This window comes from Ruditapes philippinarum, unplaced genomic scaffold (assembly GCF_026571515.1).
Source record: "Ruditapes philippinarum isolate M1 unplaced genomic scaffold, ASM2657151v2 ctg2225_1_1_1_1, whole genome shotgun sequence".
In the NCBI taxonomy this organism is placed as follows: Eukaryota; Metazoa; Mollusca; class Bivalvia; order Venerida; family Veneridae; genus Ruditapes; species Ruditapes philippinarum.
The window spans coordinates 2,504-146,682 of NW_026859536.1; the positions used below are offsets into that span (position 1 = coordinate 2,504).

A 144,179-nucleotide genomic window follows, 5' to 3' on the forward strand; every position below is an offset into this window, starting at 1 on the left:
ATTTTTGTGGTACTTTTAACGATTTAAAAAAATTGTGTTGATCGGATATGAAAAATACTAAAAGAATTGCTTATTGAGAATCAAGAATTAAAAAGTCTCAAAAAAGTAAAATTTTTGCAGCGCGACATTTACAATATTACAAAGACAAATTTTCACTGTCACAAAATTTGTGTTGTATTTCCTAAATAATTCCGCATGTAACAAACTAAAATTAAATAAATAAATAATACCACTCACCTTCTGACACATCCAAATTTGCTATCAGGCAAAGCCCAAAGATGAAGATTGCCAATTTGTAGCCCATTATTACTTCAGTAAAACGCTTTAAGGTATGATCCACCTAATGCATTACCTCCACTTTGAAGAGTATTCAAATAGGCTAGAACTACAAACTCCTCACAGCGGTTACGTCACGCTTTGCTACTTTAACCACTGCCACCACTGAAATCACGTGATGATAGTTGTATCATGTGACAAAAACATGGCCGGCCAGTTTCAGAACGCAAGGATCCCATATCAAACTGGCAGATTTATAATTACATCCTTACCAGACAAATAAGTTCAAGACCACACAAATTTGTATCACTTTAAAACAAGTGCCTCCGGATCAAATTTTTTGTGCAATCGTTCAATAACTGTTTATATTCTGCCATTGTTTTTTACTGGTTGTTACTATGCATACGGTGTCACAGTGAAAATATCTTTCGTTATGTTACAAAATAAAATTTTATATACGTATAATTTTTTACTTTCTTGTACATTAAGCATAACTATTTTAACGAAAGAAAAAAATGATATAAAAAGTATTCTATTTTAAAATTAAAAGTGAAAAAAAATATATCCGGCTATATTCGACCGAATTTACTTGTGGTGGCAGTGGTTACTGTACAGATCAGGGGAAGTAACCGCTGCGAGGAGTTTGCTGGAACTACTGTCAACTGAATTGTAACTGAGGGGCGCGGGTTCAAGCCCCAGAAGAGGCAACTTTTTTTTCTTTCTTTTTTTTTCTTTGAACATTATTTGTGTCTCTCAGATCACTCTTGAGAAGAAAAAAAGTGTTTCATTTTTAATTATGAAATTATTGGTATTTATTGGCTAAATTGTGCCAAGTTTATTATCAAATATGGTACCTGATATTTTCAAAGTCTAATAAAATAAAAACGAGACGGTATTTGACAAACACAACCAATATACTAATAAGAAAATTTATGCAAACTTTGAAAACAGCCCCTAATTTGAGGAAAATTTTAGGGATATTTTGAATAAGGCCCTTCAAGTAGAAAAATGATCAAACGACTACTTAAAATGGGTGGGGTAGGGTAACATTTATATACATATTTCAAACATTTTGAGTAGAAACAATAATTTTGCTGGGTCATTTGTTAGCTGAACGCTATTTTTTGTTTCTATAGGAAAACATTTTTTAATAATGATTATATAACAGAATATTTAGAGTTTCTCATTTCTGAAAAAGAGCCCTTCTAAAAGTCAAGTTTTACTTATGAAAAATCTCCATAACTCGTAAACCATACGGTAAACTTTGTTTAAATTTTGCATTCTTGTGTCTTTTAAGGTATATAACTGACCTATGTTGTCAATTTTATAGTTCCTTATAGTATCCATTATGGGGCTCATACCTTAATAACAAGACACTATCGTGTTGAAGTATTAAAATGACGTCTGACTAGCAAAGAACATAACTTAGTAATTCTTGCTTGCAACATCTTGGTAGTTTATCTATCAGAGGCCCGACTATACACATATTTAAGTTAGGAGTGGAAACAAAAATCAATGAGATAATATTTGTTGCATTCAATGACAGTTTCTGGGGAACATCGCAGTTCATTGTAAGACTTTATTTTAACTTCTAGACTATTTAAAGCGTAAACAATTAAAGATTAACAATTATTTACTTGGTTAACAATTATAATTTTTTAAATCGATTGTAAAGGCTTTTAAACCGCTCTCGATATCGCTACCTTCAACTAACCAAAACTGGTATCATACTGAGAAAACATGGCCGTGTATTTAGCATGACTCGAACCCACGGTCATTGAGTTTAGAGGGGACACCTCTACCACTAGGCCACCCTTCCTTTATCTTATAACTTGAAATTTTAAGACATGAAAAGTCTAGATGATAGTGTTAAACCTTAACCTGCTGCTCAATTGTATTTAAAACAAGAAATATCTTTAAAAAAGATAATCGGCGTAAATTCAGTGCAAAATGTCTCATAGCTTTAGAATATTTTCAAAATTAATGATATTTGTACTTTATAACAATATAAATGTCTAAATTGAAATATATTTGGTGGTTACTAGTATAATCTATGACAGTTGTCTAAACTTAGCTGAAACATGTATGCTCCTATAATGTCAACAAATTAGTCATGTTATTATAGATGCTAGAAGCTTTTTTGTCACCGTGACTTTTGACTACTGGTTTCAAAGTCAATACCAGATAATAACCAACCACACTACCAAATTTAGAGACTGCAAAGGCCACAATCAGCTGACAACTTGAATTTTATTGTTAAATAATATTAACTTATATGTATCTGACCTTCATTTTGTAAAAGCACTTCTGTGCATAAAATGCTGCAATTATTAGGTCATGATAATAACATCAAAATCTTTTGTTGTTTATATCTTTTATTTATGAAAGGATACAAACTGTAATAAACAATCAATGGAACATATCAACTCTGAACTATACTATTTATAATGCCTTCTTATCTATCTGGCAATGAAAATGAATAATTGAAGACTTAAATCAAAAGTTAAACATAACCTTACTAGTAAAAGTTATAATTATGTATTTTATTAAAAAAGGATTTTTATTAAAAATTGCACAGCTTGACTAGTATTTTGTATATACTGTATGGAGGCTATTCGTTGTCAAAAATCCAGTCTTGTTGATCTGAGTTGAACAGTTTGTTAATGGAAAAATTACAATTCTTGGCGCCCCTTTATGATGAATGAAATCAGATTTTGTGAAAGGGCGACAGCAACTTCTCGAGCCTTTTAGTCGGTAATAATAAAAGCCGATCATTCTGATCGGTATGAGGGTGCTTGATTATTATTAATTAAAAATGAAATGTCGCGATATGTACAATGAATAGCGAACTGGAGAATTTCGCAATGCAAACATTTTCAAATGAAATAACCTTTTCCGTCTCTTCAGTTTTTTTTTTATTTATCATTTTGTAGTACATAGAATGATAAGTTGATGACCTAAATGTCTACTGTCTACCTAAACATTCCGAAAATCTATGTATAGAAGGATGTACTCCTATCGTTAATTCCCGGTCTCTCCCGGTCTATTTTGACCGGTATTTACTAGTGACCGGCGAATAGAATCACACGTTTATTGTCCGGTCTCTCCCGGTTTTGGAGTAGCTGTTTGATATCGTTTCAGAAAAGAACCATTTTTTTACAGATAAATAAGCTTTTTTCCAAAATAAATGTTTGTCACTTAGTTTGTAACTCTATATGAGATAAAAAACAATAAATATGTACAATAATTGAGCAAAAAGGTACATTTTTATGGTATTAATATGACACTATCAACTTTGAAACATTTTATTTAATTTGTTATTCGTGTTTAGTAAAGATGCCGAGGAATTTTTCAAAGTTACAAATTAGATTTTATGAATTTTACAATGGATTGATATTTTAAAAAATGATAAAGAAAAATACAAATGTACATGTACATGTACATGGTTTAAAAATAAACAATATTATATATTGAAAGATTAACCATAATTTACTGACTTTTTCCAGTTAAGTTTTGACTTATAATCGTCGGTCAATATGACAATTGAATTCTTAAAATTTATTTTACAATTTTAATAAAAAAAAGAGTAGTAAACGTAAAAAACTCAGTAGCACATAAAACACAAAAAAGAGAGGAAAACAATATTCATAAAATCTGTATTTTTTATAATAAAATAGATATTACAATTATTGTATAATAAACAACATGCTCAACATGATCAACATGGTAATATAACCAGTGTCATATTTTTACTAAGTGTGAACAGATACCTTAAGAGGGGGTCTTCGCTAATAGCGATAACATAATAAGGGACACTTTCTGCATTTCTTGCTTGGACGCCCTTTGATGCTTTGCATCAATGCTTTTCTTGTATTTCCTTGTATGTAAACTCCAATGTTGCATACTTGGATTGAGTTTGCCGATTTAACATTGTAAACATGCATTTCAACAAAATACATTTTGTTAAACGACAAAACATTAACTGATAGTAGCAATACCAAGTGTTCGAATACTCAAAACAGAAGTCACATTCTTAGCTTTACATTGTCGAACTATCATGATTCAGATCAGCATAATCCAGCTTTACACGTTTTTCAATAGCAAATAAAATTAGCTCCGCCCATTTTCCCGCCCACTAAATCATCGTAAATAAACGTATTTTCCGCTATTTTCGGTATTTACCGTCAGCGACAAGAAGCTTATCATACTATTTAGGTGTTTAGTTACTAAACATAATTCACTTGCATGATTGCCTACAATCAACATCAGCGGACTTTTAAGGAATATAGGCATATAAGTTTTAAAACGTTGTAGACACCACATTTCCTGGAAAAAGAAACTTAAAAAAAACCCCAAAAAACACCAGGTTACATACTGTCTGAGGTTAAATATTTTTCAAGGAAGTGAAAACGATTGAAAAGACTATATTCAACGACAAATAAATTTTACTGATGGTATTCCAATTTGCATAGGAATGAGTAACATTTACAGTTAAGCTGCTACCTTACCACTTTCAAATTTTCAAGTCAACATCTGATAAAGATTTTACTAATACAGACCAACTTCTGGCTGTTGTCTTTCCTAGTAGTACTATTATATTAGTAACCTTAATTCTAGCGTATGACTTGACAAGAAAACAAAACCTTTAACAATAGTAAAATTATAACCAAAGTTGTATGTACCCTTTTGTACATAACTTTTTATTTTTACCATATATTTTCCAATTTTTCCCATTTTGTTTTTCAATAAGTAAAATTTAAATGAGTCCAATTATGTATGTTGATTATCAATTTATGTATACCTTGTTTATTTTATCTCTTAGAAAGCCATCACTTACAAAACTTAATAAATATTCTGTGTAGTATTTCATGTAAATAAAAGAAGTTCTCTGTTTTTGATCATATAGACAGCAAATCTAGACAGCAAATCTAGGTAACAGCTATTGACAGCATGTATACACATATTTTAGAGGTGCTATTGATTCAGTACAATGCATAAAAAGACCTTAACCTACGCCAGCTTACATATATTAAACAATAAAAGGCTAAATCACATCCTTTGACTCAAAATACCTCCCCATGGAGGTAAACAGAGTTGCCAGGATACACTGAATATTTATTTCAACATTAAAATGGGACAAATTCACAAGTTTTGGTTATACAACGGAATTATCGATAGTAAACTTTGCATTGTTTCGTGGTTATACACTTGGTCAAAAATATGAGTTTTTCTATAACCCAACATAGTCCTTTAAAGAAAGACGGCACAGGCTTATTGTTCAGTTCTCTTTATTCGTGTTGCCAAAAGTGCCTTCCATGTATCGCATTCTAGTATTATTTGCTGAAGGTAAAAAAAAAAAAGATATGCTTAATAGATTTGCCGTGGCTCACAAAACCCTATCATTAATATCAATGAATAGTGGTGTGTGTCATTATATATGGGAAACATTTCCTTATGTTATTTCACCAACTTTAGTTTTTGCATATTATTATGCTCATTATCAGTATATACGTTGTTACATTTTTTCAATATATCTTAACCAATTTTGCATTACTTGAATATCCTGTACTAGAATACGTTTTAACAAAATCAAAGGATGTTCAAAGTCAAGATTGATGTAACAGTTTCTATATAATTTGAAATATTTTTGTACCAGCAAGAGTTACCTCTCTTTATATTCTGCTTTCGTGAAATTGGCTCCGCCTTTTAATTTTCGTCTATTTCCGTGATAATTCCATATATGGAAGTTGCAAAATCGTTTATTTATGTTAATCGCGTTAGAATGTAAAAGGAAAGTGTGGTGTTGTAAACCTGAGTGTGTCAAGTTGATGCAGTTACATTTTTAACGTCATGATGCACAGCATTAAACGTATTGTGTACGTTCTATCGTTTACATTTCTACATATCGCAAATTTGAAGTTATACATTTATAAATACAGCTTGCAATTTATGTAAGTTGCATGTTAACAGCTTTCATTTTATCAAATCGAGGTAATCAAAATGCTTAATACCAGTGCAGTATGTAACTCTCGGATCGACAATTAGATTTTTACTAATCTGTTTAGTAGAACCGAAGTATGCATTGTCAAGTTTCAAAGGCTGGATTTTTGGCAACGAATAGCCTCTATATACTAGGGGTATGAGGTGGAGGTACTAGTTAAGCCTACTGGCATGGCTACGTGTCGTACACCTACACAGGTTATATTTTACAATGTACTTTAAATGTGGAATGTAAAATATAAATGTTGTTCCATATATACAGAAATATATCTATTTATCTTATTATAAGTACTAAACTCAATTTTGTATAACCCATCAATGACACTGATTATCAAGTTAGACAGTTTCAGATTGAGGTAGTCAATTGGGGTGTATTTCGGTAAATTTACCTACCGGTGTAAACAAACGCCGAATAACTATGAATAAATTAATTTGTTATTATTACGCACAAAAAAATACTTAAAGTTTTGCGATTCTTTATGATAATGTTGCATTTTAAATATATTAATTTTCGCAATTCATATCAGCTCTGGAGAATCTTTTTGTTGATCAAAACTATCGTTCATTTTCATAGAAAACAGAAAAGCTACGGCAAATAAAGTACGAGTGAGTAGTAATCGAATAAGTAAAGGCTGAAAAACAAAAAGTTGGGTTTGTTGTTAATATTATCAACAAAATAAATTGTACATGAAATCATATGTACTGTATATTTTTGTATTTTGATATATCTTTGTTTTTGGTCATAACGTTGTGATATTTAGTTTACGATTGTATAAATATTTTTAATACAACTTTATTCTTAAAGACAAGTAAACTAAAGATTACGAATTTGTCCTTAAATTTCATAACAGCCAGTCTTTACACCAATGAAAAACACACTCTTTTAGCTGAAGATTTTGTAACTAACAATTTCATTTGTTACAAATCTAGGTCAAAATCCATTTTAATACAGCTACGCCGAAAAAAAGCCGATGATCTACGAAAGGCAATCGGAACATCTCGGCTATCATTCGTAATAATCCGAAGTTTGACGGAAAGGACCGAGAGGATACAATTGAGAACCCCAGTAACAATATGATTTTACCGCTCGAACAGAATTAGACTTGGCCACCAGTGATAAAGTTCTCGATATCTACTGTTGGCTGAACAACTTTGATTTTTTCATCTTGATATCCAAAAAATTGTTAATGAACAAGTCCATTTAATAAATTCAGCAGGTGATAGGTTAACATTAATCATGTCATGTGGAAACCGGCGCATGGATTTTAATATATAGATCTAACTTTTATTTTTTAACCGTTTTAATAAGTATTGAGAAAATAGTGACCTTTTAATACAAGTTTTATTTTAATGTGGTCTTAATTCGGAGGTTATTTCTACGGCAGGTAAAATTCAGCGATTCTTAAACTGGTCAAAGATATGGCAGGAACAGGATGTGACTGTAGTGAAAAGAGAAACCCCGGAAATATACGGAGATGTCCGATGTATTCCAATCGGAGAGTGATTGAGCTCCGATTTGAGCCTTATTTTAAATATTATTATCAATCTGTTCGGTCTATCAAATATCAAATACTTTTAATTAAGACTAGGAGAAAAACAAAGACATATTGTCACCTGTTACATACTATGAATATTGTATTCAGTTATTGCTTATATATTTTTTATGTTTTATTATACACATTCAAAGAGAGAGAGAGAGAGAGAGAGAGAGAGAGAGAGAGGGAGGAGAGAGAGGGAGAGAGAGGGGGAGAGAGAGAGAGAGAGAGAGGGAGAGAGGGGGGGAGAGAGAGAGAGAGAGAGAAGCTGCAGATAATTTAACCCTGTTGAAGACTCTGGGTACATTATTTTTCCTCTCGGTGGTGTTGTAGAAAGATGGAAGATCGAGTAACACTTGAACATGCTATAATTTACGGAATGCCGTTAGGGCCATCGCCTATGAATGTGTTGATCTGAAACGCGATAGTCGATAGTACGATGGTGAAAACGCGAAATCACGAAACTACGATGGTGAAAACGCGAAAGTACGATGATGAAAACGCGATAGTACGATGATGAAAACGCGATAAACTATCGTGCTTTCATGCACCATCGTACTGTCGCGTTTTCACCATCATAGTTTCGTGATTTCGCGTTTTCATCATCGTACTGTCGAGTATCGCGTTTCAGATCAAACCATTCATAGGCGATGGCCCTAACGGCATTCCGGAATTTAAGGAATTTTGTAAGTTCACAAAGCTTCATATTTCAAATAAAACCTATGCTAGTTTTGAGGGTCTTGGACAGTGATCTTCAATCATAATTACGATGACATGAATGCGGAATTACCGATTTAGGCGATACTTGTATGCAAGAATAGCGCTAATGCACCTTTTTCAGCACATTAATAACTACAGAATACACCTACGGGCTTGGGCTTTTATTTTGCCCTTTTGCTTATGCAGATGTAAATGCACAAAGAAGGTGCATAAACCCTTTCATGTAATACACTTGATGGCAACAGCAAATTGTAGAGGTTCATACAAGGTGATCATGTATAAGAAATCTAGCCTTGTTGACCTTGACCTTAGTGACCTACAAAATGTAAAATTGGAACAAGCCATTTTAGACAATGACCAAAATCTAATGATGACATAATGTCTGTTGATTGGTTCAAATGATGGCCCTAATATTGCTCACCTGAATATAAAAAAACTCTTCATGACAAGGAACACGTAATATTGTAAACTATAAACAAAAGCAGATATATATGCTAAATCTTAAAATGATATTACAATGTTTATATTTGTATCTAAAATAGTGCACATTTAAAAATATTACTGGTTATTACCGCTAGGAGTAAACAATGGTTACTAAAGAAATCATTGGTCGCTATACAAAATAAATGGTATCCTTGGATGTCAGTGACTACTATGAAATTCAAGAGTAGATTCACTTGTTGAGCACTATGGAAAGTTAATGTTTGCCATGGAAGTCACTGGTTGCTATTAAATTTTTCAGTTAGCTATGAAAAGTCGATGGCTGCAATGAAGTCACTGGTTGCTATGAAGGTCAGTGGTTGCTTTGAAAAGTAAATGTTTGCTATGGGAGTCATTGCTTGCTATGGCAAGTTAATGGTTCCTATGAGATCCACTTATTGCCATTTGAAACCACTGTTTCCTATGGAAGTCAATGGTAACTGCAGGTCACTGGTTGCTATGGTAGTCTATGGTTGCTATGGAAATTCAGTGCTTGAAATAGAGGTCACTTGTTGCTAAGGATCAACAATTGTTGCTATGGAAAATCATGGATGATATGTATGTCACTGCCATGCTATGGAAAGTCTATGGTTGCCATAGAAAGTCACTGGTTGCTATAAATGTCATTGGTTGCTTTGGGGAGTTAGTGGTTGCTATGGAAGTCAATGGTTGCTATGGAAAGTCAATGATTGCAATATTGGTCAATGGCTGCTAAGAAAAGACATTGGTTGCTATGTAAGTCAATGGTTGCTATGGAAAACTACTGGTTGTTATGGAAATTAATGGTTGCTATGTAACATCAATCGTTGCTATGGGGGTAAGTAGTTAATAAGGAAAGTCACTGGTTGCTATGAGAATTCACATATTAAGAAAATCTTTGTTCCCCCAGGGTGGGGCCGATTTTGACCCAAGGGCTTTAACTTGAACAATTTTTGTCCACCAGACAACATTTCATACCAAATATCTAAGCGAAGTCTTTATAGTTTAACAGAAGACTATATGTTTTTTCTTTATAAATATAAGGAAAATCAATGACCTCATTGGACCGTGCCAATTTTGAGCTTAGTGGTTTTATTTGAACACACTTTGTACACCCACTAGAAGATGTTTCATGCTAAATCGCACAATACGTTAAGTTCGCTATCGGTAACCAAAATTGTTTGGACAATACACATTCATTTACAAATTTGTTCCATTTTATTAGATAATTGCAGTTAATTATGTTAAGAAATTATATTGTATGTCAATATATTGTTAAAGCTAAAGCGGATGTTACATAACTCGATATACAGGTCGAGCGGTAAGACCATAGCAATTATCTCCCGTGCACAATCAAATCTTTAAATATTACTATTGTCAAAAATGGTGTATGTAAAAATGCATGTAAAATTCACACTTTCGTTGCCAACATGATTTAAATTCAATATTCAATTGAGAAAGATTTTTAATCGGTCAAATTATCTATTCACTAGTGATAGATCTGGTCTAATATGTAAAGTCATTACGTCACACTTTATAATTTTTTTTAATCTTATGCTGCATATATACTATTGACACATATGACGAAAATGTGAATTATTATAAGCATGTACATCATGTAATTAGTGAATATATGTTTCCATTTCCTATGTAAAATGTGCAACTATAATGCATGTATAAGATCATGTCAATTTAATATTGATATACATTTTGCATAATGTACCACATGGGTCTATGACCTTCTGGGAAAAGATAAATTAACTTGTATCTAAGCTCTAGCTCTTTTGAATTTTTAGAAGAAGGGTTTTTAAGGTAGACCAAACCTAATGAGCGCTATAAAGAACTGTAAAATTGGCAGCATACGACAGTTATATCCCTTAAAGATCACCTGTATGGAAAATTTAATTAAAATTTACTGTGTGGTTAATGAATGGACATTTTTCTGAACTAAAACTTTGCTATTAGAAAGGCTCTTTTTCAGAAATGAGGAAACTAAATAATCTATAATATCATCATTATGAAAAATGTTTTCCTTTTGCTCATTGTTAAGAAACAAAAATTAACATTCAGGTAGCAAATAACATGAGTTAAATGATTGTTTCTAAACAAAATGTTTTTAGTATGAATAACAATGTTACACTAGCTCACCCACATTTGTTTGACCATTTCCCTATGTAAAAAAACCTTATTCAAAATATCCCTAAAATAAATAATAATGGGGGGCTATTTTCAAAATTTGCATTATTTTTTTAAAGCATATTGGTTGATCTTGAAAAATATAAAATACTTTTTCAGTATAGTTTTTATTTTATTAAACTTTGTAAATATCTGAATCATATTTGCTATTAAATTTGGCATAATTTAGCAAATAAATACATACAATAATAAAATAATTAAAATCAAACACTTTTTTCTGTTCTTAAGGGATCTGAGAGATACATAAACAATGTTAAAAAGAAAATTAAGAGAGAAAAAAGTTGCCCCTTCTGGGGTTTGAACCCACGCCCCTCAGTTTCAATGACTAGCCTTTTTGAATACTCTTTAAAGTGGAGGTAATGCAAAAGGGTTGGTTTACTTTTTCCTAGTTTCTTTTTAGAAGGAGAGCTCTTACGTTTGTTTTTTTTGGTTGCCATGGCAACCAGAATTTAACATTGAATGGAATTCATTCTTTGAACAATTTTGAAAGAGCTTCAAGCCAGAGACATTCCTGCTCAGTTTTAACAATATTGCCTAAGTCCTTTTGGGTGAGATGTAATTCTAAGAAAAAGTTTGACTCCTTTATGGACACATGTAGAGTGATCACAAAGGCTCACCCTTGAGCATTTTGTGCTCAGGTGAGCTAAAAATGATAATTTGACAAAACAAGGGCAATCAGTGATCACATGTGTCACCTCATGATAGCCAATTGCATGTTGTAGCTACTGTGTATGAGGAGACACAAAATCATTAACAGGACACAACGACTTTTTGTATCGCCTCTACGGAGTAGTGGTGACATATAGAGATCACTTCTACATCGTCTTTCTGTCTGTCAGAAATTTTGCACCAGTAGTTTATGAGGAGAAATCCAGACAAGTTTTGTGATGGACGGACAGACAGACGACGGAAAAGTGACCCCTTTATGTTGCCACTACTCTGTAGAGGCGACACAAAAATGTTGATGCAAATATATACGTTGGACAACAAGCAACCCATAAAGCTCATCATGGCTACATTTTGGTAAGTTGTGACTAAAATATTTTAGTTTTTGAGATCTTCTCTCCAATGTTTTACTTATTTTTCATAAATGTTGTCATACATTAAAGATTGGAACAAAAACTATTTATTTTCACACTGATCTAAGTTCTAAGTTGTGAATTATAACAGAAAAAAGACTGACAAAAATCAACTGTTCAATAATTAAGCTATGATATAATTATCTGTGTGGATCATAGGTTTATTGCCGGTAAGTTATTGAGAAATTCAGAATGAAACATGTTTTTATCTATTCATAGCAGTGGTTACCATCCTTGATCCATGTATTAAGGAGAGATCATTGTGTAGAGATTGGTTTTATCAACTTTTAAAATTATCTCCCTTTATAGTCATATCTTCAAAATTTAAAAACAAACATATTGTTATTTTTCCTGGTGTTACATGGTGAAATGATAGTTTCATAGTTTTAACTGACAATGTCATACATAGAATTAAAACATAACGCTACAAAATAGCTACAAGATTATTTAAGGGAGAGCATAAACTGTAGATCAAAGTCAGTTACTTCCTATAGTTTGTAATTTTCTCAATAACATAACCAGAGTAAAGAACCTCTTTTAATATGTGACTTACATCTTCATTAGTTCATTCATGAAATTGTTACATTAATATACGATTGTATTTTGATCATTTTGTTTCTAAAAAGGAGCACTAGTTTTTAAAATTGTTCTAGATTTTTTTTATAGTACCACCAAGATGTTCATACAATTCAACTTCTGCAAAGAAACACCCTTTGCAACACAAACATTTTGATTGTGGTTAAGAGGTGTTCCTCTAATACAGCTTACATTTATTGTGACTTCATAATTTTGGAGAAATTGATATTCTTGTTGTTATACAAGAGTATTGCTTTACATGAAGTCGATTATCATTGAGTTACTTTAAAAATGGCGGCGCCCACCTAGATATAACACTGAAAATATCACTGATATTAGGTATTGTAATCTTTTATTTTCTAATTGTTTTTAATGTGGTTTCCTTTCAATATAATACACATGTAGTCTATAGATTGGTGGGGTCTTTGACTTCCCCGTATAAAATAAGAAACCTCCTATAACCGAATCTGTATACACGTATCTTTTGTACTTACCTTTTTTAATTCTCCTATAGAGCATGTGAAATTCTAAGCCTTTTAATAATGCTTAAATATGAACAATTTCAAGAAAAAGAAGAAAAAAAATGAAAACAAAGACTAGCATATGATACAAATCGTTTATTGCAAATAAAAGTACATGAATAATTAGGCAATCGGATTGGCGTCTAATTCGTCTCAATCATTTCCTGAAACAATAATTTAATAACTTAAAACAGAACATGATTTAAGTTTCAATTCTATTCCGTTTGAACATTTTTTATAAATCATATGAACTAGTAGAATGCAAGAAAGAAGGTTAATAATACTAAGTCGTTGAATTCAAACCACTTGTACCTCACGGCTGAGAGTTCGAATCTCGCAAGGGACTTTGGATTCGTTCTTTTTAGGAAGCTATCTTACTGAAGCTTACTGAACGTTGGTGGTTCTACTCCGTGTCTGAAATGATGAATAGAGTGGTAACTTAGGTCTTCCTTCGTCAGTAGGTTTGGAAAGTCGCCATTCGACATGTACAGTGGTACGAAGTAAAATCAATATAAAAGAAAAAAGTACAAGGACGTTTTATTTAAATATTGTACATTTAAATGACTATTAATCAATAACATTTTGTATGAAAATCGACTGTATACATGTATAACCGTTTGAATACACGAATAATCTGTTACTGAGACTTTACCTTCCTGATCGACACTTGTCTATAATAAACATGTATATTAACAAAATCCGCATGTCCTTCTGCACTGGAATCTCATATAGAACATTTTGTTACTGCACATATTCTCATCACAGTTCGGCATTCTATCATCACATTCCACTGAAACATAGTTAAAACATTTTACTTTCAATGGTATATATAAATACAAAATTGATCCAAATCATTGACCGTCCTCCGACTTAGCTCAATAGAGATACAGGTATTATCGAATTAGTTATCTAGGGGTCACTGGTTAGATCCTTAGACGAGGCGATATTTCGCAGCGGCGTTAAAACCCGTGCATCAAATCTAATGGTCATTTGCCTCTTTCCCGCTGGTGTGATTCGTAGCTGGTCATATACGGAGAAGTTGCCAATTTTGATTTGGTATTCAGAAAAGGCTGATAGGTGGATCGATCGCCGTAATATGATGATTTAAAGTAAACGTGTGTAAAATTGGCGTAAAACCAGAAAACAAAACATTAATATTTTTCTGTTAATCATTCATTAATCACAGTGTTTTTTTGTTATCCAGGTCTTTAATTTCAACTTTATTTTAGTATCAAAATGTTTCTTTAAAGCTGTTACAATAATAAAGAAAATACAGAAACATAGTTAACGGAAGCTAACTAAATGTATGTACTTGAATGTATGTAGAGAAGATGTTTTTTAAACTGTGAAAGACTTACTGTTTTCCTCCATGTTGTCATAGCCATTGTTGAAATCGTTGTTCATGTAATATCGGTTGTAGTTGTCATTTCCATACCCGTTGTTCATGTAGTTGTTCATGTAGTAACCTCTGTTATAGTAGTAGTCATTATTGTAGTCATTGCCATTCCAGTAGTAACCTCTGTTGTAGTAATTACCATTACCGTTCCAGTTATTGTAGTAAGGATGATTCATGTTGTTGAAGTAACCGTTACCATTATTGTTGTTGTAATTATCCATGTAGTAACCTCTACTGTAGTAATTGTTTCCGTAGTTTCCATTCTGGTAGTATCCCCTGTTCCTGTAGTAGTCATTGTTGCCATAACCGTTGTTGTTGTTCATGTAATAATTGCCATTATAGAAGTTATCATCATAACCATACCCATTGTTGTAGTTCATATTATAGCCATTATTGTTGTTCTTGTAATCATTTCCATTCCAACCATTGAAACCATCACCATTCCAATTGTTCCCACCAAAGAATTCCTCGTTTTCATTCTCATTGTATTCCCTGTAATGAATTAAAACCCATGACGTATTTATCTAACAAAAATGCATTTACATAGCATCAACCTTATGCTCCCTCTTAAATAATAAAAAAATAACAACCTGTATGTGACTTTAGATTAATCCAATAAAGATCATCAAAGCAGAATAAGAAAATTGTAGGGCAAACATAGCTGTTTTTGTTCTACATTAGGTGGATCACAAAGAAAGCAAATCTCTACTGGCATTCTATTGGAACAAATCGTCATATTAATTATGTTGTTCCTTGCAACGATCAAAGTGGCAACCAAGAAATCCATTTTTAAACAACAAAACTTACATTTGATCGTAAAAGCATCCGAAAAACCACATGTTCTGGTAATTTTGACCATTAGCATCAAAAGACGGGCACCAGTTCATGGCACATCCGACTGAACGGCTTCTGTACCAGTCCATCTGTATAGAAAAAAAAACAAATGATAAAAAACCGTTGATTCATATATTATCAAATTTTTATAGTATTTCAGTAAGCATGTCTTGTGTTGTTTATTATCTAATATGATATGTTGTTATCCAAATAAAGAGACAACAATGAAAGTAATTACCATGATTTTTGTTATAAAAAGTATTCAAATGTAATTTAGTCGTATCTACTAACCTGATAGGAATTTCCTTCATTGTTTCTCCAGTCAAATTGTGACATTCCATTGTACCAATCATTAAAGGCTCTACGTATATTGTAGTAATGATCACCACCGCTATAGTAGGCATAGTGTTCACCACGGCTGTAATATCCGTTCCCCATGTTACATTGTGACATACGTCTGTCTGCCTCCTCTGCTAGAGAACTGTCCCATTCCTATAATTGTAAATTTGTTATCAGAAAGATGCATCGAACAAACATCTGTTAAAAAACTACAACGGGAAAATGTTAACACAACAATATAGTCATATTACTTTTTTTCCCTGCCTCCTTCCTAATCAACATACTTGCGGCTATTTAGTTTAAACACTATTTTATTTTTAATCCATACATTTACATAATAAAATACATACAATAAAATTTACGGATTGAGTAGGAAGCTTGTAAAGGTTTTTTGAAAACTCTATCCGTGGCTATTTATAGACAGAGTCCACCTGGATTATGTCAAGCTCTTTTTTTTCAAAATATGACGGAGAACATACAGCACAAAATATTTGAACACTTTAGATGCTACATACGAAATTCTCAGGGAAACCAACATGATCAGCAATTTTAATTATAACCTTAAGACCTTTAATGCCCTTTAAACATAACGCTCTCTATATAAGAATAGTCAATGTTACGCATGCTCCTAGAATTAAATAATGAATGTTTGTTAATGGAACTTATTCAGATTTTTTAAATGTATGAAGTTCTTTTTAACATGTCTTTGTCTTTATTTTCATTAATTTGACCACTGGCAATTATTTTAGTGGATAAACATGGCATAACATAGGGCATTGAAAGAAATGAATTTAATTTTAAGGGATAAAGAAACACACACAAAACAACAACAAAAAACAACAATCTTCAGAAAAGAAATAAGTGTTATGTAGATATGTAGATGTAGATTGAAAAGAAATGGGAATGAAGCCATATATATTCCTTATAATTTTATATTTTTTAATTCATTCATTATTTAAGATACGAAGAGTACTTGTTGATTATTCAGTATAGTATTTGTTTCAAGTGACATAATTTTCTTACCATTCTATCCCATTCCTTTCCATTGAACCATCCTTGTCTAAAATTATTGTGCCGGCCAACGATATATTCCATATATCTTTCAGCAGATTCACATTGTGCCCCCACGACCAACAGCAGTAATAATATAGATTGTGTCGCAAACATGATTTCTTCCCGTTGTTTTACACTGTGGAAAAAATCTGTGAACTTGGCTTTATATACTTTGTCTTTACCACAAAAATGAATTATATATGGTTATTTTAACATATAGCATGGTTAAGAATGGTCATATTAGGGAAATCGACAAATGGTAATTAATTCTTATTGAATACAACTCTAATATTTCTCGTTCCAAATATGCATCACTATGGAATAAATATGATATTTTGGCATTATCAGAGCTGTCGGCATCTCTTAAAACAAAATGCCAACTTTGGAATAAAGAGAACAAATAATTCATGCGTGTATGTGTTCTTAATTGCCACAAACTAATTTGATGTGATACATTTAAGATATTCCGCGCTACTTGTAAGTTATATTGTGCACTAATTGTTCCTCAGCCGACTATAGTTCAAATTCACGTCGCAAATGCAACGTGTTATGGATATTTGTTCCGGTTAAGATAGCAAACATAAATGATCATTCTTTCTAACAGGCATCTTGCATCAGAAATACATATGCGGTATATTAATAATTTTAGCCTTTCTAAAGATTGCCTTTTATCTAGGACGCGTGGAAACACAAAGTCATATCACCATTTCCGTTTAAAAAAATGATAATACATATAGATAATGATAAGATTAAACATTCCTAAAAGAGTACGAAGAAGGAATTCGTGACTTCTAATAACCAAAAAATAATGAATAAAGAGGCCAGATGTAATTAATAGAATCATTTTGACATGGATATTCAAAAAAGACAGACATATTTGAAAAATCTATACTAACTGTTAAGCGGTTCATGAAATTTCATGTTATGCAGAAATATAATGTTGGAAATCTGAAGTCTCTTATAACAAACAGTGTGTGAATTATTTATTTGTGTACATAAAACGATGTTAATCAGTTTACAATGATTATACAGTCATATAATCACATAGAAAAGTCATAGTAAAGGACGTAACTATTTAAACAGCTAATCTTAGCCTGTTGAAGATCAACGGAATCGTGCAAAAAGCTGTCTGCATCATTTATCAATACATGTATTAGATTTTAATCGCACAAAGTAAAGTGTTATGGTGTATTAAGTTCTATACCTGCTTCATAAAATAATGTTTGAATTTTGAAGAAAGGCTCCCAAAATACCAGTATGAAAGAAATATGCAAGTACGTTTATCTCCTCTAGTGAAGAAAATGCTGTTAAATTTTTATGAACGCTTGATGCAACGCTACTGAAGTTTACTCTTATTAGCTTCGATCCAAAACAACCTATGGATGGAGTCTAAGAAAGGGGTTTGACCTTTTTAACCAATGAATTACGGTCCGGTGACCGTGTTAGCCAGTGAAATCATTGAACGGTAAACGGCATGGGATTACAAGCTACCACTCATGGTATAATGACTTTTACTCATTTACATTAAGTAATATACGTGTAAAACTTATAACATACAATTCTTGGTAAAATAACAATCACTTTCATATGCATCACTATGACGAAAAGAGACTGATCTTCATCTAATCATCGAAATAGGTTACTGAACGGTGGCTGGGTTACAGACGTTCCAAAGGGAGCATTGCTATTCTCAAAAGTAAAATCGTAAACTATAGCAATAATTCCTAAATCAAATAGCTTTGAAGTGTTTCTGAGACAGAAAATTATAAAGGTGTATTTTTCTATTTGTTAACTGAGACCTATAAAATGAGTAATTATCACCGCAGAGTCATCCAACAACAACAACAAATGTGTAAGCCTCAATGAATAGGAAATCATTAAATACATGTGATTAAGTACCATAGTAAGTGATATTATAGAATATTTCTGAAAGACTGACATGTTGAATAAGTAAATGCCTTCATATTAATCAATTTCATGAACTCTGCAACGACATATATAAGCTAAGAAATGTCATATGTAAGATTTTACTTGAATCTAAATTACTTTTAAATTTTTAAAAATCTTAGAACATTTTTTTTTTCATTTTTGATATTTGTGAAACATTAACTCATCTGATGGTATGCAGCTTTAAAATAGAAGCAAATATTTTGTTCCGGATCAGTTAATTCTGTTTACGTATAATATTTATGTGTGTTAAATAATAGAGATATTCGTCGCTACAACTCTTTCGAGAATCGACCAAAAGATTATGGAAACAATAAAATTTTACTGTTCATAAAACTTATAAAAATATTTTACAAGATATAACTTAATACCATACTTATGCATAATATATTGGTTTTGGTGAAGATTAATTGTTGATTACCTTGTTAGACAGAAGTTGTATCTTATCTTTTAGTTAAACAAACTTGTATATTTTTTTTGAATACATGATCAGGATTTTATGTCATGAATATCTTATATTCTAACTCAATTCTTAAAAAATGTATAGCATGCTAAAAGAAGATGCAGATAATGAGCTATAATACAGAGACAAAAAACTGGGCTTATCAAATAAAAAATATACTAAACCAAATAGGAATGTCTTACGTTTGGCTGCAACAAGATAATTTAAATATAAATGTATGTGTCATAAAACAAAGAATTTTAGATATCTACAAAAAAAAATGGTATTCAAGCATTAATAATTCTAACAGACTTTCGTCTTACAGTCATTTTAAACACGAAATTCAGTGCGAAAAGTATTTAAGCGTTATAAAGAAAGATAGCCATAGGATAATTTTAACCAAATTTAGACTATCAGCTCATAATCTCGAAATAGAAAAAGGAAGGCAGGATAATATTCCAAGAGAAAACAGAAAATGTCGACATTGTCCAAATTTAGTAGAGACAGAATATCATTTCTTCAATATGCCCGAAATATTACAATTTACGTTTTAGTTTTTATTTGTTTGGGTCGTCAGACCAAACAAATAATGGTAGCAAAATTTCAGACTCTAATGCTGTTAATTGCAAATGCCGAAAGTAGTCCGCTTTTTTGAAGCGGTTACTTTCCTTTATATGTAACACTAAGGCCGAAAAATTTCAGGGGAGATCAATGCGTAAATATGGTCACATGACAGGTGCATTAATTTTCAAGCAAAATAATTCCCGAATGGTCGAAGATTTCTAATATTGTTTTATTCTTTATAGATATACATGCTTATAGTAAGCGCCATGATTATTTACACAAGTGTTAAACATCAGTTAGCGGCGTTACAAACCCTAATTTAGAATAATATGGTTTTCTTCAAGCCGTTAACATATAAAGTCACCGTGGCCGAGGGGTTTGCGCGCTCGCTTAGGAAGCGAGAGGTCTGGAGTTCAAATCCCAGTTAAGGTAACTTATTTTTTTTTCAAATTGATTAAGTCAAATAAACATTGGATTGAATATCAGTGTTGCATTTAGTCTTATAGCCAATCTACTACAATGAAAACGCTGGAAAGCATTGGTGGCACTATACAAAAACAAATTGTTTTATTATCTCACAACCTTCACCTTTCTGACATTCTGAGACCCAAACAAATTCAGCGCCTTCTGTGCTTTGATTTAAACATGGCCTTCAATGCAGAAATTCGAAACACTAATGACAAGCACAAATATCAAAACAATTAATAATCTGGCAAGTTATCTGTACTACGGACATAACCTTACACACTTTTTCCTTATGATTACTGGTAAATGGGAGATAACTACGACAATAAATGATTAGTACATATACAACGGTTATGTCATCTTAGAAATATTATAATTGCCGTTTGATTTGTGATATCGATATAATATAACGTTAACAAATATCTTTCTACTTAGTTTCTTACATATTTAAGTGTATTTATGCCAACTCTCTGTTTATACTTGTCACCAATAATTCTCGGCACGTGAACAAATCTCTTTCTACTGTGTACATGTATAAGTATTTTTTATGCAATTATGTCGTAACCTTTGTTTATATTTGTCAACAATACTTCTCGGCAACGTTAACAAATATTTTTTCTCCTTTGTTTAAGTACATTTGTTTTTTTACATGTATAAGTATTTCTTATGCAAACTCTGTTACATATATCATAACATTTTTTCATACTCGTTAAAATACTTCTCGGCTAATTGTAACTTGTAAAACTTTACACCATACAGAATCTGATTTGACTATAAATTGTGTGTTTACAATTTTATGTTTAAATCAAATTTATGTTATGTTATGTTATGTTATGTTATGTTATGTTATGTTATGTTATGTTATGTTATGTTATGTTATGTTATGTTATGTTATGTTTTGTTATGTTATGTTATATTATGTTATGTTATGTTCTTACAACAAAGCAAGTAGATATTACATCTGATACTTGATCTTATAGGTTAAAATAGTTTGTTGGCATTCGACCTATCAGACAATGCTTAAAATGATACATTACTTATTGACTTCTACAGTTTATAAAAAAATCAATTGCAGTATTAAACAATGTCAGTTAAATTTTATATGTATTTTTGTTAATTATATTCGACTAAGTAACTAAACACTGTCTAAGCGTCATAAAGACATGCTCGTTATTGTTTACAAAATTTGATTACGTCCCAATTGCGGTTAAATATCAAATCAATATAAAAGTTATTTAAAATGATAATGACATAAAACATCATTTGATGTACTTTACCCTGTCCTGTGTGGACCATCATCGTCACTTTACCCTGTCCTGTGTGGACCATCATCGTCACTTTACCCTGTCCTGTGTGGACCATCATCGTCACTTTACCCTGTCCTGTGTGGACCATCATCGTCACTTTACCCTGTCCTGTGTGGACCATCATCGTCACTTTACCCTGTCCTGTGTGGACCATCATCGTCACTTAACCCTGTCCTGTGTGGACCATCATCGTCACAAAACAATACATATTCAATAAGACCCGGATACATAACAAATATGACGGTAAGATGTCGAAACCCTGTCTGCAAACCCTGTCTTTCACGTTTTATTAGAGTTGTTTTATGCTTTCCTACTTTTAACAGTTCATTTCCGTTATGTTAAAGTTTCTAAGTGTCTTTCTATGAAGAGATGTCTCAAACGGAACGCCGTAGTGCATTTTTAAAACATAAGGAATATATATTTCACATATATTGCATATTGTGATATTCCAATTTTGTTATATCATATTCATTGCCTTTTTAAACAATCATTTTGCTCGTTTTGTAGTTTGTAATGTATCAAGACGGATAAGGCGCTGTCCATGTAATTTTGTAAACGAATAAAATATAAATGATATAATTCCGTATGGGAGGAAATCAGGCTAAAGGATTAAGTAAACGTGAACTATGCAAGTTACAAAAACAAGTGAATATGCCAGTGGAGGAGATTCAACAATGGCACAGAGATTTCAAGAAGAACGCTAAGAATGGCCGTTATTTGAAAAGAGAACAGTTTAGGGAGGTTTATACGGATATGTTCGGCTCTGGTGCCTTAGACTTCGCTGATAATGTATTCCGAACATTTGATAGAGATGGAAACGGATGTGTTGATTTTGAGGAGTTCATTTTAGGAATTTATATGTCATCATCAAACGATATAGACTTGAAACTGAAATGGGCTTTCAATATGTACGATATGGATGGAAATGGTTCAATCGACAAACACGAACTATTTTCTATCATTAATGTAAATAATTTAGTTCTTCTATTTAGTTTCAAGCGCATCAAAGATATCTTAAAGATAATTATCAAATTGTTAAAATTGAGATAATCTTATTCTAAGACTATTTTCCCTCTTAAAAACCCCAAAAAATGTTTATTTTTAATTTATTTTAAGATTTTTTTTTAATTTTTTATGCTGGAAAAGTTATCTGTGATATTCTTTACATATTCTTTTCAGTTAGTTTATTGTATTTGTTTAATGTGATAGAAATTGCGACTGATAAGTTTATAATCATCTACGTAAATGTTTTGATAAATTTCAGTGCTCGTTTAATATGCATGGGGAAGAAAATGGCGAAAACCCCGAAGAACTTACTGAGAGTCTTTTCCGCGAGATGGACACAGACGGGAACGGTGAAATATCATGGGAGGAATTTTACACGACTGCATGTAAAGATAAAAGGGTGTTGCAGCTATTACATATGTGATAAAGTTACTTTAGTGGGGATATTTAAAAAGTAAAATGTGATAAATCACACTCCGTTCTTTTTTACAAACACTATTCTATTTCAACAGAAGTAACTGTATATATTTAGTTATAAAGTTATCAGTAAATATATGAAATAAGTCAGTTCGTTTATTTTATGACGTTTGCGGGCATAACATCAAATATAATTATATTTCTATATGTTTCAGATATTACAAGTTTAATTTACTAGACTTATTAGGCAATATCCCAAGGCTTGAAACATAGATAAACGATTAGAAAATTGCACTAATTCGATTTCAAAATGATTAACGCTGAAGCCTTTACAGGTCAATGTTTAAGATATCACTTGCATATTAGAGTTTACTCCCTTAGAAAGTGACTGCCTTAGTGCTTGCTTGTCGTGCTTAAATGAACACAAGATGAAGATTCCATTTACAACGATGATAAGTTTCCGTATCATGCCGTTACTGTATAAAAGTTAAAGATCAAGTGATCATCTCATGTACTGACGCTTGCTATGTAATTACATATGGTGTATAGTTGGATGAATTAACTAACCTTGCTCGAGATTACAAAGAAACAAAACTATTAAAACACAAATTCTATTTCTTTGTTAAATGAAAATGATTTAGAATAATGTCGTTCTTTGTCCGTTGTATAATAAGCTTAAATCATTCTTGAATTAAGATTCCACCCATAACGTGTGTGTAGGTTAACATATATGTTAATCGAAATCACACAGAAATCGAGACTATAATGACCGCTATAGACAAGTGGCCACTATATGCAGGTTGAAATTTATTATTGTACTAAGTTATGATGCAATATCACTCGATATGGATGTATTCTGTTGAAATATATTCATTTTACAAAAGCAAATATTATATTAGTTTGCAATATACGAAGTAGTTACAATTGATATTCACAATAAATCAGCTTTAAGGGAAAATACTGTTGCTTTCAGTCTTATCCTTTGTTGTATTGATTGTAAATATCATGTAGGTAAATATGTTCTTATATGACAAATAAAATATGTTTAAACCAATAAATTAGCTTTCTTATGTAAAATAGTAAGTCAAAGTTATAACCTATCTGACAGAATTTAAATGAGTATAGTTAACGCAGGGTCACGTTATGTAATGCTGACCGTTAACAATTTTTTTACCAACATTCAAACATTATGTCAAGGACTTACAAGAGTAAGAGTACAAATGGTACATGTTTATGTACAAATTTACTCGTAATTATTACTATAGTAAATGTATAAGTGGAGACTTTTACAAATTGAAAATAAACAGGTTTTTAACATAAACATCTAAAATAGGTTGAACACAAAGATTTCGTTCATTGTTTCTACCAGTTATGTAAATAAATAGGCTGTGGGAAATTAGATGGCACAGCGAATAATAAAATGCTTAAACTATTATAGAGCAATATCATTCTTGAAGCAACGAAAACTACCAAAAAAAGGCATAAAAGATCCTGACTTGATATTATTGCGTATGTGAAACATATCTTTCGTCCCTTAGCACGGGCAATTTTACCTTTTAAGACAGATGTGTCGAATCTTTTATTTGACATAAAAGTAAACGCAAAGTATATTTATAAACTTAAATCAATTTTGCAAGAAAGAACACTGAACACATCGTTATACTGTATCGTCCATGACGATTGATATAATAACTTTCATTTTGGTCGGTACCTGTCACAGGGTATCGGCAAAATATTTGAAGAATTCTGGATGGCAAAAATAAATAAAGACCTGGAGTAACATACATTCGGACCAGCTGCCGATGTCCTGACTGAAGCCGACGGGAGTGAGCAGTGTCGTTGAGGAACGGCACTAGGAGGTGCGAATCCCCAAGAGTGAAGAGACGGCAATATCTCAAAATAAATATCTGTCTTATACCATCGGGGTAATTGCTCGGATGTAAATTATCACCACTTTGTGTCCTTTAAATGCATATCTGGTGACATGTCTGGGGTCCCTATTTGACAGCGTAAGTTTTAATTTGTGCATTAACACTTAAATACATCATTAAGTGCGCACGCGCGCGCACACACTCGCACACACACACGCGCACTCACATACTCATACATTAATATATTTTACAATTTTTACCTTAATGACCTTCACATATATTGAAGAGATGAATTTAGAAAAGTACGCAGTGTTGAAATAACACACATTCATTTGTGTTTGTAAAAGTACACGATAAGTTTAGCCTTGAAATCGGACACGGTTTAATGCATGCTAACATTCAGGTAAACTTATTTAAGCCTAACATAAATTTGAAATATTAAAAGATGTTAGAGTAAAGAGAAAATTTAATAATCTACCGTTGTACATCACGTAAAAGAAAAGAAGGTTTAAAATAATGACCTTGGTCTGAAAGATAACTGTTAGACAAAGTGTAACCTATTTGACTTGATAAGAGTTCAACAAAAAGTCAGTACGTTTAGGCCAATGACTTTGAATATCAGTCGTGGAATATTAAAACAAAGTTTCAAGTAATTTGTCGGAACTCTATTAACAGAAAGACAGGTACAGTTTATTTTTTATTTTTGCTGTACTTATATTGCTCATTCGCCAGTTACCTGAACAAAATTTTTCTTCATTTGCTTTTTGGCAATTACTTTGGTTAAGTTGTAGAGTGTTTTATATGGAAGTCAAAATACTACTTTGTTTACATTTTGCTACTTTAATGACACATACTATCATAATTTGAGCTACTTTCTTCAGGAGGTAATGAGCATCTCATATGCTCTAAAATCATTATTCAAACGATATACTTCTCATAAAGAAGTAAAAATCTAATCGTTTCAGCATAATGTGCCTTTAAATCTTTATATATCAATACAATACATATATGTGTGTTTAAAGAACACAATTTTTTATGGTTTTATTTCATAAATATGATGACTTTGTTTACAGTTTGCTACTTAAATGACGCATAATATCATAATTTGAGTTACTTTCTTCAAGTAATAATCATCTAATATGCACTAAAACCATTATTTAAACGATATACTTGCCCTTTTTAAAGAAGTAAAAATCTAATCAATCAGAAGCTTAATGTGCCTTTAAAACATTATATATCAATACAATACATATATGTGTGTCTAATGTCATTAGGTATGATTTATTTACTTCGCTTAAGCATTCTTTTTTTTCTTTTTTTTGTGTGTCCTTTTTCAATTTGTCATCTTTTGTTTCTTTCGCGTTTGACAATAAGTACAGATATTTTATGGCTAACTTCCTTTATATTGAAGACAAAATACCACATTTTTGCTACCTTTTTGACAAACGATTTCATATACAACATGTTTTAATTTAGTTGATGAACAAGATACATATTCAAGACACATAGATGCATCGAGTTTATTAAATGAGTGCACGATTTATCTTTGGTTTTGATATTTCAGGTTAAAATGGAATCCACCAAGAACCTTTCCTTTCTAGTCGTTGTGATATCATTAGTTTACTTCTACATGTTTCGTTGGTCATCCATGCCTTCTGTTGTTACAACTACTGAGTTGCATGATAATTATGATTACATCGTAGTGGGTGCCGGATCAGCAGGGTCAGTTGTTGCTTCACGTCTGTCAGAAGATCCAGATGTGACTGTTCTACTTTTAGAAGCAGGGGGAGACTACACCGTTAACGATTCATATCATATCCCTCTGCATTTCTTTGAACTACAAAAAACAAATGCTGACTGGGAATACTATACAGTTCCACAGAAAGAATCACATTTAGGTATGCTTGAAAATCGTTCTTACTGGCCGAGAGGTAAGCTTCTTGGCGGATCAAGCATATTTAACTCTATGCAATATACACGTGGAAGTAAGCATGATTATGATGAGTGGGCTGATTTGGGTTGTAAGGGATGGAGCTACAAAGATGTCCTTCCGTATTTTCTGAAATCAGAAGATATGAGGATCGATAGTTTAAAAAACTCTAAATATCATAACGTTGGTGGATATATTGGTGTTAGCACTGGTGGCGTTACACCGATTGCTGATGTATATCTGAAGGCTGGTGAAGAAATGGGATATAAACTAACTGATTATAATGGGGAAATACAAGAAGGATGGAGCCCCATGCAACTAACAATACGCAATGGTGTACGAAGCAGCACTTCGTTAGAATACCTTGGTCGAGCTATTGGACGACAAAATCTTCATGTAGCTATCGATGCATTGGTTTCAAAGATTGACATAAAAGGTAAAGAGGCCAAAGGTATATATTTTATAAAAAATGGACGGAAACAATACATAAAAGCAAACAAGGAAATAATAATTTCTGGAGGCGCAGTAAATTCTCCTCAGCTTCTGATGTTGTCGGGTATTGGGCCAAAGAAGCATTTGGAGGAGCTGAATATCAATGTAGTGGCTGATTTACCGGTCGGCGATAACCTTCAAGACCATCTATTACTGCACACGTATGCTAGTATGACCGAAGATATTGGTATCACCCCAGAAAAGATACAAAGCTGGAAAACACAATTACAATATAAGCTGTTTGGTACTGGTATATTATCTATAGCTGGATTAGACGCAACGTCATTTTTCTGCACATACGATACAAAGGAAAAGGATTGCGCTGCTGATATACAGTTCATGATGTATAGTGTAGCAATGTCAGACAATTTCATCATCCTCAAAGATGACGTAGCGAAGGATTTTCTTTTTCCCAAAGACTCCTTGGGATTCACAACAGTCATAAGCCTTTTGGATCCAAAAAGTGTTGGCACAATTAGACTTAAAAGCGCTGATCCATTCGATTACCCTTTAATTGATCCACAATATTTGACAGATAAACGTGATATTGACGCCTATGTCAGAGCTTTCCGTCTTTGGGAAAAATACCTTTCAACACCTTCTATGAAAAAGATAGGAGCCAGCATAGACAAAATGAATCTTAAAATTTGCTCGCAATACGAGTTTCGTTCAGATGATTATTGGATTTGCATAACAAAACACCTGGCTTATACTGTTTATCATCCAGCTGGCACGTGCAAAATGGGCAGAAAAGATGACCCGACAGCGGTCGTCGATTCGGAGTTGAAGGTCAAAGGCATAAAGGGACTGCGTGTCGTCGATGCATCCATCATGCCTAACGTTATATCAGGAAACACAAATGCCCCTGTTATAATGATCGCAGAAAAAGCTTCTGATATGATTAGAGGAAAGTATACAGTGAAAGAGTTCAAGCGATCTTTGTAGAACTTTAATTCATATTAACTTTCATGCATTTGACGTCCGTTTAATGTATCAATTTGAAGAAGAAAAAACACCGTTTTAGTGAACTTACAAAACAACAACAGCAAAAAGCATAATCTACTTATACACATTTTTATATCTACAGCAGTTAAAGACATAGCCACAAGACTTTGTCAGTATGTTATTTGACCAAGACTTTCAACATTCGAGCTGTAAAATGTCTTACTTTTATTTTCTTTATTCTACAAATTTTATTTTCAAAATGGTGAAACGACCTTTGAATCGATATAGCGTCTTGTCAGTGTCCGCGGAAGGAAGGTCGAATTATCCTGGCTTTTTCGGAGCACAAGGAAATGAATGTTCTATGACACTAGTAGTTAGACTGATGATCTTGTTGTTTCTATGGTAATCTAATTCCATTTACTGGACATGAATTTGAAATCATTTTTCCAAAACATATTTTGGTGGTCACGAACGCTGATGAACGTTAAATTCGGAAATATTTTAACCAAATAAATACTGGACTGGCAAACGCTTCAAAACGTTCCGGAAAAATCGATATACGATATCCTCGCGAAGGGACCATCAGAAATATTTTTCTTGCATGTCAGACAGGATTATCAACGTTTACACCGGTGTTAGAAAACCCTGTCTTACACCCCCATGTAAGACAAGTTGCGTGTTTTAAATGATGTCATTCCCACGCGCCTTTTATGAATGAATTGCGTTCTTTAGATGGCGTCATTTTTGCGTTATGAATGAAGTTGTAAATTCATACGTTACTATAAAAAAAGTGCTAAATGAAAATATCAGTTTTCGTAATGTCTTTTAAAAAATCATTAATTTGTAAAATGCAAAAAAAAAGAAAGAAAAAAAGAATCAAACACCGACTGGCGTCACAGACAGGAATATCTAGCTCTCGGGTAACTGTTTAGTGGAAACTCGACAGAGCCTCGTTACCGCCAAAATCAGTTACCCTTGAGCTAGATATTCCGGTCTGTACCGGCAGCCGGTGTAAGATTCTTATAATCTACTACATGCGCACGCGATAGCTACTACGTGCGCACGTACACGTTATTATGTGCTGTTATTTGCGCACGCAATGATTGACCAACGTAGAGGCTATCGCGTGCGCACATAGTAGCTATCGCGTGCGCACGTAGTAGCTATCGTATACGCACGTAATTATATCACAGATAAAATACCTTACCATCAAGCCGCGGTCGGATTACACAAAATTAATGACCATGTTAGTGACCACAGTCTGTCAGAACTTTCTGGTGCAGTGCTTATTTACTTTCAATGATTGTTTGAGAGCTTCAAAATTATTTACTACGGGTTTTTTTACTAATACGATAGAATTATCCATCAAAGATACTAAAATAAGCGATCGGAGCCGGTAAATCTTATCACATATTTGCTCATCTCACACTCTCAAAATTGAACCGATTGTTACAGGGTTGTGATTTCAAAACCCCCTATCTAACTCAATGGATGATTATTTTTCTCGCTTACCTTGGCATATAGGAAACTAAATTTTCAAGTGAGACTTCTTTGAATACTCATAAAAATAATTTTCAAGTTCACAACATTTTGGAGAAGCAGACAGTGACCCAGGTGGTTGACGTTCCACAGTTACCAAGATACAGTTTCACTATTTTGCAATCATTTTCTACTACTCCAATTATTACGACAAAAGTCAATGAGAATAAATTTTAATGAGATTCATCATAAAGAAAACATCATCGTTACTAAAATGTATGTTTACAGCATATGAATGTTTGCGAGTAATCCCGTCCATATTTTTAAAGTGGGCAACAAAGATTTCAGAAATCTACAAATCACGAAGATTTTAAACTGATTCAATTGATTTTACCTTGTGTTCAAGGAATGTTAAATACCATGCAAATAGTGAATTGAAGGGTTTAATATAAATAATACTGTAAATTCTAAAATTGCGTTATTTTTAGTTACAACCTGTATGAAAGTTTCTCACGTTCGATATTTTTGTCTCATTGAAGCGTGAAAGTATTATATAAATATGAAAAGATCCCGTCGTATAAGCCGAAAACGATAACGTTTACATTATAAGGTCTTACCACTATGTGCAAGTTATTAATTTATTACATTTTGCATTATTTTTGCAATATAGAAGAATGTAAGTGTGCTTTAAGAGTAGCGTTCATGTTATGAAGCTCTCACATTTTGAACACTGCAATTATGCAGTGAGTTTTTAAATTTCAGTATATATTTTTATAGTTTGTCACGTCAGTTAACGTTTTCACTTTTATGAATCTGTAATTAAATAAATCTTTTGCACAATTAAAAGTTAAACTTATAACGGTTAATAATGCTGACATCAATGATCCTGAAGGACCAGAAAAATAAAACAACACTGAAGTGAAGTACCGGCAACTTTTTACAGTTGTTACACGGCATTTGCTGTTGTGAAGCATAAAAATCTGGAAACAAAGTTTGAGAACATTAAGTTTAACACAGATTCGCAGTCAACAGACTTAGTTAAAGTCAACACAGTCCATATTTAGGTGATAGATGACTGAATAAATATAGTAATGGAAGAAAATACATATAATAATATATTCCATTAAAGATAGAAACGGGAAGATATGTCGGTTTAAATGTACACGAATAATTTTGTCACTTTTGTCCAGTTAATGTTGTAGAAGATGAGACTCATTTTCTTTTAACTGCATTAAATATAATGACTTACGAGAAAACCTTTTATCAAAATGTAAAGATAGAAATCCTGATTTTGAACATATGTCTGAAGTAAATAAGTTAGTATATGCTGTCAATTATCATTATGTGCATGTTGCTAAATTTTTTAGTTGAAGCTATTAACAGAAGAAGAATGTCTCTGTACATAAATTAATTAAAAAATGTTGTAAATGTATTTGCTCTAATGATATGTACATGAATGACAACTGTATATGTACCATATATGTGATTTGATACCGAAAGTAATCGGAAAAAAGTAACCTTGTATACTTCCTATTTCTCTTATAATGCAGATGTTATTATGTCCAAGAACATTTTAATTCCTACATGTATTTGTTCGTGCATGTATATAATTAGTTAATATCTAAATTTGTTATAAATTGTATATTTTTGAAAATGATTAATTAATTAAATGACTTGTAGGCCCAACGTGGCCGGTTGATGTAAAAATAAATATGTATCGTTATTATACATGTACATAACACAATGTCACTATAATAAATCAAAGCACAGAAGGCGCTGAATTTGTTTGGGTCTCAGAATGTACGAAAGGTGCAGGTTGTGAGATTATATGTATAGTGCCACCAATGCTTTCCAGCGTTTTAATTGTAGTAAATTGGCTATAAGACTTATTGCAACACTGATATGCAATCCAATGTTTATTTGACTTAAACAATTTGAAAAAAAATGGTTTGCCTTTACTAGGATTTGAACTCCAGACCTCTCGCTTCATAGGCGAGCGCGAAAACCCTTCAGCCACGGTGAATTTATATGTGAACGGCCTGAAGAAAACCATATTATTCTAAATTAGGGCTTGTAACGACTTTAACTGTTGTTTAACACAGATGTAAATAATCCTGGAGCTTACTATAAGCATGTATATTTATAAAGAATCAAAGGGATGCAAGTTCTGTGGTATTTTCTGATCTTTGCAATCTTAATCGTACTGTATATCTGTATGCATTTTCCTGCATAAGTTTATTTTTATGTATTATAATTCATTTTGCAAGGCACCAGAGTTTGATACATACGGAATTCTGCATAACTAGAGATGCATCAAAAAATCATTTATGTTCATTTTTTACGACAGTCACACGTTATCCTTGCATATCATGGCTACTTCCTTAACAAAGACACTTAAAAAAGAATTTAAAAAAAATGTTTCCTCGACTTGGATTTGAACTCCAGACCTCTCACTGCTAAAGCGAGCGCGTTACCCCTGCACCACGGAGAAGTTATACAAATGAAATCTGATAACATCAGGTCATTCTAGATTTAGAAAACTTCTATTGCATTTCGGGTTTGTTATCCTTATTAATTTCGAGGGATAAACCTGTTGTTTAAAATTGAAGTAAATAATTTAGCGAAAATCTTCTCGCCCAAACAGTCCGACATGTAGAATCTATATATTCCACTACTCGGTTTGTGTAGTATTCGGTAATCGACATGTATGTATGTAGTTAATGCTTAATGAGGGTCCATCCGCCCTTTCGGGCACAAAATGCAGCTTGCGCTGTCGAGTACGGACCCCGGACATGTCACCAGTCATGTCCTTAAAGAGTTAATTTTGAAGCACAAAATGGTGATAATTTACCTCCATGCAATTTCCACGGAGTATTAGCCAAAGATATGAATTTTGAGCCGAAAAGTAGGTCACTGTACGGCGGTCAATGAGAACCTAAATGTACAGTAACCTGTGACAATAGGAAAGGTGTTTTTAGCCCTGAAAAGGGCTGTTGGTGCCATAGGCCTGCCTTACAAGCCGTCTATCTGTACTAGGGGCTCACGCACCCTAGTACACCATCCTCGTCGTCTCAGCCTACTTTGTAGGGCCACTCCCCTCGGCATTAGTCAGGACATCGGCAGCTGGTCCGCAGAAGTGACGAAGTAGGAGTTCCGTAAGGAAAAATTTAAGTTGACTACCAGCCAAGTTGTAAATCTTCTGCCGATGCCCTGTGCCTTCTCAGCGACGTGCACGCTCCGAGGGGAAGTGAGAAGTCGGTAATCGACAGCGCTAAAAATAGTATTTTCATTGATAAAATCATATTCATCCGCGTAATTTGTGATTGTGCATTTATTGACAATTCTATAAGCCAACGCTATTTTTAAACTTTGAATGCGTTGTTATTTGTTGGATACTTGTAACAAAATAAAAATATTTCTTTCTTTTAAATCGCTATTTTTAAACTGTTTTGAGAACTACTTGTTGTTAGGTTTGTTGTGAACTTCTGTGTCAGAGGTTGAATGTCCGCTTTGTTTTTACTTAATTTCGATCAGAAAATACAATAAAACAATATTAGAAATCTTCGACCATTCGGGAATTATTTTGCTTGAAAATTAATTCGCCTGTCTTTGACCATCTTTACGCAGTGATCTCCCCTGAATTTTTCGGTGTTAGTGTACATATAAAGGGAAGTAACCGCTTCAAAAAAGTGGACTACTTTCGGCGTTTGCAATTAACAACATTAGACTCTGAAATTTCGCTACCATTATTTGTTTGGTCTGACGACCCAAACAAATAAAAATTACTTATCTTATCTTATCTTAATATATAAACAAACACGGACTTTAATTGTATGAAATTAATGTCAGTGAAACAAATCAGCCAAAATTGTTAAATATGTGGCAAATGAAATTTTAAATACTTATTATTATTATAAGAATAAAATTGTATAAAAATGTAATATTCAATGTGTCCAAAGACTGTTCAAACTCAAATACATTCAATTTTTCTTAGTGTTGAGAATTGAGTACCGCTCAAGCCGGTGCTAGGAGTGTGAGGGATGTTGCACTTATTCATTATCCCTCATGTACAGACTCAATCAAACCGTGTCTGCACTTTCATGTATTTTGTGTGTATGTGTGTGTGTGTGTGTGCGTGCGTGCGTGCGTGCGTGCGTGCGTGCGTGCGTGTGTGTGTGTGTGTGTGTGTGTGTGTTATTAATGCTTCCGAGGGATCACTTTGTTTCCAGATTTCAAATAGCCTTATGTGAAGAACCGAAATCTTGTTAGATGAAATATATCTAAAAAGCAAAATTAATATTACAAGGATTCGAACCAGCATTTCTGCACTCATAGAGCGAACACTTTACCGCAACGCTAAATATTACGCTGAACGGTAAAACAAGTAATTGTTTAGGTTTTAAGATACTTTGCCAATAAATAGTATGCTTTTATGTAAGAATTATCGACACTCCTATTCACAGTATATAAAGGAAATCACTGTACCCTGTCTTTCGAGCCTATACAATTAAACATGTACCCTGACTTGCGAGTACAAGCACATTTTACTTATGATCACTATAATCTTCTTGGGAGCCAATATATTCAACTTGTATCTTTCTTGCGAGTACATGAAGTAGACTGTGTGGGAATGCGTATGGATGTTATTCATGATTTATACGAAAACAATGTCATGTGGTCGATATTCGTGTTTTGAATATCGTTTTACAGTCCGATATACAATCCATTACCCCATATCATTCCTATATCATTCCATTTCATCATCTTATTATAACAACTTATTTCTCATATTTCATTTGACATAATTTGCATGCCGGGCCTCAGTTTTTACAAACTTCCCGGAAAAACCATCTCACGCATGCGTACTTTGATATAAGTATTTCTATTGGTTTGCGCCAGAAATTGTTGTCTTATTTATTTATTTATTTATCTATCAAGGCGTATGTTTATGCCCTTACAGACGTAAACGACCATTCATACACGTGAAAAAGAACCATACGACAACAACATAGCCCTAATTTAGTATACTCTGTGTGCATTAATGTCACTTATAATTCATTGTCTTCATGTTTCATGGTTCACGACTATATAGCCATATACTTAATAAAATGCAACGGGTATGATACAGACATCGACAAATGGAATGTTTTACCATGTGAATGTAGAAAACAATTTTATCTGCAACCATGCAATGTTTTTGCTGGGTAATCACTATACTAATTATGAATAAAAAAACTTTTTATTAAACCATTCAACTACATTTATTAGTTACCAGAAGTTAAATTTACTTGCACTTCCTTCTTTGTTTGATTATTTTTTTGTAATGACTCACATTTGTACAGTGTTACTGTTAAAAAATGTCCATATTTGTTTTATTCAGACACACTTATATTTGAAGGCAGTTTAGATATTGTTAACAATTTTGTCTTATCTGAATTGTGTCATGGTCATTAAATTACAAAGGTTAGCATTGACACATATGTGCACATAAGTGATATACATTCAGTACATCAAAGTCTATTTTCATGGTTCACATCAAATGCATGTGCTTAACACATGTTATAGCTCAACTCTAAATAGAATGAAATTACAAACAAAGAATATGAATAAAGTCAATCCAGGACAGTGTAAAAATATCTTTTATTACATGCTTTTCGGTGGTTTATAGAAATATATCAGTGATTTAAAACTGGTAATTTCACTGTTTGAAACAGTGAAATTACCACTTTGATAATTTCACTGTTTTGAATTTAAGCCCCTTACCTTGTTTTCAGTGAAATACCAGCGTGCACAGAACTGGGTACCAACTTAATGACGTGACGTTGTATTATTATTTGGCGCGCTTTTCATTCAGTATTAGGTTTAATGTCTTTTTAAAACGTTTCTTTGTATATAATAAAAAGAAAATTTGTTTAGTTTAGTGTAAGATCGGAATATATTTCACCGAGTGAGCACCAAAAGGTATATTTCACGAGTGGCGCAGCCCAGATAGATATTTGTTTATTTAATCTTTATACATTCATATTACAATACATTCATATTACTATCTATCTATCTATCTCTGGATACTGCCAACCCCTCTTACGAGTGTTAAAGGCAGAAATTTAGTGCACGTCGGATTGTTAGTAAAATGTGAAAAGAAAAGCTAAAAAAGAAAAGTCCAAACATTGACATGCTTGGAAGGTGAGACTGAAAATGTATTCTAGTCATGGTTAAAATGTTAATAGTGAAACAAGATGATAAGAGATAAAATAGTTTAAAAACACTGGGAGTAAGACTAGTAGTGCAAACCCACCACTGCCTGTTTGAACTGACTCAGGTTGGGCAGGGTGGCAATGTTACTAGGAAGTTTATTCCATAGTATAATGCTATGAGGGAAGAAAGAGTACTTATGGTAGTCAGAGGATACCTGTATTTGGCGTAGGGATAAGGGATGCATATGTCTGGTTAATCTATGTGGGGTTTGAACATAAGTTGGGAGATTAATTGCAACTAGGTTATGGTATATCTTATAAAACATTATCAGTCTACAGTCAAATCTGCGATGTTCAAGGGATCGCCAGTCCAGTTCTTCCTGCATGGCTGTGACACTAGAGTGAGGGGAGTAATCCCTTTTAACCCTTCTTATTGCGCGTCTCTGGATCATCTCAACTTTGTCAATATTGGTTTTAGTGTAAGGCGACCAAATAGTTGAGGCATATTCAACCTGTGGGCGGACCAGGGACTTGTTTGCTAGTTCTTTCACTTTCTCATTTTTAGTAATGACATTTCTTTTAATAAAGCCAAGGGATCTGTTTGCATTGGAAGTTATTCGAGATATATGTGTATCAAATTTAAGGTCAGCAGATAGATCTAGTCCGAGATATTTAGCATTTGTAACAGACTCTAGGACTTGGCCATGGAGCATATATTTGTGTTTAATTATGGTTTTATTTTTGGTGATATGGATGACTTGGTATTTTGAAGGGTTAAACTCCATGTCCCACTGCTTCTCCCACAGAACCATATTGTCTAGATCATGTTGGAGAGTTGGGGGGTCTGAGGGGGAATTGATGGTTAAGTATACAGCAGTGTCGTCTGCAAATAATCTGACTTGGGATTTAAGGACAGAAGATGGTAGCTTGTTGATATTTTGAAGGAAACAAAGGGGCCCTAGGACAGAGCCTTGGGGCACTCCAGAGGTAACTGGGACTTCAGATGAGCAGTCACTATCCACAACTACTGTCTGTCTACGGCCAATAAGGAAGGACTGTATCCAATTTATAATATGAGGACAAACACCATGTTATTGAAGGGTATCTAAGAGTTTAAAGCTACATTAAATGAATTTCTTAAAAACAGAAATAGAGACATTTCATTAGTAAAATAGGTTTCATATCGACTCCAGATCTTATTATAGTGCCAAGGCAACCAAAATGAGTTTTATAAGCATAAACATCTACTACCGCATTGTGGCGAAATCGGAATTTGCATGAGACACTCTGCCTTCGTGTCATCCGTACATCAATATTAAATCAACAAACATGGTTATAAGTAGCAGTCCTAGTATAACGGTATATTTACGCTTTGTAACGGTTGTTTTCATACAAATTTAATATTTTAATGAGATGATTACTCTTTCCTGAACGCCATGCCAAGTGCACCGTGAAGCTAAAACGGTTAAAGTGTGTATGCACATGAAAATCTCGTAATTGCTGTGTTCTGTATAGCAACTATAACACTGTGACGTAGCACATACATGAACTGATTATAGTCTTCATTTGCATGTTAAAATTCGTATACGAACTTTAGTGTTACCGTGGGGTTTTCCGTTTAAAATTGTAATTTATGAACAATATTTGATGAGATTTACAACAATACTGTTAAAAAGGTTAATAAAACAGTAGAATGCTTGGTTATTAGGCCGACGGCAAAATATTTTTACATATTTATTTAATGTAACTTTAAGATGGTTTACTTTATCGAATGCTTTGGAGAAGTCAAGAAGTATGAGATCTGTTTGTTTGCCATTTGAAAAGTTGTTCGTCTTTCTCTGAATCCATGCTGAAGATCAAAGAGTATGTTGTGGGTGGTAAAGTGAGAGGATAGTTGAGAGGCAACTATGTGTTCAAGTGTTTTACAGAGGATGCATGTAAGGGAAATTGGGCGATAGTTTGCTGGATCACTTGTATCACCTTTTTTGTAGACAGGGCATACGTTTGCACGGGTCCAGTCATTGGGAATATTACCGGTGGTCAGGGATTTTTGGAAAAGAACTGCAATGATGTCAACAATCTCTTCTCTCAGCTCCTTCAGGACAATTGGTCTAATGTGGTCAGGGCCGGCAGCTTTGTTGGCATTGAGGTTGGCGAGGAGCTTTAGTACACCTGCCCTACTGATGATGATGTCAGTCATTTGTGGGTACTGACAATACTTTCTGGGATCCATGAGTCTCAGTTTTTGTATACATTGATCTTTAAGTGTAAGTGGTATAATTGGTGAGAAAACTGATTGAAATTGTTTGTTAAGAATGTTTGCATTTTCAGTGTTATTAATTTTGAGAGAACCAGACTTTTGATCTTTTAATGGAGACACTCTTTGTGAATCTTGTTTAGAGTTTTTTATAAGTGTGTATAGTTTTTTGGTACAGACTTTACTTTGTGTATTAGTTTCATCATCATCATCTGCAAGGTTCAGGATGTTTTCTAAGTAAGACTCATATGATTGTTTAATTCTAGCTTTTATTTGCGATTTCAAATCTTTAAATTTTAGCCATTGATCATGATCAGATTTATTTTTATTTGTTTTTGGTTTTTTAATATTTTTATAGAGCTGGTCTCTTTTATGGATTAATTTTTTAATGGATTTTGTTATCCAGGGCAAAGATGGTTTAGCTGTAATTCTTTTAGTGGGTATGAATTTTGATATGCCATCCTCAAGTGTGTGTTTGAACTGCGGCCAAAGCTCTTCAACAGACAAAGATTCAGCTTTTTCAAGTATTTCAGATGTTGAGGTTTTAATGAAAGTTTTCAACTCGGTCCAATTTGCCTTTTTATACAAGGTGCAAGTACGAGGCTTTTGTTTGAGGAGGGTAGGCCTAGAAGATATTTCTGTGGATATGATGTCATGATCTGATATGCCAGGTATGACCTTGACGTTGTTAACAAGAGTGTGGTTTGAAATGAGCAATAAATCAAGAATATTGTCATTTCGTGTACTTTCATTGACCATTTGTACAAGGTTATGATCATCAATGATGTTCAGGAATTTATCATACACAGGACTTGTGTTTAAGCCTTCTTTAAGATATGGTGTATGTTCAGAGTCCCAATTTAATTTTGGGAGGTTAAAATCGCCAAGGATTAACTTTGTACCTTTTAAGTTACGCACAAGTTCAAGGGATTTTTCAAATTCTAAAATACTATTCATATCAAGTTCGTGTGGTTTGTAATAAGATGCCAGAAAGAGTGACTTACTACCTTTGATTTCTATTTTTATCCATATTATTTCACAATCGGTGTTCAGTTTTGGTTGTTCACTTGGTAGGAGGTTGTTTTTAACAAGGATAAACACTCCACCGCCCTTACTTTTGAGTCTGTCACGGCGAAAAACTGTGTAGCCGAGTTCAGGTGGGAAAATATCACTGTTATAGTGTTCTTTATTTAGCCATGATTCTGTGGCTGTAACTATATCTGGGTTTTGGTCTATTAATAAATTTTGAAATTCATGTTTTTTGTTGACTATTGACTGGCAGTTTATGCATAGAATTTTCAGTTTGGATACATAATCAATTTGTTTTTGTTTTGGATTTTTGAGATTTATAGAGCTAGGTGTATCTGTATTTTCATCTACTAGAGGTGAGAAGCTGTTATGTGATGAGATTGAGAGGATGCTTGAAATATTCGAAAGATTTGATTCATCACATATTGTACATGTCCATGCAAAAGGATGTATTGCTATTGGTTAGATCTTGGTACCATGTGCTGTTCAATCCTTGGCATTGTATGTGGAACCACATACAGCAATTATCACATTCAACAGCATGGTCAGAATCTTTGACCTCAGACCCACAGCTTCCACAAGGATAATCCGGGCCAGGGTTTAGTTCAACATCGCATGAAATAGACAACAGTAGTATGACTAGATGTGATAATGTCTTACTTCTATGAATTTTGGTGGGAATTTGGTGGCGTCTATACCTAAGTTTCAGGTTGCCTACAATAAGTCCACATGAGGAGATTTTTGACGGTGACATTGCGTTTGGCAGGATGGAGGGCCTAGGATGTAGGGTAATGTTGGTTCTGATGAAATTATCTGGTACATTCACCATATAAAGTAATGTCGAGAGAAAAAGAAGGAATATAAAAATACCTACAAACATATTGTTTATATTTTCTCCAACCGGAAGTTGGACAATAAAAGGTCAAGGTTGGTCAGGCGGGAAAATATTTTGACAGAATAGTTACCTGTAACTATATTTTGGGTTTTAAATTAACAATGGATGAATGAAACTTTCAGTAGATTTCTTCATTCAACGTTCTAAACAGTAGCAGAAATGCAGTATCAGTCCGAAACACAGTGTTTACAGAGTTTTTTATGAGAGCTACGGAAATCAGCTGTTAGCAATCCGACGCATGCGCACCTAGTAAACCTAAACCTACTTGCTACATATAATCGATGAATAATACTTTTAATTATATGAACTTATCTACTATACGATTCTAATTCAATTACATTGTTAATGTGAAAACTTGGTATAACTTAAAAACGATAACAAGTTTGTGAAAGATGATGATTAATCCTGAGCTCGAGCATATTGCCGCACCCCCTCCCACCCCCGTAGAGCAATTACATCTTTACAACAGAACAATTATTTCTAAAGTCAAAGCAACATACAAAACGCTTTGTCTACTATTCAATACTGCTATGCATTCTGTATAGGCTGTAATATAATAATTTTAGGTGGGAAATTGCTATTATAGAAGTGTATAGCTTACACTTATAATAATATTATTATTATTTTATTATTATTATTATTATTATTATTATTATTATTATCATTATTATTATTATTATTGACATACTTCATAATGTTAGACAAGTATTTGAAATCTATCCACTTAATACACGTTCTACTCGTAAGCATGTCATTTTAATTCAATTGCTCTTGATAATTCATTTTTTGAAAATTCAAACATAACACGTCTGATATTTATGTTTTAATCGTATTCAGAAGCATGGCCGATTATATATTATGCTTTATATATATTTCATTGTGGCTGAAAATATTATCAAAACAACAGTAGAATTGCCATTGCCTTTATTTGAATAAATTAAGAGAATACATTAACATATTTTCACATAATTAAGGATTCATTTACATTTTCAGCACTAAATATGATAATTATCTAAATTTAATACTTACTTCTTTTAAGCTGAGAAACATAGACGGTAGCATGCACGAATCAATGTCAAGCTCTAACAAACTGATTATGTTGCAGCAGAATTAAAGCACTTATTCCTGGATGCTTGATGATATAAAAGCTTACATTATGCTTGCTTTCATACCTTCTTTTTGACAATGGAAACCGAGCTTTTGCTGAATTACAACATTCATATTGATCACTAGATGTACTATCATGTAATGTTCCTTTTGACATTTTAATATGCTGTATTGTTGATTGCAGCTTTTTTTAAGGCCAGCGTATCATTTCGGCGTTTTAAAGAACATTCTGCATTATAAATTAATGAATTTAATCATATATGGCCTTGTTCTATACCAATGTAGTATATATTGTATACACCGGGCAATTAAATATTACATGGAATACACCTAGTGTTCGTTGGAGACATAAGTTGCATAAACGCTCGTTCCTTGGAGTGTTTCTAAGCCTACCGTTTTCAGTTTCAAGGCAATGATAAGACAACCTTATTTTCGTTATCACATGTCTATATTTCTTATTTTCCATCAATGTTAAATATTGTGCTATTCCAAAAATTTGCTTAAAGCTGCATGCCTCTAGATGAGCCAAAAGAGTACGAGAAAACAAATTTGAGAAAAAAACTGAGATTTTAAGAAAAATTAAAATATTAAAGATAAAAGTAATTATTTCTATTTTATATGCGATTTATGACCGATTTTGCAGTATCTTTTAGCATATTTCTACTGCGTGACTAATGCAGTAAGAGCTATTTTGGTATATTTTGATTTTTTGTTGGTAATTTAAATGAATTGTAAGTGCTGTTTGCAATGTTAAAATCATTTTCTTTGTTCGTTTTACAATATTGTACTTTTTAATACATTTTCAAAATTTTCATGAAAAATACCATGTATCTGAAATCATTCTGCTTTAATACTGTTCAACAACATAATATTTGGACTACTTCGCGTACACAACATTTAATTAACGCGGATATAGCCATTCTTCTCCAAAGCCACATTCATCATGTAGTTTCTTGACCACTTTACCTGAGTATGCGCCTGTCTGTCCGTCCAAATTTAGCTTGTTATCACTCTAACATCCACATACCCTAAGCAATATGGCCAGAGTTATTTGCCCTTGAATTACAATATCTGTTATATTTCACATTGTTACCACTCCAACGCTTTCTTGACACTTTTCAAGAGAATATCTATGACAATAAAATCTCAACAAAGTTAGATTATAGGTTAAATCTTTAAAAAAAAAAAAGAAAAAAAAAAAAAAAAAAAAACGCGCTATATTTCACCTTGTTCGTGCTTTCGTTTCTTCTCCATTCTTAAAATTTTTATACAGAATATGTATAACAATAAGGTCTCGATCAAGTTCATTTATGAGCTAAGAGGATTCCAATCCCCACCCCCGCTCCCCGCGAAGAAAGCTCTCTTGCTCAATTATGACTAGGCGACTTAAAGGCCCTATCTCCATGACAATATAGCTCTCTCGCTCAAATATGACTACGCTGTCAAAAGTCCCCATCCATCCCCCGTAAAAATGAACGGTAGAACCAAACCTCCATAGTCAACAAGAACACAAAAAAATCATCCCCACTTCTTGATGCAATTATATGAAAAGCTATTGTCAAAAGCAAAGCTTAATTCTAATATTTTTGTCATTCACTCAGTCCAATCCCCGGTCCGTCCGTCTGTATAGCCGTCCTTTTCTGTATGTCTATAAGATTACATTTATTTCAATATCATCGTTTTTATATCTCTGCTGCTGCTGCTTGGTTCCATTCCTAAAAAAAAATCTATTCGAAAAACATCCTCGGCTTAAGCATATTTCTTTTTTTTTAAATAAAAAAAATCAGAATTACATAGGATCACAAAAATATTGCACTTAAATGTTTATTTCGTCATATCATTACCTGAAACAATATGAAAGTGACAGAACCAATAAAAGTAACGTTTATAATGAATATATAAATATATATAATACAGAAAATATGGACGATATGCGACGCAAATACACACTCCCGCCGCAAAACGTACCAAGGACGATATGCACCGCAAAACGTCCACATGTGTACGATATGCGACGCAAAACGTCCACACGCGTACGTTTTGCGGTACGGACGTTTTGCGGTGTTACATTGCAACATAGATTCATATACATTCCAGATTATACAGTTCCGTTGTTCATTGTGTAATAGTTTCAACCAAAATTTAACAATTCAAAATTTTCTGTTTGGAAATAGCGGGTTCCTACCCGTTTCACCGTATATATATATGCCTTGGCTACTTGTCTAGGACTCGCTTAAATTAACTTTCAGTGTACACGTTCTATGACTTCTGCAGAGGAAAACCTCTATATTTCAGCACTATCTCAAAGAATAAATGTAATATGTGCGTCGAATAGGTTGAATTTTATCTTAACTGGCATTTCTATTGACTTTTGTTATCGATGATAAATTGTTCATAGATTTTATAGCCTTCGGTGCAAGAGCATCAATGCCTCGTTTTGCCGAACCATTACTGCTAAGTACGTAGCCCAAATAGTTGAATGAATCGACGATATCTATTCCGTTGCCGTTGTACGTCCATGTTTCATTATCTCTCGCACGCCCGTTACCTCTTTTAAATACTATAATATTTGTTTTCGCTACATCGTACAGGGGATATAGTTATCTAAATGTTGCATGCTTTAAGAGCTTGTTTGACGGATTAGTTATCTTTGTTTACGCTGTTATTCGCACATTGGCCACATCTCGGAGGTCAGTCGACCTACCCAACCAGTTTACCTTGGTAACTAACCAGAAGAAGAAGAATTGAGCTGCGCCATGACAAAAGCAACATAGTGCGTTTGCGACAAGCATGGATCCAGACCAGCCTGCGCATCCGCGCGGTCTTATAAGGATCCATGCTGTTCGCTATCAGCCTCTCAACTTGTTATAGGGTTTGTAAGCGAACAGCATGGATCCTGATCAGACTGCGCGGATGACTGCGGAAAACTGACAGCTGCAAATAAAGAGAAAAAAACATCACATCATCTTTATCATTCATAGAAACAAAGAGTTCCAGAAAAAAAGAAACAAAAACAAAAACAAAAAACACCGTAAACAAACCTTTATATATATTTCATGAAAATCTCGCGTTTTTATTGTCATTTCCCTCCCGTTAGCTATTATGTTTAATATAAAGATGCACGCGCAAACAATTTTTACCCAACATCTGTCTGATACTTCCCGATATTTAAATGTAATTGCAGATACCGCAATTTGCTAATTAAGATAGTTGGAACTGTGTCCTCCGCCACCTTTGCATAGGACTCATCGTGAAGTCGGGGGTACTACTGACTCTCGATCGCAACATGGAACTCGAGGGTCTGGGTGCAACTGGCACGGCCTTAGGCGCGTGCCATCCTAGGAAGACCTTATTAGAGCTTCTATGCCCCACACCAGGTCGTGCTCTGGTTGAGTTTTAGGTCCACGATTGAGTAGGCGGAGACCACCTGAAAACTTTTCTATAAATATATTATAAAATATTTTCAATTCAAACATGAAAGTACCAAACTTTAACTAAAGGGAAGTAAATGCAAAAACATCTGTCATGTAAAGCTATTTTTGTTATCTCCCTTCATTTGCCATATGCGCACTTCATTTTAGGTCAGATTACTATATTGCAACATGGCCTGCGATTTGCTGCAAAAGGTACAGGAAAAACCGTAAGATTCAATGGCACATCAGGTGATTGGATGAAAATGTTATGTTTATGAAACAATTTTTAGAAACTAAAACTACATTATTTTTGTAAGAAAATGAACTATTTCATAAGTGTCTAGGATAATTTCTCATTTGGATATTTGCTTTTTAAAAAAGTATATGTCAGTCATGTGATCAGCAGAAATTTTCAGTAAAAAAGGGGTGTAATCATCTTTGGGAACATTTTGCGAAAAATTCGTTCGGTAAACCCTATATAAATATATCTTAAAAAATAATCATCATGATGATTTAATATCCATTTGCATGTATTTCATGTATAAATTATTTCAAGTAACGATAGAAAATATTTAAATTGAGTAAATAAATGATCATAATCATTTCTACACTCTGCGAGGACATGCGAAATGAACATTCGATGTAGACTACGAAAGACCGGCAGGGCCATCCCAACTTCATGAATTCCCGATTTCATCTTCACAATGTCAACCTCGTGAATCAACGTTTTCAACATACGAATTCACGATGTCAGCTTCATAAATTCCCGATTTCAACTTCACAAATTCACGATTTCAACTCACGAATTCACGATTTCAACTTCATGATCAAGTTGAAATCGTGAATTCGTGAAGTTGAAATCGTGAATTCATGAAGTGAAAATTGTGAATTCACGATTTTGAATTCGTGAAGTTGATATCGCGAATTCTTGAAGTTAAAATAATAAATTCATTAAGTTGAAATCGTGAATTTGTGAAGTTGATATCGGGATTTCATGAGGAAGAAATCAGGAATTCATGAAGTTGAAGTGTCCCCACCGGTACTAAATGTGCGTACTTACGTAGATATCGAAGTCTTTAAATATTGTTAGTTATATTATTACATTATTGTTAAGCATATACATACAAAAGCTACATTGTATAGTGATATTCAATACAATTATTGATTCTATGCATGTATCTCTATATAGTTTTCCTCTCTATTATGCCATTGTCAGGTAATAACTTTAATACTTTAATGACTTTCCTACTGGTTCTTTTTGCTTAAATTAGAGTCACATCGGAATGTATTGGCGTTTTTCAACGTAGCAAGTAAATAAGTTGCATGCGTTAACCTTAGTATAATTGACAAAACAAAAAGCACTAGACCCCTCGTATCATACTGTACAACATTTTTAGTAAATACTTGTCTGCAGTCTATTTGTCGACTTTCTGTCACAAACAAGTCCCAGTGACCACAGTATACATGTGGATCTATAGTTCGAACCCACGTGTTCTGGATTGAGAGATAGACTCTAGGATAGAGCCCCAACTGCGTTTAACTTTTTATAGTCAGATAATGTATTACACTGTTTTACACAAGATTTTACAGCTGAATACATGGCTTTGAATATATTTAAAATTTTACCATCCAAATCCATCGTAAATAATTTATACCATAGCGCGTTTCTATACACAGAAACAAACGCTTTTTAAGATCAACAAAAGCTCACTTCAGATAATATATGTTGTACTAAATCATGTAAAACAAAAATTGCATCCACAGTGCTGAGCCTTTTTTTAAAAACCGAACTGGGCGTCTGATAACACTACTACCCTTGAATTTAAAAAAATCTATCATCCCTCTTTAATGATAACGTCAATAATTCTGGAAAATAACCTGCGTTAAAAACAATATTAAATAAATCTGTAACATTCCCTAGTTTGAATAAAGTGTCACTTGGCGATGCAGATTTGTTACGATTTAAATTCGGCATTCAATTCACCAAAAGTAGGGATATTTGTATTTACGTCATCAATAAATGTTTCAACCTCGGAAATAATTGTTGTTTTGATTTCATTGAATATTTAAAAGAATATTTTTCGAATTCTTTAGCAGATATATCGTCCCCGTTTATTACGTTTATTTTGTTATTTAAAATATGGCCAAAATTCTCATGATTTACACGTTTTTAAATTAGTTAATTCTTAAGACTTCATTAAATTACAGCAACGTTTCTATTTGTTTTCTGATAAACACACATTTGAATTGTTACATTACCGTAAACTGCTACCTCAAGTCAAGCTGATTGTAAGAAGAAGTAGATCAAATATACATGACAAAGTAAATGTATTTTAAACTCTTTATTTGACAACATGTAAAAACATATATCATTAAGTTCACTCTTCTAATCTTTCTACATCTTTCATACATTTTAATTAGACTCTGAAAAGAAAAACGATAGGATTTGATATAAGATGGTATTAAAGTCGGTCATATTAGTTTGTTTTACATGTATGTTTAAGGGTTGTGTTTAAAGTGCTGTATTAACAAGAAATAAATATACAGAACTATTCTCATTGCAGTATATATAGTTCAAACAAGTAAAGTCACATTTATTTAATTATTATCGTTAGTAAAACTTACGACAGAAAGGTGTTTGAGAGTTAGTCTGCAAGTAAAAAGCTCCTTTTATTGGACGTGTGTAAGAGTTAATGCCCATGACAGGACACCCAGCATCACCACATGTTGTACAATTACCAGCTTTAAAACTCTCCCAAGAAGAACAAGGATAAGATGTAAACTGACAGTTTGTGTTCAGAACAGATTCTATGAAGTACCAAATCGCTCGGTCATGGGCACAAGATACACTATCAAAGGCTTCTGAAAACAGAATAAATCAAAATGTTACTTCAAACATTAGATATGATTCTATGTGTCAGTACGGCTTTACTGATAAAATATTTTCTTTTTGATTAAGTAAAATATCAGTTGAATTTATGTATTAAATATATCTACAATGTATTTGATTTTTTCCAATTCACATAAAACTTTATGTATGCCATTTAAAAACAACACGGCGGCGAATAATTGTTTGTATGTATGTCTTTATACCGAACCGTTCCAAAAAGCAGACTTAAACTATAACCGTGAACATATGTCTTACATTGTTTCTAAATATCAAATGTTATGACAGTGAATGGAATCAAATTTATTTGCATTAAAAGTGTATCCTTGCAAAGAATAAATCGGTGCAAATTTACAAACTTGTGAATTGAAAAGTAAGCAGTTGTTCGACAGTTGTCTTGACTGGCGGAGGACATCCTGGTTGAATTTGACCACCATTCGGATAGAAGTCCATATGTCCTAACTGAGATAGAGTTCCAAAGCCTGCAATAAACGTGTATGTGTAAGGTTCTTTTTAAATAACTTAAATTGTTGTCGCATCTATTTTCACATTGTTTGTAAAAAAAAACATAATGCTGAAAATATTGAAAGTTTAATAAACAGGGATAATGAATGACCATTCTACCTACCTGCATCCTCTATTGGAGCGCCATCTGAATGAATAGCATCTACAAATAATGCGTCGCTTGGGTCAAGATGTACAGCAGGGTCAGTCTTTGTAAACAAGGGTCCAGCCGGATCAAGGCCTTTAAAAATAATTTCGCAAATATGTGAATGAGTAGCATTCATTTTAAATGTACACATAGATAAATGATAAAAAATTGAACACATACATTGTGTTATCGATCAACAAAATAGTTATTTTTTACAACACTTTGTCTTTTATTCAGTGCATACTTTTTACAGATAATACAAAAAATAGAACTTTTCTCCGGCAAATTTTGGTAATATTTACCAAAATTACGTCAAATCAACTATTTAAACATGACTGAAGATCTTGAAATCTTCGTGTTTATATTGGGTAAACAAATTTATGATATTTATAATGTGTGTGTGATATTATGCTTTTATTTATATTGAATTAGGTTTTATCATTTAATTGATGTTGGAAAATGTTTAAAAAAAACAACAACATAAAAACTTCCTTATAAAAAATGTCCCACTCGTTTTATTAATGGAAAATTAATAATAAATTCCAAAGATATTGATAGAAATTTCTGTGTATGACATTAATGTTAAATCATGTGTAATATTTTAATAACTGCATGTATAACGTGTGTAAGCTAAAGCATATACGACTGCATAATGTCACAAGAAAACCTTGGAAAATGCGCTCTAGTGAAGAACTTGCGGTTGTCCGTGCGTCTGAGTATTTACGGAAACATCCCGATAAAACAAAAGGAAAATCCTTCATCAACACTACATAAAAGGGATTCTTAAAACCAGATGTAGTACAACGATTTCAAATAATTCTTGCAATTATATATTCGTTAGACAATTCAAAATACCTGTTATTCTCGGTATTCCTGGAATACGTGTTCCTACGTATCCGGCAGTATGCGCACCAAGGCTATGACCAATGACGTGCAGGGTTTTGACATCCATTTCAAACTTTCCTAGTAGTACTTTAATTAACTGGGCAACTACAGCACCTACGAGCCTAGTATTTGCCACTGCTTTTGGGTACAATTTCTTAGCTCCCTTTGACCAGTCAACCCCGATTACATTGTAATCACCCTGTAAATTTACATATGCAGCTTTATTTTACGAATGTCCATTCTCATCTCTCATGATCAAAATACCGATACACATCTGTTGAAAACCACTTTAAAGTTATTATTATTACTGTAATGAGGAACAAAAAACTCAATTTTATAAGATGCATTCAAAAAAATACTTACTTGTTTAAGAAATGCCACGGACAAGTTTGCAATGACAGGTGATGTGTCTTTGCTGCTCATAAACCCATGAATTAACACCTTTGTTTGGCGAGACGCGTCAAAGTTTGAGTCTTGAATACTTGCAATATCTTGATATTTAAGTTCTTGTGCCTCTACAGGGTTCTGCCGAGTCCAAAGGAATGTTCGTACCTAATGATAAGACCATTTTGTTAAATTTTACAAATGTTTATAATTATGTCGTTTACAATTGTGAAAACAACTCAAACAGTACACTAATAATATATTACAATGAATCATTTTAACCAGGCTGCAAGTCACTTTGTTAGTAAAGACTACGTTGCTTTTTATGTATAGAAATGATTATGTATTACTTAAACTGGGAAATGAATTTACTGCTTTGATTTAATTTTATTAAAAAGACATGACAAATTAAGAATATTGTGTTTTTTAGAACAAGCCAAATGGGAGAGGGGTAAGGGGAAATATATATGTATATTTAGCCTGCAGAAATATAGAACCTACACATAAAATAGAACATCACGTTTAATGGTACATTAATTTGACATGTTAATCTCACATTAATTTGACATGTTAATCTGGAGACACTACACAAGCTGTTCACAGAAGATCTCCATTGAGACCTTCTATATGACCTTACATATTAATACCTCTTACAATCTTGATACAAAGACTCAGCATGAAATACTTTAAAGGCAATGATACCAAAATTATGCATATAACAGTTATGGTTCATGCACACTGCACCTATCTTCAATAAGCTCTATCTCTATCCATCTATGAGTTTCATGTTAATTAAGAAAAAATATATCCCAAACAGTGATTGCATCAAAATTATGTTCTGTTCAAAGATTAAGGATGAAAAATGTCGAAGGGCAAAAACTCTGAGTATGTTAAAAAACACGCTATGGCTTTTAGGGAATAATCCGTCCAGTAAGTTTAAAATTCATACCTCCAATATTTTCTTTTAAATTATGATACGGGCAGCATATAGGAATTAAAATTGCAGAGCGCAATAACTTGCAAAAAAGGAAAGCTACTATCCTTAGTCACTGCTTCAATAAAATATAAACACGTAGATCTATAACGATATAAATATTGTTTGAGTTGGTTAGACGGACACACTGATTGCAGTATACCTGCCTTACAGAGTAACACATTTAATGATTTAGAAAATCAAATATTATTTTTAATGCTTCTAAGTTTACAGGTTTAAGATTTCCAATGGCTTACTTTTTACAGAGGCGCACTCAAGAACATGCAAATTAATTACAAAGTTGTATGATATTGACTTATTCCAGCCCCTGTCAATTAACATAACGCCAGAGAAGAGATTGCTCCGCCCACTGATTCATGTTACCCGGACATTCAGAACCTTAGACAAAAGGACGGTACCGACGTTTACGGGAAACTATTATGCCACTAAAGTAACTAATGAATTTACCTTATATAATTTGGTATATATAAAATTTTAATGCTTTATTTAATAGTTCAATGTATTATGGTATTTAAAAATGAAACAAATAACTGCATTCATTTATTAATAATGAATAAAACGTTTGGCAAATATCTTGTTATATTTTTATTGACTTCAAGGAAGATGTTACTGACAAAATATCATTTTAGTTTACAAATTCAAAGATAGATAAAATTGAAGTAGCGGAATATATAAATAGTAAAATTATATCAATGGAACAGTAACATGTACAAATGTTTTTAATGTTTTATTTGTGAAATCACATATATACATGCATAATGCATTTGAGCATAAATTTGAATGAGAAAGTTGCCCTTGCGTAACTATGTAGTATGATATATGATTATAATTATGTATATTTGTAAATTAGATATGTTTTGTGATAAAACGCAATATTAATAACTTCAAAATTTTGACACTATGTTATAAACGAACAAAAAATGTCATATCGTCTGGATATTCTGGGACCTTATAATATATTATGTGATTATGAATAGACATAATTGTAATAAAGGAAGGAATAGAGTATTTGTTTAAACTTTTTTCTTTTTAATGCATTGTGGTATCGCCAGTTTTAACTTTCGCACCTGCTCTTCATATATATAAAGTTTCTGATATTTTTATTTGTAAAATGTACTAAATGACTCCATGTGTCAATATGTCAGGATATTTGTTAAGTTAGATATACCGATTTAATAGCTTTAAATTGACAAAAAAATAATTTCAATATAAATACTGCTGCACATATGTCTTATACAAACTGATCATGTATGTATGTAGTTAATGCTTAATGAGGGTCTATCCGCCCGTAAGGGCACAAAATGCACCTTTCGCTGTCGAGTACGGACCCCGAACATGTCACCAGTCATACCTTTAAAGAGTTAATTTTGAAGCACAAAGTAGTGATAATTTACCTTCATGCAATTTCCACGGAGTATTAGCCAAAGATATGAATTTTGAGCTTAAAGGAAGTCACTATACGGCGGTCAATGAGAACCTAAATGTACAGTAACCTGTGACGATAGGAAAGGTTAGCCCTGAAAAGGGCTGTTGGTGCCAGCAAAAGGCCTGCCGTTCAAAACGTCTAATCATGCTAGGGGCTCACGCACTCTAGCACACCGTCCTCGTCGACCGAAGCGCCTACTTTGTAGGGCCACTCCCCTCGGCATTAGTCAGGACATCGGCAGCTGGTCCGCAGCACAAGTTCCGATCTTTTTTCGCCGTCCCCAGTCTTCAAATCTTCTGCCGATGCTTTGTGCCTTATCAGCGACGTGCACTCTCCGAGGGGAAGTGAGAAGTGAACAAACTGATCACGATCGCTGATTGGCTTATATGTAAGACCCCTGTCAGCTTGAGTGACAGGCGGCGTATTAATGTCAATTATTCAAACTCCCCGCAGTGGTTACTTCCCCTGATCAGTACAGAAACCACTGCCACCACAAGTAAATTCGATCATCAGAGAGCCGAATATATGTTTTTCACTTTTAATTTTAAAATAGAATACTTTATATTATTTTAGTTTTCTTTCATTAAAATGTTATGCTTAATGTACAAGAATGTAAAAAATATACGTATAAAAATATTTAAATATTTTGTAAACATAACGAAATATATTTTCACTATGGCACCATAATTATGTATAGTAAACAATGGCTGAAGTAAACAGTTATTGAAGGATTGCGCAAAAGATTTTGATACGGCACTTTTTTTAAAACAAATTGAGTGTTTTGGACATTTTTTATCTGGTAAGGATGTAATTGTAAATCTGCCAGTTGGATATGGGGTCCTTGGCGTTCTGAAACTTGCCGCCATGTTTTTGTCACATGATACAACTATCGTCACGTTGGTTTCAGTGGAGTAGCAAAGCGTGACGCAACCGCTGTGAGGAGTTTGTCAATTATTAAGCCAAAAACAATAAAGAAACATAAGATTTGGACGTGTATGAATAGAAACATTAAGTAAAATATAAACCTCCATATCTTCAGGAGAATCTGGAAGTTCACCGAAACTGTTATCAAATGGATGGTTTGCATGAAAACACCCGACGCCATCGTAACAAACTTTACTTTCAAAGAACAGACCTGTTGAAATGAAACGAAATAAAAATACTTTATTCGAAGCAGAATTTATGGAAATATATGTAAATATAACAAAATGTATTTATATAGTGTTTTTGAATTACTGTAAAAATATCAAATTATAGAAATATTTTATGCATACATATATAACTAGAGATGACTTACCATTTGTTTCGGCAATTGCCAGCACCACTGATAAACATAACGGTAGAAAAGAGCCCATCTTCCACAAAAGAACTCTGGTAGAGGACAATGTTGTTATTGAACTAATACAAAAGTGTAAATCGTCTGATAAGAGAAAGTATGCCAAATTCAACTTAAACTAGTAGTTCACCATTCCATATAGTGAACCATGAACTATTTAAAATTTCCACAATCTTATTAAATATTATATAAGCTTTATAAGCATGTACTTAGTACATGTACAAACTCATACTTAATAAATAATCGTTTTTAAACTGCGTTTTACACAACATATATAATAGTGTTTTTCGTCCTGTTCGTATCGATATAATAGAGGCTTATACAAACTATCTAGGAAGTAAAATATCGATTTAAAACTTAATTTCAAGTATTGTATTACGGAAATTAATACACGAGGGTATTTCCCCCAAATTATAAAAATGAAGTAGTGACATCAGCAAATAATTAAAATAATATTTAAGTATTCAAGTGTAAACTATTGAAATTTAATCTTTAATTTCGACTGTATGATGATAGCTTGTTCCGATCTATCGCATTTAATTTATTTCAGTTTTCTACCTTTATGTAACATTAAAGTTATGTAAACAAATATAAAAATTGTTTTGTTTTTTTGTTTTGTTTTTTTAATTTGGTCAGTAGTTTTTCACTTTAAATTACTTTCCCCTTACCACTTCGGGTCCAACTTTTCATTTTTTTTTTATTCCTCAATGTGAAAAAGCTATCATAGCTATTTACGGATGGTCAGTGGTTCTATTAAGGTGTCAGCTCGTGTATGAAATAATGCACGAATAGGCTTCCACCAATAAAGCAGCAGGCTCGCCATATGAACTTACATTGTCGGTGTTATATTAGATGCAACAAACATAGCTGCACATAATTATAGATAATTTCAATGAATGATACAAATATAAGTTGGCAAGTTTAACTTTTAAAAGTATTATTTACAATTATTGACAGCACAAAATATACATTGTTTATGTATGTATGATTTGTATATTTTCTAAATGTACTCTTTATAGTTCAGTATATTTTTCAATAATTGAATCACATGTCACTTAGTACATGAAAATGTGGATAGACCTTTGCCCAACGCTGCACGTATTGTGTAGAAATGTAGACGTATATTTGAACAATGCTCATATATAATATACTACTATACAATTATTGACTAGTGAGCCATTGAATATGATGTGATATTCACCGGCAGATGACATATATCGCCTCCGTCAATATGACTTTCTGCCGGTGAATATCACATCATATTCAATGGCTCACTAGTCAATAATTGTTTTATTATATGAATAGGCTAAGACTTTCTTTTAAAAATCACAAAAAGTACAACCTTACATACATGTACAAATTTTGTCTCGTTGAAGCGCGGGAAAAAAGACGCACGTGTTAGGCGTGCAACGACTACTCGAACGCTGCGCATTCAAAAGTAATTCAAGTTTATACTCATCATTGCGTTGTAGCCTTTAAGTATAATAGTAAAGTAATGATATTTTAATCGAGAAAAATGCCATAAAAACAAAACACAACAATTGTGTTTTAACAGACACGCGTAATTAATAGTCTACGGTGTATGGTCATTGAATATGAGTCTCAATCTATTTTTAGACTGGGAAACTCCAATATGATACTACACCCAGTGAATATGATTTTATAAAAAGTTCTGTTGACTACTGTTTGGACCAATGAGATTGCAGCTATATTTAGATCATATAATAATGAAGTATAACACTCATTATGTAGATTCAAATCCCATCACAAAAAGTTAAATTCATTTATATCAAGTAACAATAGAGCTACATGACTGGTGATTCAACCTCAGAATTATTATTAGTGAGTGGTGGCATGACCGAGTGGTTAACGCGTTGGACTAGTAATCTCATGATAGCTAGCCGCATGGGTTCAAACCCCGTCAGGGACAGGTCGTTGTTTCCTTGAGCAAGAAACTTTACACTCATTGCTCAGTACTGGTTGGTTCCAGGAACGGATTCGAAAGTGTGTCTATAAGCTTATAGCTTCCTACACAATCGAAGTTAAATAAATTCTGTATAAACCAACCTCAGAATTAGTCAATACCTCATATAATTGTCGGGTGAGTATATGGAATATACTTCACTATATTGAACATCCGAGGAATCAAGTTTGATTTAAAGCTGCACGCCTCCAGATGAGCCAAAATATTTCAAGAAAAACGATATTGAGAAAAATGTACTTCAATTTTAAGAAAAGTAAAAACATTCAGGATTCAACTTATATTATTCATGTTATGTGCGGTTTAAGACTGATTTGCAGTATTTTTATTACCATATTTCTGCTGCGTTATTAACCCAGTAAGGGCTGTTTATGCATATCTAGACGAGTTTTTGGTATACATTTCTTGGATTGTAAGTGCCGATTGCAATATGTAAATTACTTTTTTGTGTTCACCTCACAATATTTCCAAAAATTTCATGTTTTACATTTTGAAGAAAGCAAATGGAAAGAAATTTACGAAATGCCATTTAAAATAACAAAAGATACTAGGATACAGTGGTTTCAAATTAGGATTCTTCATAGAATAATTGGCACCAATTATTATTTACATAAAATTAAATATAATGATAATCCTCTTTGTATCTTTTGTAAAAATGAAAACGAAACTATCGAACATTTGTTTTGGCAATGTAGTTTTGTAAAGGACATCATTGATACCTATTTCAAAACAAAAAATAATATTTTCCATCATTAACTGCAGATGAAATGATTTTTGGCTTTACATCTGAAAGTCCTTTATCAAAAACTAAAAATCTAATTTTTATTTACTTTAAGATGTATATTTATCAATGTAAAATGCAAAAGAGTTCCCTCAGTTCTCTACATATATGCAGACTTACTCTGTATTTACCTATCCAAAATCTACATGTCAAACTTTTATATTTTTACCCCGCTTAAAATGACTTTAGAGATAAGTAAATGACTGAAAAAATGATTAGATATGGCCGATAACAATAATAAAAACGCAGACTAGAGTGACAGAGTGCAGATGAATGAGTGTAGTATATATAAATGTTAAATCTTCTTTTATGGATATGTTCTATTTTCTACTTTGAATACTTATATAGCTGTATGAACTATATTTGTTAAAAAGTTGTATGTTTATATACTGTACATACAATTGTTGTATATTTGATCAATTAAAAAACATGAAAATTAACATGAATCTGGGGGCGTGCTGCTTAAAAAACCACATTGCGGGATTTCAAACCTAACCAGCTCTTGACCGTCTTCTTAAAATATGGTTCAAGTTCATTTATTTGTATCCATTATATATGGTATATTTGTTCAATTACATTTATGACTCATCATTTTTTTAATTTGAAACCCGTCACAATCGTGTGAAAAGTGTCAAATTTATTACATAAGATGATTTCAAATAACTTTCGTCGAAGGATAATTTCATTTTAAGGAAGTTGATTACCATGCATTTATTTCAGTGTTTGTTAGTGTGTGTATGTCTATCATGGGCTTTTGTTGATAGTAACCAACGTGGAGTAGGTGTATAGTAACCAACGTGAAGTTGGTGTAACAGAAAACAACAATCTGGACTATAAGAAAGCTCGTTTATTCCTAGATCCATCTACATACATACTTATCTAAATATAAGCGACTACATATAACCAAACGTCGTTTGTATGTTAACCGACATTTACTTTGATCAATTACAGCGTAAACAATGAACTATTCTCGCTGCTTTAAGAGAGAAGAAAAACACTATATTCCCTAAGAAATAACATTGTTATTTTTTTTTTAAATATTATAATTACAAAAAATAAACAAATTGAAAACAAAAATTTAAAGGCGGTCGTGAAACGCGATCTTTGAACAGAGCTAAAATGTGAAAAATATGAAAAAAGATAGTTGGAATTTGGAATTTGAGTATTTGATCCCTTTTCTTTCTTTCTGTACATGAACGCAAATTTCAAATAGTAGTTTCTTTTTATCAAACATCCACTCAAAAAGTCAAATTTTGATGTAAATCATGAATGAGGAACATGATTAGCATTCATTGCAAAAATAAAGCAGAAAAAGAATCAATGCAAAAATAAGACTTCAACACAAAACAATGAATAAAATAAATGTTAACGTAAAATCACACATGTTATAGACTATATGAATCTTACACCGGCTGCCGGTACAGACCGGAATATCTACCTCGAGGGTGACTTTTTACGGGGGTAACGAGACTGCCGAATTTCCGCTAGACCGTTACCCGAGAGCTAGATATTTCCGTCTGCGCTGACAGCCAGTATTTGATTCTTTTTCTTGCATATTACATATCACTTATTTTCAGAACAGAAACTACGAAAACTGATATTCTCATTACGCACATTTTTATAGTAGCTATGAAGTTACAATTTTAAGTGAGGTCATCCTAAGACCGCAATTACTTCACAAGAGCATCGCTAGGCGGAGCATTATATGCCCGAAAGTGTTAGTTGGTATTTTTGTTAAGGATGAAGCATTTGTAAGACATGGGAATTAAATAAAGTATTAGCTCCTTCAAAAATCGTCCTCTTTTATAGCTGAAGAACCTTCATATATATACAGTTGCTGTTTCAAAAGCACCACCATCAAGTTGTTATCTTGTAAGTAAAAATGCTACGACGGATTGACGAAAAAAGACCTTGACCTTGTGGCCCAAAAATTAATAGGAGTCTTCTACTCAATTGACAATCATCCTATGAAATTTGAACACTGTGGGCCAAATGGAACTTAAGTTATTCTCCAGAAATCACAATTTTTAGTGTAAAGATCATTGTGAACCTGACCTTTTACCTTACAACCCTAAAATAAATTGGGGTCTTCTACCCAACATGGACAATCATTCTATGAAGTTTGGATATTGTGGCCAAATGGAACTTAAGTTATGCTCCGGAAACTGTTTTCAGTTTTAAGGATATAGTGACATTGACCTTTGACCTTGTGACCCCAAAACAAAAAGAGGTCTTTTACCCAACATGGACAATCATCCTATGAAGTTTGAATATTGTGGGCAAAATGTAACTTAAGTTATGCTCAGAAAACAGTTTTTCAGTTTTAAGGTAATAGTAACCTTGACCTTTGACCTTGTGACCCTAATGTCAATAGGGGTCTTCTACCCAGTATGGACAATCATCCTATGAAGTTTGAATGTTGTTGACCAACTGGAACTTAAATTATGCTCCGGAAACCAAATTGCTAACGGACGGACAGACAGAAGGACGCCAGGGGGTATAACATAATATGCCTGAAATTCTTTCGGGCATATAATTAAAGGCGTGCGGCAATGATGTCATTTAAAGCACGCGACGTGTCTTACATGGGGGTGTAAGACAGGGTTTTCTAGCACCGATGAAAACGGTAGATAATCCAGTCTGATCTGCAAAAAATACTTAAAGACACATTATACCTTGGAAATCCATATTTTTTTTTAATTCTTTAGAAATGCCAAACATGTGTTTGATAATGTTTTAATAAAGGATTAAGAGCATGTTAGATATTAAACAAATGAAAAAGTAGCGCTGGACATGCAGTAATGTGTCATAAAGGTAGCAAAATGAAAAAAAAAGTAATATTTTGACTTCCTTACAAAATAATAATTTACTAAATATACCATTTGCAAACAGAGCAAAATAAACAAAATATTGTTCATGTAATGGCAAATGAGTTCTGTTTTGGAAACTATGACAAAATACCAAAGATAGAAAGTTTTTGAGAAATAAAAATTATTGCATTCCTAAGGCATAATGGGCCTTTAAGAAATAATATATCCCAAACAGTGATTTTATCTGTTGGGAGCTATGCCCTTGTTATACATAATGATGCGCATCTAAACGAATAAAAAGGGATTTTATAGGCGATTCTAGCACGACATCACCATAACTGATATGAAGCTAAATTGCACCTGATTTGTATCCATTCTTATTTACAGCAAGTCACATTTTTGGTGGTTACATCACATGTATAATGGTTATGTCACATGTCTAAATATAGAACGTAAAATTGTGATTTTATTGCAAAATAATACAAACTTTCGGTCCTTTGTTCAATAGGGAAAAAGGCGGGTCGTGTTAGAATGTTTTATTTACAGTCATACGTTTGATTTCTTAAACGTTTAATTTTATTAAAGAGATGCATCATCCGTTCTAATGCATTACGGCACGCCTTCTTTTTAAAAACACAAAGATGACCAAAGTTAATTCTCAGATGGATAGCGATATTATAATCGCTTAAAAGAACTTTGACAAATAATGGAATACTTCAGATACTTTTCATATAAAACAAACTGGAATAAACCAGGCACACACCATTTATTTTTGAATTATTTCGCGTTGAATCTGAATGTATGAAATATTTATATAACAGAATCATTCAAACATTTTCTTAAAAAGTACTCAAAAAAAATAAAATCAAATTACACATACAATTTAACTTAAATTTCACACAAGTGCGCACACACGCACGCACAGAATAACCAATTATTTTACATAAAAATATTAATACGAACAGCCAATGATATTTTACTGTTTGAAATCAGATAAAGCCACCGCTGATGTTTCTCATTATTGGCGGGCAGAAACAATATCATTAAAAGAGTACTGAAATTGATCGCACTCACAGATTTGTAACATATTGTTTGATATTAATATTATTTTATAGACACTGAGGGAATCATAAACACAAAGTGTGTTTAACGGATTAACGTTTTTAAACGACATTCAACACACAGCTTATCAATTAAACATTCGGCACACTTGATTAGTTATTAATTACACTAAGATTAAACTAAGAATCACACTCTTGGATAAGTACATTAAATCAAATTTATATTTAAAGCATTAAGCAATCCATATAGCTGCATAAGAAAAGATACAGGTTGATTGATACAAATATAATAATATAAATGTCAAACTATTCATTAAAGTCAAAGTAGTATATATTACAGTACTTCTAAAATCATTGCTATATATTGCTTGTTTTTTCCTTATTTTGTAAATTGTAAATCAAACATTTTTTCAGTATCGTAGAATATGTTATATCCGCCATGGTAACATTGTGATTGAGATTCATATGATTTTGTGAATGGAATTTTTGGCTTCTAAAATCAGCATGTATAGGTTAAGTAAAATAAATGTATAGTTTAAATGTTTATCATTTCTTCATTTGAATACACGAAATGACGTGATTTGATGATATAATCACAGCTCTTATTGATTTGAATAATAGTAGTCAGCCGTGGTCGCCTGGGTAAATTCGCCTTCAATATCGTGCTTCATGTCAGTGAATGTCGGCCTATCTTTTGGTGATACCGACCATGCCCGTTTCATCATATTATACCATCTAAAATAAAATTAAATTATCAAAATTTTTGGAAAATAATTTTGGACTACCCGGGTATTGTTTTTTTAATAAGGAACATATTGTTTATTCTACAAAGTACTTCTATAGATAAACAACAATGTATGGTTTTAATATATTGGTAATAATCAAGAAGTGACTTAAATACACGTGTGCATCTTCTGTTCTTTTCTTTAAAGAAACACTTAACAAACACTAAGCATAATTCTAAAGACAAATAACCTTGACAATACGTATAATATACTGTGAATTAAATGTACATGTATATAATTGTTTAACAGTGGTTATCATACTTTTACAAATTTCAAATATACTCACTTATCTTCGCATTGCTCTGGTTTGGGTAGCCTGTAGCCCTCTTTCAACTTTCCTGGGATATCCCTCCCACTGAATTTCTCGTATGGTTTTTCACCTTAAAGTTTTAATCATATCTATCATAAGTTGTTTTATGATCAACCTAAGACACAAGTGTGTCATTATACATGTATATTCACGTGAAATATCGAGAAACTTAATCGTATGAGAAACTGAATCGTAAATAGTTCTTGTCGTGTGATACAAATGTTGCTACAATTTGTCAATAAAAATTTAAAATCCCAAATAAAGTAGTTTAATGAATCAATCTTTTAAGAAAGTGTACTATTATTTAAAAGATGTAAAAGATGATGATTGATAAAAAATACATTTATTCATTGTACTGTGTTAATGACGTTTTCAGACGGAATATTTCATATTAATAAATAATATACCAAGAGAAAAGATTTCCCACAGTACTACAGCAAAAGACCACACGTCACTCTTTTCAGTAGCATCAGCAGTACTTTTCAAACATTCAGGTGCCATCCATTTAATAGGAATGCGTTCCTGAATAATATACGAATAAAAGATCTGTAACATTGCAATTAGTTATTTAGGATATTGCACAGTATATTGAAAAGCGTGGATCATATAGGCTTTTTCAAATTGTTGACAATGAATGAGGCACATTCCTTTATTTAAATCACGAGAGATGGAGCATTCAGACGGGACTAAGCTTTTGACATATACAATAAATTTTATAATTGCTACGGTATTAATATAATCACACCTTCTTGCCTCTGTTTCCGTCAGCATCTTCCATTTGTGGCTGAGGTCCAAACCCGGCTATTTTAACCTCTAAATCCTCGTCAAGAAGGATGTTGCGAGCCGCCAATCGACGATGGACAATCTGAAAATTAAAATAAAAACTTGAAGTACATATTGGAATATCATAAAAAAACACCACTTTAATCTGTAGGTTTATAGAATCTGAATGATGCTCAAAAGTGCTTAAGCTGAATCATAGTTAACAAAACCACTGAACTAAACATACCTTTACTTAACAAAAGTTCTTAAACGACTGAAATAATCGTAAACAAAAAAATAAGAATCATACCTTCCGTTGAGCTAGGTACTCCATTCCTTTGACTATTCCAAGGCTAAATCGTAGGAGTTTTTCGTGGGTTTCCACAGTAATTTGATTTATCATCGTAGCTAGGTAATCACTCAGCTGACCATTTGAACAAAACTCGTAAAGCAGAAATTGTCCAACTGAAAATGTAATTGATCAGTTATAAAATATACCATCTAGCTTTGGTAATACTCTGGCGCCCTTTTATTCTTAAAATCGTGCAGGATTGGAATCTTTTGTTTAACTCCACCAGTAAAAGCTGGAGAATGGCCAAATCACATTGTCATTACCGATCTGATTATCATAGTCTCTAGCCAACGATACATACATTATAGTTATAATCTACATGAATCGCAACAATAATTCAATTATTATTAACTTATATTAAACATGCATTATTATAACTATGATAATACAAGTTGCCATGTTACGGCTGGTTTTTATCATTTGTTTTGGTCGTCAGACCAAACAAGTAATGGTATCGAAATTTCAGAGCCTAATGCTGTTAATTGCAAATGCATAAAGTAGTCCACTTTTTAGAAGCGGTTACTTCCCTTTATATGCACACAAACGCCGAAAAATTCAGGGGAGATCAATGCATAAGGATTGTCAAATGACAGGCGCATTAATTTTCAAGCAAAGTAGTTCCCGAATGGTCGAAGATTTCTAATATTGTTTCATTCTTTATAGATATACATGCTTACAGTAAGCTCCATGATTATTTACATCTGTGTTAAACAACAGGTTTAGCGTCGAAATAATAAGAGTTACAAACCCTAATTTAGAATAATTTGGTTTTCTTCAGACAGTTTATATATAACTTCACCGTGGCCGAGGGGTTTGCACGCTCGCTTCTGGATCGAGAGGTCTGGAGTTCAAATCCCAGTTGAGGCAACTCATTTTTTTTTATTTTTAAGTCAAATAAACATTGAATTTACTATCAGTGTTGCAATTAGTCTTATAGCCAATTTACTACAGTTAAAACACTGGAAAGCATTGGTGGCACTATACAATCAAAGCACAGAAGGCGCTGAATTTGTTTGGGTCTCAGAACGTCAGAAAGGTGATGGTTGTGAGATTATATGTATAGTGCCACCAATTCTTTCCAGCGTTTTAATTGTAGTAAATTGGTTATAAGACTAATTGCAACACTGATATTCAATTCAATGTTTATTTGACTTAAACAATTTGAAAAAAAATGAGTTGCCTTTACTGGGATTTAAACTCCAGACCGCTCGCTTCCTAAGCGAGCGCGCAAGCCCCATGGCCACGGTGAAGTTATATGTTAACGGCCTGAAGAAAACCATATTATTCTAAATTAGGGTTTGTAACCCTTATCATTTTGTTTAACACAGATATAAATAGTCACGGAGCTTACTATAAGCATGTATATCTATAAAGAATAAAACAATATTAGAAGTCTTCGACCATTCGGGAACTATTTTGCTTGAAAGTTAATGCGCCTGTCATTTGACCATCTTTACACAGTGATCTCCCCTGAAATTTTCGGCGTTAGTGTACATATAAAGGGAAGTAACCGCTTCAAAAAAGCGGACTACTTCCGGCATTTGCAATTAACAGCATCAGGGTCTGAAATTTCGCTACCATTATCTGTTTGGTCTGACGACCCAAACAAATAAAAACAAATTGGTTTATAATCTCACAACCTTCACCAGACCCAAACAAATTCAGCGCCTTCTGTGCTTTGATTAAATACTTAGATAAACATTCATACTTTCAGAATCTGATACTACGGCGCCTTCAAAATTCAGTACATTCAAATGATGTCCAACTTGTGTACGGCTAAAGTTAATCTTAGCTTTCATCAGTAACGCATCTTGTGGAGAACATCCTTCTACAATATAGAAATAAAACATTACATTGATGACAAATTTACTATTGATTAAATACCATTTATAAGTTTATCTCTTTTGAGTGAAATATATGACGTGTCTCTGACCTTCTGTGACAAGTTAGCTATTAAAAGTATAAAAATATAATTATAATTATATAATTATATTTAAGGAATATTCTTCATCATACAAAGATTTACTAAATATTTCATAAACTTTACTTTTCAGAGTTTTAGCCACAACAGTTGATCCTGTTTTCTGATTTGTAGCTAAATATATATCGGCAAAATGTCCTGAAGTGATCAACGATTCAAATATAACGTCGGCTCTTTTGAACTCCCAGTTCTCTATATCCGTAAAATCCATTTCTCCGTACATGTACAAGGAATCAGCATCCTGTTTCAATTGAAAATTAATTATACAAATTAATTTTAGAATATGCGCAATAACTCAGCAAAAATCATTGAACCAGAAAATGCTGACGATATGCACAACAAGACTTGGTAATATTAATTTCTGTAAAGTTTAGATGAAATTGCACCAGTAGCTTCTGAGGAAAAGTCGGGACAAGTTTTATGACGGACGCAAAGACGGACGGACGGACAGACGGACGGACAGACAGACCGACACGTTCCTTAGAGGCGAGACACAAAGATGAAAGCATAACTGAACTTAGTTATGTGGTACATACAAAAACATACAATATAGACAAACAAAATATCTAAAGAAAGTCCAACAATGCAAAATTGAAAATGTTGCAAGCTCGGTTTGATTGAGCCTGTTCATGGACGCTAGTAGTAATTGCCAGCTACAATCCACACCCACTAGCACCGGCTTAAGCTGATGAAATTTTAAATAAAATGGAATTTTGAAAGATGATCAGAGGTTATGAAGCCTGCATCTCAAAGATAAGCAGTCAAAAGACAAAATTAAAAAAAACAGGCAACTATCCAACAGTATCCAAGTGATAAATACTGGAACCATCCGACTAGAAGAAAAACACAACAACACCAAACTGGAAAGAACTAAAAGTACCAAAAACATGCACTCTCTACAACTATGCCGTGCTGAACGATCTTCAAGTATCGAAAATGTAAAGACACAATATTAATACACTGTATATGAAATTTAAGTTATAAAAAACGTTTTTATTATCTAAAGTTGACTTATAAATGAAGCATATTATCGACCTTGATGTCATTTCCGATTACAATGGCATATAAACAATATAACATACACACGCATATCTGTTCACACGTACAAAAATCGTGAATATAACATATCTGGGAGATCGTTTTGATCAATTTATTAGAAATGTATTCATAATAAATAAATAAATTGTAACATCATTAATGCGAATATCAAATTACATTGACATTTGAAAATATATGCACTAAAATCTATTTAAGGAAGTGTTCTATTTCTGTTGGAGTTACGATATGTATGGAAAATTACAATATTTGAATATGTTCCAAAGATAAATCCGTGTTTTTGTGAATGTCATTAAAGCCCTTACATATGTCTTGTTGTGCGCACCATGTCGATGTCCTTCCCTTATTCCGGATATTGATTTACGATATTTTACTGACACAGCAGTAAGCCCTCGTCGGATTGGTTGCATGTGACCGCGTCTCAAGAGGACAACAAAAATAACGGCAATTATTGCAATAAAGACCACAACACCTGGAAAATATATTAAATGAAAAATGTCAATATGCCTGAAAATATATTAATATAAAAAGGAATTAAAACATGTTATTGAACTATGCAAACATACTTCTAAATATGATAAGAGTGGCTGTGTGAAAGATACAGACATTGTACTTGGATCAATTTTAGATCAAGTAAATTTATGCGTATTGTTTACTAACTTGTAAAACGTATATGTGTTTTTTTAGAAAGAACCGCAATAGAAACAAAAATAAATATCAAACTCAACCAAGAAAACAAATTTCTAATCTTTCTTACGTATTATATAGAAACTCGTGAAATACAGACGCAAACCAAAGCATTATCAAAATAAATTTTAACTTTAAAGTTTTTTGACTCTTGGAAATGATATTAGTAAATACTTGCCCACAATTATTCCAACTAATGCGCCCGTCTCCAGGAAGTTTTCTTTTGGTGCTGAAATCGGCGATTGATGAAAATATTTTAAAATTTAAAATTTTAGTTTGACAAAACCTATAACGCCTACTTGGTCACCCTTTCTCCATATTTTTAATATAGATCTGTTACTAAAAATGCAAACAAGCAAAGTATATGCAATGCCAATAGAAAATTAATTGAGCGTACGTGATCCATCAATGTATAATACTGAACCTTGAGATTTTTCAGTTATCAGGATTTTTGTCATTCATTCCTGAGGTACTGTAGTACGCAAGAACATATAGGAAGTTCCGTAAATTGATTTGTTTCTAATGAGTTAATTAATAAAACTTCAGCATATTCACCCTTAACGATATTTGTAATAAAATAAATGGGTCATTTTGTACAAAAATGAGAGTATTTTTTAAACAGTAAGAAATCTATTACGAGTACATTCTGATATTTAACACATACATGAATTGTGATTTACCTGTTTTGAAAGAAAACGGTATCTCAGCAAGTTCATTCCCCCTGTAACCAAGTTTTAAAGAGACACTATAGGTATTCTCGGGGCTAAGACCAACTAATTCAACGAAGGTTCCTTCATTGTAGACGTCAACGGTGCGTGAAGATCCATCTGGTGAGACAAGTATCACCTTTATATCGGCTCGACCGTAGCAAGATGCCTTTTCAGGTAGATCCCAAACCAATCGGACACCAGTCGCTTGATTTTTCTCCACACGTATATTTGTCGGACCAGAATCTGTTAAAATATGATAAATATTTTTCAATTCGAGTGTATTTTGCTAGAACTTTAGTCAAACAATTTTTTATTTAAAAGTTAAAACTTTCTTTGGTGCATAAATATGGAAGTATCACGACAAACGTATATTATTAATATATAAATTTGCCGCCTTTTATGTCTAGAAAAGTACTTGATATACTTACATTCTTCAAGTCCACGTAAGGCTGACAATTTTGAAATCTATAATAAAACAATAGAATCATTTAAATACAGAAACTTACGGTTAAGTTCATCAAAAAACACAACATTAGAAGAAGACGAGTCAAAAAGCTGCATCAAATCATGTCGGTATAAGATTGTTCTGTTGACTATTTAATATTTATTTTAGGTGAATAAAAACGTGATGTGAGAAAGTTTCATTGTGATAAATATGTACTGTCTACTCAAATTAAGCCAGCTATGATTAAGTTACTGTTGCTGGTATTTCTTTAATTCTGTTATATATTCTTAAAGTGACTCCACTGTCAGAGGTAAAAAAATGCCTCAGACACGATTTAAATTAGGGAAAACAAAAAATAACATGAAATATACTCGGGGTTACACTAAAAAATCGATTTTCCTGTATGATATTAAACCCAGTTTCTTTGAAAAGCATTGCAATTTATTTTGCTTCTTTACATGGAAGGAAGGGATTCCGGGCACAATTAAAAGATCTGGAATTTAACATACAAGGTTTTAGTCCAGACCTAAAACAAATGGTACAATATCTCAACAAATAGTTTTTAAAAAATGAGAATAAAGTCCCTTATTTACATTAAAAACGAGTTCCTTGCTCAATAGTGCTTGATTAAAGACGTTGACAACAACTGTTGCTGACTTGTTCAGTTCTTCTTGTGGTAAAAGAAACCAGCAGTTGTCAATATAAATCGTCTGTTCTCGAAGAAAGCATGTGTTTAGAACACAGTTACACGATGGATCAACGTCACAAGCATCAGTAGCCTGAAGTAAAATAGTATTTATATATCAAAACTAACATACCAACAAGCCATTTTGGTAAAACTTAAATTTTTGCTGTCCAATTTCCCAAATATTATAAGATTTAAGTCTTTTTAAATTTGCGAAACGAAAATATCATGGATTCTATTCGTTGATTTCTTCTTCCAAAGTACATGTTTATACAATTACAATTATAAAAGAAATATATAATGCTAACAAATATATGAATATGATAGTTTATTTAAAAACGTATACTTGCATTGTTTCTATTTGCCATAACACTGTCCTCTTTGTAAAGTTCCTGCCCATCCTCTGAGAAAAGTTTAAATGCAAGCTTATGAACTCCACTTCCGTCATCTGATGCTACGAATTTAATTCTAAATATAATAATGAAAACATATCAGTTTTTGTCATTTACATACCTAACACGTAATTAGGTATTTTCAAAATTTACAATCAATGTGTAATCGTTTAGATGACATTTAAGCGTGTTATCACAAGCATATCAGTTGCAGGGTACAAGTTCCTTGGAACCTTTAGAAAATATTTCTGAATCTGCACGATCGAAATTGAAAGACACTTATTTTGATTGGAAACAAAACTACTGTGTTTGTGTAAAACGATGAAGTCAGCATACGTGAAAATAGACAGGTGTGGAAGGACCAGTAAATGAAAATTTTGAGTTATTCTAAAACTCTTTAGAGATTGGTACACTAAAAAAGGCAGTAGTTTGCATGCACGACTTCTGGATTTCAAAAGGATTTCATGTCTCAGTAGAGGCTCGATATCATAGAGGGGAAAATAACTTTCTTGATATATTTCAGAAAGGAATATAGAGGAATTTCTAATGTGTGTGCAGACACTTGAAAAAAAAATATACACAAAACTCTATTGATGGTGAATAACATGTACACGTATGAGTTCTAATATTTAAAATCTGGAATTATTTGTTGCCCATGGTATTTACATTGGTAAAAGCATTGGGCTTAACAACTTAAAAAAGTTCTTAGACAGATAGAAAGAGAGGAATGTGAGTCCTCTTTACGTTGCATTTTCCTAGAATGAAATATCAATCATACATTAGGCAGCAGTTATTATACGAAACAAAATTTAAAAAATTAAATGCCTATGCAATGATTTTTTTCGGCTGAAGTTAGTTGGATGAAGTATGGTATGGGTATAGAATATGAGAACCTTATTCCGACTCCCGGGACAGACCGCAATATCTAGCTCGAGGGTAACTGTTTACGGCAGTAACAAGGCTCTGTCGAGTTTCCGGATAGCTAGATATTCCTGTCTGTGACGAAAGCCGGTGTTTTATTCTTTATGTTGCATTTTACAAATTAATGATATTACATAAAGATATTACGAATCTAATATTTTTATTCTTTTTTTTTCATAGTAGCGTATAAATTTACAACTTGATTCTTAACGGAACAATGACATCATCATAAGAACGTAATTCATTCATAAAAGGCGCGTGGGAATGACATCATTTTAGACAAACGACTTGCCTTACATGGGAGGTGTAAAACAGGTTTGTAAACAGTAGATAATTCTGTCTGATATGAAAGAAAAAACAACAACATAAATCCCCAAAACATTACCGCCTACAGATGACAGTTTTAGGTTAAATTTACTACGATTATGGTATCAGATGTGGATTTGGAGAGATGCTTTAGTAGCACACATTGAATTGCTTAATCCCTTACATTTTGGATATAATTTTGATTGATGCAGAAACTGGAAAGATTTTACCTGAAACTGAATATTTCCTAATTTTGTTTACGATGCTAGCTAGTGTATGAAGTAATGATTAAGTTACTGATGAACAAAAATGCATTTGTCAATATTAGAATTTATCTCGGATTTTTTTGTTGGCCACAATTTCCAACAGTTTTGGCAACAGCTAACATTTTGGAACATTTTAATATATGAAATGCCATGTTAAAGTTGGCCAAAGAAGGCCCTATAAATAGGTTAATATTTTAGTAATTGTCACCTTGCCAATGCAAGAAAGATTACCTTGAATTATATGTAAACATTCCACTATCGACATTTAACTGTATTTGTTCAGAAGCAACTCTTGGACCAGTGTTGTCAATATGAACTTCTGTATAATCTGCTAGAGTATTGTTCAGGACATCTGTCGCAACGACCCATTAATGCGAACATGGACTTCCATTTCATCCAGATCTTCTTTTATTTCATAAGTTCTACCAACGAAATTGTGGCTCCCAACCTCCTGAGGGTACCTGTATATATTTATTGACACTTTTAAGTTTAGATTAATTTTTGTTGAATTGCAAAACTATCTTTATCCAAGCTGATCAAAATCAGCTCCTAAATCACGCTACGCAAAAGAATCTGACGATCAGCAGCAGGTTGGTGTCACCTTCTCGTATCCTTTTAAATGAGCTTTCATATTTTTTAAAACGATGCGGTTCCATTTTTAACTGCTGGAAAATTAATATTGAGTAGGTAATTTTCGAGAACAAACATGGCGTTGTGCATATAGCCGGCAGGAAAACCGGCAAAATAATCTTGACCATAAAAAAATGAGTCTATTATTTCCTGTTGATTCGCTTCACATTACTTTAAACACTTTTTTTCTAAAAAAAAAATCAACTTTTTGGTTTATTTCAGAAAATATTTTTTATTTTTCCCGTCAAAATTTAAAATCCCTAGATGAAAGGGCTTTTTGTTTTGCATTATAAAATAGCTTTTTTTGGGTTATACGATACGGTTAAAATTTCAAAATTCCCAAAAAGAAAAAAGTAGATCTGAACTTTAGTCAGATTGTATCTTTATCATTCTTTTATCATTATAATTATATTTTGCATTAACTTCGGGCGAAGTCAAGGGTCTCGTAATTGTGTAGGTATTGAACAGACTGAATAAAACGAAGAGAAAAACAACAACAAAACTAATTGCTAAAATATTTGTTTAAAACTGTCTGTCGTCCCCTTTAAAACCCTTTTTTTCCAAATTTTTACGTTTCCATTTTTTTCGGGGTTGGGATTAAACCTTCTATCCCTTTCCCTTTTCATCCGGGTTGAAATATCTAATTAAAAAGATATTTAAAGTACGTTTATATGAAAAAAATTTAAATTTTCCAAATAAAATTTTAATTAAAAAAGTTAAAAAAGTTAAATTTTAATTATTTCACATGTTTATGACCAACAATCATTTTCATGCATAGAAAAACAATTGTCTACTTTTTTTTACTTATTTAAAAGACATAGAATTTATTTTACATATTACTTTTTTTATGTTAAGTTTAATTTCAAAAAATGTTTTTTGAGGGGGTAAAAACCCTTTCATATACTTTTTTTATTTTCGACCCGTTCTTACTGATAATTTAAATTGCTTACTTTTTACTTCTTTTAAAAACCCCCAAACTTTAAGCTCAAAAAATTTGTAGGGGTATGGGGTTATTTTTATTTGTAGTTTTTTTTTTTGATGGAGTTTTTTTACAAAGTTTATTTTCCCCGTCCAGGATAATGTGGTTTTGGCACCCGGACTGGGTGTTTGCCCCATATATCCCTTTTTCCTTTTTTTGGGGGGCCCCCCCCTTATTTACTGCATACCCCCGTCGCCCCACAGAAATACTTTTGAGTCATTCGTTTGTCAGCGAGAAACCCGGTTTTTTTAAAATTATACTTGGGCTCATTTCGTTTAAAAAACCCAAAGTCGAGCGATTTTGAATTATTTGGCCCAATTCCAAACCCGGGAAATAGAAAAAAGAATACCCTTCCCGATTTTTTGGAATAAAAATGTGAAAAATGACCATTGGTTGAAACGTCCCAGCAAAAAAAGGGTTCCCCAATTTGGGTTTCCAAACTCTGTAAGATCTCCATGGATGTTTGGTTTAAGTTCGAATATTTCAAGTAAATAATATGCTATACCAGATAATCCATCTGACCAACCGCTCCACTGTGCCTTTATAGGATTCTATTCATACAAAAAATGAGTGAAAAAACTAAAGCAATACAACTAAAAAGTAACAGATTCCCATCAAGTTTTTTTTAAAAAACATCTTTTCGGCTGAGCATTTTTCTTTTCTGTCCATATTAACATACATTTTATACATTAAATAAGAACAAGTAACAGATTCCCCCTCAAGTTTTTTAAAACAAATATCTTTTCGGCTGGAAATTTTTTTCTTCTGTAAATAATAACATACATATTATACACTAATTTAAAAAAAGAACATATGTTGCAATGTTCTTTATAACATTTACCTTAGTTATATCGGCTTCTAATCCTATGGGCTGTTCATTTGAATTACATTTTGCTGTAGCGGCCTGTTCTGAGCAATGTACTGGTGCTATGAAATCAAATCTTAACTCTACTGCCTTTTCACTGTCCTTTCCGACGTAGGTATTAGTTTTGTAATACCGATTATTTACTATGTCAAACAACTTTCTATACCCACCACTTGTTGAAGCATAGGTAACAGTAAATCTGAAATGAATAATACGCAGCTTTGTATATTAATAATGGTAAATAACCACCAACATTTTATGTCTAGGCATCATTAAAAAATTGTACAAAAGTGCTGTTTCAAAGTCCAAAACAAACTAAAAGGGGACCAAAATTTTTGTTTAAGGGAAAAACATCTTTTTTTTGGGTTAAAAGCCTTTGGTCAGTTTTCCCAAAAAAGCCAGTATAAATAAAAATATATAAACAAAACTGTTTAAAATCTATCTTATAAAAAAAAGGGTTTTGCTGAACATCAAGAAATAAATCGTTTATGTAATTATGTGCAGAAGATAAACTTACATGTCGCCATGTTCTATGTTGATCTTATAGTTCTCTTCTGGAATCTGACAGGACGAGAGTCCACTTTGTGGCACTGTACTTGACAAACTTGGACATGTGTAATATTTGTTAAGGGCTATATATCGACTACTTCCACCTTTATAACGAGAAATGAACTTTTGGAGAGATTGGATTATAACTATAATATTGGAGTAAAATAAAGTGATTTACTGATCTTAGAGTAATTTACATTCCGCTTGTTTATTATAGGATATTTCAAAGCTATTGTAAAACCTGATTGTAAACATTCATTCTAACAAAACAAGTATTGCATTTTGACCATTAAAGTGTGAAATTCTGTTCATTACCATCCCTTGGAAGCTTCGAGTGTATCACATGCATTTGACTTTTTACAATTCCAAATTTGTATTCACTGACATATGATGGGGGTGGTGGAATGTAATCGATCGGGTTGTACTGAGACTCAATTGTAAAGTTTACATAGTTGAATAATGCCTGGTTACTCCATATGGTGTTCTTGTCTTCGTCAAAGGAACAGGGGATACTTAAAGATTAAAATATGTTAAAAAATATATAAATTGAATTTTAATTACTAGCAGCGCAAAAACAATCAGAAAAGCGAAACCTATAATTCTGTCAATGGAACTATTTTCTGGATAATATGACAGTTTAACAGTTTCGTTTAACTAGATACAGGTACCTAAATTATCATGCATAAACCAGAAGTAATTATACTATTGAAGACCATTTCAGAGACACGACATCATTCATTATCATTCTGTATCTAGATAATCACATATAAGCATCTAAACATAATCTACTACATGGTTATACTTACTTCAAGTAAAATAACTCTGCATTGTCCTTTCGTCTAATGGGCAAAGTTATTTACGGTTTGTTGATAACCCGGGTAATTTTATCACTCTAAATATCAAACCCTGAAAAAATATAATTATATCTATCCCTTTTCCCCAAAAAATTCGGTTCTCCCAACAAATCACCCGTTTTTAGTAAAGATGTAAGTTTATCTTAAAATTTCACAAGTTTTAAAAAAAATTTACCCTAACGCGTTTTTTTTAAATGCTTTTTTTGTTTTTTCTTTAAATTTCAATTTAAGACAAACCACTATTTGGGATCTCCGAAAACCCTTTTAAACAGGCCCCAAATTTTTCTGGATAGCTTCACGTCCCAGGGGAAAAAAAGGGCGGGCAAGTGTGAGCATAACATAAAAAATAAATTTAAAAAAACTTTCTTTACAGAAGGGAAACCCCATTAAACAATACAATTTTTAAGGGGGCCCTTTTAGATTAAAAAAAACACACTTAATCAGTCGAAGAAAATATATAACATGTAAATGAAATGATAAAATAGTAATCAACACATATCATATCATAACACCCATACTGGACATTCATACAATTCATTTTATCAATAACTACGAGGATTGATCAAACAGTTCTTGGCCCGATGTACTTCCGGTAGTCCGAGAACCTAACTAACCACCTGTGCTCCAACTTGTTTAACCTTTCAAAACAGAACTCTCTATTTTGGTCCTCAAAGAACTCATTGACCGCCTCCACAACACCGCCATTGCTTCCAAAACGTCTACCGCGAAGCTTGGTTTTCAGTTTCGGAAACAGGTAGAAGTCAGAGGGGTCCAAATCGGGAGAATATGGAAATGGGGAAGAAATTCAAAGCCGCAGTCAATTGCAGCAGCCATCGAAATTTGGGATGTGTGAGCTGGCGCATTGTCGTGCAGGAGCAGAACGCCTTGAGTCAGTTTGCCCGTCCTTTTACGCGCGATTTCTTGACGCAGACGTCTCAATTCGTCTTCATTGTACGTACCGTTTATGGTACGACCTTGCTTTAGATAGTCAATCATGATTTTCCCTTGCGGACATATGTCAGTCAGATTTGCCTGAATTGAACCAAAGCTTATACCCACTTCCCTAGCAATGCTTCGCGGGTGTCTCGCCTTCTGTCGAACATGACAAGATCGTGCACAGCTTCGGCAGTTTCATCGTTTGTAGCCTCTTTCGGTCGCCCAGGCCGCTCATCATCTCCATGCTCTACCTGTTCCTCTAAAATTCAGCAGCCCATGTTTTCACAGTGCTATAGGTGTAACCATAAAGTTTTCATGGATTTCCTTGGGAACATCCCTTTTTTACAGAGGTACTTAATGACAGCTCTGGTTTCAACTTTCTCCATTAGGTCTAAATGACATTCTCCTCTACTGATCAAAGTGTGTTTTATGTTAATTAATCTGTGTAAAACCACGTGTAGATCGGTCAATAATCTTAAATAAGATATCGGCATTGACGTATCGTGTGTAAATGTCAGTGTAGTGGCTAGAAGTATGTTGGGCAGAGAACTTTTTGATCATACCTCTATCATTAAACATTATACAATCTATCGGTGCATTATTTCAATCTGCAATTTACAAATAAAAAACTTAAAAATAAAAACACAAAAACTAAAAACTAAGACAGACACCCATTATTAGAAAACATTTTATAATAAAAGAATATTTCATAACAGAATGATATCAAATACGAAGGGAAGTCAGAAAATGTCCGGACTTTCGACTCATTCTCGAAAACTATTTAAAAAAAAATAATTTTCTACTCTTTTTCAAAATATTCTCCACCTACGTCTACACACTTTTGCCATCTTCGTGGGAGCTTTTGTATTCCCGCTGTGAACCATGACGTAGACCTATGTTTTAGGTACAGTGTAACAGCAGATATCAATCCGCCCTGGTCTTATATTTCTTTCCAGCAAGCAATTTTTTCAGTTCTGGAAACAAATAAAAGTCACAGGGGGCGAGGTCTGGGCTATAAGGAGGGTGAGACTACAATTGCAATTTGTAAGAGTTGATAACCTCCACTGTAGCTGCGGCGGTATGAAAGGGGGCGTTATCGTGAAGGAGGAGGACATTTTTCTGTACTAACCTGGGACTTATTTGCTTCAGCTTTTCTCTGAGAATTTTCAGAATTACTTCAGAATAGTACTTGACGGTGACAGTTTGACCTTTTGCCATGAAATGAGTAAGTAGCATTGCTCGTGAATCCCAAAAGGCAATTTTGCCGCAGAAGGAGACAGCTTTAACTTTTTAGGTGGGGAACCAGCTCGTTTCCACTGCTTTGACTGAGCTTTTTGTCTCAGGTTCGGAATAATGAGCCCACACCTCATCTCCAGTGATAATGCGGTTCAAACACTTATCTCCTTCACGATTAAAACGACTTAAATGTTCTTTTGCATTGGTTACTCTGGTTGCCTTTTGATCTGCGGACAGCTGTCTAGGCACCCACCTGGCACTTACATTGCTCATGCCTAGGTGTTCGTGTAAAATCTTGTGTGCCGCTAAACTTGTTGGCTACCTCCTCCAAAGTTACTCGACTAATTTTGTTGACAAAATCTTTAACATTTGCTACCATTGTTGGGGTCACCGCCTTAGGTGGCCGCCCAGTCCTAGGCCTGTCACAAACACTTGTTCTGCCTTCACGAAAGTGAGAAACCAAGTTGTAGAAGGTTGAACGTGATACACATTTATCAGAAAATCTTTTTTAAAGCCTCTGAAAGATGTGGCAGGGCTTTTCACCTTCTGCAACCAGACACTTTATTACAGAGCGTTGTTCCTCTAACAAAGAGTCCATGATAGACGAAACATCTATCATATATCAGAGGGCAAAATACTGTGTATACACGATTATCATTGAAAATAAACTAACCACGTTATTGGCGAATGAATGTAGTTTTCACCAATATATAATGTGTGTATATAGCTGCACGTGGACAGAGAGAAGCATGAAAAGTCCGGATTTTTTCGGACCGTTCCTCGTAGATTAAGGAAAAAAGGATGACCACCTTACAAATGTTTACGTTGCTCAAAACCATAATTTGTGTTATAAAAAATCTAGCATAACAATAAACTACTTACGAGTCTGGCAGTACTTTCCATCGTGCGATATTGGACACGAACATGTGTCAGGTTGAATACAAGTCCCTCCATTTAAACATGGTGTGTGACATATTGCTGTCATAGATACAACAATTAAGTATTAGGATTGTATTTTAAACTTGCAATAGCATTCTATATAACTTGATGAAACAGATGGCAATTTTACGGAAATCTGTCTACTTAACACGTGCTTGCATACTTCTTTTTGAAAATGTGTGCGTTATTTAAAATTTGTGCGTTATTTCAAATAAAGCACAGGTATTTTTGTTCATTTGATTTATGTTTAACACCGTAAACAAAAGAACAGGAGTATTCAGATTCAAATATATTCAGATTGATGATTCAGATCGAAGATAGATAATGGGGTACTGGGAATATGGCGTTCTATGTTGGCTAATTTGGAGCGTTTATGTGCGCCGTGTTGTCGCGAGCGAAACGGCACGTTGTCGGACTTTCGTGTTGTCATCCTGTCGCTAACCATTCACGCTGTACGGCACGTTGTCGCGCGCTGTGTTGTCGCGATGTCACATTGTCGCTCGGCTCAAATAGAAGGATTGGCTTATATGTCGAACGACAAGGCGACATTGATTTTTTTAGACCGGGTGGTCAAGGATAACCTACGAAAGTGCAAGCACTTATTTCCAGTTGGGTCCTTATCTCAGTAGACTGCAGAGATAGCTATGAGATACAAAGAAATCCGGGAACCAGTCCCTAGCTCTTATTGAATAGATTCCTTGGTTCTTTTACATGCCCAGTGTATAGCACTGATACATGCGAGGATTACCTGGGTTTCGTACCAGTAAACTTCTTGATAGGTGGAAAACACTAAAAGTGTTTCTGAAAAATCCCAAGGGTGTTTCCCAGGAACAAACCCGGAACCTCAGGAGTGACGTACCAACTGAGCTATCGCGCCACCTATCATCGCAACAACGCGTTCCACGAAAACGCGCCGTTTGGCGTGCTTCTCAAGTGACAGGACGACAGTGCGACAACGCCCCGTTTGGCGCGTTTCGCTAGCGACAAGACGAAAAGACGAAAAAGCGATAACGATATAGGTTGTGTTGTCGCTATCAGTGTCTGATTTTGTACACTTTGCACGTTGCGATGTCGATAGCGACAACACAACTCATATTGTTATTGCCTTTTCGTCTTGTCGCCATCGAAACGCGCCAAACGGCGCGTTATCGCACTGTCGTCTTGTCGTTCTGTCTCTAGTGAAGCACGCCAAACGGCGCGTTTTCGTGCCGCGCATTGTCGCGATGTCACCCTGTCGCTTGGCTTATAAGCCAATCGTTCGATTGGAGCCGAGCGACAATGCTTGTCGCGCTAGCTACAACAACACGACACACAAAATCGTCCCAAACCATACTCAACAGATTTAAAGCGAAAACGAACTTGTTAACAGAGTGACAGCGGGAAGGACCGGCCGATAGACGACGTTGTGCATTAAATAGAGGATATTGAATGAATGTAAGTTCAACACTGAATTTATTGAACGAGTTGAATAAAATTATTGTATGCGAGCCATTGGCGAGTATGATATTATTTTATTCAACGAGTTCAATAAATTTAGTAATGAATTCAATATTCTATTTATCATATTCCAAATATATAGACCGTTTAAAGTAAAAAAACGTCAGTTTTCATTGATGCGCCTATAGTATAACGCTAACATTAAGCGCGCTTTTACAACCTGTTTGTAAAAGGCTAATGACGCCACGTCAAAATATATGCATGGCCGTGCAATACTATTTTACAGAGTCGCAAAAGCGGCACGGGTATGTGATAAATAATACTTCCGAAATTGCCTCGTGTGTATACAAGTCTAAACTGTTAAATTATATCACATTACTCAATTTGTGATTAGTCAATTTTTGATAATATTTAACAATATATCGAGCATTTGTTATTGAAATAATTGTAATTTATATTGTTGTAATAAAGGTTCATTTAAAACATTTAAAGATAACTAATATACGTGTATTGCATCGCCCTCCTGCTCCATCTTTCCAGCCCGAACAGCAAGCGCTATATGTACAGCTATATGATCTCGTGTATCCACATCTACTCCAACCACTTAAATATACAAATATAACTTACATTGTATTAACTTAGAAATAGAGGCGCCTCGTTACTATGTTATAATCAAGTTTACGACTTCCTCGCACTAGTAAAAATTGCAAAGGGTAAAAAGATCATTGCCCATATGTAATATATATATAGAGAGAGACGTTTATAGTAATTCCATGATAATTGTTTGTACAAAGTAAATCATTTTTTTGAGTGTATGAAAAAATACAAACAATAATAACTTCGTATATAAGTCAAGTATTAGTAGAGATATTTGCTTGTATTGATAAAATGCTGACTGTGAATGCACGTTTCTGATCATTTCACATTAGAGTTCAATGTTCTAACCGTCTAGCTTCAAAATGGCTTGTCAAAAATTTATGACGTTACTCTCTAGTGCATTAATCTATTCTCAAAATTTTCGCTTGCTTCATATGATTTGATTTTTTTTTTAATTTTTGCCAAGGTTAAATGTCATTATTGGAAAAATCTGTATTAAAAGCAACAGGCTCAACAGATGATTGGCAGGATAGAAATTGAATATTCTATCATATCTTTTATTTCCGTGTATCCTAAAAAAATTAGTTAGGCAAGCTTTCTCTAGGTAGAGCTGATAGCTATAAACACATGATATTTTAAAGGCTTTACTACGTGGTATTTTACACAGCGAGATATTCTTTCCCAATATGGTATTGACTTTTTGCGTAAGATTCCGCCCTACGATTTTACATTTAGCGAACTTGTGACACTGATATCCTCAAATTCGTAAGGTGTCATCTACTGATCAGGTGCAATATCAATACTAGGTAATGAAAAAACATGGGTTATTCCTTCTCAAGTTATTTATCAGACACGTATTTTACGTGAAGGTCATGGTTACTTTGACCTTTGACCTTATGACCGCAAACATTAATAGAGACCATCTACTTTCTATCAGTAATGCCCCCATCAAATGAAATATACCAGGAATTATTGCTTCTCAGGTTATCGTATGGACAAGGTTAACAGACTGTTAGTTCGTGCATACTATCAACCCTATCACAGGATGGTCCCCGTCTTTCAATTAGAGGCATAAAAAGCACTATAAACTAGTCAAAATGTTTGATTTATGTGTCTTGGATAGAGACCTCCTAATATGATCCTAAAGACATGCAACAAGTTTCAAGTGAATACCTTCAGTAGTTTCAAAGTTTAATGTTGCATGTGAAACTTTAACCAGGATTTTTCTTAGTTAAAATTTATATAGAGATCTATATAGTGTAATTTGATTGGTTAACTATCTCGAGTGCACGACTTAATCATCTCGTTCGCACCACATAGTAACTCGTGCCCTTGACTTTATTATATCGTGCTCACGACTTAGTAACTAGTGTGCAAGACAACGTTTTTCTTGCTCACCACTTAATAATCTCATGCGCACGATTTACTAGGTCAAAGTATCTTGTGCGCACGAGTTACTAAGTCTTGCACACGACATAGTATCTCGTGCGCACCACTTAATAATCTGGAGCCCACGACTTATTAACTTGTGCTTACGTCATAGTATCTGGTGTGCACGAGGTAAATAAAAAACACACACATGTCACCTCTGTGTCAATGTACCATGTACCTGTTGATGACGTAGATTGCATCATGGGAAGTTTTGGGCGGGGAATGATTACACTGAATTTGTTCGTATATATTCTTCCTCTTCCTTGATATAACTATTGTGTCATGTTCACAATTTACGTTGTAATATGTTAGATTTATAACAATTAACATCATGTTAACATTTCCAAGTAAAATATTTGAATAGAGGTGATTCATATTTTGATAAATATATAAGAAAAACCCGGAAGATATTATTATACGAGACATCTTCAATGCAAAATTACTTACAGAAAGAGTCATTCAGTTAAATTAAATGATTACACGAACACAGTATAGAATTAAGACCATTTTTTCAGCTTATATGATAAAAAAATCTTAGTAATTCTATTTATTTTTTATTCTAACATATTTGTGATAAAGGAGATAGCTGGATGGATGGATGGATAGATGGATGGGTGGATGGATACATACATACATACAGAGAGAGAGAGAGAGAGAGAGAGAGAGAGAGAGAGAGAGAGAGAGAGAGAGAGAGAGAGAGAGAGAGACTTTAATGTCCTCCAATATTTAAAGAGCTGAACAAACAATAACAGCAATTACATAAAATGTACATGATGTTACAAGAAAAAACTTGAATATCCTCTATGTATTCAGCAAAAATAAACATTGCTCTATAAACATTTCATTCGTTGTTCCATGTGTAAAACAATTCTTATAAAAATATTTCTTATATATATAAAAGCGACTTGTTTAATATTAGATTGATTTTTTCTCCATGCATTTTCAAACCTTTAGGAAGCGAATAACTTCTTTATACAAAATGTATTGATTTAGTCATTCAAAATAACTTCATGTAAAACATGATACACATCTATTCTGTACTATTGTTAAGTTAGACAATGCTGGTTTAAATTTTTATAATACAATTGTTATTTTTTCAAGACCTGTCAAGTCACGAGTTCAAGTGGCGCACGATTGTTTACAAATTCATAGGCGATGGTCATACCGATAGAAAGATTTTTATCAATTGTAAGAGAACCTTTAATATTTGAAAATTATATTCCATTCAATGTTTAATTTTTACAAACTAGAAGGAGGTTAAACGTTTGTTCTCTTCATTTTATTTTAATGTTTACTAATAAGATGTCTGATAAAGCTGGGTGACCGTATCAGGTATCCAGTTTATCAACAGTTTATCAACAGACATGATACAAATTTATACTGATTAAGTCATGTTCATGTAAAATAATCATAAATATTTTGTGAACTAGCTTATTAGTCAGCCATGCAGTTCTATTTAAATATGACAAAGTATCATTATTCTCACTTATGGTAGATGTTTTATATACAAATCAAGGTCTCCACCAGGTTATAAAAACCGAAATACTCACAAAAATCCACAGCGTTTATAACCTCTTGAATAACATGTCTTTGTGTACCTACAGACGCTCGATCTGAAAAATATATCAACGTAAGTTTTAAACACAGTTTTATACAGAAAGAAATAAACTTGAAAAAAAGATAACATATGTTTGTATGTATGAATGAACGGTTTTTTATTTCAACTTATATTGATAACTTTCATTTCCTGGACCTGGATTCACCAGTACTTGTGGCATATGAAAAAAATTGTTTGTATCAATCTTGTCTCATATAAGCTTCTTAATCTTAAAGTAACCCATTTCCCCCTGTAAAATTATATAATCTGCAGGAATTTAACATAAATTTTGGTAGAAATCGTGTATGTATTAAATACTATGTATGAAAGCAGAACTCAAATACTTGAATTAAAACTATATGTATATGTAATTATAAAGCTTGCTAAAGTTATGAAAAACAAGATCAACAAGGAAGGGCGGCATTCAATGAACGCATCCTCAAGTACAGGACCAGCGACAAGGAGCCTAGCAGAACATAGTCGCATAGGCAGTAAAGATACTTTAATTCCAGGAATATCTTATTAAATATACCAAAACCTAATAATTAGAACAAATACACATGTATTTATGTTTATTTAAAAAAAAAAGAATTATGGCGCCATAGATGAGTTAACTTTCAAAACATTTGTCGTTCAATATATGGAGAAAATTAAATTTCCGACGAATAAATAACATACTACAAAAAATGAAAAGTTACAATTGTTAGAATTATGGACTTAAATATGAAGACAAAACACTTACTCAACAATAAAATCTTTTTGAAATACAAAGAACGCTATGAAAATTCCTATGGTAAACATCGTGGCTGCCCAAGTCCAAATGAGACGAAATGTCTCTTTTACCGTAACTTCCTTGTCGGTTGATCCAAATACTTATGCATGTATTTCGTAAGAGTAAAATATGTATATGCATAAGATTTAAAAGTACAAGCACTTAATCATTCAAATGGTATGTTTAAGCATACACATTCTAATCAAATATCAAAAATGTAATGTTTTTCAAATAATTTTTTTATTATGCGATTTCTTTGATAATGATTCTTTTTCCCTTTACAATTTTTTCAATATAAACAAAAAAGTCATAAAACTTTTTTTTATTTAATAGTTCAATGGCGAGAGTCGTTTGTCTTTGATGTATAATTATTGCATTGAAGTTAAATTTATTTTTAAATCGTCTCTATTAATGAGTTCACTTACATCCTATATCACCGAGTCCAATCGTTCACTATGTTTCCCAGGCGGAGAACGCATGAAGAGATCAATTTTACAGGTGGAAAACCGATACTGTGGTAAGAAAATTGTCTTCAATTTCTTTGTAAATGCATATTTCACAAAACTTCATAGCCTATTCTGATCTCGTATGATTACTTTATCCGACAGGCATCTCAAACTCGCCAAATCTTTGTTAACTTATTAGATCATTATCGACAACTGCACAAGAAAAATCACAAAATTGGTAAAATCGCTCTTTGATAGCCAATAACTTGACATCCAAGCAAACTTCTAAACATTTGTATCGCTCTAAAGGTTCTTTATTAACATATCCTCATCCACCAAACGTCTGTTCTATTTCTATTTCGTATTTTTGGAGTATAATATTTGTTAAGCGAATTTTCAAAATGAACGCATGAGCCGAACTTTTCATGTGGTTTTATCAGATTGCAAAATGAACGCATGAGCAGGCGGATTTTTTGGTTACTCCAGTTTTCATGGATATCTCACATGTTATCGATCACTGAATCTTGAAATTCCAAAATTTTCGTTCCGAATGTTTGAGCAAACAGAATTCCTATTTTCATACCTTATGACGAATTGCTTATAGGATGAAGGTCTGTTCGGTTCTGTGAAAATATAATAAATCCTCATTGCTAAAGCTTTGAGTAAAATATTTGCAAAATACAACATCATTGGTTGATGGTATGTTATGATTAAAAATGTAACATACACTTATAGATCCCTTGACTCAAAATTTTATGTTCTTATATGAAAAATCTTTGGCTTAAATAAAGAATTAACAATGTTAAAAGTTACAGAAAACCTTTTTGATAAGGATATTGCTAAAATTAAAAATTTCCGATAAAAAAGGAGATAATTAGAAATATGTTTTTTGGTAAAAAAAAATCAGTTTTGCATTCAAATAAAAATTTCAAAACATTTTTCCTCAAGAAATATCATATAATGTGTTTAATAATGTCAACTTCTTAAGTATATGTTTTTCATAAGAACTGACTTTATATACAACTTTCGCAAGGATGTTACATCCTAAACCTTTTCCCTTATATAAGCGTGTTTCGACGGCTTTTTGCCCCCCACACACTTTTTGAGGCCTCAAACAGTGAAAGAATGTCCTATTTAGGCCCCAAACACTGGTTTTCGTTTGAGAAATGTTGTTAAAAAAGTGACCACTTTTTCGGCGCCGCCCCCATCCAAATGTTACATCAGGGGGTTGCCTGAGTGGGTTTGAAGGGGGGGGCGGAGTACCCCTCATCGACAAGAAAATTTTGGACATGTGACAGGCTAAAAATGGCCTGAGGTCGATCTTAGGGTAACTAGTAACAGACACTGAAAAGCCTTTTACTCTATCTCAATTCATTGAGAAGTTGCAGCACTTTAAAATCAGTTTTGATGGGGAAAAAAAACAATGCAAAATAGTGATTTTTGGCAATTTTTGAGACGTCCGCCGTTGCCATGGTAACAGGAATTTAACGATTGAGCATGCTGTTACAGAGGCTATGGTGTAGTCTACATTTGTGCCGAGTTTCATCAGTATTGAAGGAAGCATTTTTCATAGTTTCATAGCAGTTTGAACTTGTTACAGGAGGCTTTTCAATGAAAACGGCAATTTTTCGCATATGCTCATGGGGTAAAAACATACAGGATCTTTAAGCAAGAATATATATATCAACTTCCTTACAACAAAATGAACATACAATAAATGTTGAAATAACACATGTATGTATGTATGTAGTTAAAGCTTAATGAAGGTCCATCCGCCCTTTCGGGCACAAAATGCAGCTTGCGCTGTCGAGTACGGACCCCGGACATGTCACCAGTCATGTCCTTAAAGAGTTAATTTTAAAGCACAAAATGGTGATAATTTACCTCCATGCAATTTTCACGGAGTATTAGCCAAAGATATGAATTTTGAGCCGAAAAGTAGGTCACTGTACGGCGGTCAATGAGAACCTAAATGTACAGTAACATGTGACAATAGGAAAGGTGTTTAGCCCTGAAAAGGGCTGTTGGTGCCAGTTATAGGCGGCCTGCCTTACAAGCCGTCTATCTGTACTAGGGGCTCACGCACCCTAGTACACCATCCTCATCGTCTCAGCCTACTTTGTAGGGCCACTCCCCTCGGCATTAGTCAGGCCACCGGCAGCTAACTTAACGAAGCAGCCGCCTTAAACGATTATAACTCGAACTTCCATCATCTGCCGATGCCCTGTGCCTTCTCAGCGACGTGCACGCTCCGAGGGGATGTGAGAAGGAATTGAAATAACACATAATTTTTTTTAGGTTCATTATAAGTTTTTATTTTAATGAAGAAAAGGCTAAGTATTTATCAAAATGTGTTTCAAATTACCTCCCTTTATTTACAGAACTTTAAATTCGATAATATCTATGTAAGATTTGTAATATTGGTAATAATTTATTTGAGTATCATGTTTATCATATTAGACTATTTAAGTTTTGAGGTACAGGGACTTTAAAAGAGTATACATACGCTATTATTTGTCATTTGTCTTTTGTTGTATTTGTTGTTAAATATTATGCGTGTATGATAGTAATTGTATACAATTATTCAGGATTCATGATTTAATTATCAAAGTACATAATTTGTAAAACAATCATTTACAATGCGTGCAAAAATCAAGGATTTTTCCAAAGTGTCATGTAAGATTATTATATAAATCAGCTTAATGTCGTCAGTTGTTGATTTTATTCAACATGGCAAGACTTAGTTATCTCTCCATTTATGTATTAAAACAATGTTCATTTGTTTAAGTTATTCAATAAGAGGTTGTTTATTAAAGCTGATAATATATGTCTTACAAACGAGGAATTACTTCAATTTCACACGATCTTTCCCAACAGACCTCGTACTTTTGCTTATTAGCATATATATACATACAGCGTACAAAGTATAAATTTTAATTTGTAAAAAAAAAAAAAAAAGTGTCTCTCACTTATTTGAAATAAAATTTGAAATTTTTAAAGTTTGAATATGTTAAATTTGTTAGATAATTAAGAAAAACTTGGGTTTTTTAAGTTTTTAAAAATACCACCTGCTCATGCGTTCATTTTGCAAACCTATGACACCACATGAAAAGTTCGGCTCATGCGTTCATTTTGAAAATTCTTTTTAACGATATTATACTCCAAAAATACGAAATAGAAATAGAACAGGCGTTCGGTGGATGAGGATATGTTAATAAAGAACCTTTAGAGCGATACAAATGTTTAGAAGTTTGCTTGGATGTCAAGTAATTGGCTATCAAAGAGCGATTTTACCAATTTTGTGATTTTTCTTGTGCAGTTGTCGATAATAATCTAATAAGTTAACAAAGATTTGGCGAGTTTGAGATGCCTGTCGGATAAAGTAATCATACGAGATCAGACTAGGCTATAAAGTTTTGTGAAATATGCATTTTTAAAGAAATTGAAGACAACTTTCTTACCACAGTATCGGTTTTCCACCTGTAAAATTGATCTCTTCATGCGTTCTCCGCCTGGGAAACATAGTGAACGATTGGACTCGGTGTATATACTTTCAAAGTTTATTTACAAATTATATGTATGCGTTTCGAATGCAATTGCTATTTCCACAGTTACTAAACTTTCACTGATTATCACTTTTCTAATCTCTTTTAGAAAAGGAGAATAATACATTATAACAGCGTAAATAATATATGTTGCACTTGGTGAGGACTGTGAACTATTTCAAACTCATTGAACAAATATGACTCGAAATCTTAGCATATAACTCTAATTATAAAAATCCTAAAGTTGTGCATAGTTTGTTTAAACGTTATGAATAATTTGCATTCATAGATATCTTAACAGATTCAAAGAAGGTAGAAAATTTAGATAGGGCTAGGCTTCTCAGTAATACATGTAATTGTTACATTAAAATACCGTAAGAGTTATTTAAAGTTTTTGACTTGAGATAATCATAAGTCAAATCTTAAGTCATTTTCATAAAGCCACTCGTAAGTAAAATTAATTTAAGTTAAGATAGAAAATTCACTTAACATAAATTTTACGATAAAAAAAAACGACGGTAGCAACGTTTAGGTAATATTATTGATGCGCAAGCACCATACATATGTATCAGTTTCCGGTTTTAAAATCTGTTGATGAAGAGCTTGATATATGTTTTGAAAACAATCATGTTATCCTTAAGACATTCAAATTAAATTTACAAGAAAAGGGTTATATAAACTGATTTTCTATCTTGATTGAAAATAATCTATTGGTCTTGGAGAATTGATTTTAAAAAATAATTCTAATTTAATTTGTGTTATTTTCAACATAATGTTCGAATATATTTATCCTTCCATTTATTTTGTTTGTTTTTGTTCTGTTTAAATAAAAGATGCGTGCTATTTTACTTATGAGAGAAAACATGTTACACGACTTAACGAATGGGGAACACATATCGTAATGTTACGAGAGGTTTTTGCACTTAATCCTGTGTTAAGATATTTTGTGAAAATGCGATTTATCGTTAGATTTTTCTTACGATAGAAATTCGTCATGAAAAGCTATGAAATACTCGCCAGCTAGTCCGAAGCTGTAATATGTATTACAGTATACAGTATATCTGCTATATCTATACAATAGGTAAAACAATAATTTAAAAGTAGATTTTAGATAAAAGATATGGTTTCGTGTAGCAATGTTTTTCATTTGTATGAAGATTTCTTTCAGCTGCATAATAAAGCCTTTAAAATATAGGCTCCATTCCTTAGGTGTGAAGTCATACGTATAGTTTATAATTTATTCATGCAAGTATCCAATATCCACAGTATAAAACTGGGGATTTTCTACATAAAATCCCCCAAAATAAAATTACGTGGCTGGGTATTTCTTAATGACTCTTTAAACAAACAAAAAATTCCTTTCCCATAACATGTAATTATTTATATTTATTATATATGTAAATTCAGCATATAAACATAGGAGATGTATATTAAATTAGTTGCTCAAGCGTCACCTGCATGGAAAAAAGTATAAGTTGATAACATTTATATTATTCGGTTGTACCATTTCGATATAACTTAAACTACAAGTTTCTCGTGATTCACATTCTTATCGAAAAAAGAAAACATTTTCTAAATAATGTGACATACTTAAACTGTCCTTTACCGATTTATATAAAAATAATGCATCATTAGAGAGTATACTAGCTCTCCATTCTCTATTAATCTCTGTTTTAAAACAGTGATAAAATAATTTTGATTTACGCCTGAAGGGTTTAACCATACATATAAAAGGAGATTTTCTTAAAGACCTCGTTGGGGCTTCCGTGGCCGAGTGGTTGAAGTCGTTGACTTGAGATCACAGGTCCCTCTCCACTGTAGGTTCGATCCTCACTCGGGTCGAAATCTTTCATGTGAGGAAGCCATCCAGCTGGCTTACGGAAGGTCGGTGGTTCTACCCAGGTGCCCGCTCGTGCCTAAAATTATGCCCGGAGGGGCACCTGGGGTCTTCCTCCACCAATAAAGCTGGAAAACAATCGACGAAAAATCTCGGCGGGACGCTCTAGGATGACCCGACTTGAGTGTACGGTCGCCCATATGGGCTTTCCGGCGGCGACCTTAAATAAACGCATAAAAAAAAGACCTCGTACACTTGCAAACAAGTTTGCATACCCTATATTTAAACCAGACATATCGAATTTATTGTTTGGAGTGGGGGCGGGGCAATCTTGGAGTTGTGACAGGCTAAAAATGGCTTAAGTTCGATCTTAACGTAACGTGTAACCAACGGTGAAAAGTTTTTGACTCAATCCATTGATAAGTTGCAGCACTGAAATCAGTTTTAATGGAAAAAAGTCAACGCAAAATAGTGATTTGGGGCATTTTTAGATGTCCCCCGATGTAATGGTAACAGGAAATTTATGAACTGGCTGTTACAAATGGCAGTTCAGGCTATTTTTGCCAAGTTTGATCAGTGTTGAAGCATTTTTTATAGTTTCATAGCAGTCTGAACTTGTAACAGGAGGCTTTTCAATGAAAACAGCCATTGTTGACAATATCATCATGAAGTAAAAGGTTTATTAGAAATATATTGTGTCGGCAGATTCGCAAACTTTTGAATGTGTATTCTTAGAGTAATTATTTCTTTAATTTCAATATTAAAAACTTTCCTAAAACTTACATTTAATTATCAAACATGCCTTATCAATAGTAATCAATAGATTGTATTGTTACTGCACATATAGTGTTTAATTCTAGCAGTATTGCAGGCTATACCTATACAAATTACCGGATATTGAATTAAGAAAATAATAAAGTAAAAAAGGACAATATCTACGAATCCTCCTACTCGACTACGGCCACTGCTTCTATGTATTTTATGGTAACAACAACGAGGACCTCGATCTCGAAAACACCTACAAGATTACTTAATCATCTACGGCCACGGCAGAAATGGTGGGTCCATCGCAGCAGCGGTGGATAAAAGTTTATGACTGAATTTTGTTATTATGTTTTAATATTTACTGAAAACACCTGGTGAGACGAGATCCCACATAATATTTTGCACTCTTACAACTTAGTTCATGCACACAGTGCAATTCATTGCCATTTATGCAAACACTTCTGTACAGTTTGACGACTTAAGAAGGCCGTGAGTTTCAGGCTTTGTCATAAAACATAGTAAAGGGATACTCGTTAAGATTAACAGAACATAATTCTTAAATACGAAGAACAATCTCTGTTTTGAATGTCACTGTGATATATCATACTGAGAACACCAATTTATATAAATTTTATCTTTACAGCGGGAGTGTTATTCGAGAAAAAGTTAATCTATCTATTACATTTTGCAAACACCTGTGCGTTATATGGCTTTAATTTTCTTTATTTTTTTTAATTGTGACATTTATCAAAGAAAAACGGTATTTATGGATTTATTTTTATTTCAATTGTTTAAAAATGTACTGAAAAACATAACAAGTTATCTGCCCCTGGAATAACCCCAAATGAGAAAAAAAATCGCATACACAAAACAAGATCGGTGACCCCTAAGTGGTTTTCGCTTCAACTGTTTCTGTTATCATATTCTAACATCATGCCAAGTTATAAGACTATATTCTGTAATTCTGCCTATATGTGTTTATAATACTGCAGGTTTGTTACGTCGCTTTACATTGAATAATCGTGGCGTTATATACATGTAGTTTAAATACGGCTGTATATATATAATTATGAAGAAATCTCACGGTTTTTTTTTTTTCTGAAAAAATGCTTGCTGTAGTATAAATTCCTTATAAATATTTCATACAGGTTATATGACCGTATATAAACAGTTGTTTGCAATATAACTGTTTATAAGGGCCATATACACATGTCAAAAAAGTATAACTAATATTCTAATACTGCTCGTGATTTTGTCTCAGATTTTTACTCCCTTTACAAAGTCTTTTTAAGGCAACAATAAGTCATTTTTATTGATAAAGTCATTAATGAACAGATAGGTAGAAGCTTTTTTCTTATTATTCCTTTTGTTTCCTTAGCGACAACAGGTTGTGAAATAAAAAATCGGCAGCCGTAGCAATCACCGCTTGAAAAATAGCCTTATTTGTCTTGTTAAAATCGAAATAATATCGGTCTGAGCGGTCTTGATCGGTTATTTCACACCGGTTTTGTCGTTTTGATGCGAAAAAATTCCTACGCATTAAAACTCCAAACCGGTGTTAAACATAGGAACTCTGGAACAGGACCGCATATTGCGGCGCATAAATCCGAATCCGTACCGGCCTTAATAATTGTTTGTCTGATCTTTGAATATATTTTCATATTATGCGAGCGTGTGGTCTTTAATTATCTAATCTCAATTTAATATAATCTGCTAATTTGAAAATCAGTCAAATTTACGGTATATTGAAGAAAGAAAAGGAGTGACATCCGCCATTTACCGCAAAGTTCGGCGTAAGTTATCCCCCTTGATATGCTTGATTTTTGTTTTAATTTTTCTAGTAATGAATACCAGACGAGGGCCTAAAATATTTATCTATGGATCATGTTTTAATATTCCTTTTTTCAGTTAGGCAAAATCAGTTGGACCATATTACTAAAGTGTCTGTTTTCTCCATGTTAACAAATCAAAACACGAATACGCCCGTTATAATGCCGCCTATACATGTCAACACGTGTAAACAATAAACCGTGAACGTTATATCCGGACGATACCTGATAGTTGACAAAAATAACGGGAACAAAATTCTGAAAAAATAGTAATCAATTGTAGCCAAAGGGGAAAAACTCATGCCGAAAACGTTGCGGCGAATGGCGGATGTCACTCCTTGTCTTTTTTTATAATACCGTAAAATTTGACCAGTTTTAAAAGAGACAGATTGGGTTCAATTGATAATATATTTTTTGAGGCCATATACTCGGATAATACTAAAAGATATTTAGATGTAGCAGAAACGTTTTTAAAAACCGTTACACGATCGAAAATATGCGCCGCAATCTGCGGTCCCGTTCTCGAGTTCCTATGGTGTTAAATAGCCGATCAACACCGCTCAGACCGATATTATTTCTTAAATAAACGTCACGATTTATATATGTCCATATTACTAATAATATAACCTATAAAACTCTTTAAAACTAATAATATGATAATCTCGAAAACGCCTTTAACATGTGTTAACTCTATGTTTGTATAACTCATATATGCCGCAATTCAAAAAATATATGCACGGGAACGCTTTTAATAAGGCAGAAATCGGCATGGGTATATGATAACATGTGACCACTGCTATATACATTATAAATGTCTGACACGTGTTTTTTTGTCTGGTTAAAAATTTTATTTATCACATTATGGAACTCCCTGCGCATTTGTAAATTTCTTTCGGTGGTGAATAAAGGTCAGGTGTAATGACTCCTAGTTTCAGCCGGGCCTTGGTTCTTCTTCGGTCTTGGTTTTCAAGTGCATGATCCCTGAAGGAAATAAATGTATAAATATAACGATAAAGGCCACTTGATATGTTCTAACCTTACTGCGCAATTCAACTCGAATGGTGAAAGAACTCAAAATCGACATCTTTGCTACTGTAATAAAAGGAAATTGTTTGTTGAACTTTTTTATGATAATACCTGCCAAATGAATTTTCAATGGAAGGAAAATGGAATCGGTACTCAGACATCTATTTATATATATCATTATATTGCTTTAAACACCAAATAAACACGTTTTTCTGAGGTCAAAGTGACTAAAATGTTGTTCTTGATTGAAAAGGACAATATATGTCATGCTAAACCCTAAAAGTTGAATAAATGCTATACGGCCCACCGCACTGCGATGAAGTGGAGTCCATTGCCGTCTGTGTTGTTATTATTTTTTTGTAATTTATTCTATATATATGCAATAACAATTTCCAAAAGTCCCAATATACGGTTGTTTTGTGCAAGTATCATTCATAAGATGTGATGCCAGTGTATAAAGGGGTCGTTTTGCATATAAACCAAAATTAGGCAAAAGTGGCGTCCCCTTGTCAAATTGTACAGACGTGTTTGCATAAATGACAATGAATTGCACCGTGTGCGTGTAATAAGTTGTAAGAATACATATACGGACTCCAGTTTCAGTAAAACATTACAACATAAAACAAAATTTAGTAAAATTCTTACCGACAACTGCAAACAGCCATATTTTATCCACCGCTTCTGCGACGAATACCCCGCCGCTGCTGCGATGGACCCACCACTTCAGCGAAAGATATGGCCAGTTTGCAGTCACAACTACGAATTCTACGACTTTTACGACTACGAGTCGTTTTCTAGTGCAAAGACGACATGTACCACATGTAAAAAACGATTATTCTTCTACGATTTCAAATACAGTTACAACTTTCAGTTCGGCTACTAGTAATATGAGTTTTAGACAACGAGGGCAGTTTACAACTACAACTTTTGCGACTAGAACTTTTCAGACCACGAATACGACGATAACGACCATTACTTCGACATAAAGGATTACAAGAATTTAAGTGACAGTCGACGATGAGTACCACTAGCACGACTTCTTCGACTATACGAATATGATCACGTCAACACTTACTGTTACGACTACGATCACAGCTACAACGACTGCGACCATGACTGCGATATTTACGATAACTGTTATGACTACAAAAACAGATACAACAGCGTTACTTTTTATGACAACGGTTTTTACGAACGACGCCTACGACCATGTCGGCTTCAACTACAGTGTCTACGCTGACGACTCCAACAATGACGACTTCGGCTGACTATGACGATGACTACTAAGACGTTAACTTCAACTACGACAACTCCGCCAGAAAAATCAATAGGGTCTATTTCCTGATCATCACTTAATTTCTGCAGGCAAAAGAATCTTTCTGTTTTGATGAAACAATGTCTTTTTTTTTAGTCAAAGTGAACTTGAACTTTGATTTATCGCTCTATTATCACAATGTTTCATTTTCCACAGACACTTGGGGTTTGGAGCTCAAAACGCCTTTAAAATCCAAATAAAATGCATATTTGTCAATCTCACCATATGTACTGATCATATATATCAAAAAAACTTAATATAAGCCGTTTTGAAAAAAAAATATATTTCAACATCTATAATAATACACAAGATAAAAATGTTCGCCGGAAAAAATCCGCACCCCTACCGTCATAATCACCATGTATTTTATTCCATTTCCAATATTTTAACATAATCCTTTGGTCCATCGACACAGAAGATATAATTCTTCACGATGATGGTCAATTTTAAACTTCAACGGTAATATAAACAACGCAACAGCCGAAATAAACATCAAGATTATCGCCGTTTTCCTCCATTGACAAAATCTTTCGATAAATTCAAACGTGCCAGTCGGCTATGAACGAAGCCATCCGATTATGTGGTTCCCAAACTTAAAAGCGCTGCGCATTTTGCACACGGCAAAGCTGGGGCCACATAATCGGATAGCTTCGTTCATAGCCGACTGGTCCATTGAATTTATCGAAAGATTTTGTAAATGGAGGAAAACGGCGATAATCTTGATGTTTATTTCGGCTGTTGCGTTGTTTATATTACCGTTGAAGTTTAAAATTGACCATCATCGTGAAGAATTATATCTTCTGTGTCGATGGACCAAAGGATTATGTGAAAATATTGGAAATGGAATAAAATACATGGTGATTATGACGGTAGGGGTGCGGATTTTTTCCGGCGAACATTTTTATCTTGTGTATTATTATAGATGTTGAAATATGATTTTTTTTCAAAACGGCTTATATTAAGTTTTTTTTATATATATGATCAGTACATGTGCTGGGATTGACAAATATGCATTTTATTTGGATTTTAAAGGCGTTTTGAGCTCCAAACCCCAAGTGTCTGTGTCATTTTCTGGTTATAATCAAAACAGTTACCAATATGAAAACTGTAGTAAAATGATGGCAATGGTTTTACACTTTCATTATGAGTGAACTATTAATTGTATTAAGACAAAACATATTTTTTCGAAAATGGGTGTACACACTCAACGTATTACAGCCTTCGTTACCTGTATTCGTTGTCAACTAATGAATACATCTCACCGAAAAATAAATACGTTTTAATTAATCTATACAGCGCATGCGTAGGCTATATACTTTGCGAGCTGTATACGTACAACACTGCAGTCTGTGTATGATTACTTACACGACGGTAAGAAAGATCGCTGGTAAATGTACCCCAGCTTGTTTGTCCCAAATATCTTATTTTATATACTTTTCAGCTTAAAATAAAGTCTTGTACTGAAACAAAATTATAATATGTATGAACTGTCAGGTTGACAGATTACGTCTCATAAGTGCATATTTGTTTTCAAAACAAGAAAGACCTGTATAACAAAATTTTCCAGTTTAATTAACAATGTAAAGATATAAATAATTTTCAAGTCAGCAAAAACAGAAAGAGAACATTTTAAACATCATGACAATTGCCAGGCTAAGATAACAGTTACTAAAATCAAAACAACTGATGCTATGACTACTGCTAATATGATCTTCTTTCTTCTCGACGAACTCTGAAATAAATAAAAAAAGACCGGTGAATTAGGTTGAACGTGTCTTACTGAATTGAGTTCCGCTCAAGCCGGTGCTAGGGGCGTAAGGAATGCTGCACTTATTCATTATCCCTCATGTACAGATTCAATCAAACCGAGTCTGCAATTTTCATGTAATTTTGTTGTGATTAATGCTTCCGAGGGATCACTTTGTTTCCAGATTTGTTTAACTGTCCTTCCAAATTAGTTTATGTTTTGCCTATTCCCTGACACAAATGATTAGAAATTGCATTCAATTAATATCGCAAAATATAAGAATGGTTAAATCTTCAATAAATGAGGAATAAATGAAACAATTTGAAAAAAATAATAAAATTGATTTAAGTTCAATAGGGTAAAACAATTAATTTTCCAGTAGAACACTAAAATAATACCGATATTTGCAATAAATTGTATATATTTAAATGCAAATCAAAACTTATGTTCAATAAACCGTTGTTAATGTTCAGTTGAAACAAACAAAAAACACAACTGTTATTTTTTCCTGGGCTTTGTAGTGGCTACATCCCGCAAACATCGCCTATGCTTTTTATTATCTTATATTATGGTATTCATATTATACATTTAGATAACATTTTACATAATTTTCATGTTTTGCATTTAAGACTAAAATGTATTTCAAAGAATGATCACCAGATGCATTATTTTATGAACGAGGTACTACGAGTTGAAATATAATAACTGATGTTCACTAGTAAAATATAATTTAATTTAGCATGCAAAACAAAGATTTTTCTTAAGTTATATATTTCATGCATTTTTGTGGTGTAAGTCAAATCATTTTGCCTCGTAACGTCAATCACCAAAGGATGGTCTACAGTAACGATGGTAAGGAAACTACCCGCCTGTATGACTGAAATACTGTTGGGGAAAAGGCGTAAAATGAAACAAACAAAACCAAAGGATGGCGTAAGTATATTCATCTTGGTAACAACTTGGTTATTGTATTGTTTCTTACATTTTATGTGTTTCCATTTACCAAACACTTACGACCGAGTGCCTTCGATTACTGTGAAATTATATTTTAATATTTTCACTGTGAAACAACTTCTACACTATCTTACTGAAGAGTAAACATTACACACAACAAACTTTCAAATTACAAAAATTGGCACAATTTTCAGTCAGGTAACTAATTTTCCTTAAAAAGAAAAAACGTTTTTGTAAAATAACAATATCCTAGACAACTTACAACGTTTTCTTCTGCTTGTTGCAGCTCCTCGACTGCAGTTTCTATATTCAATACAGCTACATCAAGATTATCCTCAACTTCAGCTACAATATAAATCATGTAAATGCTAACAGTGAAACAAATTACCATGTTAAGTGCCTCAAAATTAGAGCAGTCTAAGAAGAACATGACTCTCGGTTGATTAAGAAAAGGAAACGTTCCCACGGAAGAACGAATTCGGAAGTATAATTGTTTAATGTTACAACATTCATAAACATTATGTAAGTAAATACAAATATATGAAAATCCATGAAGTATATGAACGTGGCCTAAAAAGAATAAGTAACTTAATAATATCTATTATTGCCTTGCTCTTCAACCATACCAGCAAGCTCTTTGAAAATGTCATGGACATCACATATGTCTTGCTGAAATTTCAGACAAATTATTTTATGCTTTTGATATGAATTGTACATTATACCACATCCGTTAAGTACCATACGTGAGTAAAACCGATTGATAGTTTTATATAATTTATAGATTTGACCAAAGCTACATCATGTACCAAACATTAGCAGATGTCTGCTTGGAAATACTACATGCCAAATATCAAAGGTCTGGACATCAAAATTTCATACAAGAAGACTACTGTTTTGATTTACTTTGTAAGTCTTTTTAACCTAAGTTATTCCAAGGCTGGACCTTATTTGTCCACAGGGGCATGATCATTTTTGTAAACTACAACACAAAATTTTGTTTGGGAAATATCGAAGGTCTGGGTATATCAATTTCATGCAAGAAGACTAAAAAATGTTTTCCTAAATAAGTCTTAATAAAATAAGAAACCCCCGGGACGGGGACATTTATTACTTAAGGGGAACTACTTACCTAATATAAGTGGAGGATAACATGCCAAATTATATATTTTCTCAAAGTGGCATTAATTATATAACATTTTAGAGGTACACTAGGTAATGCTACATGCCAAATATCTGATCTCTTGGAAATGCTGTTTCACAAAAAATTAATACACTGGCTTTTTTCAATATAACAACCCATATAATCTTAGTGACGCCAAGTGCGAGGATTATCTTTACTCAAGGACCATTGACACGATGTATATAACTTATAAACTTTTTGCTTAACTTGAACAGGCTCAATCAAAAAGAACCTGCAACAGTTCTATTTTGAGGTCCTGGGCATTCTGTAGCAACTTTGGTTTTTGTTTGCCATATTCTGGAACAATTTAAGTTTCGCCAGAACATATTTAAAAAAATGGAGAAGTGACAGTCTCAGACTCAGATTGATTCAGGTGAATAAAATCAGTATTCTCCAAATACCAGAATAATCTAACAACATTGATATGAAGAAGCAAAAACCCACAAAATTGCTGAAAACAGGAGTATTACAAATATTGAAAAAGTGATTGCATATGGAATCATACTTTAATTAGATATAGAATTTACGCACATGTTTCCCCCAGTGTTGTAATACAAATTCATGTATCTATAGATATATTTTTTCATAGCAAGGGAAGTAACTCTGTAAAATATGGTGTCAATTCTATACGGCACTGTAATGATTGTCTCGCATTACTATTGTCTCTCAAAAGATAATATTCGTGAAACTATTAACATACCTCCAATTGTTTTAGTTCTTGTTCTCTTTCTTTGATCAAATCTAGATCAACTTCCGCTTGAATCATTTCTGCTTGAATATGCTCACTATGTCAAAATATATAAACAATACAAAATGTTACCATCATTGACAAATTTTATTTGTATTTCATAAATGATAAAAGTATTTTCAGGCTATGTGTTATTCAAAAAGGAAGTAAGATGGTTATAATAGAACTTACCCGTCTTTGATCAGTTCTCCTCTTTCATCAACATCTATGTCCTTGAAATATATAAATAATGTGATAATCTCACCTCAAACAGTAAATTATTTTCTTCAAACTCATTGTTAAATATAAGACTAATAGTCTTTGTCAATTAAGCTGCCTTGCGGACTTCTAATAATCATATTGAAAAATTTCTATCAAGCTAGTTCATTAAATGAATTTATTTATAATACTGGTGTCAATTTTAGCAATTGCACGAGTCCAGTGTTTTTTATAATATGTAAACAAATATACAAATGTTGTTGTTTCTTTAGATTTAATGTCAATTTTAATTAAAAGAATATCAGATATGGAAATCCTTTTACATAAATGCCTGATTTCATAAGAGATTTTCGAAGACTTTCACGTTCTTTCGCTCGGATAGTCTTCTGCAGATCGTTGTACTCCTTCAGTATGTCATGAAAACTTTCCTTGAACCGTCTATGTTGAATAGTTTTTTCTTTAAGCTAAAATATAAAGGAGGTCAAGATATGCCTCAAAATATAAAATGCATATAGTGAAGCACTGAAGACACTTAACATATAAATAGGTGTAGAAACGTAATATAGCTGTACAGCATGGCACCAAAAAATGATAAGAAGGAAACTTAAAACAAAAACCGTTTAAGAAATGTTGCAAACTCCGCTTGATTGAGCACGGACAGACGGTCGTGATAAAACTGCAAGCCTGTGATCTGCCGATTATTCAGAGCAATACTTTTATCTTTCAGTGATGTAGCATCAAATTAAAACTAATTTTAGCTTATTGAATATATTAAGTTTTATTTGTTTGAGGAATAGTAGGGGTAAAATCAGAAATCTTTAAATTCACCAACCCGTACTGTACGGATAAACTCATTGTGATTTTTTTCATGCTTTTTTTTTAAATGAACATTATAGCATTGCACATTACAACAGTTAACTGCTCAGTAATATGTAATAGTGAAACATTCAAACCTCAGCATCATCGAACACAGGAGAATCTCCATATATCTTTATTGCCATGTTGGTGTCTTTTGTAAGTTGATTAGTTTCCGATTGAACAGCGCTCCTGTAGAAATATAAACCGAATTTATGAAAAATTTACAAAAGACAGGTGGGGACATTTCAACTCCATGAATTCCCTATTTTTTCTTCGTGAATTCACAATTTTAACTTCAAGAGTTCATGATTTTAGAATCATGAATTTACGACTCCAACTTGAAATCGTGAAGTTGAAATCGTGAATCCGGATTTTATGAAGTTAAAGTCTACCATCCTGTCTTTCGAAATGGCTTTCCCACTTGTAAAGCCTACATTGTCTACAGATAATGTCCTGAAGATTTCATATTTGTATCACCATTTGCACTATTTTTACAGAAGAGACTATATTTCCCGCCCCACTATATTGGATAATAAGAGTAAGAAAGTACATTCTTTTAAATGAAAAACAAATACAAAGTTTTGTGACGAAAAACATGAAATACAATGCCGTCCACTTTTTAGGGAAAATATATTATGGTAATAAAATTGATTACGAACCGCTGCGAATTGGAAGGTTTGAAGGGAAGCTAATTTTATACCGTATTCAGAAGCTGTCAGCTGTTTATAAATCATAATTTTTTCCAATACTTACTTCCTTAAGTCCTTGGAGTCATTTGTACTGTTATAAGTGGTCATATGTAATCCTATTATCAGAATATTTCGTGTTAACATTTTTAAGATGATATTATAATGATGGCTATTTAAACGGCAGCTTTTAGTAACCAAAGAGTCACACTAACATTACTTATGATTTATTCGAAACCTACTTTATAAATATAAATCTGAAATACTGTCCGGAAGGATTATGACGCTGGCTTTGCTTCAAATTGTTACCAAGAGTCTGGTATATCAAAGTCCAGCATAGAATGTTAATATCAATTATATTTAAAAGCTACTTAGTTACAGTATATTAATAACATAAAGGTTTGTGAGTAAAGTAAAAATATTATTCTGAGGAAAATACTGTTACCCGAAGCGTTTGCCGTGGGTAACAGTTACTTCACGAGGTATGATATCATTGCTAATACCCGAAAATCTATTTAACATTTATTTTATTATCCCAAACAAATTAAAATACTTCATTGACACACGTTTTCTAGTGAAAAAGTATTATAACCCTTCACTTCTTTTGTAATGTTAATTTCCCATAGGCTACTGGGAGCTATTCTTACTGTTACAGGAAGTGTACCATGTGACTAAGAAATTTGTACTGTAACAGGGTTACAGTACTTTTAAAATCTGGTCACTTGCAAGGTAAGGATAGTTGACTTATTGTTACTCTTGGTTTAAGTTTGTTACAGGTAGATTTATTTGAATTTTTCAAATGATTTGTTCGGGGTAATAACGCCTCGGGAAAGAGTATTTACCTGGGATGATATTTTTAATGTTACTCACAAACCCATATGTTATTTATATACTGTAACCTATATGACAGTACATTTTTTTAATCAATCATACACTTGAATTAACATCTCATTGGTCTTTGGGAAATTAACTTTACAAAAATAGTGAGGGGTAATAATACAAAATATATGCTCGTAAAGTGTGCTTTAGGATTGTATCAATATACAATTTGATACACTACAGAATATAGTACAAAAACTCTTGATCTTAACTGAAAAGACAATTCTTATTAAAGCAACATATGTGAAATGCAACCATTAATTAAATGTTACATATATTTTCAAATTATTCATATAGTATGAGCTCATAAAGGTTTAAGACTGTAACATTTGCAACATACAACTTATGTCTGAGGTCTCTGGAATCCAACGATGATCCTACACTGTCTATCATCTTTTTAAGTTGTTGAGCTAAAAGAAGAACAGGTAAACATTACATAGTTAACGCAACTGATTATAATTTAACAATTTTGTAATATAAGTCTTATCGTAACATTCATGTTAAAAATATGAAATCATTGCAATTAGTGTATTCAAATATAATAGCTGCAATCATTGCGAGACACATGGGTATGATAAACTATCTAGCTTTAACTCCTTGTGATAATTCTGATTTGTTTAATTTCTGTGATAGTTTACGAAGTGTTGTAACTTAATCTTACTATTACGAGCAATCTTCTGTAGGCAGCTACTGATTTTCTCTTCGGCTGACAAATCGTCTTGGAGTATGTCTGAAAACAACACAGAATTCTTACACATATTTATTGTATAATACATAACTACTAATATAATCGAATATAGACCAGGTTAGACTATAAGTATACATTTTGTGAACAATACGACGTATTAATTGACTCGACGAACAAATATAGCAGCGGTTTTCTAAGATACAATTCTTTCGTCTTGTAGGTCGCTTAGATGTCGCAGATTCGATCACAAAGCAAATTTCTCTTTAATACATTACATGTATAGAAAAGGAAAAGGGAAACTCTCAACTTATTATTTGTATTTAGAAAAATATTAAATGTGTGGATATAATGTGTTCGGCTTATGTATAATGCTATCTTCTTTACAACTTAACATTTCAGTGATAAAACATTAATGAATAAGGCTAGCGCTTGCGAATACAAAATGACATTGGCATGACTTCACATTTAATTAATAACTTTTCAGGTCATACAACTCACATACAATGTCATCTCAATGATGTGACATAGATGTCTTAAAACAAAAAAATAATGTTTGCATACGAAATAACAGTACATAAACATCTATTGGTACAAAAATTACTATTTATAATATGCATTTATATATTTTACTTACCCGCTGAATGTGTACTTTCCGCAAATCCTCGAAAGGATCCTTTACCAACAACCACCGCCATATTGTTTGTGATAAATATGATTTAAGACTAAGAAAAATAAAAAATATCTTTACACGGACATTTAAAAGTTACATTTTCTGTTAGACAGTACTTAGTATCACCAGATAAGATATGTTTCAAATGATAAAATCCTTTCAATCTATAACAGAACAGTTACAAATAATGTCATGACGTGACATTTTAATGATATCCTCACATTTATAAAGACATACAGTAACATTGATCTCATCTCCTAGTTAAGTAGATACCAACACTGTATTTAAGATACCAACACTGTATTTAAGAATAGTCGGATATTGACACTTCAAAAGGATTCACTATAAACTCGTCAGTGTGCACGAAATAAGCTTTTTATAGTGTGGTGTAACCGGATTTAAATTCGTATACCAGGAAGCTTCAGACATATCATGTACATACAGTTATCATTGTTAACATTGATAATACGTTTCGTAATTTAAGGGAACTACACGATGAAGATATTTATTATTTGTGTAAGATAGTGACACTGGAGTTTTTACATGTTTTTTTCTGTATATGTCTGAACATAATTTACGTACAAACTATATTATATGAACATTTTATAAATGTTTCATCACTTTTATATACTTATATTTTTATATTAAACAGAAGACACGTTTAAAGTATCGGACATTAGTTACACGAGCCTAGTAATACATGTATAACCTGTTATAGAGGATCACCATAATGACCTGTTCATATAACACTACATAAAGTAGTGAACACAATAATTTGAATATATAATTTTCGAAATTAACGTTGAAATAGAAGAAAAGAATACTTTTACAATACTGAATCGGTTGGTATTTTGTTTAAATGACTTCGAAACATTTAATTTAAACAATCTTATTCATTGGTATCTTTATTATTAGAATTTTAGCGATTTGTTATTAAAAGGAAAATTATCACGTGACTTATAACCAGTTTCACAGCATTATATAAGGATATATGACATACATTGAAGAAAATAATAGTTTGCATGCATTGCTCCTAAAACACACCTGGTAAATGATAGAGCTACCTCTTTATACGGTAAATCGCTCTATCGCTACTTCCGAGCTAGTGCATGTCGCTAAAATCAAGTGTCAAGTGTTTTCATTTTTTATATATTTTGTAAACTCGACACCAAATGTCAAAATTCAGAGAATGCTATGCGATGTAGATTTGATTAAAGTTTCCAGAAAACGTAAAGTTATCATACTTTTGTTTAAAATGTTGTTGTTGCGGCGTTTCCCAGTTAGCGAATTCAGCGTTGAAATGGACCGTTTCATCAAGAAACAGATTATTTTTTCCTCCAATTTTCATCTAAACAGCGATTCAGTCTAAAAATGAAATAAGATTGAAATCAGATCAAAACATTTGTTAATAAAGAAAACATTGGATATTTGTTCTTAGAGAAAAATCTGTCGTGGAGGCAGTCATGTCGCCAAGGAGATAGCTCTATGGTTACGCACAAAGTTTCTGATTGTTTGTGTATATTTTATTAATAAAATTATCACGACCAAAAAATATAATAAAAACAATATTATATTAATGTTATTACTATACATGTACATGTATATCATGACGTAATTTGAATAATAAAACATTAACATTTACAAATTATGTTCAAATTGTTATCATCTCAATTGTTTTTCACTGTACATAACTTTGTGTTAGACAGCATATTGTATTATCTATATTTGTGTAGTATTAAATGAAGTATTGAACCTGCGCACATTCAATATACATATCTAATCACTTTTGCCACATTACATTAATACATTAATAACTGAACTTTAAATACATGTTAAGTTTTTTTGTACAGAACTTACAAAACATAAGCATAGTAAATATTTGTCCGTTTCAGAGAACTGTATTAACATCGTGTATATCAAGACAAGAGTAGTTTTGCTAATGTGTCGGGTACACCGAATATCAAAATCTATAATGTAATATACATGTATACGTTATTGATCATTTTTGTATTTTAACATACGACGAAACTCAAATGTCAGATCGGAATTCTCATGAATAATCTTGAAAAATAAATATTGTCATAGAAGTATGTTTGATGATGTTTAAAATATAATGTCTCAGCAACCGTATGCGCTAATTCACTTCTTTCAATTTAATGTACAATAAAGATATTGGTTCATTTTAAAAAATGACCAATAAAGTTTCTGTCATACGTTTAGATTTTTCACAAAATTTATCAAAAATTTCTTACTTGTGTGGCGCCAGCTGTCAAAGATTGATTTGAACTTTTTCACCTCTATTCGGAGAGTCACAAATAAATACAAAGCTATCAAAATGCTTTGTTTCGGGTGAAAACCCAAAAATACAGCTCATTTCCTACACATAAACAAGAAAGATCTACAATGACAGAGAAAAATCAAAAGTTTCCAGTGGAGGCAATCCGGGCAAGTACGGACGAGAAGGTATCTACGGACATAATTCATTTAAGTATCCGTTATAAGTGTATCACAGTTTGTGGACAACTGACACGCTTTAAATCTGTGGTATTTATTCGTTAAAATCATGTGACGTAAGATTTGAAATTACGTCATGACACGCATGCGCAAGTGACTGGCCGCGTGTTTTTTCTTCATCTTTGTTGACATTCAAGATAGCTCAGTCCTAACTACCGCGAGGTATACCCGCGTATTTATTGATATTGTTATGTATGCAATATCTTACCAGTTGGTATTTCCAATATTATCATTGTTCTATTTTTAAAACATTTACTACATGCATGTCAACAAAAAGTTTCTTACCTGTTGTAGGAAATTCTAAATTATAATTCATGCATTATATTTAAAGTGACTTTATGCTCATATTTTCATAGTTAAGTTGAGCTGAATTGACTTTTTATTTCAAAAGATTGACTGTTAAAATGGTGTTTGACTAACAGTTGATATTGGAAAATGTTCAAGATAAAATATAAATCTGCCTAATATATAAAAAGACTGCCCCACTCTTTCTATAAACTGAGCGTTATGGGTTAATTCTTATAGATGTTTGCAGAGATTTTATTTGGATTTGTGCATTACTTATTGTTTATGGGAAGTAAATTATAAAATTAAAAGGAAATATGGCAGAATGAAACCTTATTTTGAAATTCACCTGTTCACTCACTATATACCCTTGGATGGGCATAATGTCACTTTAAACAAAAACTTCCGAAATGTTCTTTATTGTTAAAGTTTCTAAATTATAATTATTGTAAAACATAATAAACTTTTCTAAAATTTTCTTAGTTAATATATATAAAGTAACATTTTTCATTATCTTTATCTTTTAAGTCATCAGTTACCGTTTAAAACATCAATATACTTAAAGTATTATTCAACTTTAATATTAAGTAATTTATTGGAGCTTGTAGTCTAAACTTTCAAAATATATCAGTTATCCTATGTGGAAATCTCTTTGAACGAAGAAAAATGAGTATTTTTAAAGTGTCCGTACATTCTCACCAAAAGCTACGGACATACTTCAATAAAGATGAACTAATCCATAAGTTCATTTGTTACACGATTAAAAAAGAGATGAAAATAATATTCTGCTAGATCTTCATTAAGAGCTCAATAATGCAATTCGGTAGATCTACTTTATATTTAAAACAAATTCATGGTTAAAGATCTATGAAACTGTCAATTTTGTTTATTTGATTGCAAAAAAATAGTATTTTTGTTCTGTTCGTCTGTCTGTCCGTGTGTGTTGTAGTGTTGTATAGTAGCATTATTGCAGTCTATGTTTTTCATATCCGCTGCTGTGTATTTCTTTTCATTATCTCGTGCCAGTACACGTGCTTTCTCCACCGCTGCCCATTTTCCCTTTCTACCTTCTAACATTTTCTGTCCGCCAGCTCAATCCTTCCTCTTTATAAAATTGATTACATTACCATGTCTCTCCAGGACAAGTTAAAATGAACAGCAACATCGTCAGTCTGATTTCTACACTTCTAGAACTTCTTGGCAAAGAACGCAGAGAAGATATTTGGTTGGGGGCAAATTGACATATTTGTTAGAACATGAAATAATGTTCGAACATAATCTAATATACGATCTCCATGCTTTTCTGATAAAATTGGTTTATACGTAAGTATCCGCTTGTAGCTGTCCGCATTCTCGATAGGATAGAGAAGTGGCAACAAAAGAATGAACCTGCCCAGAGTCAAATATTCCTTGTAAATTGTATATCGGACCTGATCGATGAAGAACTTGAATTTTTAAATGTTGCATGTGATGAATTAAAATGTTTCACCTTATAAACTGATGTTTATGACGGACGGATGTATATCATGTTGAAATAAATAGAAAACGAGCCTTGCATTTCATTGTTTTATTTCAGATAATAAGTGAAAGGTTAGCACTAAAATAAAATGTCAAGAGCTAGCCTGATAATTTGTCATCGATACGCTGGATGTCACACTTATTTCTTTACACACCAATTGGGAGTCCCTACTTAAACTTCGCATATTTCCATAACTAATTATAACGTGTAATAGTTTGGCATGACGACTTCTTGGTCTGTTCCTACATATATTGGGTGTGGAAAATTTCTTGCCTTAAAAAGCATCATTTATAGTTTAAACATATTTTATTCCCATATATACACATGCATTCACACAGTTTAACAATTACAAATTTACATAATGGAAAAGGATAAGAATGAAAGACAAATGTCTTATAAAGTTTTTCTCCCTGACAAGACTTCTTTGTACAAAAATTGTACAATTTGAAAGGCAAGATTGAGTAATTTTTGTGCAAGGTGTCGATACCCACAAAGAGATTGTCTAGTTTCTCTTCGTGGTAGGCAGGAATACTGTTGTATGTTTTCTCCTCCTCTTGGAATGTTTTGCGTTTTGTGCAGTAGTGTCCATTAGCACGAAGAGCAGTAATGTAAATGTCAAATGTTAGAAACGCGCTAAAAATGAATACACTTGGCAAGGATGTTCCATTTCATGCGAAACTGGTTATTTTGACATTTGACATGTATCATGTTTTGCATCAATAAAATTGACGTTGTAGTTCTTTACCAAATTTGCTCATATTAAACAATGCGGTATAACTTGACTCTGCCCCAGGGGTCGTTATAAGAAAAAACATTTTAATCTGTTTGACCTTGGCCTTGTCATAAAGGTTGAGCGATGTAGTGTCATCATGGCCCTCTAGTTAATTTTCACAATTGTTTCAGTATGCCGAGGAAATATATATACAAAAAGAGGGACAAAACTCAGAATTACGATCAGCTGACTTTAGAAAAGGCTGTAAAAGATGGGTCCATGTCTGTGAGGAAAGCCGCTGTCCATTTTGGTGTACCTAAAAGCACCATTGGTGACCGTATGAGCGGAAAACATGATCTTCATGTACATAGTGGCAGGCCGCCTTGCATTCCTCGTGAAATCGAGCAAGGAATCGTGGATGCCTTGAAAATGGCCGCCCGTCGGGGGATTGGACTAACATGGGAAGCAGGTGCTGTTGCGGACAAACGAATTGTGCCAAAAATTGAAAATTGGGTCAAGCTATACAAAATTTAGGGCTGGCAAAGACTGGTGGGAGTGTGTAAAAAGAAGCCATCCTGACATTGTAGTGCGTAAGCCTGAAAAGCTGACGACAACTCGTGCTCGAATGATGAATAGGGAAGTCATTGGCAAGTATTTTGCTGATCTGGAAACAAATGTTTACGGGCTAGGTCTTACTGACAAACCATGGAAAATATGGAATTGTGACGAAATGGGAAAACATTTTGAGCATGACCCTGTTAAAGTTATAGCAGCAAATGGAGAGAAAAATTGCTTAGGACGTACAAGTGTGTGAGTGCGTCTGGGTAATACATGCCACCAATGTTTGTAGTAAAGGGGAAAATTGCAAGATCAGTATATGGCTTCAAAACAAAGGTTGCACCGGAAGGCTCTCGTTGGCAACCAAATGGGTGGATGGATGACACTATCGGGAAGCGTTGGTTCAACAATATTTTTTTGCAAAACTGCGGCCCTTTAAGACCCCAGCTATAAATACTAGACGGGCACTCGCCGCACGAAACCTTGGACATTTTGATGCGTGCAATGGAATAGAATATACACATTCTTGCTTTGCCTCCACACACTACACACGCCTTGCAACCACTAGACAAGACAGTCTTCGGGCCACTGAACCGCGCTTACAATGAAGCATGCAGGCAAACCCACTTAATCAGGTAAACAAGTGGTCGTTTCCCGGACTGTTTGCACAGGCCCGGGAAACTGCTGTGACGTCTGTTAACATACAGATCGAGTTCAGATCATGTGGAATTCATCCACTTAACAATAGCATTATTCCCGATGCTGCATTTGGTCCGAGTGAGCCGACTGATGTACATGTACCATTGCCGGTCCCCAGATACAACAGAAAGAACCGGAGAGTTGTCAATGTTCTCCTAGAGTTGCCTTTGTACACGGCAACTCCCATGGAAGATGAGAATGACATTACAACAAATGGCGTTCCTATGACGTTCGATGATTCCGCTGTCATCCCTAAAGATGAATACTTGGCACCAATTTTAGACATAAGAGATCCACACCAACTGTTTGAATTAATATCCGATGAGAATGTTGTAATTAATCCACTTATAGATGGAGCTGGTATTGCCGTGATCATTCCGGAAACCACAGACAAAAAATGCGTCCCAGTGACCGATCTCGATCAACAGATCGACTCGTTCTTTCTGCCATCTTCGTCTTCTGATGGAAACTCAGCTAAACTGAAAAATAAAGAAAATACTAAATTTAAACGCAAGGCAATAACATTCCATCGCTTATTGACAACAGAATTCAACAGAAAATGAATCTGGAAATGGAAAAAAATAAAAAAGAAAAGAGAAAGAACGAAAAGAAAAAGCGTCCGTTACAATCAAACAAATAAGTACATATAAGCAGGAGCACTCTGACAGTCTGAGCAGTTCAATGTTACCTACTGTTATGATTAAAAACTGACAATTGAATGTTAAAATATGATAAACAAGATCAACAAGGAAAGGCGGCGTTCAATGAACGCAACCCCCATATGACCCAGCAACAAGAACCAATGGCAAGGAGCCCAGGCGGACCCAAACAAAAACAGGACAGGGCAAAGACAGAGCACGGACAGGTTAATCATTAAATGATAAATAATTTGTAACTGATTAGGAGTTCAAAGAAAATAATAATAGGCCCACAAAGGGGAAGGGGACAGGAGATCGGGGTAAGGGGGGTGGTAATCAAAGAAATAAAAACTAGAGGCAATGGGGAAGATACTTACCGTAGACGAGAAAACAACAAGGGACGCAAGCAAGTGTCACCAAAACAGTATAAAACAACATAGACATACATCTGAGGAACACAGTGGGGCGCCGCCTTGAAACGGTCAGCAGCATAATAATGATTGCTGGGGAGTTAAAACCGGTTAATGGTGCACCAAACCTCGCTCTTAGCCCCACCATGTTCCTATAAACGAGATAGTGTAAATAAAATGAATCCCCGCCAAGTGAAATTCTAACAGTTGTCATGGTTACAAAAGGTTAAATAAGTAAAACACTAAAATGATCATGTAGAAACATATAAAAGCAAACCCAATGACCATAACAATACTCAATGTCCTAAAGGAAGACAGAGCAACAAGAAAATCACCTACAAGGGCCCGACGAAGCAAGGCAGAAGACGAACATTAAGACAATTCAGTCCGAAAGAGCTTTACGAACTATCCATCATAGAGTCTCCCACTGTCTGTCAGATGCAATCAAAAGAGGAAAGTGTAGTGTCCAGCTGTAAAAGGGTTGAACACTAAACATGCAGTATGTCTTAAAATAGTAGGGTCATAACCTCTTCTAATAAAACGTTTAATGATTTTAGTAAAAACAGCAGAAAAATTACCATGACCCAAAATCTTACGAAGTTTGTAAATCACATCGCCATAAAAACCAGGCTGGCTAATCCCTTGTCGCAGAAGAGTTTTTAAATCACTATTGAATTTAGAAATTAAATCAAAGTTACGATTGTAAAATTTAGTAAAATATTTCCGTAATTTATGATAGCGGTAGCCCTGTTTTAGAAGCTTGCTGGTAATAAAAATATTCCGCTCGTTGAAATCCTTTACGTTGCTACAAGCTCTAGCGAATCTAATTAACTGAGAAACATAAACCCCGTAAGATGATGCATGGGGTACGTCTCCATCTAAATGTGGGTAATTAACTATACAAAAGTCAAAGTTAAAACTTAAAAGTACAATTCATTACACAAATTATGTAATGTAACAATTTATATTTAAAGCTATCAGTGTAAAAGACTTAATTATTTACATGTATTATCAGAAATTAAGTATATGTTTGCCTTTTAGAGTGTATTTAAAAAGCTAATGAGATGTGCACGATTAAAATATTTCTGTTAAACGTTTTGTCTGTTTAATGACTTCCCCGTACATTTAATCAATTATGTTATATTTTCGATCCTTGAAGATCGTTTAGCACGACATTATTGTTGTGTATACATGTTATATGGTATTTTTAGTTTCTTCTATTTGGCAATTTTCAACGTGGGTGGTTCCAGTATTCCTACTTAAATACTGTATAATCACCCTTAGGATATGTTGCCTGCTTTTTAAATTTGTCTTTTGACGTCTTATCTGTGATATGCAGGCTTCATAACCTCAGATCCCCTTTTAAAATTCCATTTTATTTAGTTCCGCCCATTGTTTTCTCGTTTAGGGCAAAAGTACTCTTTTACTTGGCGACCATATGCCGCTTTTCATGAAATGGCACTACTGTGTCACATTGAAGGTTCCATGATAACCGCCGTATGAAAACATCTGCGGATGTTTGTAAATTCAAAATTTCACCATTTCTGTGTTAAATGTTGAATTCTGCTTAAGCCAGTGCTAGGGGGCGTGGACGGTAACTTGCACTTTCCAGTACCGTCCATGGACAGGCTCAATCAAACCGAGCCTGCAACATTTTCAATTATGTTGTGTAGGACTTTCTTTAGGGATTCTGTTTTTCTCTATTTCATAAAAGTTCTTTTTTAAAAAACCTATAGATGTCAGTACTTTCCCTACCTTTTATCTAGTGTCCTTAGTTTTTCAATGTATGTCCGTAGTTACCCGCTGCGTCCGTACTTAGCCGAATTTCATGCGATGTGTTTACACGTTTTTCTCGCACATCTTGGACATGTTGACATAGATGAGCGAACGATAAAATCTGAGGCGAGATATGTTTGTACGTAAATGCGCTGGAAGTATTGATGCTGTTGTATAATGTTGCACTTCACATCAACCTCATTGTAAAAACCCTTCAAAACACCATGTCTGAATTATAAGAAAATTTGACCGGAGCCATTATTCAGATATGTCCCCTGTCCCCTTTTTCTTGCATATCAGACAGAATTATCTACTGTTTACACCGGTGCTAGAAAATCCTTTCTTACTAACTTGATAGAAAAATCCGTAAATATTACTAAAAATAGCGGTGCTGGAAAATCTTATCTCACACAGGGGTTTCTCACACACCACGTGAGAACTTTTCGTATTCCTACGCACTAACACAAGCGGAGTAATACAGCACAATAAGGAGTTACTTCCCTTGTCATGATAGAACGAATGTCAAACAGATAAGATGGAAAAAGTAAATTTTCGTGTTGGAGACTCGGTGAAATGTGGTGGGGGCTGCGTTCGTTGAACGCCGTCTTTCCTTGATGAGCTTGTTTATCATATTCAATGGAGAAACGGCAAAATTGTTGACATAGTGTATCCACTTGGAACCTATGCTAAGTACAAAGTACAACTATTTATTGATGGGGAAATTTAACTCGGTAAATATGAACTGGTGAAAGGTCTTCCTGGTTATTTAATAATGTTCAATTCTGACATGTATACAATCAATTCAGTATCCCAAAGAAAGGCACATCAAGTGCACACATCCAGCCTGATTCTTTATATACTGATAGCTTGTTTGAAACTTCAATCCTAGACACTCTTGACAGCTCAGAACTTAATAACTTTTGTCTGACATTTCCTGTGTTTCCTTTTGTCTGTTTTCTGGTCACATTAGTGTCGTTTATGCCGCATTACGAGTGTTTTTTAAATTTATATTGAAACAATAAAAGAGGGAAATGATATTTACTAAACGCAGCAGTACCTAGACACCAGACCATCGGTAAGGCACTTGGCAGGGAAATTAAAAGGGGATACAGGGGCGGCCCGTGCACATGAGGCGTATTATCAATAATTCAAAATAGGATTATGTTTAATCATCCTTGAAGTTTGTTTATCATAATATGCTTGTTGTTACATCACTTCCTTTAGCTATTAGAGCCGCCATCTTTCCTTGTTGATCATGTTGTTTAGCTCACCAGAGCCGAAGGCTCAGGGTGAGCTATTAGTATCAAAGGGGGATGCTCCGGCGTCCATCGTCCGTCGTCATGCGTCAACAATCGTCTTTTTCTCTGAAACTACAATACAGATTTACTTCAAATTTGGTCTGTAGCATCCTTGTGACAGTCACATTTGAATTTGCTCATGTCATTCCAATTGGCCCCTTTTGGGGGTCAGCAGAGCTAAAAAAAGAAAAACCTTTAAACATCTTCTTCTACAGAACTTATTGATGAATGATCACCCAACCGCCGTATGAACACATCTGTGGATGTTTCCAAATTCAAAATTTTACTATTTCACGCTTAAATGTTGAATTCTGCTTAAGCCGGTGCTAGGGGGCGTGGACGGTAACTTGCACTTTCCAGTACCGTCCATGAACAGGCTCAATCAAACCGAGCCTGCAACATTTTCAATTTTGCCGTGTTGGGCTTTCTTTAGGGATTCTCTATTTATCTATTTATCTGTAGCATTCTTTGGTCGTCTTTTATCAAGTTTGCTCATATTATTTGATTGGCCCCTTTTAGGGGCCTCTAGGGCTAAAAATAGGAAAACCTTTATACGTCTTCTTCTACAGAACTAATTGATGGATAATCACCAAGCTTTGTCTGTAGCATTATTGGGTAGTCTTATATCAAAATTCTGGAAACAAAGTGATCCCTCGGAAGCATTAATCACAACAAAATAACATAAGAATTGCAGACTCGGTTTGATTGAGTCTGTACATGAGGGATAATGAATAAGTGCAACATCCCTCACGCCCCTCACATCCCTCACGCCTATCTGTAGCATTCTTTGGTAGTCTTATCAAGTTTGCTCATATTAATTTGATTAGCCCCTTATAGGGGCCGCTTAAGCTAAAATTAGAAAAACGTTTAAACATCTCCTACTTCAGAACCAATTGATGGATGATCACCGAACTTTGTCTGTAGCATTCTTGGGTACTCTTTTATCAAGTTTGCTTATATTTGATTAGCCCCTTTTAGGGGCCACTAAAGCTAAAAATAGAAAAAAAGACCTTCGAACATCATTTCCTACTGAAATAATTGATAGATGATCACCAAACTTTGTAGCATTCTTAAGTTGTCTTTTATCAAGTTTGCTCATTATTAATTTGATTAGCCCCGTTTAAGCTAAAGCTTAAATGCCATGGGTTATGGAATTTCTTCAAATTAGTGTTTAAACATATTCTATGCTCAAATTTAATATAAGAAAGTATTGACATACCAGCACTGAAAAGCAGTTGTTTCTGGTGAGCGACTCAGGGCCATCATGGCCCTCTTGTCATATTTTATCAGTATGCGAGGAGGCATCAACCATGTGTAGTCAAGTTCTTTGGGTGGAAAATAGATAGAGAAAACAGGAATTCCGAAAGAAAGCACAAAACGGCAAAATTAAAAAGGTTTGATTGAGCCTGTTTATGGACGGTACTTTCAAGTGCAAATTACCGTCCACGCCCCCTGGCACCGGCTAAGCAGAATTCAACATTTAAACATGAAATGGTAAAATTTTGAATTAAGAAACATCTGCAGATGTGTTCATATGGCGGTTATCAATGTGACACTTCCGTGCCATTCCATGAAAAGCGGTGTATGAATCCAAAAAGAATAATAGAAAGCGTATGCCCAAAACGAGAAAACAATGGGCGGAACTAAACAAAATGGAATTTTGAATTGGCATCAGAGGCTATGAAGCCTGCATATCACAGATAAGTCGTCAAAAGACAAAGTTAAAAAGCAGGCAACATATCCTAAGGGTGATTCAACATTATTCAAGTAGGAATATTGGAACCACCCAACTAGAAATTGCCAAATAGTTAAAACTAAACATACCACAAACAAAACAATTATGTCGTGCTGAACGATCTTTGGACATGGAGTCTCTTACTTATAGCGAACAGGAGACACGGCGAAACACATGTATTGAATTGAATGGCATTTACAAAATGGTTTGAATATTATGGAAGAATCTTCAAATGTAAATTAAACAAATATATATGTCTATTATTTTGATAGAAAATAATATTTTACCATTTTATTTAAATATTATTAAATAATTATAAAAATCTGGAAACAAAAGTGATCCCTCGGAAGCATTAATCACAACAAAAATACAAGAGAATTGTAGACCCGATTTGAGTAAGTCTATACATGAGGGATAATGAATAAGTGCAACATCCCTCACACCCTCTAGCACCGGGTTGAGCGGTACTCAATTCTCAACACTTAAAAGTGCTGGCATCAATGATCACGAAGGACCAGAAATTTTTTTTCTTTTATAAGGGCGAAATTAATACACACACACGCACCCACGCGCGCGCACACACACGCGCGCACACACATGCACACACATACATAGTTTTTCCGTAATTTATACATTTATATGGGATAAAAGTGCTGTACTTCAAAAATACTGATTGTCTTTCTGTTGGAAATTAAACAATATATTAATGAATGTGTTTTTACAATCTAACTAAAGTTCAGATCTACTTATTTCTTTTATGTAGATCTGATGACGACCGTATATGTTTCGCCTTCTTTATATTTCGGATTTCCCGAGAAAACGTTTTTAGCCATGCAATCAAATCGGGTTTTACATAGGAATAAAAAAATGCCAAAATACCGTTATCCGTGGAAGTTAATGAAATAAATGATTTTTGTAAGAAAAATGTTTGAAGTTATCTTTTACAAATTAACTTGATATTATAGTTATAGAGTCAATTTTTAATGGGCAAGAATGTTTTGCCAGTTTACCTGTCGGCTATAATGGACAACGCCATATCGTGAAAATTACCTGCTCGGTATTGATTTTATCCCAGGGTTAGAGTTTGAAACCACATCGCTTTCTTATTTTGAATGCTCGCAGATGATTGGCTGTGCGAATGATCACATGACATCGTATTTGGTCATGGTCAGATTCAAAAGCGAATCGTTATTTAGAGCTGATTTTAATCTGATTGTGTGTTTTTTATAGATTGCATTTCAAATCAAGTACTTGATGGAGGAGAATGTTATAACAGATCAAATTTAAATCTTAATTTGATTATAAAACATCATTACAAAATGATACATCAAAGCAAATCGGTATTTTATTAAAACCATATTAAAATAGTTTATCATATTGTTAATTATTATTAACAAAACGTTGAGCACTGAATGTAAATGCAAGTATGTTTTGTAACTTGATGAGAATAATTAAACTGCTTTTCAAAAATCTTTATATGTTTTGTTTTGCTTCTAAATTGCGGAATTTATTATTTTACATAGCATTTCTTTATAATTAATTTCAATTTCAATGTTTAGTCTTAATTAAGTCGCGTGATGTACTTTTATATTTTGATGATTCGGCAAAACAATGCTATTCTATGGTTTCTGGCGTGATCAAAACATTTACAAAATCACCCATAATAAAAAACATCCCTATAATAGTACAGAATAGAACATATTTATTGGCAAATAACTAATAGTACTATGTATGTTTTAATTTTCAATTAGATTTATCCTTTATACATTTATCTTTGCCTTTTTTATCCAATGAAGAGACCAAAATTTGAAAATTTAGAAATCTATTCCGCATGAACATTCCCCAATAGAGGGACAATACACTTGTTTTGTACATTTACTTCTGCAGAGGCACAATGCCTCATATACAGTCCCCTCAGGGCGAGGAATTTTAATTTCGTTCTTTAAGTTCGAGGAATTCAAGATGGTAATGCACGACAAATCCCTTTATTGCATGAAAATATACTTTTTCATTTGACACATTTGTTTTCAACTAACAGCATTTTTATAAATTAGACAACAAGACAACCACATTAAAAAACGCGCAACAACGCTGCGTGCTCATCCGATTCAATATGTTAATGTATGTTTTCTTCTCTGTAAAAGCATACCTGTGTGTGCCGCTTTATATTTATTCATTTGTTGTTGTTGTCGCAAAAGTTTATATAACTTCATTATATTCTTGAATACTATACGGTGAAAAATTATACAACAACGCATTTATTGACTAAATAAAGCGTCACGTCTATGATACGAAAAAATTGTCTTATTGAAACGACGAGTCTATCATACGAAAATACAGTGAACAATTAAGTCAGTAAGACGCTAATAAGGAAATAATCGTTTATTTTTTTATTTAAGCGTCTTTAATGTAACCCATTTGAATGAAACGACATGTTTGAACACATAGTAAAAAATAAACAGATATTGCAAGCTCAAAAAAGTTTTCTTTGTAAAACACATCGGTATTTCGAAGATAACAAAAACATTGACAAGTAGAGGATGAGCCGTAAACCATTTGAATCGATACGTTAGTAATCTAGTTGGTAATTTTGGTGCATGAAATAAAAATGTAATCACATTTTCCAAACATGTTTCCAGGAAAATATTTGTAAGGATAATTATGTTATAACAAGACACAGACGTTCTGACATTCCCTTTGATTGAAGAAAATAATAATAATAATAAATACACAAACTAACAATCACGTATACAACCAATATATGGTTTTACCTTAAAGCAAATAAATTTCTCAGTCAAATGAATAAATTTTTTTGGCACAATAATGTCCTTTTCATTCCATTAAATCAAATAAACGTTTCCTATTTTTGTGTTCACTTTCCAAGTTTTGCTTCCTTCCCAAATTTACCTGCCTCTGATTAAATTAACACTTAACCTCAAACTATCAAAGCTTTTTGTGTTATGTATTATGTACTTGCCCTACACTAGAATTATGGACACTCTATTCAGAAACGGGTGGTTTCAGTTACCAAAATATACAAAAAAGGAAAAACAACTGAGCTACAAAAAATAACTGGCCTTGCTCTTTACCGGGCTTATGTAAGTTCGAAATAAGTGGGACAAAAAGGTTGTGTTGACATTTGAGAAGACATCAGATTCTGTTTAATAATTTCATTAATCGTGAAGATGTCAATAGTTTCTGGGTACTAGTATATGCGGGAGTAGGACAATAAGAACCAGATATCTAAACAGACGATAAAACATGACAAAGTTGAGGGACATACATGGGAATAGTTTTTTTGTCTTGTTTTTGTTTCTTTTTTGGAGAGGGCTGTGCCGGTGTGGGGGGGGGTGGGGTGGCGGTAAACGTTCATATTACGGACCATAGCCCGTTGGCATGAAAACTGACCACAGATGCAGCAAGGCGTAGTGATCTCGTTAGACACAACTTATAATATATTTCTTAGTTTTAGTACATTTATATTAAAAAAATCATTGTAAAACAGACCATACTTCAATGTAATCACCTGTTCATTACCCAACACATCCAAATATTATCAAGTATAGTAAAGTATGATTATTCAATGTGTATACCTTCAGATGGATGACAGAAAAGATGCACTTAAATGTCATAATATGTATTGTAAATAAATTTTCATTTAAGGTGACAACAGACACTTTCCGTGGTACTCACATAAATGTTATTTAAACCAAGTTATTTTAGTAATAATTGTTATTTATTTAATCTTTGTGCATTAAATGTCGTTGATCATCATAAAAAATAACATATTTGAAAAAATGCCTTTGTAAATGATTAATTTTGAATAAAAATCCTAAAATTTTAAATCGTCATATCAAAGTCATTTTTTATTTTTTTGTCATCAAACTTTTGGAAAATAACCATACTTATATTATCTGGGGAATCGTGTCTCAAACTTTTTCTATCTTTTCTCAAAAAAATATTACGTAACGTCAAACATTTTATGCAACTTTTTTCACCATACATATTACGTAATTAAAGATAATTAAGTCACTGATTGAGCAAACAAAAATCCCTGACACGGTTCCCTCCGTAAATGAATTTCCTTTCATGTGCTTTAAACCGCATGTTAATTGCTTGATTATTTAAAAAGTTATGCCGATTCAAAGTTAGTCCGACCCGAATCAAACGAAGTGTCATAAATCGGCTGTTCTCTCTCGGACTCTACGTTTCACGCTAAATAATTGCATAATACACAAATATCGCACCAGAGAGGGTCACAAGTTGCGGTAACATACTCTAACAACATTTTATGACCCAGTGACATCTGACCAATTAAAAAGCTGCTGATTAATATCAGTTTATAGCCGAAATTTCTTCAATTCTTAACGTGATTTACTGTCCGTCTGGTATTTGTCGCACATGTCACGTGACTATCGGTAAAATTTGAGGCACTCAGTGGGGGGAAATGAAACGCATTTGCGCACCGCTAGCGGGGTATTTAATTGCTTCCTTTTTGAAGTTTATTTTTATTATCATCAGCATTATTATTGTATTAAACCAGTGTCTGTGTATTCGTGTATGAAATTCCGTTAAATTATGAAATAAAATAACAAAAAACTGAGCTTCTGACAGTCTTTTAAAGTCCATGGTCAGTAGATGTACAAATAAGAACGGGATATTATATATTTTTTCTACCAAATTAATAATCCTTCACATATTTTAATAGAAGTAAAAGGTATTACTCGATCATTATGATCTGACCTTCTTGACTTCTATTATGAATATCATCTATGCACGGCATAGAGATCCAGTTTCTACCGGGATAGACAATAAATTTCATACTTTGTCCCAGATTTATTAGTACTGTGTCCGATTTACTTGCGAACAATTTATTTTCACTGAGAATATATTTTAATATCTTTTTTTTTTATTCATAGAGATATAATCATCCTTAGACAATTTAAAATGGTTTAGAAATTTGTCAGGGACACCTTACCACAAGTCATATAGGCGTTCACATAAAAATGTTGTCTGTTTTTGTCATTACTTGACGTTGTTAGAAAACGAGGTTGAATGTAAAGTAAGCCCTTGAATCCGTGCAAAAGTCTATCAACTCAATGTAATATCTATCAGATTAACGGGACAGACAAATTATTTTCACACATAATGGATATTTTAGCAACTACATTTTTAATCAACCCCGTGGTCGTGCGATTTGCCGCTATAATTAATTATTTATGTTTCATACATTATGTTACGTGCATTGGCCGACAATGTCTTAATTTATAAAAAAGACTAAATGTTGAGATATTCATAAAAGATGTACGGTAGTTGTACACGAGAAGTATGGACCTGTAATTCACGGATATATGGAACTACCGATTTCCCTCATTGATGCCTCAACAGGGGGCGGAGCGTTATCGATAATCGACAGGTTACGCGAATAGCAGATACAAATAGTATAGGTACCGTTTTAAAACGTTTAAAAACACATTTTTTGGACTAACTGCTTCCAAAATTAAATCACGAATGTGTTCAGAAAAGGTTGATGAATCTACTTAGCAAAAAATCTCATTTTAGGTATTTTCAGTGATAATTGACTCCGTTGTCACCTTAAAAATTCTTGGATATCAAATATATTACAAACATCAATTAGAAAAAGTCTGTTGCCTCCTCATTTCATATTAATGAAAACAAATCTTTTGTAATTGCATTTATCTTCACAAACATCAATCAGAAAAAGTTTGTTTCCTTTACATCAAATAATTACATAAACAAGTCACGTGCAGCTTTTCGTTTGCCTCTAGAACGGTACAGTTAATGTTCTGCAAAGTTTAAAATAAACACCAGGCATGACACGTGTGTATTTTTAATACATCTTGTGTGTTTTGCCTTCTTTGTGATGTATTTACTGCGCTGCGTTTTGCCTTCTTTGTGATGTATTTACTGCGCTGCATTTTGCCTTCTTTGTGATGTTTTTACTGCGCTGTGTTTTGCCTTCTTTGTGATGTATTTACTGCCCTGTGTTTTGCCTTCTTTGTGATGTATTTACTGCCCTGTGTTTTGCCTTCTTTGTGATGAATTTACTGCCCTGTGTTTTGCCTTCTTTGTGATGTATTAACTGCGCCCGCTGCAGGTAGAGGATCTGGAGTTGCGCGATTTAGACCACCATGGGTATTTGTAAAGCCATGGGATCTCTGGGCAAGGCGGTCAGCACGATTTAGACCTCTATTGGTATTTGTAAAGCCATGGGATCCCTGGACAAGGCGGTCAGCACGATTTAGACCTCCATTGGTATTTGTAAAGCCATGGGATCTCTGGGCAAGGCGGTCAGCACGATTTAGACCTTCCTGGTTATTTGTAAAGCCATGGGATCTCTGGGCAAGGCGGTCAGCACGATTTAGACCTCCATGGGTATTTGTAAAGCCATGAGATCTCTGGACAAGGCGGTCAGCACGATTAAGACCTCCATGGGTATTTGTAAAGCCATGGGATCTCTGGACAAGGCGGTCAGCACGATTTAGACCTCCATGGATATTTGTAAAGCCATGGGATCTCGGGGCAAGGCGGTCAGCACGATTTGCGGCGGTGGCAATACTTGATCAACAGTTTTCAATTTCCTTGCATCTTAGGAGCGAGAGCAATGGTAAGTTTAAATTGATTGATATAAACAAACATTTCAGTTTTATTAAGATATAAGTCATTAAAATGACTGTTAATAAAAATAACAGAAATATTAAAATGTGCTATAAGTAATAAGTCGCATAATAATTATAAGTAATAAGCTAAAAAGTAACAATAGTTATTGTGAATATATTAAAACATTTTCACTTTTATGAAAAGCAAGTATCACAAGAAGATACATATTATAAACAATATTAATGTCTTGTTCGTATTCACGCATTCATCTAAACCTTTACATGACATACTCTTTACTGTGATGCTTTGTATCAATAATTTATCAATGAGCTTACAATAAATGTTTTTTCAGGCACATTTTCATCCTTTTAGTGTTTTATTGTTTTCACCAAACATAAATACTCCGATTATGCGATATTCATTTTATAAAATTTTAAGCATTGCTTTGAAGCAATTTCACCTCTAACAAAATATAGTGTTGATAATCGTTTGCTAAGCAAATCTAGTCTAGTTTGTTTTATTTATAGCTGTGCATCCTTCTGAAAGAGGGTCTTTAGCATCATTTGTGTTATGTTCTAGTACTGTAGTAAATGAAAGATGAAATTTAGTTGTATTCATACATTTTTATGAATTATGAACAGTTACGTTTGGAAGTTGAATAAATAGCTTTATAGAACTTACGATTTGTATCTATCTTTGAATATTTATAATTTAGTTTTAGGCTATAGCAACGCATGAATCCGTATATTTCAGTTAATGCATACGTATAAAGAAAAAGATATATAAATAAAGAGTCTAGTTACCTGATTTCAAAGCTATTTTCGATGAGATTATTTGTGTACATGCATGAGCATTTATATATCAATAATGTATCAATATTTTAAGGTTTATTTTGTGATGTCGCCGTCTTTTAGCATATGTCAACATCTAATGATGCACATAATGTTTTAATACTGAGAAATGTAGGTCAGACTGTGTGTATTCGATAAATAAATCCCTTTTTAGCAAATTATATCTTTACATTTCAGAAATCGCTGTTTGGCTGATATTAATACTATAATTTGGTATTTCTAACCAGGTTTTGAACGGAAACCGGTTATTGTAATGCTGATATCGGCGACTGGCGGGCAGGCAGGCGGACGAGCGGATGGGTTAGCGGGCGGGCGTGAACTATTTGTATCCGCTCTATTACTTGAGTTTACTTGGCCTATTGACACCAAACTAGATGTGTGGGTAGCTTATATCAAGGGCAGTTTGGGATTGCTATCCATGTGTCTGTGATCAAGGTCAAGGTCAATGTTTCTTAAAAATATAATTTCAGTCTCCCGCATAACATAATAACTTGTGGTTGCTTTGGCCTTATGACGCCAAACTTTATATCTGGGTTGCTTATATAACAAGAGGCTGCTTGGGATTGCTACCAAGATGTATGTGATCAAGGTCCATGTCACGTTGCTGAAAATAGAAATTCAGTTTCTACGTAATTTTTCTTCAGTTTGCTAAGACCTATTGACACCAAACGTGGTGTGTTGGTAGCCTATATAAAGACGCTACTCGAGATTGCTACCCAGGTTTATTTGGTCAAGATCAAGGTCAATGTTGCTATAAATAGAAAATATGTTTCCCTCAATAACTTGAATTTGCCTTATCCTATTGACACTGATCTTGGTGTATGGGTAGCTTATATCAAGAGGCAACCTGGGATTGCTACCTAAGTGTGAATGATCAAGGTCAAGATCACTATTTGCTAAATTATGAAAGTTTCAAGATAATAACTTGAGTTAGCTGTGACCTATTAACAGCAAATTCGGTATGTCAAAAACTAATAATGCACAAAATGTCTTCATAATGATGAATGCAGGTCTGACTGTGTGTATCCTATAAATAATATCTTTTTTATCATATTATATCTTTTTGTTTCAGAAAATCGATGCTTTGCAGATATGAATACTACGATTTTGTATTTTCAACTACGTTTTTCAACTTAAACCGGGTTAGCAGGCGGGCGGGTGGGCGGGTTTCCGCTCAATATTTGAGTTTATTGGGCCTATTGACGTCAAACTAGGTGTGGGGGTAGTTTATATCAAGCTTGGGATTACTATCCAGGTGTCTGTGATCAAGGTCACAGTTGCTAGAAATAGAAATTCAGTTTCCGCTCAATATTTTGAGTTTTCTTTAGCCTTTGACACTGAACTTGTTGTATGGGTAGCTTATACTAAGAGACAGTTTGGGATTATTACCCAAATGTATGTGATCAAGGTCAAGGTCACTGTTGCTAAAAATAGAAATTATTTATATATTTTTATTTTGAATTGAAAACAACTTTCTGTTTTGGTACAAATACCGCAGGCATCATTTTTTCTTCACTGCCATACTTCATTCTTAATTCCTGTCTCATCAATACTTGGTCATTGAAAACCTTGTTTACCATCATTGCAGCGCTTCTTGTTTGCCAAATATATACTAGAATCCGATAATGTAGCTTATTGTTTTGAAGCATAGAAACTTGTATCGGTCGATGTACCTACACCAAGGTCTTTGAATTGATGTTTGACATTTACATTTCGTTATGGTAGCATTGGAATATTTGATATCCTCAATTCAAACTTCTGAGGGTATGCACGTACAATAATTAAGGTAGTTTATACCTAATGAACACTATCAGTATTTGAAAAATTAGCGACATAGTTGTGTTGTATACTTTACGGACGCATGTATACAAAATTTGAATAACATTTTTGCTGATGAAAATCTGGAAACAAAGTGATCCATCGGAAGCATTAATCACAACAAAATTACAGTCAAGAGAATTGCAGACTCAGTTTGATTGAGTCTGTAAATGAGGGATACTGAATAAGCGCAACATCCCTCAACCCCTAGCACCGGCTTGAGCGGTACTCAATTCTCAACACATAACAGTGCGGCTTTAAGATCCCAAGGACAAAAAATTAAAAAATGAGTGAATAGGGGGAATTTTTCAGCGCCCAAAGATTGAATGCTGTTTTGAAGTAAAATTTGGTAACAAAGTTATCACTCGGGAAAATTAATCACAACAAAAACAAAGGGAAATTTCAGATCGGTTTGATTGGTTGTCTGTAATGGAAACTTTTTAAATTAAAAAAAATAATTGAAAATAAAAGGTTTTTTAGAAATAAGGAAACCCTTTTAAAATTTTTCTGAAAATTTATTTCCAAATGATTATTTTAATAGGGAAAAATTTTTAAATTTTTTAACAAACCCCCCAGATTTTAAAAATTTTTTTTTTGTGAAATGTTTTAAAAACTGTTCACTTACTTTTTACCCTTTTTTTGACCATTTTTTTTAATTTACAAAGGGCAGGGCTTAAATTTAAAATATCGTTGAAATCTGTATGATGTATGATCGTATAGTTTTATTTTTATTAGATTTATAAAAAACAGTTACTATATTTGTTATCAATTCAAGCCTTGTGTAGCAAAAAATACCTATGAACAACATTTTATATAATTGCAATTTAACACCTTTTCCCTTCAAAATACAAACAACAAAATAATAAATTTGAGAAATATAAAAACAATGTTTACAGAACAGAAAGAAGACAAAGTTGGCCCTAATGATGTTTGAAACATCAACCCTCAGATTCAATGCAGTTAACGGCGATTCAAAAAATATGATAAACAAGATCAACAAGGAAAGGCGGCTGTCAAGTCTATATGAATACAATTTCAATTTTGAAGTATCTTTTGAAAAGAATAATGTTTAAATACTTGGAGTTTGCATTGTTATATAAAGAAGATTTATACACAAAACATCAACAACTTTTTTCTTAAGCAATAAATAATTTAACATCGTCGGAAATTTTCTATATCTGTGTCTTGATACGCTTGCAAAAATAAAAAAATAAAAAGAAAACATTTACTTAATTTTCAATAATCATCTATTTTATTTCCTATCTTAGAATGTCAAAATACCCGACCGCCTGTCCAGCAAATTATTTCATTATTTCATTCATGTTTCACCCATTTCGCAAAATACAAAATCCCTACAAATTCTAACTTATTTATTTAAATATCATCATATTTAATTACTGATTTTACACTTAATTCCAGTCCGCCAAGTTACATTTCATGCATGTTTCACCCACCATACACAGAGAATATGAAATCACAATTTACAACAAGGAAATGCTTAAAAGGCGTGTTTGACGGCAAAGCAATTTTAGTCAGACTCATGATCATTAAATACCAGCATTTTTAAGTGTTGAAAATTGAGTACCGCTCAAGCTGATGCTAGGGGGCATGGGGGATGTTGCACGTTTTCATTATCACTCATGTACAGACACAGTCAAACTCAGTCTGCAATGTCATGTAATTTTGTTGTGACTAATCCTTCCGATGGATATCAGTGTTTTGAGATTTTTTTTCTAATAATACATGTACAGTATGACATTTATTGAAATATATATGTAGGGTGGGGAAGGGGATGAAAGTGATAAAGCTATACTTATTTCATTGTTTGAATGAAAACTTCTAAAGATCACAAAATGCATTATATTATATTGTTGCGCAATAATAACAGAAAAAACTACCGTAACGTCATTTCAAAGCGTTTTTATGCAGCACTTAATTTGTCACAATATACACCCGTCAGAAATTCTCAGTCACATTTAAACTAAAAACCCAAAATTCTTTATGATTAAATGACACATATTCACATTTGTAATGTATAATCTGACCATGTATCTCTGCTTGCATTCTTGGTTATATCTGATAATTATTGTAACCAAATATTTGTTTTAAAATATACACTTGAGTATCGCACTAATTATATAAGCAAATACAGGTATGAAACCATTTGGCACATAAAGAAGAAAATCATTCGCACGAAACGCAAAACGCCTGGAAAGGCGAAACTACAAAACAATTATCACAGTCGTATAATACTATTTTGTCTTGCTAAACAAAACAAAAAGCGAACGAAATTGGAGTCACTGTTCCCGTTTTGAGTTATCTACCCCTGAAATGGTGTTTTTGTTTTGCTTAATTCAAAAGACAGGTTATTCACAATGAAGATAAACAATACCTTGTTTTATTTCTTATCATTTAGCTTACTTCCGTTTGAGTGAAAGTGCAACATTACAAAGATGGATGCGCCTTGTTTTAAAAAAATGACCTATCGTAAAACAATTTAAAAAAATTGTAACAGAATTCTACCAACGTGACAAGTTTTAAGAAATTATATTGAATAGTTTTAATTCTGCCTTTTTGTCTAGTATATGAAAATTCCCGAATACGTCATTAAGTTTTGAAATTGCGAGATACAATGCACTCTTGACAATGTGGTTCGTTTTATAGTTTAACCTAGTGGGACGTTTTCGAGACACAAACGATTGAACGATTTTTTATTTACACTGCATTTGCATTTCCATGCATTATAATGATACTTTTCGGCATTTACTTATACGTGTATATGGAGAAAAGCGCGCTGCAAAGAAAGAAAACAAATTATTTAACAGTTAACTAATGGATGTGTGTTTAATGAATTTTAATATTTTTTGCGTTTCAGATTACATGATTGATGAGACAATAAAACTTAAACATGAACCGATTGTTATTTATGAATTCTACAAAGATACAAAATAATACATCAAATTAACGTGAATCGCGGTAATTTCATAATAAATAATGCTTAATTGAAATATTCAGATTTTTTCCATATAAACCTTAAAGTTTTAGGCCTTTGAACATGAAATGTAAATTGCAAGCGTGTTTTGTAACGTTATGTTTAACTTATTGAATAATCAAGCTGCTTTTCAAAAATTCTTGATACAGTTAGTGTTGTTTCTTCATTGCACATTTTATTATTTAACCTTACATTATTTATATTTTGATTATAATTTTAATGTTTAATTTCAATCTAATGTTAAAATAGTAAAACAATGACGGTCTTTGGGTCGATGGACTTTTTGTCGTGTATATGAGCCGTGTCATGACAAAACCAACATAATGGGTTTGCGACCAGCATGGATCCAGACCAGCCTGCGCATCAGCGCAGTCTGATCAGGATCCATGCTGTTCGCTTACCAAGTCTATAACAAGTAGAGAAACTGATAGCGAACAGCATGGATCCTGATCCTGTTTAGTTTACAGTTCACGTATAGTTTTATAATATATGTGTGATTTTGTTTTTAATTCACACACATCCCATGATACATGGCTTTGGTTATAGACCATGTCTGTGTGATTTAGTTTATCGATACACATATTTTCTACACATCGTTAGTTTACACTCCTTGTGACTGATTTAGTTTATAGTTCTCGCATATCCAATAATACATGGCTTAGTTTATAGACCATGTCTTTATGATTTAGTTTACCGATAGGTATATTTTCTACACAAGATTTAGTTTCAGTCAATATGAGTGTGATTTAGTTTATAGTTCACACATATTCTATTATACATGGCTTAGTTTATAGTCCATGTTTGCTTAATTTAGTTTACAATTCACGCCTATTTTCTACGCTCATGGTTTAGTTTTTACAGTCCATGTGAGTTATGATTTAGTTTTTTACAGTTCACACTTATCCTTTATACATGGCTTAGTTTATAGCCCATGTCTGCGTGATTTAGTTTACAGTTCACGCTTATTTTTCCACACATGGCTTAGTTTACAGTCCATGTGAGTGTGATTTAGTTTATAGTTTCACACAATATCCTATCATACATGGTTTAGTTTACAGGTCCGTGTGAGTTATTTTACAGTTTACCAACATATCCTATTATACATGTGGTTTAAGTTTTATAGTCCATGTTTGCGTGTTTTTGCTTAAAAATCACGCACAGTGTCTTAATAGTCAGAATTAATTTCATAATCAAAATGCAGTTCAAACATGGTGTTTAGTCTACCTTATGACAAAAATTTAATTCATAGTTTTCAGATGAAACAGCCACGAATTTCTCCCTCCACCATTGTTGTTCAGGTCCAACAGGACAATTAGGAAAAGTCAAAAACAAAAGAATTTCCAGTAAATGCTGGCTGCAAAAAAAACCAAGACTTAGTCGATGGAGCTATTCATTATCATTAAATTAATAGTGCACACGACCTTGAAGACCTAAGACCCAATGCTTTCATCAGTACAATAGCCTGCCATTTTTATTGCATTGTTTCATTACTTATAGGTTTCAAGGTTGAGTCAGATAAAAGAAATTAAACTGGATGCCGGTATACATGTGTTACACAACTTAGAAATTCATGTTTGTTGCCCAACATAGTTGAATTAACATAACAAGTAATGGTATTCAGATTGCTGAGCCAATAATTACACCTTTTATAAACCAAGTTAAAAAGTCTTTATAAATGCAAGGATATTTAGAAAAAATTTGTAGTCAAGGATATTTAGAAAAAATTTGTAGTCATGGCAACCCTCATACTTCTCAAAACCTACAACCTACCCAGTACACCAAGTAGATTCTGTACTTGTCTTGTCAGCTTGGTTTAGTTTACATTCCTTGCTATTATTTCAGCATACCATTGCTGTATTAGGCATTGCTTAGTTGACACGCTTTGCCATTTGTGTGTCTGTACTTGTCTTGTCATCTTGGCTTAGCTTTACCACGCCTTGCTATTATTTCAGCGTAACATTGCTGTATTAAGGCATTGCTTAGTTGACACGCCCTTTTGCCATTTTATTTGTTTGTACTTGTCAGCTTGGCTTAGTTTACACGCCTTGTTTTTTTTTCAACATACCATTGCTGTATTAGGCATTGCTTAGTTTACACGCTATGCCATTTCCTTGTCTGTACTTGTCACTTGGCTTAGTTTAACACGCCTTGCTATTATTTCAGCACACCATTGCTGTATTAGGCATTGCTTAGTTTACACGCTATGCCATTTCCTTGTCTGTACTTGTCAGCTTGGCTTAGTTTACACGCATTGCTATTATTTCAGCATACCATTGCTGTATTAGGCATCACTTAGTTTAAATGCTTTGCAATTCTCCACATGTACATGTACTTGTCTTGTCAGCTTGGCTTAGTTTATAAGTGGACTGCAGCCTAAAACTGCCAGGCACATTAATTATTTAAACAAAATTATATACTTCTATAAATTTGTTACAATTAGTTCAGACGTTGAAAAAGCCCCGATAATACATACTGTCAGATGTCTCAATAATACATGTTATAAATATAAAATTGTAATAAAAGATTTTCACAGCTAATTATTTGGTCTAATAACTCGGTTGCTGATTTACAATAGCATATCCTGTAATGTGCCTGACAGTTTTAGGCTGCAGTCCACTTATATTGAAAGAACCAGTCAGGAACCATTTAATTGTTAGACATTAATTCTGGACATATATAATATTGTCATTAGATAAAATTAACGGTTCCCTCTGTTTTGTTGATATAAATACCATTTCATTTATTGTTCATGAATCAGTCGTTTCACTTATTGTTTATCTCAAAATACTTGTGCAACTATTCATAATGTACACTATATGTATATATGTATATATGTACATTGTTCATGTAAAGATTTATAAAACTAGTCAATGTTATATTATCTCTTTCCAAAAAAAAATTGTTTGTCATAAATACTTATGATCTAGTCATATATAATACACTTATTCATGTATAGAATGTTTAAAATATTTTTCAAGGATGTAGCCCTACATCAAGTGGTACTAGACACAAGATCAAAGGGCACAGGTTTCCAAACTATGGGTTTTCCTGGGCGAGTCGACCACAATTTGAAAAAAAAAATATTTCTTGGTCAGTTGTTTATGATCAGCAATCCATATTATTATATTTGTTTAGATGGTTTTTGGTTCAACTTTGTCATCTATTATAACTTTTGCTATTAGATTGTTATCTATTTGAAAGTTTATTTTGATTTTGTGGTTAATCATTAGATTACAATGTATGTCATAATTTGGCGGTTTTTACCTCCCAGTTTGGTTATTTCGATACAAATATGTACATGACATGTTTGTTATTATGTAACAGTTGTCATTTATGGGCGATTTTTACCTCCCAGTTCGGTTATTTCGATACAAATATGTACATGCCATGTTTGTTTTTATGTAACGGCGGTTTTTACCTCCCAGTTTGGTTATTTCGATACAAATATGTACATGCCATGTTTGTTATTATGTAACATTTGTTATTTATGGCATTTAGTGATAGATCTTATGTAATCATTGGTTAATTAACATCACATGATTTAGGTCTTGATATCGATTGGCTAAGACGTACTTGGCTAAAACCCGACCCGTAACGGGTAATATTCTGTACAGTAATGAGTATAGGGACGGACCAATGACATAAATTATTTTATGTGGGCATAAAATCTTATAAATGTAAGTTTTCTTCTTCGTAAATGTATACCTCCTTTTGAATGAAAAGGGATTATCTGCTCATCATTTAAACATCGCGTCTATGAACAAAACGCAACCCTAAAAAGCATAGTAAACATTTTAGTCAGTTAGACGTTAACTATTTAAATAAGAAAAGAAAACCACTTTATCGCTTCTACCTCGCTACTTTTAAAATTTCAATTTGTTATTTGTTTTCTTATTGTCTGTAACGTAATACCTTTTTACAAAGATCAATATATATGAACCCAAATATAGCTATGTACTGGTAGTTCAAGTTTCCGAAAATGCTGTAAAAACATCAATACAAAAAATATAAATAAATCGATAATACAAAATTAACAATCACATAACAAGAAGTGGATGAGCCGTCTATAGTCTAAATTTAACGTTAAAATAGATAAATATAGAATCCCTAAAGAAAGCCCAACACAGCAAAATTGAAAATGTTGCAGGCTCGGTTTGATTGAGCCTGTTCATGGACGGTACTGGAAAGTGCAAGTTACCGTCCACGCCCCCTAGCACCGGCTTAAGCAGAATTCAACATTTAAACGTGAAATAGTAAAATTTTGAATTTAGAAACATCCGCAGATGTGTTCATACGGCGGTTATCATGGAACCTTCAATGTGACACTTACGTGCCATTCCATGAAAAGCGGCGTATGGTCCCCAAGTAATAAAAAGCGTGTGCCCTAAACGAGAAAACAATGGGCGGAACTAAATAAAATGGAATTTAGAAAGGGGATCAGAGGTTATGAAGCCTGCGTATCACAGATAAGACGTCAAAAGACAAATTTAAAAAGCAGGCAACATATCCTAAGGGTGATTCAACATTATTGCTTAAATTTGGTGCATGCAATAAAATATTAAAAAAGCAACAACATATTTTCCCCATGATTTTATATAAAGAAATATCAATAAAGCTCGTGCTTATGAAACGTTGGTCGGCGAATAAGTCAGACGCTAATAAGAAAATAATAAACGTCTTAAACAGAAGTTTCGTTGGTTCCTCCATGGCTTTTTAAAAAAATTCTTTATTGTTTATCTTTTATTATCAGCGACTTTTACCTACATATCTTAAGACAGTTCATAATACATGTATGAACATTTTAGTTAAAAGTACACAGATAATTCAAGCTTCAGAAAAGTTGACAAAAAACATTTTCAAGTTGAGGATGAGCAGTACATTATTTGAATTGATGCGTTAGTCATATCGTTGCTTCGTTTTGATGCATGAAATAACAATTCATTTGTTTCTAACACATAATTTTCCATATTTTATATGTAAGAATATTTATGTATTAAGGAGACACAAACTTACTGACATTCCCTTTTTGATTCAGAAAACACGGACAAAAGCAATCATCCATGTATCATTCAAATGTGTTGGTCTTACCTTTAGGCACATTAATTTCCTTAGCCAATATAAAATTATTGGCACAAATTAGCTAATATAAATTTGTCTTAATTGAAAGCACAAAAATTCCTTTAGTTATATAAAATAATTCGTCTTATAATTCCATTAAGTAAAACACATTTTCTATTTTCGTTTGTTCGTCTTCCAAAATTTCATTCTTTCCCCAATTTTTGCGGCCATTCATTTTTGTTTAACCCTTAACCATCAAACGTCTTTGTGATATGCACTTATCTTTGTCTAAAATTTAGAAACAGTGGGTTTCAATATCAAAACTGAGCTACAAACAGTAGCTGGCCTGGCTCTTTACCAGTGTTATTTTAGTTCCGAATTGAAACAGACAAAAGTATTATTTTGACAGTGGGAAAAACTTCTGTTAACCGTGAAGATGTCAATAGTTTCTGTGGTACATGCTCGAGTAGGACAATAAGAGCCAGTCATCCCAAAATACGATAAAATATGACAACGCTGAGGAAAATACAAGGACACAGTTTGCTTTTTAAGGGTTGTGGGGTTGTGATCTTTTTTATATTATGATATATATTTATTTACTTTTTAAATACATTTGTATTTAAACTATCATTAAAAATGACCATGTTTCAATGTAATCACCTGCTCCTAAGCCGACATATCTAAATATAATTCATTTAAGAAAAGAATATTCAATATGTATACCTTCAGACGAAGGGCAAAAACAAATTGCATTTTGAATGCACTAAATGAAAATTTAAATTTTGCCAAAAACAAAAAATAAAAATAAAAAAAAAATAAAAATAAAAAAATAAAAATTTCGAATTAATATTCTCCTAAACCAAGTTAACAGACATAAATTACAAGGAGTTTGTTGCATTCTCATCTGATATTTATAAACAACAGTCAAGAACACCATGTATTTGACCCCACAACATCAATCAAAAAAGTTTGTTGCCGTCTCATCAGATATATAAACAAAATTCATGCGCAGCTTTTGTTTGTCTTCACAACGATATATTGGATGTTCTGCAAAGTATAATTAAACAATTTAAACACCAGACATGTCACGTGTATATCTTTTGATACATATTGGTTGTTTGTGCCTTCTTGGTGAAGTACTTACTTCGCCTCATGCAAATATAGGATCTGGAGTTGGGCGATTTATAGGCATCAGTAGACATCCATGGGTACTCGTTAACCCAAGGGATATCTGGGCAAGGCGGTCAGCACGATTTGCGGCGAAGGCAATACTGGATCCACGATATTCAATCTATGTGCATATTATATCGGCGAGGGCAATGGTAAGTTTGAGTTGATTAAAAAATATATACATTAACAAACAAATAGGCGATTTAATTTTTACATTCAAGTAATAGTTCTAGTCAGGCGGATAAGCTTTGTAAATTAAGTATTAAAAAGTTAAGAAAAAAATAAACATTACAAAATGAGCAATGAGAATAGAAAATGTACAAATTTAAAACAGGAATCGAAAATTGTATTTACAAAAAATGAATAAATAAATAAAAATATAAAACAATGGATAAATATAAAAAAAAGAAAAAATGTAACACAACTGTCAATAACAAGTCCAATTATATTATCATTAAGAAACATTTCAAATTAATTAAGATTCGGTTCATTATAACGACTATAATTGGAAATAGCCAACATATTTAAATGTGCTGTAAGTAGAAAGTCGCTTAATAATGATAAATAGTAAGTAAAAACGCAGCAATTGTATGTATATATCTTATTTAAAACATGTTCAATTTAATTTATAAACTATCAAGTTTCATAAAAAGTGACATTATATGTACACTGTTGTAATGATTGTTCACTTTTTGGCAATAATTTTAACCTCTTGCAGTCATTTATATGACAAACTCCTTACTTTGATGATGTGTATCAATATTTTATTAATGAGCGTACAATACATGTTTATTCAGGCAAATAATCTTTCTCTTAGTGTTCTATTTTTTCACCAAACATTACTGCGATATTCATTTTATAAAATTGTTAGCATTGCTTTAAACCAGTTTCATCTCTACCAAAATATAGTGTTGATAATCGTTTGCTAAGGCAAATCTTTTCTAGTTTGTTTTATCTATGGTTGTGCCTCCTTCTGAAAGATTTTTAGCATCATTTGTGTTATGTAAATGAAAGATAAAATTTTGTTGCATTCGTATATTTCTATTTCTATGGATTATGTACAGTTACGTTTTGAAGTTCAATTAATAGCTTTTTACGACTAACGAGTTGTTTCTCTCTTTGAATAATTATTTGTAGGCTATAACAACGCATCAATTCCTTTATTTCCATTAATATATATGTATTATAGAAACAATTAAATTAAATATGAAGAGTCTAGTTAGCTGATTTTAATGTTCATTTCATTGAGATTACTTGTGTACATGCATGATCATGTATATTACAATATCTTAAGGTTGATTTTGTTACGTCGCCGTGTTTCAGTCTATGTCAAAAGCTTATGATGCACATAGTCTCTTGATACTGATGAATGTAGGTCAAACTGTGTGTATACAGTATACTTTATAAATAATTTCTTTTTATTATAGTGTATCTTTCCATTTCAGAATCCGATGTTTGGCAGATATGAATACTACGATTTGGTATTTTTTGTCAATTATATACTAGGATCAGATAAGGTATTTTATTGTTTTAAGTATAGAAATCTAATATCAGTGGATATGATTTGTACCTACACAAATGTCTTTGAATTGATATAAAAGATTTTCGCTGGCAAAAAAAGAAAATTTGTTCTGGTAGCATCAAAATATTTTCAATTCTCATTCATCTTCTGAGATTGTGCAATTATTAAGGTAGTATACACTTATTAAACACTACCAATATTTGAAAAAATAACAACATTATGAGTTGTGATGCCTACTTTATGGACACATGTATACAAAATCTGAACAACATTTACTAAATAATTTTGACTAATGAACAATCATTTAGTTTGAAACAAATACTTGAACAATAAACGGTTCTTGTTTAACCCTTAAGTTAATAATTTGTAATATCCTTTTCATGAAAAATGATTTCCAACTGATTTTTTTTAACAGATATATATTATCATCAAACTAACAAACCCAACAAGCTGAATAATTGTTTCTTTTGAAAATGTTTGAAATGTGTCTAAAACCGCGATTCAAGTAATATTCTTCAAAGTGGAGGTAGTGAATTACGAGGATACTACTTTACAAAACTTTTGAATACAGTAATGTTTAAATACATTAAGTTTGCAGTGTCATATAAGGAAGATGTTTTTCAATAACGAGTTATATATGACATTTCAAGACGCCGTCAGCCATAATCAAAGTTAAATAATGACGCAATCAGTCATATTTGAAATAATTACTTGCGTCGCAAAACAATTATCATTTCGAAAGTTTTTATGCAAATCTTTCTCAAAAGTCGACATATGTAAACTTCCATCAACATTTGAAGTAAGCACTTCCAAACAGTGTTTGACCCGGCTACTTATTTATTTTGTTAAAATGCCAAATTGAATGACAGTATTTGAATAAAAAAGTTAATATAAAATAAAAGTCAGATATTGAATATAGGTATATAATGTAAAGTCAAATTAAAGACGTACCTGTTAGCTGACGTACCTGTTTAACGTTACAGACAGCATATGCTTGAGATTAATACGAAGAATTTTAAGTTTTTTCTTCCTCGATTGTTTGCCTTTGTCTGTCCGTATCTTATCATTTTCAGTGTTATAGATAATATTTAAAAAAAAAAAATATTTTCTTTTTTTTTCAGTTCATTTGCCGAGCTCGAATTCACTGGAAACCTAATGCACATCTGGAACATGGTTTACTTCGTAACCGATGCGATCCCTATTAACAATCATAGTTCAATGACGATCAAGATCATGATAATTAGTTTTCTTTCATGCCAAATCGAAATCATAAAACAAATGAAACTTAGAAATTAAGAATGGCAAACACTTCACTCCCAAAACATTTCACTATTTTACTCCCACTTTGTCAATTGTATTGACGATTTACTCCAAATGATTTTGTGACGTTTCACAATAAAGTTAGCAAATTTACTTGTATTTAAAATGATAATTAGATTTTAGGTTATTGTTTCTTTAAACATGTGCTTTTCTTATTCCCAAAAAAAGAATGACCTTTACTAAAACTGAAAAATGTAATACATGTTTATGGCATTGCATGTTGCTATGTATTGCAATCAACAATAAAATTATTAAAAGTAAAAACGATTTTATGGACGTACGTTTAAGTAATCTGCCCTTGAAATTACTTGTAATAAATGAATAATTCTGATTCACGGGCTGATAATTCAAAAGTGAGATTGCTGACAGCCAACTTATTTTGCTCAGAATATTTTTGCCATCATATTTCAACAACATTCCAAGTTTAATAAAGTCTATTTAACGGTTTTAATTCTGCCTTTTATCTAGTATAGGAAAATAACTTTGAAATTGCGAGTTACAATGTACACTTGACAATGTGGTTTATTTTATAGTCGAAATAAGTGGAACGTTTTCTTGGCACAAGAGATCAAAATAATTTGTCTTATTTTGGTACATAAGTACGCTGCAAAAAGTCATTTGCCTTTTTGTTTTATATCTAACTGTTCACGCATGGTGTGTGTTTAATGATTTTTAATAATTTATTGCATTTAAGATCAAGCACAGTCTTGATTGATGAGTAAATAAATTTTAAACCTGAACCGATTGTAAATTATAACTAAAGGTATGACAAAATAATACATCAACGCTAATCAGTATTTTCTTAACAAAATATACTTGAATTTACAATTCAGATGGACTTTAGTTCACCTGACCACGAAGTGATCAAGGTGAGGTATAGTGGTGGGGCTATGTCCGGCGTCCGTCGTCATGCGTCGTGTGTTGTGCGTCGTCAACATCTGGTTTGTTAACACCCTAGCAGTCAAAGTTTTGACTGGATCACAGTCAAACTTTGTCAAAATGTTTGATTCAATAAAATACAGGTCAAGTTTGGATATGGGTCATATCGGGTCAAAAACTGAGTCACAGAAGCTAAAATAGAAAAAGCTTGTTAACATTCTAATGGCTGCAGTTTTGATCCAAATATCCTGGAAACTGATGAGGAAAGTTTGTTTTTTTTAATTTCTAGGTCAAGTTCGAATGTGGTCATCTCCGGTCAAAAACAAGGTCACAGGAGCTAAAAATAGCAAACTCATTCTTAACACGCTAGTGGCTGCAGTTTTGATACAAATATTCTTGAAATTGGTCCGGAATGTTGTTTGTAGATTTCCAGGTCAAGTTTGAATATGGGTTGTTTCTGGTCAAAAACTAGGTCACAGAAGCTAAAAATAGAAAAAAAATATTGTTAACACTCCACTGGCTGCAGTTTAAATTTAAATATTCTGAAAACTGGTCAGGAGGGTTGTTTTGATAATTTCTTGGTCAAGTTTAAATATAGATTATTTCAGGTCAAAATATAGGTCAAAGAAGCTAAAAATAGAAAAATAGAAAAATACTGTAAACACTCTAGTGGCTGCAGTTTGTATCCAAATATTCTTGAAATTGGTCAAGAAAGTTGTTTTAATGACTTCTAGGTAAATTTCTAATATGGGTTGTCTCGTGTCAAAAGTTAGGTCACAGGAGCTTAAAATAGAAAAATCCTTTTAACACTCTGGTGACAACTGTTTTAATTCAAATATTCTGGAAATTGGTCCGAAAGTTTGTTTAGATGATTTCGAGGTCAAGTTTTAATATGGATTACTTGGTGTAAAAAAAAAGGTCAAACTGCCGAAATATGGAAAAACCTTGTTAACATTCTAAGGGTAACATGTTTGACTCAATTGTCATCAATCTTGGTCAGAATACGTGGCCAAATAATTGCATTGAGGAGTTCAAACACGGGTCAATTCTCATGATAAATAAGATCATGGGAGCTAAAAATAGAAAAATCTTATTAACTCTCTTGAGGCTATGTTGTTATCCAAATATCCCGAAAATTGGTCTGCAAGTTGTTTTGATGATTTCTAGGTCACTTGGGGTCAAAAACTAGGTCACACTGCCAAAATATTGAAAAAAAATGTTAACACTCTGGAGGTCACATTTTTGACTCAATTGTCATCAAACATGGTCAGGATGCTTGTCTAAGACATTGCTCGAATGAGGTGAGCGATATTTGGGCATCTTGGCCCTCTTGTGATATAAACTTGAGTGTTTGAGACATTTTAACTCGCAAGTAAGTTTTGTAACTTAATAAAATCTAGATAAGAAAATAACACTCGCGCCTACTTTGCTTCTTTAGAAATTTCAAATCGTGTTTTTTCTTATTAGCGTCTGCAACGTAATAGATTTTAACAAAGATCAATTTATGAACCTATATATAGATATGTACTGGTAAGTTGTTATAAAAACACCAACACCTCAAAATGAACAAAATAAACAAAAATTAACAAAAAGTATGAGAAGTGATATTTAAGTAATATATTTGCTATGTTTTGATGCATGAAATAAAATATTAAGTAATTTATCCATAATTTTGTAGAAAACACACACACGCACGCACGCACACGCACACGCGCACCAACACACACACACACACACACACACACACACATATTAAAATAGTTTAAAATCCAAACTACAATATGCCAGGATCTTAAACTGCACCATGACTGCTATATACAGTGTATATTATTTTGATGAATACGTCCTAATATATGGAGACTTAATGAACTTGCAAAGCGGTATGCACTAATGGTCTGACCCTGTGGCACCACATGTAATTGTATAATTTATTGTCACAGGGTGAGAAAATGTGCAGCCTGACCGGGACTCGAACCCGGGACCTTCGGAATACCGTTCCGCGGCTCTACCGACTGAGCTATCCGGCCGCTTACACATCTTCTCCCCTAACTAGTGAACAGTTCTGAACCGTGACATACTTCACCACAATATTGAAATTCGTCCTCGAATTTCACAAAGCTACAGAGCAATGCTAATTGAACTCTGAGCTATAAGCAGTCACGGTCCCCCGTTGGGCGCCAAATGTCACAGGGTGAGAAAAATGTGCAGCCTGACCGGGACTCGAACCCGGGACCTTCGGAATACCGTTCCGCGGCTCTACCGACTGAGCTATCCGGCCGCTTACACATCTTCTCCCCTAAATAGTGAACAGTTCTGAACCGTGACATTATTTTATGAAATAATAACTTGTGCTGATACAAAGTCATCATTTTATTCTATTGTAGCCAAATGATTATGGTGTCGGTTTAGGTTATTATGCTCCCCGAAAATTTTGAAGGTCAAGGTCACAGCATGACCTTGCAGCAAAATCGTGTCCTGTCCATAACTTTGTTATTTGAAGTTGGATTTTAAAAATATTTCACAGAAATGATCACCATATTGAGACGATGTGTCGCGCGCAACATCTGGGTCGATTCCTTGAAGGTCAAGGTCACAGCATGACCTTGCACCAAAACGTGTCCGGTCCATAACTTCATTATTTGAAGTCGGATTTTAAAAATATTTCACAGAAATGATCACCATATTGAGACGACGTGTCGCGCGCAACATTTGGGTCGCTACCTTGAAGGTCAAGGTCATAGCATGACCTTGCAGCAAAATTGTGTTCGGTCCATAACTTTGTTATTTGAAGTCGGATTTTAAAAATATTTTACAGAAATGATCACCATATTGAGACGATGTGTCGCGCGCAACATCTGGGTCGCTTCCTTGAAGGACAAGGTCACAGCATGACATTGCAGCAAAATCGTGTCCGGTCCATAACTTCATTATTTGAAGTCGGATTTTAAAAATATTTCACAGAAATGATCACCATATTGAGACGATGTGTCGCGCGCAACATTTGGGTCTCTACCTTGAAGGTCAAGTTCACAGCATGACCTTGCAGCAAAATCATGTCAGGCGCATTACTTCGTTATTTGAAGTCGGATTTTACAACTATTTCACAAAAATGATCACCATATTGAGACAATGTGTTGTGCACAATATTTGGGTTGTTTTTACACTTTGAACTTTGTCTGTGGCATAACTCTGACACAACAAGAGGTATACCTTCCTGTGTCCAAAATCTATTCGGGGAGCATCACCCGGTTCAACCGGCTCTTGTTTATCTATTTAAATTATTTTATTCTAATGGTCAATAATTATACCTGAACGAGAATTGTACACAAACTGTAAACATATTTGAAACTACATATTACACCCGTACTTCGTCATATGCTTATCAAGATGTTACAAGCTTAATTTTATTAATCCGATTTTGTGTGGCTTTTCCAGGAAGAAATAAAATGCCATGCCCTCTATTTATAGAATAACAATTCATCGTTCAATTGCTCTTACATATAAACCGAAGACTTAAGTCGCGACTATTATTCCGCATTATAAAAATACTTTCGTTTAAGCCTGATAAATTATCAACACATGTTGTAACTTTAACAAAAATAATGAGTAAATGAAATTAATGAATGCTTAATTACAATGCTGGGAGTAAATAACATGATCTTAAAATTGATAAGTAATCACATGGCTGTGTTTCATAAATCCGTAAATCATGAACCATTGCACTAAGCTCTTCAAGTAAAAAAAACCCAAAATATTCATTACAAAATTTTACCATGTTATTTGTCCATAGAATGTTGCATTTTCCATTTCATCGGTGATGTCACCCATTGTCTGTTCTCCGTTCTGTTTTTCAAGAACAATCTCAATGTGGATGATTTCAATTTTATCAATCGGTGATTCATGAAATTCAATATTTTCCCTACTGGACTATTATTGGTTGCCAAATGCTGTTTTGCAGATAAAATTGTTCAGGACTTCATGTAAGTGATGCCATGTTGTTATTGTTGATTTGCGTGTGTGATTCTCTCCCCGTGTTGCAACTGTCAAATATATTTTGTTTTTTGTATTTTATTTTCATTTTTCCGGAATTAATCGCCTCTTTCAAGAACTTCTATATAATCAACATAATGTGTGTTTTCTTAAATGATATAAAATTATACACTGTATCGACGAAGGGAGTCACGTGGCCTGAAGAAGATAAACATTCCCAGTGCCCAGTGTTTATGCACATTTAAACTTGCTACAAATGTTTTAGTAGTCAACAAAGTAGGTTATTTACTAACAAATAATGTTATGCATGAATTTCTTATGTTAGAACAGAGACACTACAAAAAGTTAATTATTCATCAAACTTACACTTTAAAAATAATCAATAGTACAATAATACACATCAAAGTAATTACTTTTCAGCTGAAGCTAAAATAAAACAACTTTGTCAAATTATTAAAAGAGATTATAGTGGAATAATAAGACCAATTCTACCAATACCCACTACATAAAAGAAAAACGTTTTTATGTTTGAGGTCCTGTAAAAGTTATATATAAACAATTTAATATGGGTACTTTTAAATAAGACCATCTTATCCTTGAAAAGAATCCGGTAATCATCACCTATACAAAGCTATTAACATTATCAAGGTTTTTCCTAGTAATATATTTTACTGACTACAAAGTAGACAGGAAACATGCAACATCTGTAATATCTTTCAGTGTTTTCCTGAACGCCATTATCTCAGGGGAAGTACATATTATAAAAATGATGATACTCAAACAGCATTATTTGCTTGAGGGGATAAAGTGCATGCCGAGACTCAATTTGACTGCAATAGAGCTCAATCTGTTTTAACAGAAACTTTTCTTAGCTTAACCCTATACTTAATCTGAAATAGCTTTACATTGGGTTTTCAAATAAGTATTGTTCTTTCTTTTCATTTATCCTTGAACTACTTTATCATATAATATATGTATTATATATACTATTTAAATTATATCATACTTTTGTTGAAAACAAATCTTTTACTTACACTAATGAAACTTGGATTAATTAATCGTTAAAATTCGTGGCCTTTATATTTAAAAGTTCACTATCAACCCCTACTGTAATGTTTAAACGAAGACAAATTTCATTTTTCTCAATATTATTTCTATGACAAAATTCGCCTCATCAGTTTTTTCTCCAAAATATGACTTCATTATCTATAAGCTTTTTGATAAACAAATGTACAAAACTTAAAAGTAATGCAAGCTTCACTTGTCAGAAAGTTTCAAACTTGTTATAAGAACTTCGAATCAGACTTTTGTGTCCTTTTCAGATAAATCTGGATCTCTTTTATATGACCCTAATCATTATTTTCTAAGGTATTACACATCAAGTTTATATACCTGTACACAAATTGTGTAGGTCTGTAACCATCTGGGCATTTCATTTTTTTAAAATATATGTATGGTTTTTAAATAATTTGTCAATACTATTTTTTAGAAATAACCACAAAAAGAATTGATCATTAAATCTGTTTGGTACATACTACTATATGTCTTGCCTATCTTATCATATTTTTATGTAAGATGCAAAATCAATCTTGTTAATGTGAAATAACAGAGAATGTTGACAGATCTTTTTTGTGGAAAAATACTTCAAAATGACTTTTCCAAACTTGAAAAAATATTCAGTATATTTGTCCTACATTTATGGCACCATAGTTGTGATTTTCCTTCGCATTGCCTTTTTCAACTTCACACTTTAAATTTACAAGAAAATGCTTCATTTACAATTCTACAAACAAATTTATGTAACATTGAGAGTAAAATGATAAAGCCTGTATCATGAGTCCTTTCTTTTTCTTAAACTTTTATCAATTTAATCCGTTTATATTTAACAGAAGAAAAACAAGTGCTTTTTTGGCTATGAACACACTTAACAGTAGTTTAAATTACATTTACAATATCTATAAACAAAATGAACATCATAAATGAGTAATTGCAACGTGGAAATAGACTTGTAATGTTATCTAATACTTGAGCTTATCAGCAATTAATATGATTAAGATGTGTGTATTCCTTCTGTCTCTATAGAAAATTGTTGTATTTACAACAGCAACCAGGTGTGTGTTTACCTCTTATAGTTACGTGACGTATAATGTGAGGATAGAAAGGGTTAAATATGGCAATTAAGTAGATGAAGGGTCAAACGGATAAAATATTTAAACTATAAAGAACATTTAGTGTTATAAAGAATCATAAAACTTGCAAAGTGTTGTGACGGGAAAGAAGGTTTACGGGCCTAAAATTGGACGGAAAGTTGTGGTGGATACTTATCGAAACAGCAATATACTCGTATTTGTAATATTTGTGAAACAAAATTGAACTTAAGCTTGGATATTAAAAGGGCTCTTTTTGAGAAATGAGTAAAATCTAAATAATCATGATTTCCTTGATAAAAATGTTTTCCTATTGATTATTGTAGATAAATAATAGCAAATCGCACACGCAAAACAATTGTTTTTACTCAAAATGTTTGAAATATGTATAAAATTGTAATATTACCCCCACGAATTGCAAACGCTTGTTTGATTATTTTCCTATTTAGAGAGCCTAATACAAAAGTTCCCCAAACTTTACCAAACAGAGGGGGTGTTTTCAATGTTTGCTAGATATTTTCAGAAGTATTTATTTGCTGATTTTGTCAAAAATAAAATACGTTTACTGTGTAGTTTTGATTTCATTAGACTTTGAAAATATCAATCAACGAATTTGTTTTTAAATCTAGCATTATTTAGCCAATACATACCTATAATTATATACACACAAAAGTGAGAGTTAAGATGTCAATTACAATGAAAATTGAACACAATTATGATTATTTAAATATTACATCATTTGAATGAACATTTCAAATGTTTCAATGGTTTATTCTTTGCAACTAAACTCTTATATCTGTTAACATTCGCGCTTAAATAACTTTGCAACATTACTTTATTATTTCTAATAAGGTTAAGCGATAAGTATTCTGCAGCATGGGACGTTGCTCAGATTGCGAGTATATGAAGACAAAATAGACACCCTCCAAAAAGTATGGTCATCGGATGCCATCTTATTGGAACTTTCTACACTTAAGTAATAACCAGACTGTGTGTGATTGATTGTGAGAAAACACATAAAGATCATGTTAAGGCACCATGAGTATTATCACATTAAGATGTATAAATTCTGTCCAAAATCATTTGAAAATGGATTAGTTTTATTGTCATACTTGGTGATGACTATATTCTAGTTTAATCCCTAAATTTATCAAATTTGTAAAAAAAAATTGCAAATATCAATCTTCTTAATTATTCAGCATTTTCCAGTGATAATTTTTGCAACTTTTAAGAATGAGCTTTTCGATAGTTCTATAATTATAAAGTTCAGAACAATTGCAAGACATATGCATTATTTTCGCTTTTCTAGCACATAGCTTTACTTAATTGGCAATAAATCATTTAAGTTACTTAACTATTAATTCCTAGATCTATTTCCAAAATAACAGTAATTATAAGGCGATTACTTTAATTATTATAACTTTTCTTATAATTTATATCGTGAAAGTTTATTTAGGGAATGTGAACACTTAATAATATTGTAAATAGTATAGAATATGATGTAGCGTTTGCTTACAAAATGTTTTTGTGTTACTTCTCTTCCTTTTTACCAATGTACCGATCGATTTTCTCTGATAACAATTCTTACTGATTCTTCTTAACTATTCTGTTATATGTTATTCTGTCTATTCAACTATTAGTATGTGGATAATTAATGATATATTGTGACTAAGCAACTAATTTAAACTTCACTACATTTATATACATAATAACCAGTGGGTTTTGCTGTCTTTTTATATCTCCCACATATGTTGTTATACAATTTTTTATTAATATGATAAGCGGATTATTGCCATTTTATTGTATTTGATTTAACCTAATAAATGCATCAGCATTAAGTAATAAAGGCAAAACGTATTGACAAGATGCAGTGTAT

General features: G+C 33.1%; 9 protein-coding genes and 2 long non-coding RNA genes across 12 annotated transcripts; 3 read left to right on the top strand and 8 right to left on the bottom strand.

The window, feature by feature from the left end:
- Positions 1-322: 322 nt before the first annotated feature.
- Positions 323-1,054, bottom strand: LOC132756890 (uncharacterized). The gene is made up of 2 exons (XR_009629386.1): positions 940-1,054; positions 323-385 (listed from the first exon to the last, which is right to left on the bottom strand). It is a non-coding gene; the product is annotated as an uncharacterized LOC132756890 (long non-coding RNA).
- A 12,389-nt stretch (positions 1,055-13,443) lies between these two features.
- LOC132756880 (probable serine/threonine-protein kinase clkA) lies at positions 13,444-17,126 on the bottom strand. The gene is made up of 6 exons (XM_060748023.1): positions 16,955-17,126; positions 15,884-16,084; positions 15,566-15,681; positions 14,721-15,250; positions 14,015-14,152; positions 13,444-13,526 (listed from the first exon to the last, which is right to left on the bottom strand). Exons 1-5 carry the CDS (start codon positions 17,096-17,098, stop codon positions 14,052-14,054), a joined length of 1,092 nt encoding a protein of 363 aa, XP_060604006.1. The 5' UTR covers positions 17,099-17,126; the 3' UTR covers positions 13,444-13,526; positions 14,015-14,051.
- Positions 17,127-22,079: 4,953 nt separating this feature from the next.
- Positions 22,080-23,606, top strand: LOC132756879 (neuronal calcium sensor 2-like). Its single transcript, XM_060748021.1, has 2 exons — positions 22,080-22,675; positions 22,974-23,606. Exons 1-2 carry the CDS (start codon positions 22,295-22,297, stop codon positions 23,136-23,138), a joined length of 546 nt encoding a protein of 181 aa, XP_060604004.1. The 5' UTR covers positions 22,080-22,294; the 3' UTR covers positions 23,139-23,606.
- Positions 23,607-25,461: 1,855 nt separating this feature from the next.
- Positions 25,462-28,417, top strand: LOC132756881 (glucose dehydrogenase [FAD, quinone]-like). Its single transcript, XM_060748024.1, has 2 exons — positions 25,462-25,685; positions 26,567-28,417. The coding sequence occupies exon 2, from the start codon at positions 26,573-26,575 to the stop codon at positions 28,367-28,369; it is 1,797 nt and encodes a 598-aa protein (XP_060604007.1). The 5' UTR covers positions 25,462-25,685; positions 26,567-26,572; the 3' UTR covers positions 28,370-28,417.
- Positions 28,418-47,070: 18,653 nt separating this feature from the next.
- On the bottom strand, positions 47,071-53,616 carry LOC132756882 (inactive pancreatic lipase-related protein 1-like). 2 transcript variants are annotated; one of them, XM_060748026.1, is made up of 8 exons: positions 53,269-53,616; positions 52,997-53,106; positions 49,531-49,719; positions 49,138-49,366; positions 48,259-48,375; positions 47,990-48,112; positions 47,369-47,605; positions 47,071-47,167 (listed from the first exon to the last, which is right to left on the bottom strand). In XM_060748026.1, the coding sequence occupies exons 1-8, from the start codon at positions 53,324-53,326 to the stop codon at positions 47,157-47,159; spliced, it is 1,074 nt and encodes a 357-aa protein (XP_060604009.1). In that variant the 5' UTR covers positions 53,327-53,616; the 3' UTR covers positions 47,071-47,156. The 2 variants fall into 2 exon arrangements, with proteins under 2 accessions (XP_060604009.1, XP_060604008.1); XM_060748025.1 differs by lacking the exon at positions 47,071-47,167 and having other exon boundaries at positions 47,221-47,605.
- A 3,285-nt stretch (positions 53,617-56,901) lies between these two features.
- Positions 56,902-69,961, bottom strand: LOC132756883 (fibroblast growth factor receptor 2-like). The gene is made up of 14 exons (XM_060748027.1): positions 69,830-69,961; positions 68,064-68,181; positions 67,622-67,807; positions 67,012-67,048; positions 66,554-66,826; positions 66,052-66,102; positions 65,492-65,658; positions 64,197-64,371; positions 63,858-63,977; positions 62,108-62,262; positions 61,781-61,900; positions 61,443-61,557; positions 61,012-61,105; positions 56,902-60,675 (listed from the first exon to the last, which is right to left on the bottom strand). Exons 1-14 carry the CDS (start codon positions 69,847-69,849, stop codon positions 60,543-60,545), a joined length of 1,764 nt encoding a protein of 587 aa, XP_060604010.1. The 5' UTR covers positions 69,850-69,961; the 3' UTR covers positions 56,902-60,542.
- A 1,551-nt stretch (positions 69,962-71,512) lies between these two features.
- Positions 71,513-73,467, bottom strand: LOC132756885 (uncharacterized). The gene is made up of 5 exons (XM_060748028.1): positions 73,428-73,467; positions 72,937-73,133; positions 72,590-72,725; positions 72,049-72,271; positions 71,513-71,758 (listed from the first exon to the last, which is right to left on the bottom strand). Exons 2-5 carry the CDS (start codon positions 72,968-72,970, stop codon positions 71,513-71,515), a joined length of 639 nt encoding a protein of 212 aa, XP_060604011.1. The 5' UTR covers positions 72,971-73,133; positions 73,428-73,467.
- Positions 73,468-73,714: 247 nt separating this feature from the next.
- LOC132756887 (epidermal growth factor-like protein 7) lies at positions 73,715-82,553 on the bottom strand. The gene is made up of 5 exons (XM_060748029.1): positions 82,391-82,553; positions 81,602-81,664; positions 78,529-78,626; positions 76,530-76,625; positions 73,715-73,815 (listed from the first exon to the last, which is right to left on the bottom strand). Exons 1-5 carry the CDS (start codon positions 82,447-82,449, stop codon positions 73,715-73,717), a joined length of 417 nt encoding a protein of 138 aa, XP_060604012.1. The 5' UTR covers positions 82,450-82,553.
- Positions 82,554-94,734: 12,181 nt separating this feature from the next.
- LOC132756884 (uncharacterized) lies at positions 94,735-96,331 on the bottom strand. The gene is made up of 2 exons (XR_009629385.1): positions 96,147-96,331; positions 94,735-94,915 (listed from the first exon to the last, which is right to left on the bottom strand). It is a non-coding gene; the product is annotated as an uncharacterized LOC132756884 (long non-coding RNA).
- Positions 96,332-96,472: 141 nt separating this feature from the next.
- Positions 96,473-102,125, bottom strand: LOC132756888 (syntaxin-12-like). Its single transcript, XM_060748030.1, has 8 exons — positions 101,756-102,125; positions 101,095-101,163; positions 100,774-100,843; positions 98,964-99,057; positions 98,334-98,474; positions 97,984-98,024; positions 97,765-97,849; positions 96,473-96,553 (listed from the first exon to the last, which is right to left on the bottom strand). Exons 1-8 carry the CDS (start codon positions 101,814-101,816, stop codon positions 96,473-96,475), a joined length of 642 nt encoding a protein of 213 aa, XP_060604013.1. The 5' UTR covers positions 101,817-102,125.
- A 30,164-nt stretch (positions 102,126-132,289) lies between these two features.
- LOC132756891 (uncharacterized) lies at positions 132,290-135,417 on the top strand. Its single transcript, XM_060748033.1, has 3 exons — positions 132,290-132,597; positions 133,891-133,962; positions 135,089-135,417. The coding sequence occupies exons 1-3, from the start codon at positions 132,358-132,360 to the stop codon at positions 135,170-135,172; spliced, it is 396 nt and encodes a 131-aa protein (XP_060604016.1). The 5' UTR covers positions 132,290-132,357; the 3' UTR covers positions 135,173-135,417.
- Positions 135,418-144,179: the final 8,762 nt, after the last annotated feature.

What these genes read in the sequence shown, in the direction of transcription:
- LOC132756880 (XM_060748023.1), bottom strand. Translation starts at nt 17,098, where the DNA reads ATGTTTGCGACACAATCTATATTATTACTGCTGTTGGTCGTGGGGGCA. An exon ending in GAAAGGAATGGGATAGAATG is followed by an intron (nt 16,085 to 16,954) that starts GTAAGAAAATTA and finishes TTACAATTATAG; the next exon opens with GAATGGGACAGTTCTCTAGC. An exon ending in GGATGCTTTTACGATCAAAT is followed by an intron (nt 15,251 to 15,565) that starts GTAAGTTTTGTT and finishes AATTCATTACAG; the next exon opens with GGAATACAATGAGAATGAAA.
- LOC132756879 (XM_060748021.1), top strand. Translation starts at nt 22,295, where the DNA reads ATGGGAGGAAATCAGGCTAAAGGATTAAGTAAACGTGAACTATGCAAG. An exon ending in AACTATTTTCTATCATTAAT is followed by an intron (nt 22,676 to 22,973) that starts GTAAATAATTTA and finishes GATAAATTTCAG; the next exon opens with TGCTCGTTTAATATGCATGG.
- LOC132756881 (XM_060748024.1), top strand. Translation starts at nt 26,573, where the DNA reads ATGGAATCCACCAAGAACCTTTCCTTTCTAGTCGTTGTGATATCATTA.
- LOC132756882 (XM_060748025.1), bottom strand. Translation starts at nt 53,326, where the DNA reads ATGGGCTCTTTTCTACCGTTATGTTTATCAGTGGTGCTGGCAATTGCC. An exon ending in ATTCTCCTGAAGATATGGAG is followed by an intron (nt 49,720 to 52,996) that starts GTTTATATTTTA and finishes TCTTATCATTAG; the next exon opens with GTACGAACATTCCTTTGGAC. An exon ending in CGCTCCAATAGAGGATGCAG is followed by an intron (nt 48,113 to 48,258) that starts GTAGGTAGAATG and finishes CGTTTATTGCAG; the next exon opens with GCTTTGGAACTCTATCTCAG.
- LOC132756883 (XM_060748027.1), bottom strand. Translation starts at nt 69,849, where the DNA reads ATGTTTACATATAATTCAAG. An exon ending in GTGCGCACAACAAGACATAT is followed by an intron (nt 64,372 to 65,491) that starts GTAAGGGCTTTA and finishes CAATTGAAACAG; the next exon opens with GATGCTGATTCCTTGTACAT. An exon ending in CCAGAGCAATGCGAAGATAA is followed by an intron (nt 60,676 to 61,011) that starts GTGAGTATATTT and finishes ATTTTATTTTAG; the next exon opens with ATGGTATAATATGATGAAAC.
- LOC132756885 (XM_060748028.1), bottom strand. Translation starts at nt 72,970, where the DNA reads ATGCATGTGATACACTCGAAGCTTCCAAGGGATG. An exon ending in CTCGAAGCTTCCAAGGGATG is followed by an intron (nt 72,726 to 72,936) that starts GTAATGAACAGA and finishes CTCGTTATAAAG; the next exon opens with GTGGAAGTAGTCGATATATA. An exon ending in AACATAGAACATGGCGACAT is followed by an intron (nt 72,272 to 72,589) that starts GTAAGTTTATCT and finishes TATTCATTTCAG; the next exon opens with ATTTACTGTTACCTATGCTT.
- LOC132756887 (XM_060748029.1), bottom strand. Translation starts at nt 82,449, where the DNA reads ATGTTTACCATAGGAATTTTCATAGCGTTCTTTGTATTTCAAAAAGAT. An exon ending in TATAAACGCTGTGGATTTTT is followed by an intron (nt 78,627 to 81,601) that starts GTGAGTATTTCG and finishes TGTATATTTAAG; the next exon opens with TGGTTGGAGTAGATGTGGAT. An exon ending in TGGAAAGTACTGCCAGACTC is followed by an intron (nt 73,816 to 76,529) that starts GTAAGTAGTTTA and finishes ATTTATTTTTTA; the next exon opens with TGTTATGCTCACACTTGCCC.
- LOC132756888 (XM_060748030.1), bottom strand. Translation starts at nt 101,816, where the DNA reads ATGGCGGTGGTTGTTGGTAAAGGATCCTTTCGAGGATTTGCGGAAAGT. An exon ending in ACAGAAGATTGCTCGTAATA is followed by an intron (nt 100,844 to 101,094) that starts GTAAGATTAAGT and finishes TTCTTCTTTTAG; the next exon opens with CTCAACAACTTAAAAAGATG. An exon ending in CTGTGTTCGATGATGCTGAG is followed by an intron (nt 98,475 to 98,963) that starts GTTTGAATGTTT and finishes TTTATATTTTAG; the next exon opens with CTTAAAGAAAAAACTATTCA.
- LOC132756891 (XM_060748033.1), top strand. Translation starts at nt 132,358, where the DNA reads ATGTCACGTGTATATCTTTTGATACATATTGGTTGTTTGTGCCTTCTT. An exon ending in TTATATCGGCGAGGGCAATG is followed by an intron (nt 132,598 to 133,890) that starts GTAAGTTTGAGT and finishes TTTCCATTTCAG; the next exon opens with AATCCGATGTTTGGCAGATA. An exon ending in ATATACTAGGATCAGATAAG is followed by an intron (nt 133,963 to 135,088) that starts GTATTTTATTGT and finishes TTTTTTTTTCAG; the next exon opens with TTCATTTGCCGAGCTCGAAT.